The sequence below is a fragment of the Nomascus leucogenys genome, chromosome 12 (assembly GCF_006542625.1).
Source record: "Nomascus leucogenys isolate Asia chromosome 12, Asia_NLE_v1, whole genome shotgun sequence".
NCBI lineage: Eukaryota > Metazoa > Chordata > Mammalia > Primates > Hylobatidae > Nomascus > Nomascus leucogenys.
In genome coordinates this window covers 59,894,777-60,038,955 of record NC_044392.1, presented here as the reverse complement: position 1 = coordinate 60,038,955, position 144,179 = coordinate 59,894,777, and the positions used below count along the sequence as shown (strand labels likewise).

At 40.0% G+C, this 144,179-nt stretch overlaps 1 protein-coding gene across 4 annotated transcripts; it reads left to right on the top strand.

Moving 5' to 3' along the window:
* Positions 1–40,785: 40,785 nt before the first annotated feature.
* On the top strand, positions 40,786–131,882 carry SLC22A15 (solute carrier family 22 member 15). 4 transcript variants are annotated; one of them, XM_003268033.3, is made up of 12 exons: positions 40,786–40,996; positions 56,295–56,507; positions 87,554–87,686; positions 88,659–88,823; positions 95,122–95,251; positions 99,619–99,834; positions 103,475–103,615; positions 105,586–105,671; positions 124,611–124,731; positions 126,268–126,340; positions 128,352–128,540; positions 128,851–131,882. In XM_003268033.3, the coding sequence occupies exons 1-12, from the start codon at positions 40,910–40,912 to the stop codon at positions 128,938–128,940; spliced, it is 1,644 nt and encodes a 547-aa protein (XP_003268081.1). In that variant the 5' UTR covers positions 40,786–40,909; the 3' UTR covers positions 128,941–131,882. The 4 variants fall into 4 exon arrangements, 2 of the variants coding, with proteins under 2 accessions (XP_003268081.1, XP_030680637.1); XR_004032685.1 differs by having other exon boundaries at positions 40,880–40,996; positions 126,268–126,344; XM_030824777.1 differs by lacking the exon at positions 56,295–56,507 and having other exon boundaries at positions 40,798–40,996; positions 128,851–131,237.
* Positions 131,883–144,179: the final 12,297 nt, after the last annotated feature.

Here is a 144,179-nt window from a genome sequence, read left to right as displayed (position 1 = left end):
AAACTTGATTCATGCTTGGGAAGTGCTTACTTAGTAAATACTAATGTTCCTTCTCTTATAATTTTTATATACAAAATAACAGATGAAACCTCCAGATGTTTTTAAAGATTCTGACTCTCTCTTAGTGTTTAGTTGGCATGTAAACAAAATCTTTAAACAAAAACTTCCAGTCACACTAATATACAAACATGGAAATAGATTCAGAGATGCAAAATACATCCTATTCTTCATCACCTTTTAACAAAGACTATGATCATGTTTTAAGAATAAGTGCCTGATCCTAACCTGGGGCAAAGTATTTTACTGCCTCAATTTCTTCATTAAGGGCCTTAGTGTCCTCATTTATAAAGTGAAGGAGTTGGATTTACATAATTTCTAAGACTTCTTCCTTCCTTGCTTCAAAACTGTGTGTTCTTTAAACCACTAAGCAATTACCTCCCAATGCTGGCCTATACATATGCAGTCAAAGTTTATCACCGGTTTCTAGGCTTCGCTAGTGGTCTGAAATTGTGTCAAAAGAGTTGACCCTGTGTCTTTATGTACTTGTTAGTTCTCAAATAAGCTAGGATAACCACTCCCTCTCATAAAGCATATTTTCGCTCTTTTATCGATAATAATATATTTTCCTGACCAAATGAATATGGATCTAATACTCCTAAACACAATTCCTCTCCCCCTTTAACACTTAAGCAAGCACTGTCATCATTATCATTGATAACCTTTATTACACAATTACTATCTATTGAGCCCTTATATTTTCTTATTTGCATGATTTATTGCCAATTTAATTTCCACAACAACTGATACACTTTTTTGATATGATGAGACTAAAGATGAAAGAAGTTAAGCAAGTTATCGAAGGTCACAGAATTACCAAGTGGCAGAGTTAGATCTTGACTAGGTTTATTTGAACTGAAAGTTTCTTAACAAGTACATTAGATGACTTCTTAATAATAATAATAAGTAGTAGTAGTATTGAAAATAGGATTATCTTAGTTAACCTTTATTGAGTGCTTTTTATATGCCAAGTACTCTGCTGTCTTATTCATATCTGAATTCTAAAAATTTACAGCTTAAACCCTATTATAACCCTCATTTTATAAATGAAAAAAATTGAAGCTTGTTAATTTTAAGTGTCTTCTTTTTTTTTTTTTTCTTTTTTTTGAGGCAGGTCTCACCCTGTTATCCAGGCTGGAGTGCAGTGGCATGGTCCTGGCTCACTTCAATCTCTGCCCTCTGCCTCCCAGGCTCAAGCATCCTCCCACTTCGGCCTCCCAGCTAGCTGGGACTACAGGCGTGCACCATCATGTCTGGCTAATTTTTGTATATTTTTTGGTATAAGCAAGGTTTCACCATGTTGCCCAGGCTGGTCTCAAACTAACAGGCTCAAGCCATACACCCGCCTCAGTCTCCCAAAGTGCTGGGATTACAGGCATGAGCCACTGAGCCTAGCTTAAGTGTGTCTTGACCAAAGTTATTCAGCTCCACTAGTGGAGCTGGACTCTGAACCTCAGCAGCATGAAATCAGAGTGTTTTCACCTGCCATGCCTTATTGCCTCCTGTCTCCTGATAGTGATGATACTGAAGGAAAAACCTTGACTCTGCTTTAATTTATGGACAAAGTAATTTGTTTGCATATTTAAAAGTATAAGTAACAAAGTACTTATGGCATTCCCCCACAACTGATTCTGCCCATGAGTGTGCCACCACACCACTCCTGAGAACCACTCACACAGAGACTAACGAGTACAAATAGAGGGAAAGAATGTGTAGGTAAGAAAAGCTATGGTATGAAGCTGGTTGTGGTGGCTCACGCCTGTAATCCCAGCACTTTGGGAGGCTGAGATGGGCAGATCACTTGAGGCCAGGAGTTCGAGACCAGCCCAGCCAACATGGTGAAACCCCTTCTCTACTAAAAATAAAACCAGGCGTGGTGGCATGCACCTACAGACCCAGCTATTCTGAAGGTTGAGGTATGAGAATCACTTGAGACCAGGAGGTGGAGGTTGTAGTGAGCCAAGATTGTGCCACTGCACTCCAGCCTGGGCGACAGAGTGAAACTCTGTCTCAAAAAGAAAAAGAAAAAAAGAAAAGCTTTGGTACGGACACACACTACCCTTTTTCTCATTTTGTGCATGTGTGTGTGTGTGTGTGTGTGTGTGTGAAGACCATAACAACCTTTTTAATTAATTTGTTTATTTTAAAGCTACTTCTGAATATCATACAACCTTTATTATTTTCCTGCCAAAGCCACAGAATTTCTGATCCTATTTCTATTAGGGTGGCAGTGATTATGGGAAACCACTTTATATTTCCCTTTTAAACATAACTTTCGATGTTATATAGACATTAGTTTATAATTTATGGATTTTTTTTGGAAAAAAAGTATAGCCCTTTTAAAATCTGAATCAATCTTATAAGTGAGCTAGATGCCTATTAGATTTAATAAGAAAAAAATTATAAATCTAAGCAATTAATTATTAAGCACCTAACAGCCAAATACAGCACCTGTGGGCAGAGAGGCCTTCTCCTTTGAGGAGGTGAAAACTAATTGCAAAAGCAGAGATGCTGAGAAGTCACACTGGGAGGCATGGAGTGCCCATAGCAGTTGTCATTTTCCATTTGCTGAACCACATTAAAAGGAAAGGTAGAGATCTAAGGAAAAAGTATTTAAAACACCATGGGAAATTTATTTAATAACTAAGCATGAAAAAAAGATGGGTTGGCTGGGCGCGGTGGCTCACGCACTTTGGGAGACCGACCGGGCGGATCACGAGGTCAGGAGATCGAGACCACGGTGAAACCCCGTCTCTACTAAAAATACAAAAAAATTAGCCCGGCGTGGTGGCGGGCGCCTGTAGTCCCAGCTACTCGGAGAGGCTGAGGAAGGAGAATGGCGTGAACCCGGGAGGCGGAGCTTGCAGTGAGCCGAGATTGTGCCACTGCACTCCAGCCTGGGCGACAGAGCGAGACTCCGTCTCAAAAAAAAGAAAAAGAAAAAAAGATAGGTAATAATGAAAGCCAGTAAGAAAAGTGGTAAGGGGATGTTTAATCTGGGTTTCAGGAACTCTGTGAGCCTTGAGGCTTTTAATCTCTGAAAGGTCACAGGTGTAGCACACAGTAGATGCTCAATCATCATTAAAATAACCAGCTAATGGATGAATGGATGGATGGCTTTTTCCCCTAAGTTTGAGAATAGAGGAAGTTTGATATTTGTAAGTATTATTGAAGATAGTACCTGTTATAGACTAAATGTTTATGTTACCCCAAAACTCAGATGTTGAATCCCTAGCCCTCAGTGTGATGGTCTTTGAAGATAGGGCCTGTGGAAGGTATTTAGGATTAGATGAGGTTATGAGGGTGAGGCCCTGCTCCGATGGAAGTAGGTCCATTATTAGAAGAGACACAAGAGTGTTTGTTCTGTCTCTTACTCTACACATACAAACTGAGGAAGAGCCATGTGAGGACACAGCAAGTCAGATGGAAGGCCCACCCCAGGAACTGAATGGGCCAGCACCTTGATCTTGTATTTCCCAGTCTCCAGAACTGTTAGAAATTAATTTCTCATCCTGGCCAACATGGCGAAACCCCATCTCCACTAAAAGTGCAAAAATTAGCCCAGCATGGTGGTGGGCGCCTGTAATTCCAGCTACTCAGGAGGCTGATGCAGGATAATTGCTTGAACCCGGGAGGTGGAGGTTGCAGTGAGCTGAGATTGCACCACTGCACTCCAGCCTGGGCAACAAGAATAAGGCTCCATCTCAAAAGAAAAAAATTAATTTCTGCTGTTTAAACCACTCAGTCTGTGGTATTTTGTTATGGCAGCCCACACAGGCTGAGATCACACCTATACCTAAGTCCTCATATATCTTTAAAGCTTGTGCTACTTGGGTACACATATAGAATAGTACATAGATTATACATTGTAAATATATGTACATACAAATATTAGTCATTTTAATTTCTAAAAATAAGTTACTTCTGAATGCAAAATAACTTCCCAATTGAATGAAAATTGTACTATTTCCTATGACTCAGAGGACTACATCCAAGAAGAAGTTGGTATTCAAATCATGGGGCCATACCTAGGGCCCCTCAGTTAATGTGGTGCTACAATATCCAACCTGTAAGCAGCACATCAAGGGAGGAATTCAGGTCTCTTGAGTATAGGCGAGGCACAAACCCATACTTCATAGTTAACTTTCATTTGTCTCTCCCTTTATTTCTCCCTTGGGACACATAATGATAGAAAACTAATCAGAGGCTAGGGGCCATGACCTGGGGTGTGCTAGATGCAATATGGGGGAGACGTTAGGGCTTTCAGTGGAGATTCAAAGCCCTCAGGGACTGTTTCTGGGGACAGGACCTTGCTGGCAACTTCAGAGCTGGATATCTCTCTCATAGTAAATACAAATCAACCCTAAGCATTGGATAGACAGAGTGCTAATTAAGTCCCTAGTTATGAGAGCTCTTGCTTTATGTGTGGGAGCAGTTCTTTCCTTGGGTTTACATAGTCAAGAGCTGATAGCTTTTTAAAAATTTGTCATAAAGGTGAGTATCTCCCTGAGAGCATGGTATGATAAGAGTACCAAAATTCTGGAGACAAGGGTTAGAGCTCATCTCCATTTCTTATTAACTATGATCTTTAGAGTGTTGTTATAGTTTACTGAGACTTTTTGCTTCCTGCAAAATGGGGCTAATAATGGGGCTAATAATTTCTGCCCTACCTGCCTCAGAAGGTTAATCTCAGAAATAAGTGAGGAACATTTGGGCATGAGAAAACCTTTCAGGAATATAATTATAATTTTTTACACCAGCAGTTGGCAAACTCTGGCCCACAGGTCAAATCTATCTCACTGAATGTTTTTGTATGGTCCACAAGCTAAGAATAGTTTTTACATTTTTAAATGGTTGAGAAGAAGGATATATTATGATGTGAAAATTATATAAAATTCAAATTTCAGTGTCCAAATGAATGAGTATAAATGTTCACTTGTTTACATATTATCTATAGCTTATCTTATATCTTAACACTACCATGTTAAAGTTGAGTATGGCCCATAAAATATTTTCAGTCTGGCCCTTTACAGAAAATATTTGTCAACCCCTGCTCTACACAAGTGTGTAAGTCAAGGTTTTCCAGAGAAATAGAACCAGCAGGAGATATACGTTAGGCTATTCTTGCATTGCTATAAAAAATACCTGAGGCTGGGTAATTTATAAAGAAAAGAGGTTTAATTGGGTCACGGTTCTGCAGGCTTTACAGGAAGCATGGTGCTGATGTCTGCTCAGCTTCTTGTGAAGCCTCAGGGAGCTTTCAATCATGGAAGAAGGCGAAGGGGGAACAGGCACACCACATGGCAAAGGCAGGAGCAAGTGAGAGGGTGGGAGGAGGTGCCACACACTTTTAAATGACCAGGTCTTGTGAGAACTCACTATCTCGAAGGCAGCACCAAACCACGAGGGATACACCCTGATGACCCAAACACCTCCCACCAGGCCCCATCTCCAGCACTGGGGAATCACAGTTCAACATGAGATTTGAGTGGGGACAAATGCCCAAATTATATCAAGCTAAATCTCTATATATCCTAGTATAGGATATATATATGTATTATATATATATATTATATAATATACACACACGCAGACACACACAGATACACACACACACACTAGGAGAGACAGAGATTATGGGAACTGGTTCATGCTATTATGGAGGCCAAGAAGTCCCATGATCTGCCATTTATAAGCTGGTAGTATAATTTAGTCCAGGGCTGAAGGCCCAAGAACCAAGGGCGCAGATGTCCAAGGGCAGAAGATAGATGTACCAGTTCAGAAAGAGAGAGAATCAATCCTTCCTCCACCTTTTTGTGCTATTTGGGCCCTCAGTGAATTGGGTGATGCCTACTCATATTGGTGAGGACAGATCTCCTTTACTCAGTCATCTGAGTAAATGTTTCTCTCTCCCAAGGCTTGTTCAATAGGCTCATGAATAACCATCACGGGCACCAGTGATAGAGCAAGTATATTCATAGGCTTACCATCATGGACTTTGCTTCTGCCCTTGGGAAAGAGGTGCTATTGTCACTGGCTATCGCCACTTCTGAGCGACCAACTTGTTCTCATTGTTAACTAATCCTGGGGTTTGAATATGCAACCATATTCCTTAGGCACCCAGCTAGTCCTCAGTAACACTGGACTCCTACTGCAAGTGGGAAGGCAGCAGCCCATCCTCTCTGGAACAAATCTATGCCCTGGGCTCAGAGTTGCTGTCCCTGCCCACCACGTTCATGGTTCTGCCCTCATGATCTGTAGACGGAATGGATGCCAAGGACACCAACAGGCGTCCCACCAGCCTGGTTCTGACCAAAGAACTGACTGCTCTCTGAAAGAAGTAAGGCAATAAATGGAATTTACAGGACTTGTTCCTCCTCACTTGAAGCCACTGGCCTTACAGAACAGTAATGACAACTCACATTTACATGCTAGGCACTCCTCTAAGAACCTCCCATATGACAACTTATTTAACCCTTAAAACAGCCTTTTGAGATAATTACCATAATTATATTAATTTCTAAGAAGAGGACACTAAAGCAAGTATGGTTAATAGACTGACTCTTGTCACTCAGTAAGTGGGGTCTGAGACTCGAACCCAGACAGTCCAGCTCCAGAGCTTGTGCTTGTAATTGCTGCTACTCATAACCGCTACTACCCATAACCACACTGCCTACAGCAGAGGAATGGAACTGCCCTTCAAAGGCCCCATGATGGTGTCTTATTAGAAAGAAAGGCAGGTGAGGTTACAGTGTGGTTCTAGGGGGTGAAGTTTATTTTTTGAACAAGTGGTCAATCTCTGGTGCCATTTCTGCCACAGCAAGAATATACTCATATGTGAATCAAGAGGGTGGAAGCTGGAGTTATGCCCACTTCCATGTGGGAAATTTTGCTTATGTTCTCCATAACCCAGGGCTCCACTGATATAGAGGATTTAGAATCAAAGGAGGAATCATCAAGGGGAATAAAGTAATGGCTCCACTGAATTAGCAGCTGAATTATTGGCCCATTTTAGGCTTCTCATGACAGTGGTGAAAAGGGGGAGCTCTGGAATAGATCAGGCTGCTTGAGCTCAACTATTTCAAGGGAATATATCAGTTAGGTTGCAACCGGCTTTGAGTAACAATGACAGCAATACATTTAATAATGACCCAATCATACCAACCTAAATCATAGAGGTCTGGAGGAAGGCAGTCCACAGGTGGATTCAGTGGCTCAAAGCTATCATCCAGGCCGGGTGCGGTGGCTCACGCCTGTAGTCCCAGTACTTTGGGAGACCGAGGCAGGTGGATCACAAGGTCAGGAGTTCAAGACCAGCCTGGCCAATATGGTGAAACCCCATCTCTACTAAAGAATACAAAAATTAGCCAGGCGTGGTGGCGTGCACCTGTAGTCCTAGCTACTCAGGAGGCTGAGGCAGGAGAATTGCTTGAACCCGGGAGGTGGAGGTTGTGGTGAGCTGAGATCACGCTACTGCACTCCAGCCTCGGTGACAGAGAGAGACTCCATCTCAAAAAAAAAAAAAAAAAAAAAATCATCCAAGAACCAGGTTCTTCCCAGCACCCTCCTCCCATGGCTGCTTTGTGATGCCTCCCCTAACAGTGCCAAGATGGCTGCCACAGAACCTGAAATGAGTGAGTGTGTGAGTGAAGCAAAGGACTAGGGACAGTGGGGAATCTATTTCTGTGACTGGCTCCTGCAGTTTCCAGGCCAACAGTTCCCTGTGGCAGCATCAACCATCCAGTGCTGGTGGTGGTGCCACCAGGATATCCACGACTCAGCTGTGCAGGAGTCTTCTCACCAGGTAGTCCCACTGGTGTGATTTTGGTTGTGGCTCTCACTTCCTTGCCTCCATTTGTTCCTAGTCATTTTCTGACCCTGGTTCTCTAAGCCCTCCCAGTGAGTCAGTGAGCTACCTGATATCTCTTTGGTTCTCTTTTCCCTGCTTATATCAGCAAGAATCAATTTCTGATGTTGTAGCTAAGAAATCTGATTGATAACATGGCTGTTTAATTGATGTGTTGAAAGTGAGGTTTTCTTTCTTTTTCATGTTTTAAAATTAAAAAAAAATATTTATTCATGTATTTTGTTTAATAGATGGGGGTCTTGCTATGTTGGCCAGGTTGGTCTTGAACTCCTGGCCTCAAGTGATCCTCCCACTTTGGCCTCCCAAAGTGCTGGGATTACAGGCATGAACCACCTTACTCTGCCTCTTTTTGGTGTTTTCAGTGGGTTTCAAATATTGCCAGAGGGCAAATACACCTTTACTAGAATGTAGGCTTTACCAAGTCTCTAGTTTAACAGCTTCCTGTCGGTGAAATTCAGGCCACACAAGTCCTGAAAAATATCCTGGGAAAGAGGCATAGCTGCTCACAAATACCATTTATTGAGGACTTACTATGAGCCAGGTACTACAAAAAGTAATTTAATATGGATTTAATTCTCATTGTGTTATCTACGTTTTACACATAAGGAAGCTGGTATGTAGATCAGTCATACAGGGTACAATAGCAAATGACCCTGTGCTACCCGACTGCAAAGGCCTGGGATCTTTCCAGTGTACTAGATCATTATTTTCATTTACTTACGTTGTCAGAAATTAAAGCAATAGATTGTGCCCTTCCAAAGTCTCCATAATACTGCTCAGCCAACTGAAGTTGAAGTTGATATCAAAGGCATCTATTTTGGAATCTATCCGCAGGATTTTGTCTATCCAAAGGACCATAAAGACATTGATCACTTTTTAATGTACAGTAAGGTCAGTGGCACAAATCCTGAGGTTACCTTTAAAGTGTGGCTCGGCGTTACCTAAGCTGGACCTGCCTTGTACTGGACTTGTTTATCATGCTGGATCACCCATATACTCCTCTAAGAGAAACTTCACACCTGCATCCAGTCCCTTTAGCTGAAGCAGGCATGTTTTATACTAATTTCCATAATTAATGAGCAAGGAACTACTTGCCTCAAGGTCATCAATTTATAGACTGGCCTGTGGCTTATGCAGCCTGTCTTAGAAAGATGGGTCATTCAGATAGGTCTTATCTAAGTTAGGAATTGGGAAACTGAGAAAGAGAGGGTGTTAGCAGTAGAGGTGAAGGTAAAAGGATGTTTTGATGTAAAATTGATTCAAAAGTCACATGAAAGCTAATGTTAGGAGGAGGTAAAGTTTATGCACTCTGAAACAGAAGATGAGGAAGCCATTTGGTGGAGAGAAGAGGGTGCAAAATATGGGCAGAGATAAATAGTGATATTTTGAGAGAGGAAGGAAAAACAGGAAGGGGAGGGAGAGAAGGGCCTGGGGCTTCCTGGATTTTCTGAATTTTCCAGGAAACTTTTGTGGATCCCTGTTCCTTAAACTCACTATACTTTTTGAAACTTTCTTTCTCATCAACCTTTAAAAAGGAAACTTGTGAACTAATTTGTCTTTCATCTTTTTAGTTTTCCCCCATTCTTCCTCCTGTGGCCTAACTAATCCAATAGCTGGAACCAAGAGAAAAGTGAAATAGAAAGCAAGCCTGGATAATCCACAAACATAAAAATCAGACACTGAAGGGTAGAACTTGATATTTTGTGCTAAACCCTAGGCTTTTATAACCCCTCTGCTCCCCTCTGTGGATAAAGGCAGAATTGAGAGGATTTTTCATTCTATAAAATCCAAAAGCAGAAGCAGAATGAAATTCTTTTCTATGACTTTTTTTTCATGACTATGAAATGAAAACATCAGTGTACTTCCTTATAAAAAATGTGTTTTTTTTTTCCTGATTCAACAGCCTCCCCCACTTAAGTCTAAGGTGTTCTAAACACATACCTGGATCTTACCTCCAAAATGCCAGGCAGATGGTTTGAGTGGGAAAAGCCAGAGGGGGCAGTCGTTTTTGCTGTAGGTTAGCTAAAAGACTAACACCCCTCGTCCACATGAATCTACTTCACACCAAAACAAAGAAAGGGAGGGCCTCTCTCCCTTTGTGACCCAATGATAATAATCCCCTATAGCAGCTGAAGAGTTGATGGAGGCTCTGAGAATAGTTTCATCTCAGGCTGTTTGGCTTTCAAAGCTCCTTCCACCAACCTGCAGAGAAGGGTCTCCTGGGCTCCTCTGTTTTTATCTCCTCCTATTTGCTATTGTTTTCCCTTGCTCAGCATTGCACAGAATATAGGTTAGTAATGAAGAAACTGTGGTGCAAAGCTTAAGCCTCTGGACTCTAGAGACAAACCTCTAGTGTTCAAACCTTGCCTGTGCCACTTACAAATAGATTGATCTCTCTAAGCTTCAGTTTCCTCATCTGTAAAAACGCAGATGATATTATTACTTTCTACCTGCAGGACTAAGTGAGGTACTATTTGTAGGGGTCCAGGATAATGTCTAGTACATAGTGCACCATAATAAGTGCTTGCTAAATCAACAAACTTGCTCCAAGGAAAGGAGACTCCTCCACAAAAGAAAGACAGGCTGGTGGAAATAGAGCTTTCTTTGAAAAGAAATGCATTGTGCTTCTTGCTATAGTGATTTGTTTTCTTTGCAGGAAATTTCCATTTCATAATTAATCTCTACTACGCCACTGAATATTCTAAAGTAAGAGGGTATTTCAAATAATAGGTAATGTGCTTTCGGAAAAAAGAAAAATTAAAAACAGAAATGTACTGTTTAAATATAGTTTAATTTACTGGCAATTTTGGGCACAGAAATCAGCAAAAATAAAAAAGAATGAAAGAGTTCAAGGTAGTTGTGCCAAAAGACCTGGGCTGAATTCCAGCTCTGCAGCCTTTTAACTATTTTACTTCTGGCAAGCCCCTTACCCCGCCCTCACCAGCTTCAGTATCTGCAAAATGGGGACACTTGTACCTGTCTCCCAAGGAGGTCCTGAGGATGAAGTAAGATAATGTGGCACAGTTAGAGGCTACAGGCTATGCACTTAATGACTCAACAAGTGTTACAATTTACATTTGAAAACAGTTTTCACCAAGCTCATACACAGGGTCCTTCAGAGTTTGGCTGAGGACCCAACAACCTCTTTAGGCACACTTCTTCTACCAAGCTGGGTCATCTGGTTTCCCACAACTGGCTGAGATGATGGGCAGTTCAAGAACACTGCAAGGAAAAACATACTGACTAGCAAGTGATAAACGGGACAGGACTAAAAGAGATAATAATTATGTAAAGAAAGAAAAGGCAGAACATTTTGTAAAAATAAGACAAAACAGGCTGGGCGCAGTGGCTCATGCCTGTAATCCCAGCACTTTGGGAGGCTGAGGCAGGCGGATCACCTGAGGTCAGTAGTTCGAGACCAGCCCCAACATGGAGAAACCCCGTCTCTACTAAAAATACAAAATTAGCCAGGCGTGGTGGTGCAAGCCTGTAATCCCAGCTACTCGGGAGGCTGATGCAGGAGAATTGCTTGAACCTGGGAGGTGGAGGTTGCGGTGAGCCGAGATCGTGCCATTGCACTCCAGCCTGGGCAACAAGAGCGAAACTCCATCTCGAAAAAAAAAAAAAAAAAAATCCAAAGTTTAATAGTTTGGAGTCTTTTAGTGTAGGCCATGCTCTCCTCTGAAGGACTACTACATCACAGCCCAGTGCAATGACTGGCATTCATGTGATCCCAAGCCTGTTGGGCACCAAGAGATCATTCAGACTCAAGTCTGAAAGATCCTGGGAGGGTGGAATGTGCTTGCACGCCAGGAGAAAGGGACTTGGAAGAGGAAAGCACCAGATTACCTCAGGTTATTTGGAAATGAACTTCAGGAAGACTAGGAGAGAAAGAGAGGCTGCTTGAGGTCCCAGCTTCTTACAAGATCTTCAGAGATTTGAAGGGCCTGGAAGGATAACCTTGTACTGACTATACAGAGGAAGAAACATTTGGAACCTAGTTGAGGTGTGCTTCTAGCTACTGGAGGACAAATTGAAAGTGTTTCTCTTTGAAGAGGAAAAGAAGGTAAGTAATAGAAAGGGCTAGGTAGAAACATTTTTATTAATAATGTTTAGATTTTATTTGTTGAACAGATGTACTGTGGTGCACTGAAGGTACTAAACTCAGCTCAACTCCTGAACAGATCAGACCACCTTCTTACAGGTACATGCAGTACAGAAGGTAGGCAGCCATTCAGCATGGGGGATTCAGAGCTTGCCTGTGGAAGCCAGGTGCCTGAGTTCAAACTCAACTCTGACTCTTACTGTTTGCATGACCCCCAGCTTAATCTAACTTAATCTCTTCTGTCTAAAAGAAACACCTTATAGCATTGTTGTGGGCATAATTGTGTTAATACAAGTGAGGCACTTAGAAGACTGCCTGGCACACTGTAATATTTCCACCAATGTTAGCGATTGTCAAATACGTTCCTCACATCTGTTTTATCTTCTTGTGCTTCTAGTTACAGACGATTGGGTTGCCTCACATCCACTCACTACAAACAATGCTGTGATGAATATTTTCATGCATTCGTTTAATATGCATTTTATACAGACTGGGCACAGTTGCTCACACCTGTAATCCCAGCACTTTGGGAGGCTAAGGAGGGTGGATTACTTGAGGTCAGGAGTTTCAGACCAGCCTGGCCAACATGGTGAAACCCTGCCTGTACTAAAAAGACAAAAATTAGCTGGGTATGGTGGTGGGTGCCTATAATCCCAGCTACTTGGGAGGCTGAGGCAGAAGACTTGCTTGAACCTGGGAGGCAGAGGTTGCAGTGAGCTGAGATGGCGCCATTGCACTCTAGCCTGAGCAACAGAGTGAGACTCTGTCTCAAAAAAAAAAAAGCATTTTATTCAGTGCTTAATATTTGCTGGGCAATGTTTCTTCCAGTCCTGTGCAAGAGTTTACCCAAGGCTTATGCCCAGGAATGGGTTACTTACTCACCATAGGCTGGCTATCTGCTCACAAATTTACACGTGTGCTAGCAGCTCGTTTCCCCAAATGTTTAACAATAGTCAGTGTTATCAGACTTAAAATTTTTGCCAATCTAGGCTGGGCATGGTAGCTCATGCCTATAATCCTAGCACTTTGGAAGGCTGAGGAAGACTTGATTTCAGGAGTTTGAGACCAGCCGCACCAATATGGAGAAACACCATCTCTACTAAAAATACAAAAATTAGCTGGGTGTGGTGGTGTACGAGGCTGAGGCATAAGAATCTCTTGAGCCCGGGAGGCGGAGATTGCAGGGAGCCAAGATTGCACCACCGTACTCCAGCCTGGGTGACAGAGCAAGACTCTGTCTCAAAAAAAAAAAAAAAAAAAATTGTGAATCTGATTCACGAAAAGTGGTATCTTAATTCTCAAGTCTGTTGAAAGATTGAGCATGTCTTCATATCATTAGTTATTCCAATATCCTTATCTAAGAATTGCCAATATGTCTATTTTATTGCCTATATGTTATTTTTCTATGGAATTTCCTGACTTCTTGTTGTTGATTTAAAGTTGTTTTGTATATACCTTAGATATGTAGCACTTGCTAGTGTTAGATATTGGGATATTGGGAGTATCTTCTCCCAATTTACCACCTTTTTATTTTATTTTAATTAATTTATTTATTTTCTGTTTGTGACTTCGGAGATGCCACAAGAGCCTTTTTGTTTTGTTTTGTTTTGTTTTTTGGTAGAGATAGAGTCTTGCCATATTGCCCAGGCTCATCTCAAACTCCTGGCCTCAAGCAATTCTCCCACCTTGGCCTCCCAAAGCACTGGGTACAGGCATGAGCCACCATGTCCAGCCCACTTTATCACTTTTTATTACCAATGTTTAGATTTTCTTTATTGAACAGAAATCCTGTGCTGCACTGAAGGTACCAAACTCAGCTAAACACCTGACCAGATTGACTTAACTCTCCTTATTGATAAAAAGAAGCATACCTATTTTTGGACATATATGTTATTTATCTCAATCTCCACTGCTCTTCTACATACAACATCTAGCATTCTTTCAAAAATCATAAGACAGAAAAATCAAGGGGAAGACATAAAACAATCAAAGATCTGATTCAGATATGACTCAGCTGTTTAAACTATCAGGCAGGAACTTTAAATAACTATGAGTAGCATGCTAAAAGATCTGCTTGGAAGGAGAGCAAGAGGCATTGAGGGATTTCAGCAGAGAGATGGAAACCATAATTAAGAGTCAAAAATTGGCCAGACACAGTGGCTCACACCTGTAATCCCAGCACTATGGGAGGCTGAGGTGGGTGGATCACCTGATGTCAGGAGTTCGAGACCAGCCTGGCCAACATGGTGAAACCCTGTCTTTACTAAAAATACAAAAAATTAGCCGGGTGTAGCGGCACACGCCTGTAATCCCAGCTACTCAGGAGGCTGAGGCAGGAGAGTCGCTTGAACCTGGGAGGCAGAGGTTGTAGTGAGCTGAGATTGCGTTGTTGCACTCCAGCCTGGGCAACAAGAATGAGGCTCCATCTCAAAAAAAAAAAAAAAAAAAAAAAGTTACACACTCTATTTTCATTCTTCTGGTTATTTTCCTAAATCCTTAAGACCTTTGCTTATGTTTGTTTTTTTCTGTCTTGATTTTTGTTGTGGTTGTCTGTTTGGTTTGATAGTTTGGGCAATTCATCACTCTCTTTCCCTTTTTGGCATCTCTGGGGTTGAGATTGAGGGGAAGAAATAAAGTTTACCACCTCATCAGATACAGGAAAACTTGCCTCCCATGTCTCACCTGTAATCTTCGGGTAAGGAATGCTTTGAAGAAAACAGTCTTCAGTGAAAACCTCAGGAAATTACCACAAGGCTTAATTAAATGGAGAATCTACATGGTTTTAGGAAAAGGATTATTTGGGTTTTTGTTCAAGTAGAATACTTCATTCTCTGTTAGTGCTACAAAGTGAAATATTGCCTAAATTTATAATATCAGGCAGCAGATTAGGAAAAAAAAAACAAGAAAAGTTTATCTTCTAATGATTGTTATTTGTCCTACAATTAGACATATTTTTTCTTAGTAGTATCAAAGTCATATATTATTTATTATGTCAACAGCCACGTATCCTAAAATATCCAGGTTCAGATCAGACATTTTTGTATTTACTGAGCTTTGGTTTCACTGCAATTTTTATACAACACATATATCCCTTTGCTCATTCACTCATGGTTTTGATATCCTAGATTAGTTATCTTTCTATTCTAGCTGTAAGATAGGAATTACTTAAAGAAGAGTTGCAAAAAGTAGCTGGGAACAGTGGCTCATACCTGTAATCCCAGCACTTTGGGAGGCTGAGGCAGGAGGATCGCTTAAGCCAGGAGTTGGAAGCCAGTCTGGGCAACATAGGGATACCTCGTCTCTATAAAAAATTTAAAAATTAGCTGGGGATGGTGGCAAGTGCCGGTAGTTCCAGCATCTAGGGAGGATGAGGCAGGAGGATTGCTTGAGCCCAGGAGTCGAGGCTGCAATGAGCCACGATGGAGCCACTGCACTGTATTCTGGGTGACAGAATGAGACTCTGTCTCAAAAAAAAAAAAAGTGGCAAAAAGGAAACTGAGGATTTTGCACATTAGCCCATGGGTTTTTTTAAGGACTTTGACAAATATTTGAGACCTGAAAAAAAAAGTCTCTAAAACAACAAAAGAAAATTATGTATTTGATATGCTGTGGGGTAGGGTAGTGGGGCTCCAAAGAAAATGTGCTTAGAACCTATGCAAGTCTCCTGGGGAAATGATCTCCTGTCTACTTTGTTCTTAATCTACAACTTGAGCTAATCGGGAGTATTGGCTGATACAGCACAATGGAGAATGGCAGAGAATTAGAATGCTTAATGCTGAAAGCTACAGTGGAGACCATCTATCCACGTTTTCAAACTGCCTCAGATGCAAAAGGAAGACAGAGGCAGTAGATCGCTGGTCCAACCCCTATAACTTCCTGTCATTACTGGTATCAGAGCCGCTCTACTTGGATCTATTCGAAGTATTGGGATTCTCTGTAGTTTTGTTTGAAAAATGAGTTCACAGCTTAATGTTAGAAAACCACTGATCTATTCTAACTTCATCATTTTAGTAAAGAGTGCTCTGAGGTTCAAATAATTTAAATAAATAAATTACCCAAGGTCTCCCAACTAGCTAGTAAAGCCAGATTTCCAGAACCCCATTCCAGTTCAAGACTATTTCTTCATGCAGAGACTGAGCTGTCCCGATCTCATGTTGACAGGTGTTGTTCCTATCTTGGGAGGCATTTGGGTTTTGCTAGAGCAGTTGAAGTATAGTTTCATCACCTGTTCCCATGTGCTGTTTTTCGGGCCAAGGCCACATTCTGGAACTTGGAGGATATCTTTTTGAAGGGCTCAGAGGGCATCTGTGAAGCTAACTAGGGGAATAAAAATCATTTTATCTCATTTTTAGTACATGGATTACCCTCCAACTTCCACCCCTTAACAGAAAGGGGTGTTCTCTTCTCTTAAGGGGTGAAACTTTCTGTTTCAACTTCCTGTTTCCCAATGAGGAAAATAAAAACAGCTAAAGAGAAACCTAATAAGGAAAAAATACAACAAAACCAGAAAGTATATAAAGGAGTAAAAGAGTTTATTTATGATGGCAGAAGAATAACTAATGACCAAATATAGTTTTATTAATCAACCATAAAGGCTATAACTGTACTGTCTGATATGGTAGCCACTATCCACTTGGGGCTATTGCACACATGAAAGATGGTTGGTCCAAATTGAGATGTCATAGAAGTACAAAATACACACCAGAATTATGACTTAATATGAAAAAAATAAAATAATATAAATTCTCTCAATAATTATTCTTTTTTGTTTGTTTTTTGAGACGGAGTCTTGCTCTTGTTGCCCAGGCTTGAGTGCAATGACACCATCTCGGCACTCTGCAACCTCCGCCTCCTGGGTTCAAGCGATTCTCCTGCCTCAGCCTCCTGAGTAGCTGGGATTACAGGCACCTGCCACCACGCCTGGCTAATTTTTTGTATTTTTAGTAGAGATGGGGTTTCACCATGTTGGCCAGGCTGGTCTCGAACTTCCGACCTCAGGTGATCCACCCACCTCAGCCTCTCAAAGTGCTAGCATTATAGGCGTGAGCCACTGCGCCAAGCCTCAAAAGTTATTCATTTTATTGATTCATGTTGAAATGACAGTATTTTGAACATATTGAATTAAATAAGCCACATTACTAAAATTAATTTCACTTGCTTTTTTGCTTTTACGCTTTTACTAGAAAAATTTCAATTACATGCTTAAATATAATGTTCACGTTATATTTTTATTGGACAGCACTGGTCTGAGAGTAACTAATACATGTCCATAACAACTGAGCTGAGAAGGCCGGGGCTCATTACAGAAATAGTTTCCTACCTGCATGGCCACAGGCTAAGGTCTTCTTCAAAGAGCAGCTCCAGACTCTGCACTGAGGCTTTCAATGAAGGCCACTTATGTACCTTCAAGGAGTGGTCATTACAGTTCTTTCCTTAAGTATAACTTGACTTTTACCTGGGGTTATGAACTTTGGCTGGTTTTCAGGGTTATTAAATAACAGCTTAATGAGCAAACACCATTCAAATTGATTTTCAAGGTCCAGTTCTGTGGAGTGGACGCAGAAAAACACAACAGTCCCTGCAGTGAATTTCTACTGCCTCCAGATAAATAGGACTAGATCTGTTAAGATCCCAAACAAATTAAAGGGTGTTGCTCAGAACTTTGCCAAATAGAAATCTCTGCAAGTTTTATTTTCTGACATCTCTAAAACAGATCTTTAATCAGGTAAAGACTTATTTACGTTTAGTTTCACTGGAGGCCCCTTTCGAAAGAGATGCTGATACGGTTTGTTCTGTGTCCCCACTCAAATCTCATGTTGAACTGTGATCTCTACATGTTGAAGGTGGGGCCTAGTGGGAGGTGACTGGATCATGGGGGTGGTTTTTAACAGTTCAGTACCATCTCCCTAGTGCTGTCTCACAATAGAATTCTCATGAGATCTGGCGGCATTTAAAAGTGTGTGGCCCCTCCCCATTTGCTCTTTCTGTCTCTCCTGCTCCACTGTGGGAAAATGTACCTCATTCCCCTCTGCCTTCCACCACAATTGTTCATTTCCTGAGGCCTCCTAGTTCTATTTCCTGTTAAGCCTGCAGAACTGTGAGTCAATTAAACCTGTTTTCTTTATAAATTACCCAGGCTCAGGTAGTTCTTTACAGGTGCCTGAGAGGAAACAAAGTTGAAGTTGTTTTGTTGGCTTACAGTATACTTTCTCTCCCTTCTAAAAACCAAGTTTTGGGTCTAGGAGAAATATGAGGCATTAAACCTAGAGTTGAAGTTTGATTAGCATGGAAAATTGCTAGAGCTCTGAAGGAAAAAAAAACAAAGAAGTTGTTAGAATTCTAAAAAACAAACAAACAAACAAAGCACATGTTGGTTTGAGGAGGCAGTGAGATAGAAATTCGCATTTGAAATAGACCTGCAGTAGGCTCAGTAATGGGCCTCGAAGCTATACAAATCCTAATCTCTGGAACATATGAGTACACAGCCACAAAAGGGGCCTTGCAGATGTGTTAAATTAAGGATACTGATAGCAGGAGATGAGCATGGCTTATCCAGGTGGGCCCTAAATGTAATTGTGTAATCAAAAGGAAGCAGAAAGAGATTTGACCACACAAGTGGAGAAGGCACACACAGAGAAGGTAATGGGACCGCAGAAGCAGCGAGTGGAGTAAAGTAACATAAGCCAAGAAATGCTGGTAGCCCCAGAAGCTGGAAGAGGCAGGGAAGAATTCTCCCCTGGAGCTTCCAGGAGGAACCAGCCCTACAGACCCCTTGATTTTTGCCCTGTAAGACTAATTTCGAACTTCTGACTTCTAGAACTGTAAGAAGAGTAAACTTCTGTTGTTTTTAGCCACAACATTTGTGGTGACTTGTTACATATAGCAGCAATAGGAAATGAATACAGGAGCCCAATGACTTACTTAGCAAAATTAATCTACAGGCTGAATATTTTTTTCCTTCACATTAATTCGTATAGGCTCAAAGCATAGAAGAAAGAAATCTCTAAGACAAAGTTCTTGGGAGAACACATCAGAGTAAATGTTCGAATCTGCATCTGCTCCCTTACTTTTCCTTATCTTTTATCCCATTCTCTAAACTTCTCATTCCTTTCTTTCCTCTTTCCTTCCCTTTCCCAACACCCTCCACCTTCAGCTAAGTAACCTTTCAGATGCAACTTTAGATTTACTTTTATGACTGGCTTGCTAAACCTCCATAATGTCAACAAAAACATTCCAGTTTCCCTTTAAGATATGTATGGTGTAACAGGCAATAAATTTATCAGTTCTGCTTTACTGTAAATATTCATTCATTCAATAAATAGTATTTACCAGCTATGTCCTAGGCCCTGTGCTAGATTCTGGGCAAACAACAGTGAACAAAGTAGATGTTGTCCCTGCCTTTACAAATAAATGCATGAACTTACCAACTGTGGTTAAATGCTCTGACAGGCATAAAGAGAGTGCAACAACAGAGAACAACAGAGCTGGCCTCTCTTGGGCGGTGGCATTTGTGTTGTAAAGGTGCTCACCTTGTAAAGAGCAAGATGGGGGTGGAGAGAGCATTCCACACGGAGGGACCGGTAGGGAGGAGGGACCGGTAGGGAAAGAAGTTACCAGTCAAGGAACTGAAACAAATCCCACCTGGGCAGAGCACAGGAGAGGGGAGGAGCAGTGGGACAAGATGAAGTGAGAGAGGCAGGTGGGGGACAGATGACATAGGGATTTAAGGTACATCTCCGTTCCCTTCTCTCCTAGTGAACAGACTGAAATGTCAGGAACTAGGAAGCTTCTAGCAAGAAATATGCTAATAATTGAATCTTTGCCAGTAGAGATGCACTCCTTAAAGTTTGCAAAGTTTATCTGGATATCCTCTACGCTCTAAGAAGTACTTTAAACCACTATCATTTAACACTTTGGTGAGAATTAGTTTTCTGGACTCCTTTCATTCATTCAACATCTACTGCATGCCCAATTTGTGCCAGACAACCCTGTTTGGGGTGCTGTATGTGTTCTGGGTGTTGAGGATTGGCACGCCCCATCTCTCCTCTCATGGAGCCCAGGTGTGGTAAAGCGCTATGAGGTAAAATGACAGGGAAGCAATGAGAGTGTTTCACAGGTTCTGGCCTGACCTGAGCAAAGGAAGAGAAGGCTTCAAGCCAGAAGTAGCACTTAAGCAGGGAAGCGAATGATGCCAGGTTGATTAACAGGTTGGTGTGGGTATAGAGGGAGAGGGAAGCGGGGTATTCTGGGAAGAAAGGGTCCTATAGGTTCAGCATACCAGAGAAGCTTCAAGAAGTCCAGTGTACTACCCCTGGCGTGGGGAAAGTGAAGGAGAGAATGGAGGAAAGGGAATCAGAGAGGTAACTGCAGTTGAGTGCAGGATTTTGGAGGTGCTGGTAAATGCATTTGGACTCTAGGAACAGAGAAAGTGTTAACAGGTTATAAGCGGAGGAGTGATAGCATCAAGTTCACATTAAAAAAAGAAAAAATCATAGGCCAGGCACGGTGGCTCATGCCTGTAATCCCAGCACTTTGGGAGGCCGAGATGGGCGGATCATGAGGTCAGGAGATCGAGACCATCCTGGCTAACACGGTGAAACTCCGTCTCTAATAAAAATACAAAAAATTAGCCAGGCGTGGTGGCATGTGCCTGTAGTCCTAGCTACTTGGGAGGCTGAAACAGAAGAATTGCTTGAACCCCGGAGGTGGAGGTTGCAGTGAGCCAAGACCATGCCACTGCACTCCAGACAGGGCGACAGAGTGAGTCTCCATCTCAAAAAATAATAATAATAATAATAATAATCATTGCATGTTGGTGTGGAGAAGGGGACTGGAGGTAAAGAAGTGAACTCGAGAGAACATTCAGGAGATGATTACTGGCATCTGGGCAGGATATGATGGTGGCTTAGAAGAGAATGATGGCAGTGGAGATTCCTAATTGCAGAACCTACTTGATCCTTGCATCTATGCTTATTCACAATTCAGGTTAAATATAAAGTCTTTATTAATGGTATTTGGTATTGTTCATATATTCGATATGATTTTTATTCCTTTTCAAGAAGCAGTATTTTATTTTTTATATAAGTGAAGCTAATTTCAACTTCAAGCCCCCATTCTTCTGGAAGCCGAACATTTGATTTTAGTCAATTTGAGGTCTCTCCATTCCTTCCTCAGTCTTACAGCTTAATTTGAAGAGGGAGGTCTGTTTGGTTCTTGTACAAAGTGGGTGTGGGTGGATACTCTGGTCTCCCTGCTCATGCACCTACTCTGGAATCCACTGACACACCCTTGGTCCCATGGAGCCTATGGCTTACCCAGACTTCTGTTGTACCCTTTTTGTCCCATCTTGATACTTTCTCAGGCCCACTGATCCCTACACCATGTCTAAACTATTCTCTAAATGCTTAGAAAATGTCCTACTTCTTCTAAAACAATCTGGCTGCGGATAACATCTGAGGCTGTCTCAGCCCTGCTACATCAACATGACAAGTATACCTCTTCTTCTCTAGAACCCGGCTGGTGTGCAGGACCAATAGTTTCTTACTGGGTCTCGGGAACAGATTCAAGAGATATTTAGAAGGAAAAATGATTATCTTTGATGATTTATATATATCAGAGATGAAGTTTCAGGAATGAGTCCCCCCCGCCCCACCTTTTTTTCGTATGGGGAACAGGATGATGCCTTTAATAAGACAGGAACATTGGAAGAGGAGCAGATGTAGTGCATGGGCTGGAATCATGAGGTCACTTTTGAACACAGTATACGTGAGATATCCCAAAAGAGAGACCGAGGAAGTAGTTGGGATTGAGGGCAGGGATCTGAATCTTAGATGAGAGGTCTGGGGTTGAGAATACACAGGGTTTTTTTTGTTTTGTTTTGTTTTGTTTTTCAGTGTAAAATAGGGGGTAATGGAAGCCATGGGACAGACATCGTGGGATCCCCTGGAGAAAGAGAATATAGAACAAAATGAGAAAAGGGATTGAGGAAATAGCTCTGAGTAATGTTGAAGGATTGGCTAGGAGATGGAAAACCTGCAAAATAATCATAGAGGTAAGAGGAAAACAAGGAGAATGTCATGAAACAAAAGCTACAGAAGCGAGTGCTTCCAGAGCATAGGAGTGGTTAACAATGTTAAATGCCACCGCCAAGAGGTCAAGTAAGATGAAAACTGAAAAGTACCCTTTGGATTTAGAAGTTATTGGTTATCTCAGAAAAAGCAGTTCCAAGGTATGAAAGAGGCAAAAGCCAAGTTGAAGAGTCTACTTTGAGCATGTGGAACACTAACAGAAACTTCAGAAATCATGCCTTTCTAGGAGAAGTAAACTGGCCCTGTAGTAAAGGTTACTCTAAATTCACTCCAACAAAGCTCAAGAACAAGCTTCAAAAGACTCAAGCTAATGCACAAGTAAATTAGCTGCCTGCTAGAACAAAGTCTACCACCCCTTAAGAAAACAAATTCCAATGCTCAATAAAAAATTTTCAGTATCCTATAAGAAACTTATAGTATCCAATAAGAAATTACTATATAGGAGAAGAAGTAGGAAATTGAGAACTATAACCAGGAGAAAAATTAGTAAATAGAAACAAATCCAGAAATGAAGAGATGATAGAACAGCAGATTAGGGGACAAGGACTTAAAGTTAGTTATTGTAAATGTGTTCATGTATTTAAAGGAAAATGAATATAATGAGCATTGGAAGATATTAAGAAAATACTACAAGCAATCATATCAAAGTTCTTTTTTCATAAGACTCCCCCCAAACCAATGTGATAACCAGCCCCATAGCTTCTTATCTGTAAAGTATTTTGTTTCGTGTAACTTTGTACTTTTGGTTCTCTGTATGCAAGTATTTTAAAATTTTCTTGGGGAACATATCATATATATTCCTAAAGAAAGAATATATATTCTCTTGAAAGGTGCCAGAGAAGTAGGGAGGTGGGTATGATTGTGATAGAACTCTACATACCCCTCTGCCCTAAACAGCCATTGTTTGTAGGAAGTTTGAGACTTCCTGGTCTCCCACAGAGCAGCTGGCTAGGGCTCAAGGGACACACCTTGGTGTTTCAGGTCCATCTGTCTGATTGGCCCATCTGACCCTGAGGTGTAATAATCCTGAGTCTCACTGAAGCAGGTTCTCGTAACTCTTTTTTTCCTCTTTTAAACCTTTCCTTGGGAGCTTTAAGGGCATCTTTTAAGGTACCCTTAAAATTAAAGGAGAAATATTAATGAAAAGGAAAACATTAAAGTTCAAGAACTCATATGAAATATTTGTGAAAATCTTTATCACAGATAAGTTGGGCTTAAGTCAAATCAAACAATTTAAGATTAAAGGAGAACGGCTGAGTCTTCTCTCCTTGCTGTGTATCCCCATCAAGGAGGTATAAGTTTTACCTAAAGATATTCATCCCATTAACATTGATCTCAAAGATGAATTTGCAAATTTGAAATCTCTCATATTATCAGCTTTTCTAAATATGTTCATATGGTAGAGAACTCATGAGGCTCACATTACTTTAGTCCATGGATCACTTTGTAAACACTACTAAGCTTAAACTTTAAAATTATAAATTATTGGACACATTTTTACTTAGAATCATTAACTGGAAATTCATTTATTTCTGCCCTGTTCCACACCAGTAAGGGAATTAGAGATCATGTTTTTAGCTACTCCCTGGATGAGGAAAATAGAAACGTGTGTCTCAGTTGAGTGCACCAAGCTGTCATGCTCATATTGGTGCCAGCTGGTCACCTGTTGGCAGCGCCAGTAGAGAGCCATGGGACTAAATTCATCCTGCCTTCTACATCCAACATCAATAGACCATCTCTGTCAGAATGTCTATTCCCCATACAAACCACTTCATTAAATAGAAAACCTGTTTAAGTGATGTCTAGTTATCAGCTTGCATTTTAATATCTAACAAATTAAAAACTACGTTAACTTTGAGGCAATATTTTTCCATTCTATGTTATTTAAGAGAAACCCATCTTCTTGCAACAGAGCACAATTTTGTCTCACAAACACACAGCTAAAAAGGGCAGTGACAAAAATAAGAATACAACAATGAAACAACTCACTTCAAATATCTTTTTAGTTATTACTTCTATTAGTGCATTTTATGCCATAGATATTTTGTTCCTAAAATCTCATCTTCTCTATTTTTCCTTCACCTACCTTAGTTCTTCATTTTATCCTCAGTGGGCATGTCTCCACCATGAAAGATGAAGAAATAGAAAACTGGTCACCAGGACACTGTAAAAAGCAAATGACACATCATTAGGAACACAATCATTTAACAGATCAGGCTGAGAATATATCATTAACAACCCAGACAGAAGATCATCATCTTCCATCATCATTTGAAATTAAAAAGCACCTCCAGAGGAATTGTTTACTGCTTTGCCTGCAAAAAGTGCTAAAAACAGTAAACCAAAGAGACAAAACAGCCTTCGGTGGATTGTTAGAGCACTTAAGGAGGTGTAAATTGTAATTAGCCATATGCTAGACTTTCACAGCCCAATAAGAAATATGCCTGATGGTACAGCATCTCCCTGGCCCAGTTTTTTCAGGTCAAAAGCAGAATGGCTGTTGAGTAAGGAATAAGCCACAAAGGAGAGCTACAAAACTATTGCACTCTGGCTTCCAACACAACAGGTCAGAACTCTTTCAGCACATGTTTGTGATGGCAGTCATGTTGCTGAGTTACTCTGGATACCCAACCAGAGTTTCTGCGTTGGAACATGGGAGGGAAGGCCCTGTTCAGCTCAAGTGGCAACCATAAAATCATTGTGGGTCAGAGGACACATTAACTCTGTTCACAAAGGAATCAGAGTGCAAATGTGTTACAAAGATAATGTTGTTCTATACTAATATTGACAAAGTGGTTCAGAGCTGGGGACCTATATATCTGAGAGTGGTCTCAGGTACTGGCAGAACAAAACAAACTTTTGAGAACTTGGTTTCATGTACCTCTCTGTTGACTGTTTGACCTCCTCTGGAGGTGCTTTTTAATTTCAATGATGATGGAAGATGATGATCTTCTGTCTGGGTTGTTAATGATATATTCTCAGCCTGATCTGTTAAATGATTGTGTTCCTAATGATGTGTCATTTGCTCTTTACAGTGTCCTGGTGACCAGTTTTCTATTTCTTCATCTTTCATGGTGGAGACATGCCCACTGAGGATAAAATGAAGAACTAAGGTAGGTGAAGGAAAAATAGAGAAGATGAGATTTTAGCATATTTTTTAACTTCCCATAGCCTTAATTTATCATTTTTATCATATAGGGGTTGGACTTGGTGATTTTTTAAAAAGCGGCATTCAAAGTATGTTTGTGTATGAGTGCACATTTTCCTGTACCCTCATATTTCTGAGAAATCCTATAACTTTCATTAGCTTTGCAAAAGGTTCAGGGACTAAAAAAAGGTGAAGGAACAATCTTGGCTCTGGCAGATTAACTGTAGGAGTAGAAAAGGAAACAGAATATTCAAAGTCTTGTGCGGGAACAAATAACTTTCAGGATTTGATTTGCTCTGTTTGACTGAGAATAAGATGCTTCTTATGCAAAAGAAGACTGATAAAGGATGAGTTTATATTGTTTAAAATGCAATATGATCTTTTGGCTCAAACAGCTGTATGCCAGTAATTAGGGATTAATTTGGTTTTGAAAATCATGCAAATTCTCTTTGTGAGTTTGTGCATTAATGTAACTTTCTATCAAGTGATTTTCACTAGAGGGACATAAGATTTGGCTACATTCTTAAAGCAAATAAACACAGAGCCATGAGAATGAAGAAGATTTAATGGATGTCATCCTCCTTTATAATCTATTTGGTTTACATTGCTGTGGGGTTTTTTTTTGTTTATTATTTTATTATTTTTGAGATAGAGTCTTGCTTTGTGGCTCAGGCTGGAGTGCAGTGGTGTGGTCAGGGCTCACTGCAATGTTGACCTCCCTGGCTCAAGAGATCCTCCCACCTCAGCCTCCCAAGTAGCTGGGATTACAGGTGCATGCCACTGTGCCCGGCTGATTTTTAAAAATATTTTGTACAGATGAGGTCTCATTATGTTGCCCAGGCTAGTCCTGAATGCCTGGACTCAAATAATCCTTCCACCTTGGCCTCCCAAAGTGTTGAGATTACAGGCGTGAGTCATAAGGCCTGGACATCACATTGCTTATGTTTTTATTTCATGATCAGATAATAGAGCAAGCGTGCAATTTCCACAATCTACAACTTCGTTCTCTTTCTCCTTGCCATCACCCCACCCATCCCATCTGGAACTGCTGCCAAGAAGGAAAAGCCTTCACTGGAATGCAAGCTCCACAAGCTAGAATTTTTGTCTGGTTTAAACACTGTATTATCTCTAGAACAGTGCTCAGTACAAAGCAGGTCCTCAGCAACCATGTGTTGAGTGCATTCTAATACTGATGATTTTCAGAATGGTTTAGGATTTGTAACCTCTCCTTTCTGAGCCTGAGTAGATTAAGTGTATCAAACTTGATTCTCTGTAATCTACTTTGGTTTCCTATTTTCTAAAAGCAATGGAGAGGGAGAGAGATCATTATGGCAGACCAGACGAGAGGCAGAACTAGATGATTCAGATGGACAGAGCAGTGTCCGGAGGCTTGCATTGTGAATTTTAGCTCCAGATCGACTGCAAAAACAAGTCCAGCAATCCCGAGAGGACCTACAGACCCTCTGAAGGAAGCTGACTGCTCCTGCAGGACCCAGGAGACACCCCAAATACTCAGCCACAGCAAGACCCCCTCAAGGAGAGTCTGAACTCAGACAGGCCTAGCCCTGACCCCACCTGATGGTCCTCCCCTACCCACCCTGGTAGCTGAAGACAAAGGGCATATAATCTTGGGAGTTCTAGGGCACCACCCACCATCGTTTCCTCTCCGTACTACCATAGCTGATGCTCTCTGGAAAGCACCATCTCCTGGCAGGAGGCCAACCAGCACAAAAATAGAGCATTAAACCAGCAAGGCTAAGAACCTTCACGGAGTCCATTGCACCCCCCTGCCACCTCCACTGGAACAGGCGCTGGTATCCACGGCTGAGAGACGCAGAGACAGTTTACATCACAGGACTCTGTGCAGACAACCTGCAGTACCAGCCCGGAGCCAGGTAGACTCGCTGAGTGGCTAGACCCAGAAGAGAGATAACTATCACTGCAGTTTGGCTCACAGGAAGCTACATCCATAGGAAAAAGGGGAGAGTACTACATCAAGGAAACACATTGTGGGACAGAAGAATCTGAACAACAGCCTTCAGCCCTAGACCTTCCCTCTGACAGAGCCTACCCAAATGAGAAGGAACTAGAAAACCAACTCTGGTTACGAGGTTCTTTAACAGCCCCCAAAAATCACACTAGTTCACCAGCAATGAATCCAAACCAAGAAGAAATCCTTGATTTACCTGAAAAAGAATTCAGGAGGTTTAGTTATTAAGCTAATTAGGGAGGCACTAGGGAAAGACAAAGCCCAATGCAAGGAAATCCAAAAAATGATACAAGAAGTGAAGGGAAAAATATTCAAGGAAATAAATAGCTTAAAGAAAAAACAATAAAAAATTCAGGAAACACTGCAGACACTTATAGAAATGCAAAATGCTCTGGAAAGTCTCAGCAATAGAATTGAACAAGTAGAAGAAGGAAATTCAGAGCTCAAAGACAACGTCTTTGAATTAACCCAATCCAACAAAGACAAAAAAGAATAAGAAAATATGAACAAAGCCTCTAAGAAGTCTGGGATTATGTTAAATAACCAAACCTAAGAATAATTGGTGTTCCTGAGGAAGAAGAGGATTCTAGAAGCTTGGAAAACATTTTGGGGGAATAATCAAGGAAAACTTCCCCCACCTTGCTAGAGACCTAGACATCCAAATACAAGAAGCACAAAGAACGCCTGGGAAATTCGTCACAAACAGCTCATTGCCTAGGCACATTGTCATCAGGTTATCTAAAGTTAAGACAAAGAAAAGAATCTTAAGAGCGGTGAAAGAGAAGCACCAGGTAACTTATAAAGAAATATCTATCAGATTAACAGCAGATTTCTCAGCAGAAACCCTATAAGCTAGAAGGGACTGGGGCCCTATCTTCAACCTCCTCAAACAAAACAATTATCAGCCAAGAATTTTGTATCCAGCGAAACCAAGCATCATATATGAAGGACAGATACAGTCTTTTTCAGACAAACAATTGGTGAGAGATGTCGATACTACCAAGCCACCACTACAAGAACTGCTAAAAGAAGCTCTAAATCTTGAAACAAATCCGGAAAACACATCAAAACAGAAACTCTTTAAAGCATAAATCACCCAGGACCTATAAAACAAAAAAACAAGTTAAAAGGCAAAAACATAAAACAAAAAATCCAAGGTATGCAGGCAAAAAATAGCACAGTGAATGCAATAGTACCTCACATCTCAATACTAACATTGAGTGTAAATGGCCTAAATGCTCCACATAAAAGATACAGAATCTCAGAATGGATAAGAACTCACCAGCCAACTTCCTGCTGCCTTCAGGAGACTAACCTAACACATAAGGACTCATATTAACTTAAAGTAAAGAGCAGGGGGAAAGGCATTTCATGCAAATAGACACCAAATGTGAGCAGGGTAGCTATTCTTATATCTGACAAAACAAACTTTAAAGCAACAGCAGTTAAAAGAGACAAAGAGGGACATTATATAACAGTAAAAGGCCTTGTGCAAGAGGAAAATATCACAATCCTAAACATACATGTGCCTAACACTGGAGCTCTCATATTTATAAAACAATTAGTAATAGACCTAAGAAATGAGATAGACAGCAACACAATAGTAGTCGGGGACTTCAGTACTCCGCTGACAGCATTTGACAGGTCATCAGGAAAGACAGTCAACAAAGAAACAATGGATTTAAACGATACCTTGGAACAAATGGACTTAATAGATATATACAGAACATTTCATCCAACAACCACAGAATACACATTCTATTCAATAGCTCATGGAACTTTCCCCAAGATAGACCATATGATAGGCCATAAGAGTCTCGATATATTTAAGAAAATTGAAATTATATCAAACACTCTCTCAGACCACAGTGGAATAAAACTGGAAATCAACTCCAAAAGGAACCTTCAAAACCATACAAATACATGGAAATTAAATAACCTGCTTCTGAATGAGCATTGGGTCAAAAACAAAATCAAGATGGAAATTAAAAAATTATTCAAACTGAATGACACTAATGACACAACCTATCAAAACCTCTGGGATACAGCAAAGGTGGTGCTAAGAGGAACAATCGTAACACCAAATGCCTATATCAAAAAGACTGAAAGAGCACTAACTGACATTCTAAGGTCACACCTCAAAGAACTAAAGAAACAAGAACAAACCAAACCCAAACCCAGCAGAAGAAAACAAAAATAATCAAGATCAGAGCAGAACTAAATGAAACTGAAACACACAAAAAAATACAAAAGGTAAATGAAACAAAAAGCTGGTTCTTTGAAAAGATAAATAAAATTGATAGACCATTAGCAAGGTTAACCAAGAAAAGAAGAAAGAAAATCCAAATAACCTCATTAAGAAATGATACAGGAGATATTATAACTGACACCACTGAAATACAAAAGATCATTCAAGGCTACTATGAACACCTTTACATATATAAACTAAAAAACCTAGAAGAGATGGATAAATTCCTGGAAAAATAAAACCCTCCTAGCTTAAATCAGGAAAAATTAGATACTCTGAAAAGACTAATAACAAGCAGTGAGATTGATATGGTAATTAAAAAATTACTGTTAGTGACCACCCTGACCAACATGGTGAAACCCCATCTCTACTAAAAATACAAATTTAGCTGGGTGTGGTGGTGCGTGCCTGTAATCCCAGCTACTTGGGAGGCTGAGGCAGGAGAATCGCTTGAACCCAGGAGATGGAGGTTGCAGTGAGCCGAGTTCGCACCATTGCACTCCAGCCTGGGCAACAAGAGCGAAACTCTGTCTCAAAAAAAAAAAAAAGTTACCAACAAAAAGTGCCTGAGACCAGATGGATTCACAGCAGAATTCTACCAGACATTCAAGGAAGAATCGGTACCAATCCTTTTGACACTATTCCACAAGATAGAGAAAGAAGGAACCCTCCCTAATTCATTCTGTGAAGCTAGCATTACCCTAATACCAAAACCAGAAAGGACAAAACCAAAAAAGAAAACTACAGACCAATATCCTTGATGAACATAGATGCTAAAATCCTTAATAAAATACTAGCTAACCAAATCCAACAACATATCAAAAAGATAATCCACCACGATCGAGTGGGTTTCATACTAGGGATGCAGCGATGGTTTAATATGCAAGTCAGTAAATGTGGTACACCACATAAACAGAATTAAAAACAAAAATCACACTATCATCTCAATAGATGCAGAAAAAGCATTTGACAAAATCCAGCATCACTTTATGATTAAAACTCTCGGCAAAACTGTCATATGAGGTACATACCTCAATGTAATAAAAGCCATCTGCGACAAGCCCACAGCCAACATAATACCAAGTGGGGAAAAGTTGAAAGCATTTTCTCTGAGAACTGGAACAAGGTAACAATGCCCACTCTCACCACTCCTCTACAACATAATACTGGAAGTCCTAGCCAGAGCAGTCAGACAAGAGAAAGAAATAAGGGGCATCCAAATCAGTAAAAGGAAGTCAGACTGTCACTGTTTGCTGACCATATGATCATTTACCTTGAAAACCCTAAAGATTCCTCCAGAAAGCTCCTAGAACTAATAAAATAACTCAGCAACGTTTCTGGATACAAGATTAATGTACACAAATCAGTAGCTCTTCTATACAACAGCGACCAAGCAGAGAATCAAATCAAGAACTCAGCCCCTTTTTCAAAGGCTGCCAAAAAAATAAAATATTTAGGAATATACCTAGCCAAGGAGTCAAAAGCCTCTACAAGGAAAACTACAAAACACTGCTGAAAGAGATCATAGACAATACAAACAAATGAAAACACATCCCATGCTCATGGATAGGTAGAATCAATATTGTGAAAATGACCACACTGCCAAAAGCAATCTACAAATTCCATGCAATCCCCATCAAAATACCAACATCATTCTTCACAAAATTAGAAAAAACAATTCTAAAATTCATATGGAACCAAAAAAAAACCCACATATCCAAAGCAAGTCTAAGCAAAAAGAACAAATCTGGAGGCATCACACCACCTGATTACAAACTATACTGCAGGGCCATAGTCAACAAGCCAGCATGGTAGTGGTATAAAAATAGGTACATAGACCAATGGAGCAGAATAGAGAACCCAGAAATAAACCCAAATACTTACAGCAAACTGATCTTCAAGAAAGCAAAAACCCTGTCTCTACTAAAAATACAAAAAAATTAGCTGGGCATCGTGGTGGGCACCTGTAGTCCCAGCTACTGGGGAGGCTGAGGCAGGAGAATGGCGTGAACCTGGGAGGCGGAGCTTGCAGTGAGTGGAGATTGCGCCACTGCACTCCAGCCTGGGCAACAGAGCAACAGAGCAGCAGAGCAAGACTCCGTCTCAAAAAAACAAACAAACAAACAAACAAAATGCTCAATATCACTAATGATCAGGGAAATGCAAATCAAAACCGCAATGTGATACCACCTTACTCCTGCAAGAATGGCCATAATAAAAAAATTAAAAAACAGTAGATGTTGGCGTGGGTGCAGTGATCAGGGAACACTTCTACACTGCTAGTGGGGATGTAAACTAGTACATCCCCACCTACATATGGAAAACAGTGTGGAGATTCCTTAAAGAACTAAAAGTAGAACTACCATTTGATCCAGCAATCCCACTACTGGGTATCTACCCAGTGGAAAAGGAGTCATTATACAAAAAAGATACTTGCACACGCAGGTTTATAGCAGCACAATTCACAACTGCAAAATCGTGGAACCAATGCAAATGCCCATCAATCAATGAGTGAATAAAGAAATTGTGGTGTACATATTTGATGTAATACTAGTCAGCCATAAAAAGAAATGAATTAATGGCATTTGCAGTGACCTGGATGAGATTGGAGACTATTATTCTAAGTGAAGCAACTCAGGAATGCAAAACCAAACATCATATGTTCTCACTGATATGTGGGAGCTAAGCTATGAGGATGCAAAGGCATAAGAATGATACAATGGACTTTGGGGACTTGGGGTGAAAGAGTGGGAGGGGGTCGAGGGATAGAAGACTACAAATGAGGTGCAGTGTATACTGCCTGGGTGATGGGTGCACCAAAATCTCACAGATCACCGCTGAAGAACTTACTCATGTAACCAAATATCACCTGTACCCCAATACCTTATGGAAAAATAAAAAACAGAAATAAAAATAAATAAAAATGGAAAAAAAAGCAATGCAAATTGCTGGTTTTAATTTAGAAAGCCCAGTTGGCTTTGAGATTCTTGATATATGTCATTGTCATCTTTGTGCAATACTCAACCAATAGAAGTGGTTCTAGAAGTTCCAATAAGCATCTATATTTTAATCCTGGGAACCTGTGAGGCATTTGTGCCTGCATAGGCCAAGTTTTTCATCCAGTCTACTGAATCACTCTATTTATTGACTCCATGAATATAGCAAATTCATCATGTCACTCAGTATTCCCTAGTTATATAACTCTCCCATGTAAGAAATAGCATCAGCAACAGCAACAAAAACAGTAACAACGCTGACATTTTCATTAAATATGGGCACTCAGGAATGAATCTGTTGAATTAAATGAATGCACTATTATCTAAGCTTAGTGCCTCTTGGACAACATGTAAAATTGGACTCTTAGCAAGCAATACACTCTACTATCTAAATTCAAATATAATTGATGGTTAATTTTCCTCATATTTCATATCTCTCTACCTTAACTTCCTGAATTTTATACCTATTTATACTCTTTTGTTTTATTGCTAAGGTTTGAGACATGGAAATGGCCAATTTCTCCATATTAAATATAGATCTTTTTAAGTATGTTTTTCACCCACTTAACAATCTTTTTGAATGACCGTTGTCGGTTTGTTAGAACAGATGACGTCCACCTCACTGCTAACTCCATTTTCTTTTTATTTCTCTTCCCTTTGTCTTTTGTTCCTTCTTCCCAGGCATCTACCCGCAAAATCTCCTGACTCCTTTGTTATTTGCTTCTTCCCATCATATTTGCTATGTTTATATCAACTTAATGTTGACAGAGGTATATGTACTTTAGCTATCTTTATTAAGGTATGGTGCTGTGACATTCTAACTATAAAGTGTTATCTCGGCATGAATGAAGGCTTATGAAGAGGGAGAAATGTTCTTCAGATTTTTCTTTAAAAGACAGTGCATTTAGGCTGGGATAGAACACTGATTTCCAAGGATTTCTAACAATATGTGACATCCAGAAAGTCTATTATCTTACACACCAAATTTCAGTAGCCATCTGGGACACCAAATTACCAATGAAACAAAAGACGACACAGTAGTAAGGTGCACAGGTTCTGTAATTAAAAAAAAAGAACATGATCGTGATTGATTATATTTGCTCCCAAGATTTATGTAACTGACCAAATAAATTTTTTTTCTCTCATGGATCAAACAGTATCTTTGATAGACGCTGTATTGAAAACATTATTTTAATTTTTTATTATTAAAAGAAAAAACCCAGATGTTAATTATTCTTCAGTGATAAAAAAGATACAGATAATATAAAGTTATGGAAGAAAAAGATTTAAAAAGAAAAATGAGAAAAAATGGTTAGCTGGAGAAAATATGCTCTCAAAAATGGAACTCTTTGCTAAGAGCCACAGATGCAATACCTTGAACCTCAGGAGAGCTTTAATTAGTCCAGCTCTTCCTCGAGCGCATGCTCAGAAGCTTTGGTGCTGACTGTAAATTAGGGCAAGGAAATCCAGCAGGGGCCTGGGTGGGTTAAGGGGGAAGGGCAGAATCTTAAAGGGGCAATGACCATTTAAAGGAGCAATGCCTGTCAGCCCCACCGTTCTTCTTGTAGGCTCCTCAACCTGCCACCACAAACCTAATCCAACTTCTGTGTTCCCTGTCTCAGTTAATAGCACCTCCACTCCCCAAGTCTGGCTACAATGACTAAACATGGGAGTTGTTCATGATTTCTCCCTTTTTTGCACCTGCAAAATGTCAATTTTGCTGATTTTTATCTTAAATTTGACTTCATTTTTCCATTCCTGTTATCATTGTTCTGTTTTAAGCCCTCATTGAGTCCTGTTTGGCCCATTACAATAACGTCTTAACTGGTGTTATATGCATTTTCCGCTGCTGCCAAATCATCTTTTAAAACTCACATCACTCCGACTTAAGAAGCTTCAGTGGTTCCCATCACCTGCAGGAAAAAGTTCCAGCCCCTTCCTGGTCTCTGTCAATTCATCAGACGTCATTTCAGATTGCACTTTCTGTTCTCAGAATCATCAATTACTTCTGGCATATAGATCCCAATGCAAGGTAAATAAACACTGAATATGTAGAAGAGTTTTTGACCCACTTAAAAACATATTTTTAGGGAGTAAGATGAACTAATCCAATATCTAATTAACACTTAATTTGTTAATTGTATGTCATATAAAATATTAATTTATATTTTTTTCACTCAAACACATCATGATGTCAAAGAAAAATCCTCGAAAAGTTAAAAACATGACTCTCTTACCAATATAGAATGAATCTATGTCAAAGCTTTTATTCCATTCAATAATTGATGAGGGAACCAGCAGGATGATAAACTGGTTCTAAGAGCATTTGAAGAAATTATTATTTACACACAAAAAAGAATGCTAGAATAGGATTGCTAGATTAGACACAAAACCCATTAATGTCCTACAGGGTAATGAAATCATAGATTATCCTTCTTACTGAACATAATCACTTACATCTCTACACCACATACTAAAAAAATCTGTAAGTTGACAACTCACTGCACAGTGCCTGAGCTCTTATTAATATAGTAAATAGTAAAGTCAAATGCAGGAACATTCTCCTACAGAATTAAATAATCCTGGGGGCAGACCTGTTAAACAATGCTCCATTACTGCATTACAAAACACACCCACGGCTGGGCACAGTGGCTCACGCCTGTAATCCCAGCACTTTGGGAGGCTGAGGCAGGCGCATCACCTGAGGTCAGGAGTTCCAGAGCAGCCTGGTCAACAGGAGCTCAAGAGCAACATGGTCTCTACTAAAAATAAAAAATTAGCCAAGCATGGTGGCATGTGCCTGTAATCCCAGCTACTTGGGAGGTTGAGGAATGAGAATCGCTTGAACCTGGGAGGCGGAGGTTGCAGCGAGCCAAGATGGCACCACTGCACTCTAGCCTGGGTGACCGAGACTCCATCTCAAGAAAACAAACAAACAAACAAAAAACCACACCCACCTCTTCTTGCTATCTTATTATTTCCAAGTTTAGGATAATTTTGCTTAACAATGAAAGTAAAACTTCACATGAATCTTCTACATCAGTGTTTTTGGCATCATGATCGTCAACTAACAAAGTTTTCCAGAACACAACATTTTTAGGTCCTTCTAAGTTTTCTCAGATACAGTACCCTTGGAATCTTGTGTACGTTTTTACCCAGTTTGATAAGGAGAGAGATATATTATATAATTATAAACACTGTAGAAAACTGCATAATTCTATGAATGTTAAAAATGTCGGAAGAGCTATGAAAATAATAATAATCTGTAGCTCTTCAGAAGAGCAAAAGAGAGAGAGGCAGTATAAAATAGCTTTAACAATCTAACAGATGGCCAGAAAGGAAAAAGAAGATGATAAACAGAAAACAAAATAAGTTGGTAGAAATAATTTCTGATATACTGCTCCCAATAAATATAAATGGATTTAACTCATCTATTACAAGGCAGAGATGGCCGGGCACGGTGGCTCACGCCTCTAATCCCAGCACTTTGGGAGGCCAAGGCAGGTGGATCATGAGGTCAGGAGATTGAGACCATCCTGGCCAACACGGTGAAACCCTGTCTCTACTAAAAATACAAAAATTAGCTGAGCCTGGTGGCATATGCTAGTAATTCCAGCTACTCAGGAGGCTGAGGCAGGAGAATCACTTGAACCAGGGAGTCGGAGGTTGCAGTAAGCCGAGATCGTGCTGCTGCACTCCAGCCTGGTGACAGAGTGAGACTCTGTCTCAAAAAATAAATAAATAAATAAATAAAAAATAAATAAATAAATAAATAAAATGAATAAAAGACAGACACTATCAACCTGGATGGAAAAAAGAAGTCCTCCTTTCATAAACATGCTGCTATGGTCTGAATGTTAGTGTCTGTCTTAGTCTGTCTGTGCTACTCTGACCGAATATCACTGACTTGGTCATTTATAAAGAAAATAAATTTGTTTATTACAGTTCTAGAGGCTGGGAAGCCTAAGATTAAGGTGCTAGCAGGTTTGTTGTCTGGTGAGGGCTGCACTGTCCAAAGAGGAGGAACATTATATCCTCACTTGGCAGAAGGTGGAAGGGCAAACGGGACAAATTCCCTTGTCATGCCATTTTGTAAGGGCACCTAATCCCATTTATGAGGGCAGAGCCCTCATGAGTAATTTACTTCCCAAAGGCCACACTTCCCAATACTGTTGCATTAGAAATGTCTGAATTCTGGAGGGAAACATATTCAAACCATAGCATTCTGCCCCTGCCCCCTCACCCAAATTCATGTCCTTCTCACACAAAAATACATTTATTTCACGTCAATAGCCCCTAAAATCTTAGCTCATTCCAGCATCAACTTTATAAAGTCTAAAGTCCAGAGATATGGGAACCAATGCATGGTTCATCCTGAGGCAAATTCCTCCCCAGCTGTAAACTTGTGAAATCAAACAAGTTATGTGCTTTCAAAACACAATAGTGTACAGGCATAGGATAGACACTCCTATTCCAAAAGGGAGAAATAGGAAAGAAGAAAGGGGTAACAGGTCCTAAGTAAGTCTAAAACCCAACAGGGCAACCCTGCCTGGTTGCTTTGCTAGTAGCAGTACCCACTTCACTTCTCACTGGCTAGGGTCACTACACACCTCCCAATACTCTTGCATTGAGAACATCTGAATTTTGGAGGGGAAACATTCAAATGACAGCAGTGTCTCCCTAAATTAGTGTTGGAACCTAATACCAAATGTGATAGTATTAAGAAGTAGGGCCCTTGAGAAGTGATTAAATCATGAGGGCTCCACCCTCATGAATGGGATTAATGCTTCCATAAAAGACTCCGGAGAGCTCTCTTGTCCTCCTACTGCAAGGATGCGACAAGAAGGTGACATCTTTGAAGCAGAGAGCAGTCCTTCTTCAGACACCAAATCTACCGGTGCCTTGATTTTAGACGGGCCCGCCTCCAGAACTGTGAGCAATAAATTTCTGTTGTTTATGAATTACCCAATCTAAGGTATTTTGTTATAGGAGCCAAAATAGACTAAGATATATGCCTTAAGCAGAAAGAAACTTAAAGGATGAACATAAAAAGACGATATAAGAATAAAAAGATTACAAGGAAAATACAAACAACAGAAAAGGTGATGCAACAATATTGATATGAGACAAAATAAAAAAAACCAAAAGCACTAAAAAGAGCTATTTCATCACAATAAAAAAGATTCAGTTAGTACCTTTATGAGCACACAGAGATAAAAAGAGAACTTGATGAACTCAAAAACGATATTAATTTTGGAAAATTTTGATATATTTATTAAAAACTGGTACATTCAGCACAGAAAAATTAAGTAATAATATAGACTACTTGAATAAAATTAGATCAACAAGTTTGATTAATAGTTAGAGAATCTTGCACACAACAAGTGGAGAATATATGTTATTTTCAATATACGTGGAACATTAAAAAAAAAAAAAAAGGCTAGAGGCTGGGCATGGTGACTTACAGCTATAATCCCAGCACTCTGAGAGGCTGAGGCGGGTGGATCACTTGAGGTCAGGAGTTTGAGATCAACTTGGGCAACATGGCAAAACCCCATTTCTACAAAAAATAAAAATTAGCCATGGTGGTGTGTGCCTATAGTTCTACCTATCTGGGAGGCTGAGGTGGAAGGATCACCTGAGCTGGGGAGGTTAAGGCTGCAGTGAGATGTGATCAAGCCACTGCACTCCAGCCTGGGTGACAGAGAAAGACACTGTCAAAAAAAAAAAAAAAAGAAAGAAAAAATCACATATTAGGTCACAAAAAATTAAAACAATTTCCAACGTTTAATATAATCTCTGTCTACAAAGCATATAAATTATAAACAACACTAAAAAGATGGTAAAAAAAATAGCAACCTTTAATTGGAAACAAAAAATGCACTAAAAATAGCTCATTGGTTAAAGAAGAAATTACGACATTAAATATTTAAAAGCAAAGACAACAAAAGTACCACATGACAAAACTTGTCGGATGGAGCAAAGTCCTATAGAAAGGTAAGTACAACCTTAAATATAATTATTTTATTTATTTATTTATTTATTTATTTATTTATTTTTGAGATGGAGTCTTGCTCTGTTGCCCAGGCTGGAGTGTAATGGCGCAATCTCAGCTCACTGCAACCTTTGCCTCCCAATTTCAAGTGATTCTCCTGCCTCAGCCTCCTGAGTAGCTGGGACTATAGGCCTGTGCCACCATGTCCAGCTAATTTTTTTATTTTTAGTAGAGACAGAGTTTCACCACGTTTGCCAGGCTGGACTTGAACTCCTAACCTCAGGTGATCCACCTGTTTTGGCCTCCCAAAGTGCTGGGATTACAGGTGTGAGCCACTGAGCCCAGCCACATATAATTATTCTTCAAAAAGAAATATTAGAAGCAAAGAAGCTAAACTTTCAAGTCATGTGGCTAGTAAAAGAATTACAGAGTAACAAAAGAAAAAAAAAAAAAGGAAATAATTCATATAATCCATGAAATAAAAAAGAAAAAAATTTACAAAACTAATTATTTAAAAAATAATAAAGTAGACAAACCTCTGGCAAGACTGATAAGATTGGAACAATAAAGATGAACACTATTCAGAACGAAAAATGGGACATAAACACAGACCCTTATCTTTAAAAACCCCAGCAGAACAATGTGAACAAGTTTTTTCCAAAAACAATTTCTAAACTAGATAAAATAGAAACATTTCTTAAAAAAAAAGTGGTTCAAGAAGAAATGCAAAGACATACAAATATATCTAGTTATATACATCTATCTATCTTTACCCATATCTATAAATCTATAATAAAGAGGCTCCTCCTGCAAAACAAGCTAAGTCTAGATGGTTGCAGGAGAGTTTTACCAAACACTCACACTCATGTTATGAAAGCACTATAAAATCTTACTGCCAAATCTAGACATGAGCATCAGGAAGAAAATTATAGGCCTAGTTCGCTAGTCACAGATGTAAAGTCCCTAGACAAAACACTAGCAAATTAAATTTGGCAATAAATAGCAAGATCATGAACAAGTATTAATAGGATTTATTCCAGTAAAGTTCAATATCAAAAAAACGGTTACCATAATGTACCCAATTATCAGATTCAAGAAGAAAAACAATAGGATCATGTCAATAAATGCAAAAGGCACTTGTTAAACTTCAGCATTTATTAACAATGAGGATTCGTAGGAAACAGCCAAAGAAAGAAACTTTTTAAACTATTAATAGTACTTATACAGAAAACGTTTCCTTAATGAGAGAGAAAAAAATCTTAGAGTTTATAGAGTTTACAGTTTCCAACCTACTGATAAATTCAATTACAGTGAGCATTCATTTAATTGCTAAAAAAAGAAAGCAGCTGACCAGTAAAGCCTAGCTACCAATATGCTGCAACAGACATCACAATTAACGGAAAATTTTGGAAGCATAAGAAGGATGCTGGCCGGTCAAGGACACTAGCTGGTCGCCATTTCTATTCAATGTTAAACTAGGAGTCATGGTCTAGACAATGGAATACTATGCAGCTGTTAAAAAAGACAACACATAATAAACAAAGAAGAAAATGAGGTTAGGAGGTGGAGGCATGAGGGGACTAACGCAGGTGTCCAGCGTCCCTTGGCCCTGCCATGCTTTTTTTTTTTTTTTTTTTAATTTCCACCTGACAAACTGCCGTTTATCCTTTAAATGCTTTGGCAGCCATCACCTCCTGCCCCACAGATTAATCCTTCGTCTTTTGCACTTCCTTTGTACCTCGTGCATACTTCTATAAGCAAATGTATCCGACGGTTTTACAAGAATTTGCTTGCCCCAGTGTACTTCACCCATGGCTAGCACAGAGTAGGACTGGAAAGAAATGCTGCACAGACAGCACTTTCCTCTGAAGGCTCTAGGGCTCCCCAAGTCCCCGCATTAAACTGGTTTGGGCAAAACGACAGGCATTGCTGAGAGCCGCCAGGCCGCCCGCCAGCTGCGGGGTCCCCTGTAGGCAGAGCCCTGGGTCACACGCGGACGCGGTCCCGATGTTTCTTCTCAGGCCCTCAGCCCTGCCCACTTCCTCTTTCCTCACTTTAAGGCGCAGATAGCGGTCCCTCTCGAAACAAAACATCACCAAAACACCATTTTTTTTTTTTAAACAGGAAGTCCAGAGGCCCGGGTCCAGGGCATCCAGCCCCGGATCTCGAACGCCCTCCTCGCCCCTCGCCCCGCGTAGTCCGGCTCCGCTCCCCGCTCCCCGCCCCGCGTCCACCTCTCGAGCCTGACAGCCCCGCCGCCCGCGCAGGCGCCCCGCCCCGGCCCCGCCGCCCGCGCTTCCATCCCCGCCCCGGCGAGTCCAAGCCGGTGCCGGGCGCCCAGGGATTGCCGCGCTGGGCGGGAGGGCCGCGCCTGAGCGGGCGGCGGGGTGGCGGGGTTCGTGCGCGCGGCCCGCCATGGAGGTGGAGGAGGCGTTCCAGGCGGTGGGGGAGATGGGCATCTACCAGATGTACTTGTGCTTCCTGCTGGCCGTGCTGCTGCAGGTAAGTCCCCGCGGCCCCGCAGCCGCACTTCCCTGTTCAGGGCCGCCCGGCCCAGGGCTAGGCGTCCGCTCCCAGACCGCCGGGGCCGAGGCCGAGGCTCTGCAAACACCGAGGTGTGGCGAGCATCGGGGTGGGGTAGGGGCGAGTCGCCGCGCGGTGGCCTGGGCCCGGCCGGCAGCGTCAAGGTCGCCGGCCGGCCTCAGAGCCTCTTAGGTTCTGCCGGGCCCTCCACCCCGCCACCTTGAGTGGTGGAAGGAGCGTGTTGTGGGGTAGGTTCCTCAGCCGCCATGCTGGTTAAGGAGGGATGCAAAATTGTGTTACCTGCCCTACGCTGTTGCCTGTAACACGCTACAAATATGAAGAGAATTGTTACCCTACCTGTGGCACTGTCACCTTGGAATCTAGGACACAGTCTTGATAATCTGCAGACAAAAGGTTGTGTCTAGGATCGCCTCTCTATGCGCCGGGTATCCTCTGCCCCTTTTCCTGGGCTTGAGGGGGCTTACTCTTCTAGGGGCTTTGAAAGCATAGGATTTATTTCCCTCTGGTCGAAGTTCTGCTGGCTCATTCGGCCCTGCGCCAGCCTTGGGCTGAGACTCCCGTAAGCCGAATAGTGCCATCTACCATGTGTGGTTATCAAATAGAATCACTTCTTCATTATAAAGAATTCTCAGAACCTACTTGTACACCCCAGCCTCAAAATATCGATTCCATATGCGGAAGGTCGCTACCGATTAACTGCGCCAGGCAAGGATTAGTCCTTCACCAACTTAAATGGCTCATTTGACATTAGTCCCTTCTCTCAGTATGCCAGAGGCATTTCATTCACAAATCCTTTCTTAGTATTTGCTGTGAACCAGCCATTTTACTCTTTCCTTTAGTCAACACGTTTAATACGGGCTAGGATGTGCTGAACATAGGGATGCCATGGTGGACAAATCATTCACTGCCCTCAGGAGCTTGCATTCCAGTGGCTGCGGGTGGGCAGGCAGACAGTTAAGTAATTTAGTTAGCATGTGATGATAGTTATTCTGCAGGAAGTACAGAGTGGTCATGGATATAGCCACCAGTCCACAAGTTGCTTAAAGCTTGCATAAGGCAGTGGCTCAACAGGAAGATGGGGGAAGGTAGGGGTTGACTTATTGATTAAAATGTTTGGAAGTTCAGTTGATTTCATCATCAGCCAGAAACGGTTCAAATGATGGAGTCAGTTCTTTCTCTAGCCGAACAGTTCTCAGCTCACGAATATGTGGTATTCTGAAGTTCTTTTAAGCTCGTTGTTTTCGCTTTAAACAAGCTTTCCCCAGGGAGAAAAAACATTCAAGCTAAATGATAAGAGTATTTAATACAGAGAAAGAAGAATTGCAACCATGATGCCTGATCTTTATTTATAACAGTTTCTTTGAGAAAAACCTTTTTCTGTTCCAGCCATGAATTCCAGGAACATACTTCCTTTCTTGAACAATCCCAGCTCCCCATCTCTCTATCCCTATGCTTCACTTCCTGTTATCATTTTCTTATTTGCCTAGCCAAGTATCCACTAACTTGGAGTAAGTTTGTCTTCAGTGGAGTGAGGTTCTAAAAAGGCCAGTGTTCTGGGTTTAGGACCTGTTAAATTTCTCTAACTTACTTTTATTTATGGTTGACCCAGTTAGTTAGAGTTTGCTATCAAAAAGTTCCAAGCCCATGCCTATGACCATTCACTAAACCTTGGCTGATTTATGGTCAGTATTTGTGGTACAAGGACCAGGTCTTAGAGTGTTGGGGCTGAGTGACTGATTGTTTATCTTGTAGATGTGGGTGGGGAGATGCCCTGTAGCTGTGCCTATACCAGTGGAGGAGATGCCAGCCTAGGCAAAAGTGAATCCTTCACGTGCTACGTGTTTTTAAGGACTCCGTTACCCCATTGAGATACATGATCCAGGTGGTTGTAGAGCCACCCAGAGCTATCCTGGGTATGAGAGTGGATATCCCCAAAGACCTCTCTACCAAGTCTGTTGTTGGAGATGTTTTGGGTTAGGGCAGCTGGTCTGTGGAGTGGGAGTACTGTGGAGTCCCATTGCTCAGTTGTATCACAGGTGATTTCATCATTCTTGGGGGTGAGGTTTTGCTTTCCCCAGCAGAGTAAGAAGCCCTTTTTACACAGTTGCCTTAAATGAAAGGGGGTTTGTCTGCTTTTAAAATCAAAGGAGTTTTCGTACCATTGCCCAAGGAAGGGGCAGACCAACAACACAGCCACAAGGCTAGAGAGAGGGAGCCTCTGCTTCAGTGGGAGCCTTCTCCCCATCTGCGATTTGATAATGATTAACCCCAGCTGAGAGGCAGAAACCAGAAGGACAGAGGTGGAAACTTTACAGGCCTTTTAACATTTTCCTTCTTCTGTGACTATTATTATTATTTTTAAAAATGATTTTCCCTTTACTCCAAACACATCCATGTTCAAACTAAGAGGACAAAACCACATAGCAAAGCCAATTCTAAAGGGTTTTTGGTTAACTGTTTTCTTGAATTATTGGTACCATCATGTAGATCATCAAAAGTTACCTCACTATCCAGTTTCCTTTGGCTAGGAGACTTGGCCTCATACTCCTTGCCAACACAATTTTTGGAATCTCAATAGCATTCAACTTTGAGATAACTAAAGAACAGGTGCAGATTTTGCAGATTTTTCCTCAGCATAAGATGCAAATGCCCTGAAAATGGTGATATGTGGTATTAATGTACATAAACAAAAGGTGAAGGGATAAAGATTGCCTATGTAAAAATGGTTGACTTATGAATAAGCAATAAGCTTTACAGTTAGAAACATTCTTACTATCAAAATGTACTTGCTCTCCCTAGGATCAGAGCTATCTGTGATATTTAAATAGGAATAATTCTATTTAGCTTATTACTGTTTCTCTTCCGATGGTGATTCCGAGTTGCTGCCATCATCACTATTTTGTGTTTGTGTATGTGTTTGCTTGTTGTCTAGGCTCTCTGGAGGAGGAGGGTTGGAATACAATTCGTTGTTTCTTGATTTCTTTAGACATGAAATGAAAATGGACGTTACTTCTTTGTTCTAAGCCAGAGGCTCCTGCTTTGTCATTTTCCTCAAAATCATGAATCATACATTATATTATAATTTGCACAGAATTTAAAACCCCCATTTACTATCAGGAACATGTAATCTATAACAAGCATTCACCAGCAAAATTGTGATGCTGTGCTATGAATCTCATCTTAGATTCTGGTGTTCAGGAATGCATTATTTTTATATAAACTCTTAATAACCTTATTTTTTAGATCCTTGAATGACCGGTGCATTAATATTATCCATGCAATAAATAGCTTTTCTCGGCATTTTAGAAAGTGGAATGATTGCAGAAGAGGAAACTGTAATAGTCAACACACGAAAAGATGTTTTAACTTCAGTGGTCATCTGGGACAGGCATATTAAAATGGCTATGAAATACCATTTCACACTTGCTATATTAGCAAACATTAAACAATCTAACAGTACAAGTGTGATGAAATGAGAAATAGAAACTATACCCCATTTAGAGAACAATTTGGCACCATCTAGTAGAATTAAAACCTAGCATTGAACTCCTAGGTACACATCCTACATTGTCCCTTGAGCATGTGCATAGGGAGATATGTGTGAGATGTTTACTGCAACACTGTCTATTATAACAAAAGTTAGAACCACCTGACTTTCAAAACAGGACTGGATAAGATGTGGTATAAATTTAATAGAATACAACATCTGAAATAAATGAACTAGATCTATATACGACTATATGGAGGAATTTCTAAAACAATGTTAAGTGAAAAAAAAGCAGAACAGTGTGTACTATGTGACACATATTCTTAATACAAATTTTAAAAACACATAAACCAATACTATATTTGTTTCATAAATATATATAAACAGTATAGAAATATAAGAACATGGAGTAGAAAGATCCACACCCAATTCATGAGATTGGTTGCCTCTTGGGAAGGAAGGGAAGGGGTGGGCTTAGGAGAGGGTACAAAGGAGATTGCATCCATTATCATTTGTTAATTGTGATAGTAGTTTCATGAATCTTATTTTTTGCTTTTCCATATTAAATATTTTTAAGTGAAAAGATGGTAAAGGGAAGAAGATATGCGTATCTAGGAGAGAATACTATAGTTTGCTGTATGAGAATAATGGTTCATTCTTTTTTATAAATCAATATTCCTTTAATCACTTATGGCTGTGAATTGTGGTCCTTTAAACACAGGAGGGTAGGGTAGAGTGAGTTTTATTCAGCCTGTTTTGTTAAACTTCATGTAGAATGCTATCACAGCTTACCTCCCCTATCTGCTTATACGTGGCACCATGTCCCTCCACAGGAAATTCTTAGGTTTGATGAGATATGGCTGAGATCATAGCTGGTTCTTCTAACCTCCCTGGCATAAGCAAGTGATGAAGTTCACACCATAAGCATTAGTGAAGCCCTTGTTCAATTATAAAAGACCAGCTGTCATCCCCAGGATGTTCTCACCATCACCGAGGCTTCAGCCATGATGAGAACCTATGGTCTTACTAAGACCCTCTCATGACTCCAAAACGTGGCCATTTACCAGGACTCTCTGCCAGTTTGAGCAAGTTTTATGCAGCTCCTACTGTCAAATTTTATTTCTATTAGCCCTCACACAGGGGCCTGGAGGTTGGGTCTCCTGAGGGTTTATGGTGATCTGGGAACTTTTGCCTTTCACCAGTTTAGGTGGGTGGGGCAAAGAGACAAACACAGTGGTTTGGTCAAAGAAACCAAAACCACACTGGCCCCTACACCCTCAGGAAAACTGTTGTTGTCCATAGACAGACACTGCCCCCTAGTGTAAAGCAGATAAAGTTGCTGATCTGTTAGATTTTCCTCCAGGGAGGTGGTAGAGATACAGGAGGCCTCCAGAAGGGTTAAGGAGCTCCTTTAAGCCTGGATGTCTCAAGAATTAGGACATTCCATGGGAAGCAACTAGCCTGATGCCTCTGCAGCACCCAAACCCCCAGCCAAATGCCTTCCGAGGCCATCCATGGCTGTTTGACTTGTGCCTTGACAGTGAAGGTATTATCTTCCAAGATAGCACAAAAAAAGTCTTAAAGTCACGAAGACAGGCAATGTGAATTGGCAGAAAGAACACCAGGCTTGAATGCTGTGCTACTCTGCTGCAAGATGGCATTATTAGGCAATTGTTATTAGGCAAATGACCCGTCAGTCTCTACTGTGCGCTTGGAAATGGCTGGATCACGAAAGTTTAATTTGTTTTGCAAGTTTAGGATTTCTCGGAGTTTCCCAATGCCCAGCAATTAATTGGCCTTGGGGCAGTGTTGACCCTAGGTTTCAGAATACCAGCTTGGTTCATCACCACAATTGGAGGTTGCCTTAGAAGAAAAAGACTCTCAAATCCAAAGATGCACACAGCTCGGGACTCTCCTCCCTGACTTCTTTGACCAAACACTCATACAAACTGATACCTGCCTTCATGGGACATCATATAGTACTCAACAAATGGCATATGATGATTGTAGAAAAAAGAGAAAATATAGAAATTAATACAAATCACTAGTGATTCTACCACCCTAAAGTAAAGCATGCTCATATTTTGGTGTATAGCCTTCCAGACTCTTTATTATATAAATATTGTATATCCATCTTTTTTGCAGAAATGTGCATCATAACTGCATTTTGTCTCTCAGCGATGTTGTGAATGCCTTGCTATGCACGTAAAGGAACAACTACATATTTTTTAGTGGCTGTAGCATGCTCTTTCAATATATGGCTATACTATAATTTGCTATTCAGTTCTCTTGTGTTGCATATGTTATGCTTCCTCTTTTTCAAGTTCACAAACCCACACAGCCCATGGTATTGGTTCTTTCTTCTGTTCTGACCTTTACTCCTTGCCAGTTGATTGTTTATCACTCTTCTCAAGCCCAGACTTCTCCTGATTCCATTCGTATGGTTCTACCTAGATGCTTTTTGTCCCAACTTCATGCATAAAATAGAGGTTACTTGGTGTAAATTTTCTAAACATCATTTCCTTTTACTTCAAAAGTTTTTTTCATCCTCACCTATCTTAAATACCTTCTCTGTTAGGGAACATGTCCAAGAGGAAGACATGTTTCTGCCCTCTTTCTAGGGATATCTTTTCACTTCTGTTTTTGATTCTATGTAATCCATCAGTTATTTCTAATCCTATCTCTTTCTGCATTCTCTGCAGAATAGCCTGCATGGTAGATATATGGAAATTGTATTAAATAGCATTAACTCTTAATAAAGTGATAGAGTTATGCCCTTCTGGAACCTTCTTTAGTCGTGTTTATCTAAAGGGAAAGTCTCATTTGGTGTTAGCACTTCTAAAAACATTTCCAAATATTTCTGTTTTAACAAAGGGAATGAGCTAGAATGAAAGAATTAGAGGAGCTTCAGTAGAAAACGTTTTCTAGTTGGAACTTAATATTATTCTGTTTTATTGTATTTATTCATTTTCTTTTAAAACTTCTTTTAAAATTATGAGACATTTCTGATGGAAAAATACAGAGAGTGATATCACAAACACACGTGTACTTACTTCCAGATTTAATAAATGCAGATAGTTTGCCTTATTTGTTTAATGTTGTGTCAGTCATAGTTCTACTGGAGAAGCAAGACCCCTAGGATGGAGATGTGTGCATGTGTGTGTGTGTGTGCGTGCGCGCACATGTGTGTATGTGTGTTTATATAAGATTATATATATATAATCGATGCATCATTCATTATGGAGATTTGACTGTATACTGTTGCGGGAGCTGGTTCAGCAGGCCCTGTAAGGCTGTTGTCTTTGTGTGTGATGTTGGAACTTGAAGTCTGCAGGACAGGCAGTCGAGAAGGGAAGATATGATCTGGAGCCCATCAGAAGTGACTGGAATCTGTGTCATTCTCCCTGCCTCCAACCTTGATGAAGTGGCTGCCTTTCATCATAGAATTAAACATGTACCTGGGCAAGGAGTCAGAGCAGCTGAAGGAGGATCCATGGGAAGGTGGAGCGGTTGCAGCCTCGTGACTGTGCCACGCCAACGAGGTGGACCAGCACATAAGTGGTAAGCTATGTGAGGCACTAAGGCACCTGCCCCAACCTGGGCATAAAATGCAAAAACAGCTGCTCTTTCACTTTCACCCCTCTCCCAAATCTAGCCTGAAAATATCTCCTGTGGCGCACCTTAAATAAAAACATACCAGCTAACACTTGGCATTCTAACATTGTGCATATTTTTGTAGTTCCACCTGCCAAGTGATGTCTGTATTGATATAAAATTCTATTTTATGTTAATTTACTAAAATTAAAACATTTGAATTGATTTTAAAGAAGACTATTGAGTAAATACTAGCAGACAGAAAATGGGCATGTGAAAACTGGCAAGGGGTACTCAGATGACTGAAGTTAGGGAAAAGCTGAGCTAGCCATATAATTCTTCCCAGTTATGTAAAGATAATATTCTTTACTTTCCTGACTCTGATTGGGCTATTGCTTTTACCAAATAATTTCTTTTCCTGAGTTTTGTTTTCATTAACTCCTTAGCAGCCTTTACTACCTGCTCAAATATCACATTAACAACCTTTTCCTGATTCACCTAGCTGGAGTTCACATCTCTATTCTTTGTGCTTTCATGAACTTCATTCCCAGTATGGCTAATATAGCATTCATCACAATCCACCTTGTATTTATAGCTTTGGATATACAGTCATGCCCCACATAATGATGTCGCAATAATCACATATGCAACACTGGGCCCATAAGATCATAATGGAGCTGAAAAATTCCTATTGCCTAGTATTTCCTATGCTATATTTTTAATTGTTATTTTAGAGTGTACTCCTTCTACTTACAAAAAAAAGTTGACTGTAAACCAGCCTCAGGCAGATTCTTTGGGAGACAGTCCAGAAGAAGGCATGGTGTGATAGGAGATGAGGGTTCCATGTCTTCAGGATGTTGTTTTCCTGAAGACCTTCCATTGGGACAAGATGTGGAGGCAGAGACAGTGGTATTGATCCTGACTCTGTGTAGGTCTAGGCTAATGTATGTGTGTCTTAGGTTTTAACAAATAAGTTCAAAAAATTTTAAAAAATAGAAAAAAGCTTATAGAATAAGGATATAAAGAAAGAAAATATTTTTGTACAGCCATATAATGTGTTTGTGTTTTTAGCTGTGTTACTACAAAAGAGTCAAAAAGTTAAAACATTTTAAGTTTAAAATGTAGAAAAGCTACAGTAAGTTTAATTATTATTGAAGAAATAATTTAAAAAATAAGTTTAGCCTAACTGCACATTGTTTATAAAGTCTACTGTAGTGTCCTAGGCCTTCACATCCATTTACTCCTCATTCACTGACTCACGCAGGGCAACTTCCGGTCCCGCAGGCTCCATTCATGGTAAGTGTCCTCTACAGGTGTACCATTTAAAAAATCTTTTATTGTATATTTTCTATGTTAGGTATGTTTAGAAATACAGATATTCACCATTGTGTTGTAGTTGCCAACAATATTCAGTATAGTAACATGCCTTACAGATTTGTAGCCTAGGAGGAATAGGCTATGTCATATAGCCTAGGTGTGTGGGAGGTTATAGATCTAGGTTTGTGTAGGTGCACTCTGACATTTGCAAAATGATGGACTCGCCTAATGACACATTTCTCAGAACGTATCCCAGTTGTTGAGTGATGTATGACATACGATTGTTTGTTGTCCTCATTTGAATGTATGTGCCTTGAAGGAAAGGACTACTTTTTATCCATTTTATCATCTGAGGTGCATAATATAGTGTGTTGCAAAGTTTTGGTGCTTGTTACAATTTTGTTTTTTTAAAAATTAAACCATTGAAGAAGAAGGGATGGTCAGCAGGTGGTGTTACCATTTTACTTGAAAAAGAAAGAGAAGGCCGGGCACGGTGGCTCACGCCTGTAATCCCAGCACTTTGGCAGGCCGAGGCAGGTGGATCACAAGGTCAGGAGTTCAAGTCCAGCCTGGCCAAGATGGTGAAACCCTGTCTCTACTAAAAATACAAAAATTAGCTGGGTGTGGTGGCGGGTACCTGTAATCCTAGGTACTCAGGAGACTGAGGCAGAGAATTGCTTGAACCTGGGAGGCAGAGGTTACAGTGAGCCGAGATCACGCCACTGTTCTCCAGCCTGGGTGACAGAGCGAGACTCCATCTCAAAAAAAAAAAAAAGAAAAAAAAAGAGAAACAGGTGTGATTAAAAACTTTGTCCAGAATTTTTTTAAAATTTGTTTTTAAATCAAGGTGGAGTGTCACTATGTTGCCCAGGCTGGTCTTGAACTCCTGGACTCAAGTGATCCTCCTGCCTTGGCTCCCTAAAATGCTGGGATTATAGGCATGAGCCACCACACCTGGCCTAGTCTTAATTAGTGATTGGAACAAAAATTAGGTAACAGAGTTACTAGTTTTTTTTCTCATCTTTTTTTTGGTTATACCATTATGCAAGGAGTTAGTTAAAAAATGTATTTGATAGACTATATATATTTGATATAAATATGAGATAGACTTTTATGTATATAGCAGTGTGTTGGGTTCTATAGAGGGAAATAGCATCATAAATTAGGGTTTCTTTCCTTCGGGAGGTGACAAATCATTGAAAATTAGAGTTGAACTATTATCTACACATTATATAATGATACAAAGCAATATTTCCCCAGTAAATAATACAGCCAACTAATGCTTTGGAAATTAAGAGAGGAGACGGTGTGGTTTAGAGTGATTTGTTGAAGCCATCAGAGAGATATCTGAGCTTGAGCTGAACTTTGAAGCTTGGATTTAGGGAGAAATGGGAAGGTCATTTCAGGTAGAGAAACATAAAATTGGAATAAGTGTGGAAGAGGGAATAACTTATGCCCTTGCTACACAGAGTATGGTTGTTGGTTGTTGCAGCTTGTTGGAAATGCAGACCCTTACCCCCACCCCAGACTTAGGGAGTCACATTAAATTTGGGAAACACTAATATATACTATTTGTACAGTGCTGTGCAATTCACTGTTGACTATGGAGGAATCCCACTTGACACTGAAGATAGGTTAATATGATATTAATGACTTGGATAAAGATGTACCATTAGTGTCTGGTCTTAACTGGAAGAAAACGAAACTTAGAGAGGTTTGGATTTGCTCAAGGTTTAATTAGAGCTGAGGTTCAGACTCAGATAATAGATTCCACTGCTTTCACACCACACAATGAATAAGTCATGTTAGGGGAATTGAATAGGCTGGTAGAGGAAGCTTGAATGCAGATTAGTTAGCACCTGGACCATGTGGTAGAGGATCTGGGATGCTAGAAAACTTATCATTTATCCATTAATACGTTTTGACTGGAAGAGTTTCATGAGGAGTTTCAGGGAGATTGATCTGGTGTCATAATGTAGATAGATTTTTTTTTTTTTCTTTTTTGAGACGGAGTCTCGCTCTGTCGCCCAGGCTGGAGTGCAGTGGCGCAATCTCGGCTCACTGCAAGCTCTGCCTCCCGGGTTCATGCCATTCTTCTTCCTCAGCCTCCCCAGCAGCTGGGACTACAGGCGCCTGCCACCACGCCCGGCTAATTTTTGTATTTTTGTTAGAGACGGGGTTTCTCTGTGTTAGCCAGGATGGTCTTGATCTCCTGACCTTGTGATCCGCCTGCCTCGGCCTCCCAAAGTGCTGGGATTACCGGCGTGAGCCACCACACCCAGCCAATGTAGATAGATTAAAATGAGGAAGAAACAGTATTTAGAGGCACCAGTTACTCCAGGTATGTTAGTGTGTCTCATATTTTACACACAAAAAATAGCTAGTATTAGTAAGTCAACCAGCAAATATTTATTGAATATCCACTTTGTGCTGGACACTGGGCATATAATCCTGTCTTCATAATTACGGTCTTGCTTATGTAATGCTTTTGATTGAGTCAATTAGGTAACTGAGTACTAAATGCATAAAAAAACTAAAGGTAATGGCAACAATAAAATAATCTTTGATTTCCCCCCTCCCTTTATTTTCTCCAAAAAAAGCTGTGGCCCCAAAGTTAAGTGGTTCTCATTCTCATCCTGGTTTTGCAATTAGTGTTTTATATAACATTGAACAATTTACTTAATCGTTCTGTATCTCATTTTTCCTACTTAAAAAATAAACATCATACTGAACCATGACTTCACAGCACAAGGTATTGTGATGAGATAATTTATAGGAGACTTTTTTGGTTTCCTGAGAAGTATTATAAGAGCTCTTAATGGTGTTAATATAAAATTACTTTAAAAACCTTCACTTCTTGAAACTTTAAAAATTTCAATGCCCTAGTGCATTTTAGTCATTTTTCTAATTATAATTATATTGAAAGGGGGAAAAAATCCAGCCATCTGTGGCACTTGTTCTCCTTCCCTAGAGGTAGAGCTAGAGAAGATAATGATTTATTTGAGATGTTGTTATTCCCACTCTGGTAGACAATGGATAGTGGTTGCTCTTTGTGGCTTTAAGGCCCATCTGCTGATGGGTGCAATTTTATTAGGCAGAAATATCTGGGTGAATGTGTGCATGGTAGTTGTAGATAATAGTGGAGAGAAGAATGAGAGAATATTTTTGTTTTTTTGGGGGAAAGGAATACGATGTGAGCTGTGTGAATTTGTCACTGCCAAAGATAGCAAACCAAAGAGAACCATCCCCATATTCTATGTGTAGGTGATTCCTCCCCATGGCTAGTTAATGCTAAGCCATCTTTGACTTTCTATGACCATATGACCCTTGTGTAAGTGACTGTGGAATAGAGGACCTATTTGTTTTTTTTTTTGGGGGGGGCTCTCTCTGTCACCTAGGCTGGAGTGCAGTGCTGCAATCTCAGCTCGTTGCAACCTCTGCCTCCCGGGTTCAAGCAGTTCTTCTGCCTCAGCCTCCCAAGTAGCTGGGACTACAGGCATGTGCCACCATGCCCAGCTAATTTTTTTTTTTTGTATTTTTAGTAGAAACAGGGTTTCACCATGTTGGTCAGGCTGGTCTCGAACTCCTGACCTCAAATGATCCACCCACCTTGGCCTCCCAAAGTCCTGGGATTACAGGTGTGAGCCACTGCACCGGGCCGAGGACCTAGTATTAATCTGAATGCAGTGTTTAAGCATTGCCTCTCTGACCTAATTTCTCACAGTACCTCTTGCATAGCATTTATGAAACAGTATCATTACTGCCTGCCTCTTCTGTCTCCCTTATGGTTAGCAAAAGTAAGCATGACTATGGGTATTGGAGGAGACAGAAAGGCTAACACTGTTTTATTGAGGCTGGCATTGCATAGAAGAATTGCAAGTTTCTGACTCTTCTGGTGGCATAAAGCTGTAGACCTGTGTGTTCTGTGAGGGCCTTGGATGTGTGTGTGTGTGTGTGTGTGTGTGTGTGTGTGTGCATGCGCAGGAGGTGGGTGAGGAAGACATTGTGAAGAGTGGGAGGAGAACAGAGAAGATGAGAAAAGTGGAAAGTGCTTTTTCTGCCTGCAGGTTGCTAGAAAGAAAACTGGTTAATACTGATTAATACAGATAATACTGATTAGGTAGATTTCACTATTCCCTACATTATGAATAAGGGTATATGGCAACATCACTTTGTTTTTGAGTTGTTTTCTCCAAACTGGCTTTATTGAGAATGGTATCCTTCATAATGGACCATGCCTCAGATTAGAGGACCCTTTGGAGCATTTCTTCTTTATCTGTAAGTTTGCTTATCCTAGAACAATCCAGATAAAAATATGATATGTTGGCCAGGCACGGTGGCTCATGCCTGTAATCCCAGCATTTTGGGAGGCCGAGGCAGGTGGATCACTGGAGATCAGGAGTTCAAGACCAGCCTGGCCAACATGGTGAAACCTCGTCTCTACTAAAAATACAAAAATTAGCTGGACGTGTTGGCAGGCACCTGTGATCCCAGCTACTCGGGAGGCTGAGGCATGAGAATTGCTTGAATCTGGGAGGCAGAGGTTGCAGTGAGCCAAGATCGCACCATTGCACTCCAGCCTGGGTGACAAGAGTGAAACTCAGTCTCAAAAAAAAAAAAAAAAGATAAGTTAACATATATTCAAAAGAAACTTTGAATCGTGCCTGGCACATAGCATTATAAAGCCGTGTGCTATTATTGGTATTCCATCCTGGTCATTTATTCGTTCACATGTTGAGTGTGTAGGCCCTGGGTTATTTGCTTTGGAAGCTCAAAGGTGAATCAGACATGGATCCTGCCTTTAAGGAGAGTATATTTCAATAGAACAAAATAAGATAAGCAAATACATAAATATAATACAGTGAAGGAAATGGTTCATGCTCTCAAAAGTCTAGAGGGAGCTTTAGGAGTGAGCAGCGAGAAACACGAGAGGACTTCTGGAGGGGTTGGAGACACAAGCAAGACAGTAAGGAAGGCTTCATGGAGGAGGTAATACCTGTGTTGCATCTTGGAGGATGGGGAAAGCTCAAACATTTGCAGCAGGAGAAAGTGCCTTCCAGGCGAAGCGAATGGTATGAACAAAGGTAGGAAAGGGTACATTTAGAAAACATGACTAGTTTGCTTTGCCTAATTGAAGGCTGTGCATTCACTAGAATGTGTGTTTCGAGTCGTCTCCTCCCAAGTTCCCTTGCCCCATGTTTTTCATTGCTTTATACCCATCAATTAAATTTCAGCAGAGTATAATAATCAGGGGCAGTTACTAAATGGGTGTAAGTGGCTTTGTAATTATAGCTGCTGCTAAATGTGTAATCTATCTGTTCTTATAGTTAGTAAGGTTTTTATTTTTATAAGCTGATTACCTCCTATTCAAAAACTTCTGTAACAGTATGCAAATAGGAGCCTATTTTTGCAAAAAAAGTATAAGTCTAGGAACTTACTTTCCCTTGTAGTGTATAATAAATCACTCAGCATCCTGACCCATGGCAGCTTTGTACCTCTCCAGAGAGGCCCACCGTCGATGGACTCAAAGTAGATTGAGAATGCCTTAGATCCTCTCTCAGCCTTACCCAGAATGGAAATATCACATCTGTTTTTTTGTTTTTTGTTTTTTGATACGGAGTCTTGCTCTGTCACCCAGGCTGGAGTGCAGTGGTGTGATCTCAGCTCACTGCAACTTCCACCTGCTGGGTTCAAGCGATTCTCCTTTCTGAGCCTCCTGAGTAGCTGGAATTACAGGTGCCCACCACCACACCCAGAAAATTTATGTATTTTTGGCAGAGATGGGGTTTCACCATGTTGGCCAGGCTGGTCTCAAACTCCTGACCTCAAGTGATCCACCTGCCTCGGCCTCCCAAAGTGCCGGGACTGCAGGAGTGATGATTAAAGGTATTTTAAGACATCAAGTTCTAAGTTAATAGGGATGGTTTATTTAGATTGTCTTACTCTGGAGCAGACTAATTATGTGTTTTCTTAATAAGTGTTAAACTTGAAATAATCGTCCAACAATGAGAGTTAATACTAAAAATCCATAGCACAAAAAGATTGCAATAGGGCTTGACTTATAAACCCAATTTCAAGTAGCTGTAAAGCCCAGAACAATCAGTGACAAATGGCATATATGTTTAATAAATATTTCTTGAATGAATGTGTGAAGTATATTTCTTGAATGAATGCGTGAAATATATTTTCTTTGCAGGGGGACAACTATGGTTAGATCAAACCAAGACTAAGTACCACTCAATGCTACAAAATGAATATCTATAGCTGCGACTTTAAATTTCTTAAAATCTTATTATGAGCGGTATATCATATTTTAAAATAGTGCCTACTCTAGTACATATTATGCCTACCTGCTTTAGTAAAACAATATAATATATGTTGTTTTCTGAGACACTTATACTACAGAAAGTCTCTTGTTTAGATCCTGAATCCAAGGCCAAGATACTCCTAGCCCCCTAGCGAATGCTCATCTGACCTGAAGATACAGTGTTGAAGAGATAATAGCTGGAATGTTACTCTTTTAAATCAGAGCAAATAATGTTTTTCCTGCCTTTCTGCTTTTGAACCATATAAGCATATAAGCAGTGTCTTTAGCATCAGAAATATCTCAAAGAAAGAAAACCCTCTGTAAAACTATAAAGTGTTTTACAAGTGGGATTGCCAATGATTCTGTTCGTGGTAGATCACAAAGGTTCTTTTTCATGTTTTTCTCCTTTGTTTCTGATGTGTCTTATATCTGTAGCTCATAAAAATACAAAAGCAAGACACTGATCTTACAAGGTTTGCAAGCCTGCTAAGTGTCTTCAACATTGATGGCAAATGTCTGCAGTGTTTGGTTCTGTGTGTTTGCTCTTTCAGCTCTACGTGGCCACGGAGGCCATCCTCATTGCCCTGGTTGGGGCCACGCCATCCTACCACTGGGACCTGGCAGAGCTCCTGCCAAATCAGAGCCACGGTAACCAGTCAGCTGGTGAAGACCAGGCCTTTGGGGACTGGCTCCTGACAGCCAACGGCAGTGAGATCCATAAGCACGTGCATTTCAGCAGCAGCTTCACCTCCATCGCCTCGGAGGTAACACAGGCGGTTCCAATCACTAAATAAATGTCTCTCTTTGTCCAGATGGAGCTACTCTTTTTGTCTTGCTGATTTAAATATCAGCCACATTTTCAAGTAACTTTCTAGTAAATTTAAAAGTTAAAGGTTTTGGCGGGGCGCCGTGGCTCACGCTTGTAATCCCAGCACTTTGGGAGGCCGAGGCGGGCGGATCACGAGGTCAGCAGATCGAGACCACGGTGAAACCCCGTCTCTACTAAAAATACAAAAAAATTAGCCGGGCGTGGTGGCGGGCGCCTGTAGTCCCAGCTACTCGGAGAGGCTGAGGCAGGAGAATGGCGTGAACCCGGGAGGCGGAGCTAGCAGTGAGTTGAGATTGCGCCACTGCACTCCAGCCTGGGTGACGGAGGGAGACTCCGTCTCAAAAAAAAAAAAGAAAAAAAAAGTTAAAGGTTTTAGTGGATCAAAGGAGAACATTCTATGAGAACACATTCCTTTTCCTCTTACTACACATGGGAGAAGCTTGAATCTTTCCAAACCAGTTAGATGAAAAGATACAAACTCCAAAAAAACAGTATGTTGATTATGATGTCCTTTTAAAAAGTAAATTAAAACTTTAATCTCTCTTTATTAAATATGCAAAAATTAACACAGAGAAATGTAACGATTCATATATAACACCCATAGTTCTTTTTTTTTTTTTTTCTTGAGACGGAGTCTTGCTTTGTTGCCCAAGCCTGGAATGCAGTGGCGCAATCTCGGCCCACTGCAACCTCTGCCTCCCAGGTTCAAGCAATTTTCCTGCCTCAGCCTCCCGAGTAGCTGAGATTACAGGCACCCACCACCATGCCTGGCTAATTTTTTTTTTTTTTTTTGAGACAGAGTCTCGCTGTGTCACCCAGGCTGGAGTGCAGTGGCGCGATCTCGGCTCACTGCAAGCTCCACCTCCCGGGTTCACGCCATTCTCCTGCCTCAGCCTCTCCGAGTAGCTGGGACTACAGGTGCCCGCCACCACGCCCGGCTAATTTTTTTTTTTTTTTGTATTTTTAGTAGAGATGGGGTTTCACCATGGTCTCGATCTCCTGACCTCATGATCCTCCCGCCTTGGCCTCCCAAAGTGCTGGGATTACAAGTGTGAGCCACCGCGCCCAGCCCAGCCTGGCTAATTTTTTTTTTTTTTTTGTAGTTTTAGTAGAGACAGGATTTCACCGTATTGATCAGGCTGCTCTTGAACTTCTGACTCAGGTGATCCACCCACCTCGGCCTCCCAAAGTGCTGAGATTACAGGCATGAGCCACTGCACCTGGCCCATAGTTCATTTTTAAGTCCAGTCCTGTGTGTAGACAATACGGGGCACCTTGACTGTACAATGTAAAACACAGACAATAACACCTAGTATGGTCAGGAAGCCTTACTTTCAAGGGGACTTTGCTGGCCAGAGAGAAGTTTCTGGTCCTTCTGAGCCAGCCAGAGGTAAAGAATCTGAGGGTAGATGGTCTGGTGAAGAGAAACCCTAGATGGGGGCAGATCTCATGGTCAGCTGGAAGGCACTGGTGTTGGTTGTTAAAATGTAGAAGTACTCTCCTTTTCTTTGCCTGCTCCTCTTAAGCTATCCATGTGTCTGTTGACACCCTGGCCCCATCCTCGGACCCTATGATCCCGTTAATGGGGTAAATGACTGGTACAACAGGGGGCCTCTGGGACCCTTGCCAGCTCTCATTTCTGGTTGCTCTGCTAGTTAGCTCTCCCAAAATTCCTTGACCACTCCTTCCTGGAAGCCACTCTTCTGTGTGTGTGAGTGTGTGAGAGTATATGTGTGTGTGTGTGTGTTTGTGTGTGTGTGTGTGTGTGTGTGTCTGTATGTCCGCACCATGGCCTAGCCAGCCTTACCTGTTGTTGACTATTTTGATAATTCTGCTTTGGATGAGGCATACTAAAAAAGGGGGAGACATGCCAAGGATGATGTTTTCTTGGTCTTTTCTTAGGAGTCCCCCATGGAGTGCCCCACTTCTAAAAGTTACTAGACTAATTTTTGAGTGACCACCAAAGCAGCATTTCTGACTGCAATTCCTGATGTTACTCTTCACTTAGAAACCTCCAGTGATTCTCCCACAGCACACAGAACACAGTAGAGACCCTATGAGTTACATTCAGGACCTCTCACACTTCGTAGTTTGGTCCAAGTGTACTTTTCCAGCCCCACTCTGCACTTTCCCCCACTGTCACCCCTATAGAAATATTTACTATTTCCCACACGTGACTCAAGCTGTCAGCATAACCTATTACTATCAGGAAAGCCCTCACCGCTTGCCCTGGCTTCCACCTGGTGAAATCCCTACCTACCCTCTAAGGCTCACTTTCAGTGTCACCTTCCCTGTGAGTCTTCCCAGCCAACTCCCCAGGAGTAAATACGCTTTTGTTTCTGTTCCAGTACTAATTTATTTGCACTTATGTTACAGACTGTTGTTTGTGGTTCATCTCTAAAAGTTCTTTGAGGTCAGAAACCATGTTTTGGTCATCTTTGTATTTCCATGGCCTATAGCAACCACCAGCACCACCACCACCACCACCACCACCACCACTACCACCATTGCCACCACTCCTAACCTATTAAAATAACAAACAGCTTTGTTTAATGATTATGATATGCCAGAGATTGTGATATATGTAAAATTTAATTATCAAAGTAATTCTATGAGGTAGGAATCATTTCCCCCATTTTACAGATTTAAAAAATGGAGACCCATTGAGGTCAGTGTTAGCTAATAATGGCAGAGCTGAGATTTGAAGCTAAATTTGTCTTAACTCAGAAGCCTGTGCTCTTAATTATTGTGCTTTTTAGGAATATATCCAATCCAAATTGGCATATACATCTCTTAGGTTCTTTTTGGTGAGTAATTATAGCCAAATAATTTTTAAAACCTTTTTTATTTGGAAATAATTTCAAATGAAAGAAATTGTGATATTAGTACAAAGAATCCCCTTATCTGTTTTAGTTTCATCTGTTGTTACTAGTTTACCTCATTAGCATTATTATTGTTTCTCTGTTTTTTCCTAAGCCATTTGAAAGTTGCATATGTTAGTGTTCTTTTATGCCCAGATACTTCAGCATGTATTTCCTAAAAATAAGGATGTTCTCTTCATAACCACACCACAGTTATCAATGTCAAGAAATTCAACATTGATACTATAGTTTTATTTAAACTATACCTAGTTGTATGCCATCCATACCTAATTTTGTCACTTAACCCAATAACATCCTTGATAGCATTGTATTTTCCTCTCATGTATTGAATCCAATTTAGGATCACACGTGACATTTAGTTGTCATAGTTCTTTAGTATCGTTTGACCTTCAGCTTTTTTTTTTTCTTTTATAACTTTGATATTTTTAAAGCATCTGTACCTCTTCTCTTTTTCAAAATAAGAATGTTCTTCGTTTTGGATCTGTCTGATGATTCCTCATTCGGGTTGGTTTTGCATCCCAAGTCAGAATAGTACATAAATAATGTATCCCTCTCAGGGTATCACATCAAAAGACACACTATATCCATCTGCCCTTAGTGGTGACTTTAATTTTGATTAGCCATTCCAGGTATTGTCTGATATTCTCCCCTGTCCCTGTCAGTTACTATCTTTTTTTCATTTCAAGGGATAGAGAACTATGGGGAATCACTTTCAGGTTATATAAATTTGCTGTTTCTTATCACTGCAACCTTTGCCTCCTATGTTCAAGCAATTGTTCTGCCTCACACTCCCAAGTAGCTGGGATTACAGGCACCTGCAACCATGTCCCACTAATTTTTGTATTTTAATAGGGACAGGGTTTCACCATGTTGGCCAGGCTGGTCTTGAACTCCTGACCTCAGGTGATCTCCCCTCCTTAGCCTCCCAAAGTGCTGGGATTATAGGTGTGAGCTACTGTGCCCAGCCCAAAATGGTTATTTCTGAACTCCAGCACTTCCATCGCATTTACTAGCTTGCATACTTTCTACTGTAAGCAAGAGCCCTTTCTTCTCCCTTGTCTGTCTGTCTGTCTCTGTCTGCTTGTTTGCCTATATATTTATCAACCACATGTATATAATCTTGGATTCCTATTCTTTTCAGTGATTTGTAATTTATTACAGCTCTGAATTATTTTGGAACTCAAATTTTTCCTAATTTACCAGTGGGAACCTCTTCAAGCTGCCTCTTGTGTCCTTTTATTTTTAATTAAAATTTTTATTTTGAAATAATTGTGGATTTACATTCAGTTGCAAGAAATAATACAGAGAAATTTTGTGTACTCTTTACCTAGTTTTCTCCAATGGGGAAAACCATAGCATGATATCATAACTGAGATATTGACACTGACACTGCTAAGACACAAATCATTTCCATCACCACAAGGATCCTTCATGTTGGCCTTTTAGAGCCACCCCCACTTTCCTCCCATCCCTTACCTTTTTCTTAATCGCTAGTAACCACTAATCTGCCCTCTTATACTATGAGTTTTTCATTTTAAGGATGTTGTAAAAATGGAATCATATTGTAGAAGCCTTTTGAGATTGGCTTTTTTTATTCAGCATAATTATCTGCAGATTCATCTAGGCTTAGTTTTATTACTAATTAGTTATATAATTACTTATTAGTTATATAAGCAGATTTGGAATGGGATAGATTGCTGCTTTATTCTTTTTCAAAAGTATTTTAGCTATTTCAGTTCCTTTGCCTTTCCATATAAATTTTAGAATAATTTTGTATGTATCTACCAAAGAATGTTTATGAGATTTTGATAGAAGTTGTGTTAAACCTGCGTATCAATTTGGGGAGAATCAACGTCTTTACTATGCTGAGCCTTCCGACACATCAACACTATGTGTTATTTTGAGTGTCTTTGATTTCTTTCATCAGCGTTTCATATCTTTAGTATGCAAACCTGAACATGTTTTTAGGTTCATTAGGTTTTAGATTAATTCATTAGATTCACATCTAAATATTTCTTTTTCTTTTTTTTTGAGGGATTGTAAATGGTACTGTATTTTAAATTTCTGTTTCTACGTGTTTATTGCTAGTATAGATAAATATTATACAATTCATTTTTATATGTTAATCTTTTATCCTTTGATCTTAATCTTATATTATTTCTTTTGGGAAATTTTAAAATTATGAATTTAATTTCTTTAATAGTTATAGGGTGATTCAAATGATATATTTTGTATTGTATGAGTTGTGTAGCTTGTGCTTTTCAAGGAGTTAGTCCATTTCATCTAAGTTGTCGCTTATTAATTCTAGGTGCTTTTTGAAGATTCTTTAGGATTTTCTTGACAGTCATATAAAAAGTAAGGACGGTTTTTTTTTTTTCCATTTCCAATCTGTATGCCTTTTGTTTTACCTTATTGCTCTGGCTAGAAGGTCTAGCACTGTGTTGAATAAAATGGTAAGAGTGGATATCCTTGCCTTGATTCTGATCTTAGAAGGGATACACTCAGTCTTTCACCATTAAGTGCAGTTTTAGCTATAGGTTTTTATAGATACTCTTTATCAAATCGAGGAAGCCTCCCATAATTCCAACATTTTTTATGCCAATACCATGCTGCTTTGGTTACTATAGCTCTGTAACATAATTTGAAGTCAAATAATGTGATTGCCCCAGTTTTGTTGCTGTTGTTGTTGTTGCTCAGGATGGCTTTGGCTATTCTGGGTCTTTGGTGGTTCCACATAAATTTTAGAATGATTTTTTTCTGTTTCTGTGAAGGTGTCATCAGTATTTTGATAGAGATAGCATTGAATCTGTATATTGCTTTGGGTAGTATGGACATTTTAACAATATTGATTCTTCCAAGCCATTAACATGAAATATCTTGCCATTTTTTGTGTGTCCTTTTCAATTTCTTGCATCAATATTTTATAGTTTTCACTGTAGAGATCTTTCACTTCTTTGGCGAGGTTTATTTTTTAGTATTTTATTTTATTTGTAGCTTTTGTAAATGGGATTACTTTCTTGATTTCTCTTTCAGATTGTTCACTGTTAGCATATAGAAATGCCCCTGATTTTATATGTTCATTTTGTATCCTGCAAGTTTACTGAATTTGTTTCTATTCTAATAATTTTTTGGTGGAGTCTTTAGTTTTTTTTCAGATCATATCATCTGCAAACAAGAGTAATTTGACTTATTCCTTTCCAATTTGGATGCCCTTTATTTCTTTCTCTTGTTTGATTGCTGTAGCTAGGACTAACAGTACTAAGTTGAATAATGGGGTGAAAATAGACATCCTTGTCTTGTTCTAGATCTTAGAAGAAAGACTTTGTTTTTCTCTCTCCAGTATGATACTAGCTGTGAGTCTGTCATATATGGCTTTTATTATGTTGAGGCATGTTCCTTCTATACCCAGTTTTTTGCAGATTTTTATGAAGGATGTTGAATTTTATCAAATGCTTTTTCAGCACCAATTGAAATGATTGTATGGTTTTTGTTCTTCATTCTGTTGATATGATGTATCACATCAATTTGCATATGTTGAACCATCCTTGCATTCCTGGATGAATCCTACTTGGTCATGATGGATGACCTTTTAATGTATTGTTGAATTTGGTTTGCTAGTATTTTGTTGAGAATTTTTGCATCAATATTCATCAGATATATTGGCCTCTAGGTTTTCTTTTTTTGATGTGTCTTTGTCTGGTTTTGGTATCAGGGTAATACTAGCCTCGAAGGATCATTTTGGAAGTAGAATCAGCTCTCTTCCTCTATTTTTTGGAGTACTTTGAGTAGGATTGGTATTAGTTCTTCTTTAAATGTTTGGTAGAATTCAGCAGTAAAGTCAATGGGTCTCTGGCATTTCTTTTCTGGGAGACTTTTTATTATGTCTTTGATCTTGTTACTTGTTATTGATCTATTTAGGCTTTGGAGTTCTTCATAGCTCAATCTTGGAAAGTTGTATGTGTCTAGGAATTTATCCATTTCTTCTAGGTTTTCCAACTTATTGGCATATAGTTGCTCATAGTAGCCTGTAATGATCCTTTGAATTTCTGTTGTGTCAGTTGTAATGTCCCCTTTTTCATCTCTGATTTTATTTATTTGGGTCTTCTCTCTTTTTTTCTTAGTTTAGCTAAAGGTTTATTGGTTTTGTCTTTTCAAAAAAACAACTTTTCATTTTGTTGATCTTGTGTACTTTTTTAAAATTTCAATTTCATTTATTTCTTCTGATCTTTATTATTTCTTCTACTAATTTTGGGTTTGGTTTTCTCTTGCTTTCTAATTCTTTAATCTGCATCATTAGGTTATTTATTTGAGGTTTTTCTACTGTTTTGATGTAGATGCTTATTGCAATAAACTTTCCTCTTATTACTGTTGTATTCCATGGGTTTTGGTATATTATATTTCCATTTTCATTTGTTTCAAGGAATTTTTAAATTTTCTTCTTAATTTCTTCTTTGACCCACTGGTCATTCAGAAGCATATTGTTTCATTTCCTTGTGTTTGTATCATTTTCAAAATTCCACTAGTTATTGATTTCTAGTTTTGTTCCATTGTGATTGGAGAAGATATTTGAAATGATTTTAATATTTTTGAAATTTTTAAGACTTGTTTTGTGGCTAACATGTGGTCTGTCTTTCAGCATGATCCATTTGCTAAGGAGAAGAATGGAAGAATGTGTATTCTGCAGCTATTGGATGAAATGTTTTGTAAATGTTTGATCTATAATGCAGGTCCATTTGGTCTATAGTGCAGATTAAGTCTAATGTTTGTTGATTTTTCTCCCTGGATGACCTGTCCAGTGCTGAAAGTGATGTGCTGAAGTCTGCAGCAACTATTGTATTGGGGTTTATCTCTCTTTTTAGCCCTATTAATATTTACTTCATATATTTGGGTGCTCCAGTGTTGGATGCATATATATTTTTGTTCTTTTTTTTTTTTTTTCTGGAGACAGAGTCTTGCTCTATCACCCAGGCTAGAGTACAGTGGCATGATCTCAGTGCAACCTCCACCTCCTGGGTTCAATTCATTCTCATGCCTCAGCCTCCTGAGTAGCTGGGACTAAAGGTGTGTGCTACCATGCCCAGCTAATTTTCTGTATTTTAGTAGTGTTGGTGTTTCATGGGGTTGCCCAGACTGGTCTTGAACTCTTGAGCTCAGGCAATCTGCCTGCCTCCACCCCAAAAAGTGCTAGGATTACAGGCATGTACCATCACATCTGGCCTATATTCTTAATTCTTACATCCACTTGCTGAATTGACCCCTTTATTATTATATAATTATCTTCTTTGTTTCTTTTTAAAATTTTTGTCTTGAAATCTATTTTGTCTGATATACATATAGCTACTCCTGCCCTTTTTTGGTTTCCGTTGGCATGGAATATCTTTTTCCATCCCTTTATTTTCAGTCTATGTGTATCTTTATAGGTGAGGTGTGTTTCTTATAGGCAACAGATCATTGGGTCTTGGTTTTTTTTATCCATTCAGCCATTCTGTATCTTTTGATTGGAGTTTAGTCCATTTACATTAAATGTTATTGTTGATAATTAAGGACTTACTACTGCCCTTTTGTTGTTTGTTTTCTGGTTGTTTTGTGGTTTTCTCTTCCTTCCTTTTTTCTTTTTTGTGAAAGCGATTTTCTCTGGTGGTATATTTTAATTTCTTGCTGAAATTTTTTGTGTATCTGTTGTAGGTTTTTTTATTTTATGTTACCATGAAGCTTACAAATGACATCTTATAACCCATTATTCTAAACTGATGACAACTTAACTCTGCAAAAACAAGCAAACAAAGAGAAAAGTCTACACTTTAGCTTCATCCCCTTGCTTTTTAACTTTTTGTTGTTTCTATTTATAACTTCTTATACTGTCTTTCTTACAAAGTTGTTGTAGTTATTATTTTTGATTGGTTCATCTCTTAGTCTTCCTACTCAAGATATGCATAGTTTATAAACCACAGTTACAATGTTATAATATTCTGTATTTTTCTGTGTACTTAACTATTACCAGTGAGTTTTGTATCTTCATGTAATTTCTTTTTTTTTTTTTTTTTTTTTTTTGAGATGGAGTCTCACTCTGTCACCCAGGCTGGAGTGCAGTGGCTCGATCTCAGCTCACTGCAAGCTCTGCCTCCCAGGTTCACATGATTCTCCTGCCTCAGGCTCCCAAGTAGCTGGGACTACAGGTGCCCACCAACCACGCCCTGCTAATTTTTTGTATTTTTTTAGTAGAGACGGGGTTTCACCGTGTTAGCCAGGATGGTCTCGATCTCTTGATCTTGTGATCTGCCTGCCTCGGCCTCCCAAAGTGCTGGGATTACAGGCATGAGCCACCACACCTGGCCAACCTTCATGTAATTTCTTATTGCTCATTAATGTACTTTTTTTTCAGATTGAAGAACTCCCTTTAGCATTTCTTGTAGGACAGGTCTGGTGTTGACAAAATCCCTCAGCTTTTGTCTGGGAATGTCTTTATTTCTCTTTTATGTTTCAAGGATACTTTTACTGGATATACTAGTCTAGGATAAAAGTCTTTTTCCTTCAGTAGTTTAACTATATAATATCTTTCTCTCCTGGTCTGTTAGGTTTCCACTGAGAAATGTGCTGCCAGACATATTGGAGCTCCTTTATATGTAATTTTTTTTCTTTTCTCTTACTGCTTTTAGAATCATTTCTTTATCCTTGACCTTTGAGAGTTTGACTATTAAATGTCTTGAAGTAGTCTTATTTGAGTTAAATTTGCCTGGTGTTCTATAACCTTCTTGTACTTGACTATTGATATCTTTCTTTCTAGGTTTGGAAAGTTCCGTTTTTATCTCTTTGAATAAACTTTCTGTCCCGATGTCTTTCTCTTCTTCCTCTTTAAGGGAAATAATTCTGTATTTGCTCTTTTGAAGCTGTTTTCTAGATCCTGTAGGCATGCTTTATTATTTTTTATTCTTTTTTCTTTTGATTCCTCTGACTGTGTATTTTCAATAGCCTGTCTTTAAGTGCTCATTAATTCTTTCTTCTGCTTGATCAGTTCTGCTCTTGAGAGATTCTGGTGTGTTCTTCATTTTGTCAGTCAAATTTTTCAGCTCCAGAATTTCTGCTTGATTCCTTTTATTTCAATCCCTTTGTTAAATTTATCTGATAGGATTCTGAATTCCTTCTCTGAGTTATCTTGGATTTCACTGAGCTTTCTCAAAACAGCTATTTTGAATTCTCTCTGAAAGTTCACATATCTCTGTCACTCCAGAATTGGTCACTGGTGCCTTATTTAGTTTGTTTGATGAGGTCATGTCTTCTTGAATGGTCTTGATGCCTGTGGATGTTCATCAATGCCTGAACATTGAAGAGTTAGGTACTTATTCTAATCTTTGCAGTCTGGGCTTGTTTGTACTTGTCTTTCTTGAGAAGGCTTTCAAAATATTCAAAAGTAATTGAGTGTTGTGATCTAAGTTTTTGGTCGCTGCAGCCATAAGTGCATTAGATAGCACCTCAAGCCTAGTAGTACTGTGACTTTTACAAACTCGTAGAGATACGATGGTGGTCTTGGTTAAGATCTGGGAGAATTTCTTGGATTACCAGGCAGAGCCTCTTGTTCTCTTCCCTTACTGTTTTCCAAACAAACAGCATCTCTCTCCATGCTGAGCTCCCTGGAGTTAGGAGAAGGATGACATAAGCACTCTTTTGGCCACTACCACTGGGACTGTATTGGGTCACACATGAAGTCAGCATAGTACTAGGTCCTGCCCAAGGCCTGTGACAACTATTTCCTGGCTATTGCTGATGTTTATTCAAGGCCCAAAGGCTCTTTAGTCAGTGGATGATTACTCCTACTAGGACTTGATCTTTTCCCTTAAGAGCAGCAGGTTCCCTTCTGGACCAGGGTGGGTCTGGAAATGCCACCCAGGCAGTAGGGCCTGAGATCAGGGGCTTTAAAAATCTGCTTCGTGCTTTATTTTACTGGGGCTGAGCTGGTACCCAAATTGCAAGACAAAGTCCCCTTTACTTTTCCCTCTCTTTTCCTCAAGCAGAAGGAGCCTTTGCCCATGGCCAACACTGCCCCAGGCCTGTGGCAACTATTGCCTGGCTACCACTGATGTTTATTCAAGGCCCAGGAGCTCTTTACTTAGCAAGTGGTGAGTTGACAGGCATGGGTCTTTTCTTTCAGGGGAGTGGGTTCCCTTCTGTCCCAGGATGGGTTTAGAAATTCCATGTAGGAGCCAAGGCCTGTAATCAGGGACTTGGTTCTTTATTTTACTGTGGCTGAGCTGGTACCCAAGTTATAAAGTCCTTTTTACTCTTCCCTCTCCTTTCTTCTAGCGAAGGAGTCTCTCCCCATGGCAACCACAGCTGGGAATGTGCTGGATCATACCTGAAGCCAACATAAAACTGGGTCTTGTCCAAGGCTCATGGTGACTGCTGCCTGGCTACCACTGATATTTATTCTGTTCAAGGTCTAAGGGCTGTTTAATCAGCAGGTGGTAAATTCTGCCAGGATTGAGTCCTTCCTTTCAGGGCAGCAGGTTCCCTTCTGGCCCAGGGTTGGTCTAGAAATGTCATCCAGGAGTTTTGGCCTGGAATGGGCGCATCAGGACTCTGCTTGGTGCTTTATTTTACTGTGGCTGAGCTGGTATGCAAATTGCAAGACAAAGCCCTCTTTACTCACTCTTCCCTCTCTGCCTGGAGCTGTGAGCTGTGCTGCTTGGGATTGCAGAAGGGGCAGTACAAGCACTCCCTTGGCTACATAAGCTGGTTTCTCACTGGATCATGTGCATCCCAAGTCCACTGACTCTGAGCCCAGCCCAGCACCAGGACTTGCCCAGGAATTGCAGTCTAGGCCACAAGGACTAGTTTATTGAAGACCCCAGAGCTCTTTAGCTTGCGGTGGTGGGGCTAGCCAGAACTCAGGTTCTGACCACTGGGGTGGGCAATTCTTCTGTGGCTAGGGCTCATCTAAATGCTCCTTCTGTGGGCACCAGCTGAATTCTGCCCTGTGTTGCTTTGTGGTTTGAAGGGACTCACTGAGTTCCAGTGCAAAGTTCCATTATCACTGTGCTCTCTGCTTCCCAAGCACACAGATTCTCTCTTCCTGTGCCATGTGGTATTTCTGTGGGTTGGGGGAAGGAAAGACAAGACTGTCTTTCCTACCCTGTTAGGTGCCTCTTTCCTTGATGTGATGTTAAAACTAGGTACTGTGATCAGTCCTGATTTGTGATTCTTAAGAAGGTCCTTTTGAAACTCACCCAATTGTCCCAAAGAGCTGATGTTTATGGTTTCTTTTGAATAAACATAGAAATTGACCCTTCTATTCTTAAAACTAGAGAAAGTTATATTTGTCTTATTGGAGTTCCTTCCTCAGGAAACTGACCTTAGGCCTCCCAGATATTATCAAGGAACTGAAACTCAGCAGATCACCACATCCAGACAGTGAAAGGCCAGACCCCTCATTTATCATGACTGCTTCCTTACCTCTCCTTAGTTCCTGTTTTCCTGCATGTAGCTATATTACTTCCTTGTTATATAAGTCCCCAGTTTTAGTTGGTCGGGGAGACAGATTTGAGACTGATCTCCCATCTCTTTGGCTGCAGCACCCAATAAAGTCTTCTTCCCTGGCAATGCCTGTTGTCTCAGTGATTGGCTTTCTGTGTGGCAAGCAGCAGGACCTAGAGCAAGCCCCTGGTGTTTTGGTAATACTTTCTTTGGTGGATAATTGTTCAGTTTAGTGTTCCTGTGGGGAGGTTGATTGCTGGAGTGTTCTAGTCGGCCATCTTGCTCTTTCTCCTCCCCATTCCAATATTTTTGAGAATTTTTATTGTGAATGTATATTGAATTTTGTCAAATACTTTTTCTACATCAATTGCAATGACTGTGTAATTTTTCTTCTTTATCTTGTAATATGATGGATTACAGAGATTGTTTTTCAAATATTGAACCAGCCTTGCATCTTTGGGTAGTACATGCTTCTTTTTGTATGTTACTGATTTCTATTCGCTAACATTTTGATAAGGATTGTTGCTTCTATATTTGTGAGGAGTATTGCTCTGTAGTTTTCTTTTTTGATACTATCTTTGGTTTTGGTATCAGAGTAATACTAGCTTTATAAAATGAATTGGAAAGTGTTCCCTTCTTTTATATTTTATGGAAGAGATTGTTTAGAGTTGGTATTAATTCCTTAAGCCTTTGGTAGAATTCTCCAGTGAAATTATCTGGACCTGTAGATTTCCTGGGGAGTTTTAAAATTATGAATTCAATTTTCTTAATAGTTATGGGGCTGTTTTGTCAAATGATCTATTCTGTATTGGGGGAGTTGTGGTAGTTGGTACTTTTCCAGGAATTGTTCCATTTTATCTAAGTTGTCAAATCTATGTGCGTAGAATTGTTCATAGTATTACCTTATCATTGTTTTGATATTTTCAGGGTCTGAAATGATATCCCTTCTTTTTTTACCTGGTATTGGACATTTGTGTCTTTTTTTCTTATTTAATTACTTCTCAGTCATTATAGAGATTTGTCAATATTATTGATCTTTTTAAAGAACGAGCATTTTGTTTGATTGATTTTTCTCTATCATTTTTCTGTTTTGAATTTTATTGGTTTCTGTTCTTATCTTTAGTGGAAGGAATAAGGAAAAGCATGCCTACTTAGTCTTCTTGGAAGTGGGATCCCTCTTGTGTCCTTTTGACATGCCTATCATTTCTGATATGCCTATCAGAAATTTTTGGCATAACAAGATATTCCAAGTTCATCTTGTACCTCCCACCCCTGAAACATGAAATTAATCATTTCTCCAAAAAGCCCTGGTTTTACTTAAGGATCTCCATAGGATTTTGAAATGGGTGAGAACTATAGGTCTGCTCCCCAATAAATCTATTACTACATTATAATGAAAGCAAATCCCAGACCAAATTCTGCCACATATACAATATATACATTTATTAACTAAATTCTTGTAATCAAAGTAGCACATAAAAAACTGTCTTGCAGGCTTGAGAAGTCCTAGCTCATTAGTCTCCTAGATGTTTTGAACACTGCTTCCATGATAGGTCACTATAGGTAAACTCCAATTTTCCATAGACAGGGTACTGATACCACCACTCCTACTCCCAACCTCCACTCTTCAGCCAGCATCAGGGAGAAAGAAGCTTCTAGAGTTCATGTTGGCTCAGGACCAAGGAGGAGTTTTAGCTGAGAGCATAACCCTGTAGGTAGAGTACCTACACATTGGATTATCTCACAAATTCCTGCAAGGGTGGGGAGTACCCCTAATATATGGACACAATCCATGTATCTTGAATGCCTTTGATTTCACAGTGTTAGCCCACTTTTGGTATTCATTATTACTAGTCAATAGGCCGCTATTTTAATCAAGAATAAGCAAAGCACCCATTTTTGACAACCCCTTATATTAGCTCCTGCTGGAGAATGAGCTCTCTGAAGAGAAGGACAGCTGACCACTACTGGACAATGCAATCTTGATTAGAATGTTTGTGGTACCAGGGTGACAGCTTGACCTAAGCAACATTTATGCAGAATGTCCCACTGTATGTATCCTAATCTATAATTAGGAGCCCTTTTAGATATTTCCAGAGGGATACCATTATTAACAAGTGTTCACTGAGCAACTATTACCTGCCTTATATTAGAGAAGGCTTGCTATAAGGAGAGAGAGCTCTTAGATCTTGCACTCCAGGACAACAGGGATGAGGCACCCTGGTCCCCACTGTATCTCCTGTGCTAACTTCTAGGATCTCACAATAAACAGTGCCCAACTGAAGGTGGGGGACAGAAGGAAGGGTGAATTAGTCAAAGGGAACCCAGGGAACTACTACTCTCAAGATAAAGAGTGTTAGAAACAGGAGAAATTGAATGAAACGGCTTCCTTGGCAAGTGCTGAAGATCTTTAAAGCAACTCTGAGAGGAAAAGAATTAAGGGCTGAGACAGCCTTCACCTTGCCACCTGTGATAGTAGCTACATCTTTTTCTTCCTGTTACCTGTATCTTAGCCCACTGGGGTGCATCTGTGAATCGCTGTCTCCCTTGCCATCTGTCTTTGTCAATCTGTATCTCTGTGTCCCCTCCCTCCCTCCTTTCCTTCTCTTCTCCCCACCTTCTGTCCTTATTGCTCTTTCTTGTCTCTGTCATTTTGTCTGTATGTCTGTTTCTGCCTGTTCCCATGTCTCTTCATCTCAGTCTGTCTGTATTTACCTCTCTGTTTCTGTTTCTCTTTCTCTTTCTGTATCCATTGCATTCACTCTCTGTCTTGCGTTTCCCTCTGTCTGTCTTTATCATTTCTGCCTCTGTGTGCCTTTGTGTTTCTGTTTCTGTTTCTCACCCTTGCTTCCTCACCCTGTCTCCCTCCCTCTTCCTGTGTTATTCATCTGTCCTCTTTCTCATTCCCATCATGTGTAGCCAATGAGATGCATAGACTTGGATGTATATGCTATTATCCACCTTGATTATAGTTATTCATAATTATACGTTTCTAAATACTTGGTACTTTCTTCCCATGATATAGAGGCACACATTATATTCCTCATCCCACCAGGGTGTCAAACAGTTATCCACCCTCAGAGGTTTATTTCAAGGTACAAATTACCTGTGCAAATAGTGACCCTCAGTCTCCAGCAGGTGCTCCAAGATGTATCCAGAACAACATGGGGAGCAGGGCATGGGCTGTCCCTGCTGCACAGTTAGATGAGATCCCCATACTGCTGCCCCGTGGCACCTCCGCCCTCCCTCAGGGCTCCTTGGGAACTCTGGGGTCATGATTTGGGATCAATTATCTTTTAAGCATTCCAGATGCTGAACTGGCTGCTTCAGCCTGAGTGGGTTCATGATGCTTTGCAAGGGTGGCCGTGGCCTGCCTACTTTTTGATGGAGGAGTACAGGTGGCATCACTGACCCACACAACAGGACAGAACTCCACAACCTCCATGGGATCCTCAGCTGTGACAAGATCATTCCATACTTTGCACTGAGTTTGTGGGTGAGAAGATAAGTTTATACAAGGTCTGGTAGGTATAGGAGAGAGGGAAGAGGCAGCTAACCACTTTTTAAAAATGCACTCTGGGATGGGAGTCTCTCTGCCAGAGGCCTTCCATAGATGCTGTGTATTTAGTCCTACCAACAACCCCACTCTATTAGTGAAATAACAGATGAAGAGAATTTAAAGAATTTTCCCTAAATCATACACCTATTAAGCTGCTAGTCTGGGATTCGATGAGCTCATATTCTTTCCACTTCACCAGTGATTTTCAAGCTTTTTTAAAAAACAAAAAAGAATAGAAGCCTTTAGTTTTAAATAGTATTTTAGTTGGCATTTCAGTATTTAGAAGAGCTAGATACTTTGCTGTTGTCATTGCAGAAGAGTAGGGTCCAGGGCCTCAGCACCTCTGCTACCGCCAGCCATTTGTGGCAGCCCCAGAAACATGTCCATGAGAACAGGGTGAAGATCGACTCTGCCTGGGCCCCATGGCTCACTGGCAGTGAAAGGACAGGAAGAGCCAATGGGAGTATCCCTTGGCGGATTTGAGAACAGTTAGCACAGTGACCGTGGGGAGATAGTGTATGGGGCATGAAATATCAACCTAAAGGAAGAAACTGAGGCACAAAATATAATTTTAAAGAGATTCTTTGAGCCAGGGTGAGGACAGCTGCCCAGGAAACACTTCCCGGTTACTGTAGGAAGCGCTCTTTTCAATCTTTGTGGCAAGTAATCTTTTAAAGGCAAAAAGAGGAACAAGGAGTAAGTGGATACAAAATTGTTTGTTAGGAGTTTTCATTAGTTTACATAAATAACATTGATCAGCGATTGGCTGTATATTGTTGAACTGTAGAGTAGGGGTTATGGTGTCCAGTGTGCAGCATTGTTAGGTTAATGTATAGCTACCAGTGGCATCAATCTAGAGTCCACATAGCAAGCAGCGTCAAGAGATGATACTTAGCTCAAGGGGAGATGGGGACATGACTGCTGCTTCATTCCAGTGCCTCTCTGGGCCCAATAATTTAGGGAGAGCTCACATTCCTCACATAAAAAGTTTCATTTCTTCCCCAACACATTAGGCTGAAAGCTAAATAAGATGCTCGCAGTCACCTGCTCGAGAGTGCTTTGGACAGAGTGAATTCTAGGGGAGAAGGGAAAGCAATAATACTAGTCTGCTAATTAAAAAGGGAAGAAGACATGGGCTCACAGTAGCCGGGTGACCTCCTCAGTGCCCCACTGTTAGTAAACAAGCCTGGCCACTGTGGCATGGGCCAGCAGAAGGAAGGAGGCCAGGCAGGCAGCCCATCTGTGAGTGGTGTCAGCGTCTGCCTTCTACAAGGTGATGTGACCTGGGGCATGTGTGTCAGACTCATGAGGAGCCTGGCCAGTGTTCCACCCCCACAAAACTCACTCAAGTATGGTGGAAGTAGTAATGATTACATTAAGCTTTATTGCTGGTCAAGCTAAAATAAATGTACATGTTTCCTAATAGAACAAAAAATAACAAAGGAGAATTAAATAGAATGAACAATAGTTAAGTCTCATGCTCTCAGCAGTTCACTGTATTCTCAGAGCCCTACAATCACCTGCCCCAGTGACAACATTCACCATGTCTCTCCTCTCTGAATAGATTCAGGGAGACCTAACAAAGGCCTCCTCTGTTTCACATGTTTAACACAGAATCTCTTGTTTTTCCTGAAGTCCTTTATATTGAGGTACCAATGAAGTGTCTGTGCTGTGTGCCCCCGTCCCACCATTCAGAGTGTGAATCATATGTTAGTTCATGCACTGTACTTCTGCTTTGTGCTTTAGAGCCCTGTCTGGGTGCTGTTCCGAGTGCTGGTATGGTATAGGTAGCTTGAAAGTTTCATGCTGCTGCTAACAAAATGATAAGAATCAATGGAGAGACAGCAGCAGAAGGGAGAATAATGTGAATGGTGATCAAGGGGCAGCCAAGGCCAGCAGCAACAGGCAGCATGTTGGCATCAGTCACTCTTTAGCCGGTGTCCTTGAGGAGCTACTAGTCTCTGCACTGTGTTGAGTTCATCCTTATTATGGTGAAGTGCAGTGCCAAACTAAACCCTCCACTTAATTTCTTAGCATTAAGTCAATTTCAGTGACCTCACTAGACTCTCACTTGCTCCTGCAAATCTCTAAAGGAGTATTGAAACTGGTACCTAAACATGTCACTAAGTTGGTGAATATCCTTAATATATAATCTGTGGTATATAGGTAATGTTTGGTTCATATTGAAATAATCTTGTTTGAAATCAAAGTTAAAAAACAAATATGAAGTCTTGTTGACCTGTCACATAAAATTTTGGAAGGTAAATATTAAGAGAGATTCTACGAAACTCTATAGTTTAAAGATACTGTGTTAAAAACACACATTTTTAATGTCTACCCTGCACCTTATTACACTTGGGTCAGGCTTTGCAGAAGTTTCTTTAGAAGGGTTTTTGGGAAGGGCAAATAAAAGGTTAGGTAGATGTGATTAACTTGGTATTTAATGCAAAACTCTAATCTAGGAGTCTTGACTATTCTAAAATGAGCTAATAGCTATTGGAGCAAATTTATGTAGCAAATTGCTATCTGCCGTATTCAGATTATTCCCTGAGCTCTGACTCATTCAGAAAGCACCAAATATCATGGAGACACACAATTATCATGCTTAATTAATGTTTGCAACCAAAAAGTATAAGGTTGGAATTCTTAATATCACTGTGGATATTGAAGAGCTGAAATTGACTGACTATTATCTTGAGATTAATATATTTTCCCCAAGCCATACCCTGGGGTCAAAAGACAGAGTATTAAAACTATTTGAAAAATTCACTGCAATTAATTGCTTTAGGGGCTAATTTTTTTTAATGTCTTGCTTCCTTACGCCTGTACTACTGATTGTTATAGCCTGCACACTTCACCCATTAAGTGGTAATTCAGAGTGACAACTACATTGAAACGAAGCAAGTTAGTTAATCACCATGAAACTGTTCCTGAAATACCCTGTCCAAGTACTCCCTAGTCACAGGAGGCCTCTGATTACCTGATTTTCTCCTGAAGTTAGATTTTCATGTACAAAGTTGTAATTATTTTTATTTTAAATACAGGCCAGGGGAGGGCTGAAGTTTGGTTGGAATTGTTATCAGAGCCATTCAGAATTTTTCACAGGAGACCGTAGCGGCTCTCTGATTGTGTAGAGCCCTTATGGATGTGCTACAGGGATCCTAGGAAGCTGCTGTTGGCTTCATCCCTGCAGCCTTGAAATACTGACAAGCTGGGAGTCTGGGTAGGGCCGTGGCAGTTATAATATGACTTGGTTTTCATCAAAGCATGACCTCCAGCAACAAGAGGCTCGATCAATAGGCACGGGCCCAGTCTTGTTTGCCCATTTTGGTTGACCTGCTTGGGCAACCAGGGTGACCTGCGCTTTGTCTTCCTTTTCTTTATGATTAGGTGGGCTATGCCCTGAACAGTCATGTGGTATGTCCTCCTTTCAGAGAAGGCTGTGTTGGGACTAGTGAACTATGTGGGTCCCTGAACAAGTCTGCCTTTTAGAAGGGATACAGCAGCCAGCTGAGGGGCTAGGTACTACTGTCTAAACTGCCACAGCCCCTGCCTGGCTTGCAGGTTCCTTGATATGCTGTGAATAATCCATGGCACATTTCTTATCCCTGCATGATTGTATATCCTTCTCTCAGTGGGGATATTTGTGGACCAAGTAAAGTGCTTTCGGGGACTAAAGATAAAACCAAGTATTCTAGCTGTCAGATTGGCTATAGGAAGAAGGAAACCCCCTTAAATTCTAAATCTGTCTACACTCCTTTTCAAGAGAATGGCATTCGGTGGCTCCAAGGAAATGGTGACCAATTAGGTAGTTCCCTGTATGCCTGTAAATCCACAACCTAATGCTTGAAGTCATGACCCAGAGATATTGTGTGTGAAGATGCCTATAAGACGACGGCACTTGCTCTTCTTACATAAATAATTCAGCAAATAATTAATTAGTGCTGACAGACACTGTAAGGTTAGCATGGGGGATACAAATATGCCCTTAAGAAGGTCACAGCATCATAGGGGAGAGACAAATGGACACACTTCACCATGCATCACTGTAAAGCAAAAATAGGGTGATGTGGCAGAAAGGAGAGAGTGGTAAGCTCCTCTGGGGTAAGTCAGACGAGACTTAAGGTGTGTCATGGAGAATGAATAGTTCACAGGGGAGGAGGTGGGGTTGCAAGTGGGGAGTGGGGAGAGGAGGGCACAGTGTGTACTGAGAGTGGTCTTTTTTGGTGGATGTCATGCTTCATGGCAAAAGTGGAATGAAAAATCTGTTTGCTTTTCTTTGAGTAACCGTACCCTTACCTAGACTTCTGCAGGACAGTGGTCCTACATTATTCATCTGTGGGTGATGCAGAGTCAGTCACCTGCCCTGAGCCAAAACAGGGAGGGCAAGAAAGGGCAAAGCCCACTTGTGGAAGGGAAATGACTCACTGCTTGTAAAAGCTTCGTGTAAATGATTTTTTTTCTTTACCATTCACTTCTCCCTTCATTAGAGTGGTTTGTGGTTATAGCATGTTTTTCAACTATTATTCCATGAAATGTCACTATAAATTAGAAGAAGAAATAAAAAACCTACAATGGGTTGTTTAGGTCACAGGAAAAAATGGAAGCAGACAAATTTATCACATTTGCAGAGCCAAGGAGAAGTTGCTCAGAGTAGAGGCTGGATATGTGTCTCAGTTCTCAGAGTCAGTATGACAGGTCCTTCTTGCTCTTTGGTCTTCCTAATATTCATGATCAACTTAAGAAACATCTCCTAGTTCATGGATTAGCCTGGGCAACAAAACAAGACCCTGTCTCTTAAAAAGAAAAAAGAGAAACATCTGATCTTTGTGCTCTAATACAGTAGGGAAGGATAATAATAACAGCACAGGGCTATTCGGTGGAGGAAAGAAAAGAAAGAAACCTGGAGATGGCTTGTTTGTGTCACATGGGTACACCAGGATGTCAGATAGACAGTAAGTGTAAATGATACAATTCAATTGAAAAATGGAAATTTATTAGGTATTTGTATTTAAAACACACACTGTGGAGTAAGATACACCCTGAAACAAAAGATCAGCCAAATGTGAAAATAACCACTTTGGAAGTTGATTTTAAAACACATTATAGGTGGTCCTCAACTTAGGATGGCTCGACTTATGATTTGTTGACTTTATGATGGTGCAAAAGTGAAAAGTATTCAGTGGAAACTCTACTTCCAATTTTGAATTTTGATCATTTCCTGGGCTAGTAGTAAGTGTGGAAGGATCCTCTTTCATGATGCTGGGCAGCTCCCCATCAGCAGCAGCTCCCAGTCAGCCATGTGACCCTGAGGGCAAACAAGTGATATTATTCTCTACAGTGCTCTCCTGTATTCAGTAAATTACATGAGGTAGTCAGCACTTTATTATAAAGTCAGCTTTGTGTTAGATGACTTGGTCCAACTGTAGGATAATGTGTTTGGAGCACATTTAATGTAGGCTATGAGGTATGATGTTCGGTAGGTTAGGTGCATTAAATGCATTTTCAACTTAACGTATTTTCAGCTTACCATGGGTTAGGGGGCAGCCCAGTCGTAAGTCGAGCGGCATCTATATTCTCTTCTCCTTCATCCCCAGCCTTCTCTCTGTTGTTCCCCAAGCACACAAGCCATAACCCTCACTTCATGCTTGACATGCAACCTTCCTTTTCTTCCTTCTCCCTCCTTTCTAGTGACATCTGATTCTGTTACCCTAAGTCAAAAGGACCCCTTATTTCTAGTATTCCTTCTAGTACTCAGTTGACTTTTTCCATAGCTTCCTGAATGGAACACATGCTGAGGGTGAAAAAATAGAAAGTCTTTAGCTAATATATTGTAATTTACATACCAAAGGCTGGCTGTTTGGGATGAGGGGAGAGTATTACGTGAAAGTTGGTTGGTTATCATCTGGTTATAAGGTATGGCAGCCTTCCTCTTTGACATATCTTTGATATACATTGTTTCATTACTCAGATGTTAATTTTGTTTTGGGGATTACATAAGCATGTGGTCCATTTTAAAGCAATATTTTGTTTTTTCAGATTATATTTGTATTTCAGGAAAATGATTTAATTGATTTGTGACATGTCCATAAAGCTTAAGGTTTTATGATTTTAAGAGAGGTGCTAAAGATACATTTGGGGCCGGGCGCGGTGGCTCACGCTTGTAATCCCAGCACTTTGGGAGGCCGAGGCGGGCGGATCACGAGGTCAGGAGATTGAGACCACGGCAAAACCCCATCTCGGGGTTTTGTATTTTTGTATTTTTTGTAAAAATACAAAAAATTAGCCGGGCGTGGTGGCGGGCGCCTGTAGTCCCAGCTACTCGGAGAAGCTGAGGCAGGAGAATGGCGTGAACCCAGGAGGCGGAGCTTGCAGTGAGCTGAGATAGCGCCACTGCACTCCAGCCTGGGCGACAGAGTGAGACTCCGTCTCAAAAAAAAAAAAAAAAAAAAAAAAGATACATTTGGTTGCTTCCTTTAAAATTTATCTTCAAGTTTCCTAATCCATCCTAGTGGCTTCAAATAATACCTGTTCATGGATGACTCACCCCAGATCTCACCTCTGAACTCCAGGCATCTGTATCTAGCATGAATCCTTTCTTTTCTGGAAGTCCCCATTTCTGGCCTGCATGGTTGTAATGGTCTTTGACGGATCTTCCCACTCCCATGCTTGCTACCTCCATTCTGTTCTCTGTATTGCAGCTAAAGCAACTTTTGTTGATGTATGCCAGTACTTTATCCCTTATCAGGACATGCCATTTATTCTCAGCATCTAAGCAGTAAGAATATAAATATCAAAAAAAGAAACCTCCAAATGTTTCATTAGTACCCAGCCAAGAGTGTCTCTGTCTCAACCCCCTTCACTTCTGTTTACCTAGCTTTTTTCCTCTTTAGGAACTGGAAGGCACTGCATAGCCCTGGCTCTGTGCTCACGCTTGTATTTGCCATATTTATGTTCCTTTCATTTTTTATGTTAGAGGCACCTGCTATTGGTTCTGCCCCCAGTTGTGCCTGATTTTCTCTCAGGTCCACTTTCTTTAGATCAGTGAATGATTATACGAGTGCTTTTAGTGCTATGCCCCTCAAATCCTTTTTGAAAATAGAGTATATTGAATGTTCAACTCAATTTAGTGTATAAGAACAAAAATACAGATGCTGGTTATAAAACAGAAATAGATGTAAGTCAGCCTGAGAGACTGAAAATATTTTGTCTTTATAGTCTTCCTTTTCTGTTAATATATGGGAAAAGAAAAGTAGATTTCCTGCTTTTTCAGTTTGCAAATGATTTTTCAATTTGAAGTACCTTAACATAAAAAGAACATTCATTCTGTGGCTTTAGAATTTGGCCTATTATTAACAAAAAATAACAGGAAATTCATCACCTTAATAATCTCTACTCAACAGGGTTTGAATGACTTATAAATTAGTGATTTTTAAAATCTAAAGACTCATAAAAAACACATTTCTTGAGAGCCACACTTATCATATTTAGGTTTATTATAGTTTAACTTAAAATGGCCTGGTAATATCCTGGTTTGGGTTTTACCCTAGTACTAAGTATTGACCAAAGGGGGTAGAAAATGAGCTAGCAATTGAGTCTAGTCTGGTGAGTGAGATCCTTCCAAAACTTTAAGTATAGATTACGCCAATACATTTTCTCAAATACTATAGGGATCAATATCCTAGTGTATCTTGTCTGGGCTTTGACAAAATAAAACTCCTTAGATCACATAGTAGGTATGTGATACGTATATCAACGATACTTGAAAAGTTTTTAAAATTGGGCAAAACAAAACATTTAAACCAAGATCTCACATGTTGGGAGATGAAGGATGTGGAGGGCTGGTTGTCAACCCATTGTTCTGAATCTGTGAGTTGGCATCCCTGTGTCAACCATCCCCAGTTCACTAGGATCTGTCAGGGAGATCTGGGTTCCAGCTTCACATTCTCTAATTTGCTTTTGAAAAATCTGTCTTTCCATTTTTCTGTCAGTTCCTGTATGTATTCCAAGAGTAACAGAGAGATACATGGCCCAACTAGCATTGACATGAAGAAAAATTACTAGCAGTTACTTTGACACTTGGAAATGGCAACCTGAGAATCATAATTTGGAATTTGCTGCTCAAACATCCCTTGGGCTACTTCTTCCTAAAATTATCACAAAAGTTGACAGCTATCCACTTAAAAGGATAGTGTCGTAGCCTTTTCCATGGATTTGAGAAGTTCAGCAAATGAGGCAACAGAATAGTTGATTATGGAGTTTTCAAATTAGCCATTTTTTAGTGATTAAACACAAAACAGATCAGTTTTGTGTTTAATCAATAAAACAGGCCAAGATCAGTATCTTGGCCATGTAAACAGACTAGCAAAACTTGAGGTGCAGGTTAATGAAGACTGAAGTTGCAGGCCAGATTTTAAAAGCATGAAAAGACCAAAACAAACACTAAGAACATAAATTAAAAAAAAAGCAAGTGTTTGAATTTCAAGGTATTAAGAACAAGTACAATTAAGCTGTGTATATTGGCCATTGTAAAAGAAGGGATCTCCCTGTGACAGATACAGTCCTGTCTTTTCTAGGACAACCTGATATCTCATATTGATTTGTTTTTAGATCTGGTAAAATGTTACAGTAAGCATTCCTCATGAGTCGAAAATTCTACTACAGAACTATCCATGTTACAAAATAGATTAATTTTTTACAAAACAAAATTTTTTCTTCAAATGCTACAGCTCTTTCAATCTCTTTTATATGAAACTTTCTCTTTCTTTTTCTTTCTTTTCTTTCTCTCTCTCCTTTCTCTCTTTTCTTCTCTCTTTGCTTCTCTCCTTTTCTTCTCTCCTCTTCTATCCCTCTCTTCTCTCCCTTCCCCTCCTTTCCCCTCCCCTCCTCTCTTCTCTCCTCTCTTTTGACAGGGTCTCACTCTGTTGTCCAGGCTGGAGTGCAATGGCACTCTGTAGCCCCAATCTCCCAGGCTCACTGTAATGGCTCACTGTAGCCCCAACCTCCCAGGCTCAATCAGTTCTCCCACCTCAGCCTCCAGAGTAGCTGGGACTACAGGTGTGTACCACCACACCCAGCTAATTTTTGTGTGTTTTGTATAGACATGGTTTCACCATGTTGCCCAGGCTGCTCTTGAACTCCTGGGCTCAAGCAATCCACCGGCCTCAGCTTCCCAAAGTGCTGGGATACAGGCGTAGCCACTGCACCCAGCCTGTATCTGTAGTTTCATAAACCTTCATAACCTCTCCCATGAGCTTGACTCCCAGCCAAATGCCTGCTTGACATCTCTACTTAGATGTTTTATACGCATGCTCTGTCTGAGCTTCTTCACACAGAACTCTTGAATTCCCACCATGTACCTAACACCCCTTGCAGCCTTCTCTGTCTCGATAAATGTCACAACCACCCAGAGAGTGGCTAAAATGAACAATTTAGTTGACTCTTCCATTCCTTTCTACTCCTACTACATCTCCATCACAACATCTGACAGTCCTGCCTTCAAAATACATCCCAAGTCCATTCAGTTCTCTCCATCACCACAGTTTCCACCTTTATCCAAGCCGTCATTATCTCCTAAACGATTACTGTAACTCCCCTGCTTCCACTCTTTCCTATCATATTGCATTCTCATAAACTGGCCACAGTGGTCTTTAGAAACATAAACCCAGTAATTCAATATTCGTTCTTTGCACTAGAATAAAATCTCTCAGCTCCTTACTGTGGCCTAACCCTGCATGATCTGATGCCCACCTGCTTTGCTGGCCTAATTTCATACCACCTTCACTAGAGATACACTGGTGTGTTTTCACCTGGGGCCGTTGCAATTATTTCCCCTGAAGAGTTTTTTTGTGGTTGGTTACTTGTCATCATCCAAGTCACAAATGTCACCTCCCCCCAGAATCCTCCCCTGAACCACCTATTTAAAGTGGCTCCCTCCAGTCCCAGCTACTTGGGAGGCTGAGGCAAGAAGATTGCTTGAGGCTGGGGGGTCAAGGCTGCAATGAGCTGTGATGGCACCACAGCACTCCAGCCTGAGCAACAGAGTGACACCTTGCCAAAAAAAAAAAAAAAAAAGAAAAGAAAAAAAAGAAAGAAATAGTAAATCCAAGAAGGGCTAGGAAAACCAGCTAATTTACCTTGTTAAGAATTGCATGTGAAGAATGGAATTCAGAAGTAAAGCATACATTAGTGAGGGGACATTATTCTCATCTGTTTTTCCCAATTCCTGAGTCTTTTTGGTGGGTGGTTTTGCATAGAGATGTCCAGAAGCTGTCTTGTCAAGACCTTTATCAATCCAGTCTTACAAGACTAGGAGGGAAGGAGAGAAGTTAGATGTACTTTGAGCCATGATGACTGGTTGTGGAAGCATCAGAAGGGAGTGATCTGAAAGGTGGAGAGAGCAACTGGGGATTCTTTATTGCAAGTTCTTGAGGAGGAGGAGCCCTTCACACACCTGTCATCACTGACTCTAGCGAAGGGGACCGGGAAGAGGAAGGATAAGTGGTCTCTTGGTTCTCTGAGGTTATTCTGTGACATGGGTTCACTTTTATTCTTATAACCAAATATCATCTTTAACACATCACTAGACAAGACTTGAGATAGTGGTGTTTTAAGCAGAGAATGGTTGCTTTCTCTTTGAGTTCCTAAGTTTCCGTAAAGTAGAAGATACTAAAGGAGTTTCTTTTGTCATAAATATACGTGATATAAAATTTACCATTTTATTCACATTTAAGTGTGTAGTTTCAGATGCATTACATACATTCAAATTGTTGTGTAACCATTGCCACTATTCATCTCCAGGACGTTTTCAACATTCCAAACTGAAACTCTGTTCCATTATGCAATAATTCCCTGTTCCCCCCTCCTTCTGGCCCCTGGTAACCACCATTCTATTTTCTGCCTCTATGAAGTTGACTATTCCAGGTACCTCATGTAAATAGAATCATGCTATATTTGTGTTTCTGTGTCTGGCTTATTTCATACAGTATAATGTCTTCAGAGTTTAGGTTGTAGCATGAATCAGAATTTTTTTCCTTTTTATTTTATTTTATTTTATTTTTTATTTTTGAGACGGAGTCTCACTCTGTCGCCCAGGCTGGAGTGCAGTGGCACGATCTCAGCTCATTGCAAGCTCCGCCTCCTGGGTTCATGCCATTCTCCTGCCTCAGCCTCCCGAGTAACTGGGACTACAGGCGTCCGCCACCATGCCCAGCTAATTTTTTGTATTTTTTAGTAGAGACGGAGTTTCACTGTGTTAGCCAGGATGGTCTCGATCTCCTAACCTTGTGATCCGCCCACCTTGGCCTCTTCCTTTTTATTTTTATTTTATTTTATTTTATTTTTTTGAGACAGAGTCTCGCTGTCGCCCAGGCTGGAGTGCAGTGGCGCGATCTTGGCTCACTGCAGGCTCCGCCCTGCGGGGTTCACGCCATTCTCCTGCCTCAGTCTCCTGAGTAGCTGGGACTAGAGGCGCCTGCCATCTCGCCCAGCTAATTTTTTGTATTTTTAGTAGAGACAGGGTTTCACCGTGGTCTCGATCTCCTGACCTCGTGATCCGCCTGCCTTGGCCTCCCAAAGTGCTGGGATTACAGGCATGAGCCACCGCACCCGGCCTCCTTTTTATTTTTTTAATTTTATTGACATAATTATATTTATGGACTACATGATGATGTTTTAATACATACAATGTATAGTGATCAAATCAGGGTAATTCGCATTTCTATCATCTCAAATATTTATCATTTGTATTGGGAACATTTGATATCCTCCTTCTAGCTATTTGAAGCTATATATTATTGTTAGCTATAGTCATCCTACAATGATATGGATACTAGAACTTATTTCTCCTATCTAGCTATAATTTTGTGTCTTTTAACAAATCTCTGCCTATTCTTTCATTCCTTCTTAAAGCTGAGTAATATTCCACTGTATGTGTATACCACATTTTGTTTATTCATTCATCCATCGATAGACACAGGTTGTTTCCACCTTTAGCTATTGCAAATACAGCTGCTATGAACATGGGTGTACAAATATTTCTTCATGTCCCTGCTTTTAGTTCTTTTGGGTATATGCCTGGAAATGGAATCGCCAGATCATTCTGTGTTTAATCTTTTTGAGGAAAATACTCAAGGGATTTTAAACCCACAAGCCTGTTAGACAAAAAGTTCATGTATTTATTGCTTCATATATGTCATATAGTGTATTAGGCATCAGAGAATGGAAATAAATGGGACAAGGCTCCTCTCAAGAAACACAGAGCCTTAGGATGTGGGACATAGTCAATAGATGCATAAGTAATTAGCTATTATACACTGTGTTCAATTCTGTAATAAGATATGTATAGAGTACTATGGGAGTGCATCATAATAATAGTGATTTTTTTTTTTAATTTTTTTTTTGCACACAAAAACAATAAACATTTTCTAAAAATACATACAAACAAAAAGATGCGTATCAAACATATTAGGAAGGTTACACATGGGAAGTCGGGGAATAGAAATGGGGGGTGGGAGTTAAAATAAGGTAGAGAGGGACTTTATGTGGATCAGTGATAATAACTCAATCCTCTATTTGACAAGAGGGAGAAGGAAGAGGAAGAAAAAGAAAGTGGGATAAAGGATCAGAAAGGGAGGAAAATAGAAAAAATTAGAGTATGACTCCAGGGTAGACCTGTTTTGTTGTCACTGAGTTGGTTGGTTGGTTTGTCTGTTGTATTTTTCATGTTTCGCCAAGTTGGCCAGACTGGTCTCGAACTCCTAGCCCGAAGTGATCAACCCGCCTCGCCCCCCAGAGTGCCGGGACCACAGGCGTGAGCCACCACGTCCAGCCCCCACATTGCTTCTGGCCTCCATTGTAGACCTCCCAGACGGAGCGGCCGGGCAGAGGTGCTCCTCACTTCTTCCCAGACACGGGGCGGCCGGGCAGAGGCGCTCCTCACTTCCCAGACGGGGCGGCCAGGCAGAGGCGCTCCTCACTTCTTCCCGGTCGGGGCGGCCGGGCAGAGGCGCTCCTCACTTCTTCCCAGACGGGGCGGCCGGGCAGAGGCGCTCCTCACTTCTTCCCGGCCGGGGCGGCCGGGCAGAGGCGCTCCTCACTTCTTCCCGGACGGGGCGGCCGGGCAAAGGCGCTCCTCACTTCTTCCCGGATGGGGCGGCCGGGCAGAGGCGCTCCTCACTTCTTCCCGAACGGGGTGGCCGGGCAGAGGCGCTCCTCACCTCCCAGACGATAGGTGGCCGGGCAGAGGCACTCCTCACTTCACAGATGAGGTGGCCGGGCAGAGGCGCACCTCACTTCCCAGATGGTGGGTGGCCGGGCAGAGGCGCTCCTCACTTCCCTGACGGGGCGGCCGGGCAGAGGCGCTCCTCACTTCCCAGACGGTGGGTGGCCGGGCAGAGGCGCTCCTCACTTCCCAGACGGTGGGTGGCCGGGCAGAGGCACTCCTCACTTCCCAGACGGGGTGGCCGGGCAGAGGCGCTCCTCACTTCCCAGACGGTGGGTGGCCGGGCAGAGGCGCTCCTCACTTCCCAGACGGTGGGTGGCCGGGCAGAGGCGCTCCTCACTTCCCAGACGGGGTGGCCGGGCAGAGGCGCTCCTCACTTCCCAGACGGTGGGTGGCCGGGCAGAGGCGCTCCTCACTTCCCAGACGGTGGGTGGCCGGGCAGAGGCGCTCCTCACTTCCCAGACGGTGGGTGGCCGGGCAGAGGCGCTCCTCACTTCCCAGACGGGGCGGCCGGGCAGAGGCGCTCCTCACTTCTTCCCGGATGGGGCGGCCGGACAGAGGCGCTCCTCACTTCTTCCCGGACGGGGCGGCCAGGCAGAGGCGCTCCTCACTTCCCAGACGGGGCGGCCGGGCAGAGGCGCTCCTCACTTCTTCCCGGACGGGGCGGCCGGGCAGAGGCGCTCCTCACTTCTTCCTGGACGGGGCGGCCGGGCAGAGGCGCTCCTCACTTCTTCCCGGACGGGGCGGCCGGGTAGAGGCGTTCCTCACTTCTTCCCGGACGGGGCGGCCGGACAGAGGCGCTCCTCACTTCCCAGACGGGGCGGCCGGGCAGAGGCGCTCCTCACTTCTTCCCGGACGGGGCGGCCGGGCAGAGGCGCTCCTCACTTCCCAGACGGGGCGGCCGGGCAGAGGCGCTCCTCACTTCTTCCTGGACGGGGCGGCCGGGCAGAGGCGCTCCTCACTTCTTCCCGGACGGGGCGGCCGGGCAGAGGCGCTCCTCACCTCCCAGACGATAGGTGGCCGGGCAGAGGCGCTCCTCATTTCACAGATGAGGTGGCCGGGCAGAGGCGTTCCTCACTTCCCAGACGGGGTGGCCGGGCAGAGGCGCTCCTCACTTCCCAGACGGTGGGTGGCCGGGCAGAGGCGCTCCTCACTTCCCAGACGGTGGGTGGCCGGGCAGAGGCGCTCCTCACTTCCCAGACGGGGCGGCCGGGCAGAGGCGCTCCTCACTTCTTCCCAGACGGGGCGGCCGGGCAGAGGCGCTCCTCACTTCTTCCCGGATGGGGCGGCCGGGCAGAGACGCTCCTCACTTCTTCCCAGACGGGGCGGCCGGGCAGAGGCGCTCCTCACTTCTTCCCGGACGGGGCGGCCGGGCAGAGGCGCTCCCCACGTCCCAGACGGGGCGGTGGCCGGGCAGGGGCTCGGGAGGCTGAGGCGGGCAGAGCACTCGGCCTCAGGAGCTGGCGAGCAGCGTGGCCAACATGGCGACCGCGCGCCTGCAGCCAAAGGAGAAAAAGCAGGCAGCGGTGGCGTGCGGCGGCAGTCCCAGGCAGTGCGCGGTGCGGGCAGCAGCGAGCTGAGTAGATTGCAGCCTGGGCCACAGAGGGAGAGGGAAGGAAGGGAGGGAGGGAGGGAGGGAGGGAGGAAGGAAGGAAGGGAGGGAAGGGTGATTTCTAGTGTTTCTGAAGATAAAATCTGATTGGATGTTGTCTGAGATAGACAAATTCTACTGAATTCTGGTTAATAGTGGATCATGCAGTATAGAAGTTCTGGTGTACAAGTTTTTGTTGTACATTTGGTTTTTTAATAGCTAACTGAATCCTACATGTCTCTCTTTTATCTTCCTCTAGTGGTTTTTAATTGCCAACAGATCCTACAAAGTCAGTGCAGCAAGCTCTTTTTTCTTCAGTGGTGTATTCGTTGGAGTTATCTCTTTTGGTCAGCTTTCAGATCGCTTCGGAAGGAAAAAAGTCTATCTCACAGGTAATCTATTAGAGTATTCATAAACTGGATGAGAGGGCTTATTTCTCTAAGATTCTTAGGAAAATAATAAGGGGGCTATTTCGTTAAGGTTCTCCGGGAATTGGCATATGGACACAGAACTGATCTTTATTACCCTGGCAAGAGGCCAAACTGCAGCTCGAGTGCTTCTGGCCAGGCACTTTTAAGTTACTAGCCCACCTAGTTAAAGTCAGATATTTGTGTTGTAAACCTTTCATAGGTTTATTTTAGTTTATGCCATGTTGCTAAGGAGAGAAGTAAAAGACTGTGACAGTGTACTAGGCCCATTTCCTTATATCTCTCTGTGTTGATTCATTTCAAATGAGCTCTACAGGACTTAGCATAGTGCCCTTGACAAGCTGAGTATGAGCAAGGATTTTTCATTTTTCAGCATTATTGTGAATAATTGAAAACTGTCTGTGATTGGCAGAAATCATGTAATAAAGTAAACCTTATGGTTTTTTTAAAAAAATAGTTTCCAAGAGAAGCTGTTAAAAAAATAAATAAATAAAACACAGCTGGCTGGGCGCGGTGGCTCACGCCTGTAATCCCAGCACTTTGGGAGGCCGAGGCGGGTGGATTACGAGGTCAGGAGACTGAGACCATCCTGGCTAACACGGTGAAACCCCGTCTCTACTAAAAAATATAAAAAAAATTTAACCAGGCATGGTGGTGGGCGCCTGTAGTCCCAGCTACCCGGGAGGCTGAGGCAGGAGATTGGTGTGAACCCCGGAGGCGGAGCTTGCAGTGAGCCGAGATTGTGCCACTGCACTCCAGCCTGGGCGACAGAGCGAGACTCCGTCTCAAAAAAAAAAAAAAAAAAAAAAAAAAAAAAAACAGCTCAGAAAATTTAAGTTTACAAACGTTTATTTTATAAGCTAATGAATATAATTTATTACTTTCATCAAATGCTATTTTGCCTCTGGATTATTGAATATTGTTCTCTCTTTCTAGGTTTTGCTCTTGACATCTTATTTGCAATTGCAAATGGATTTTCCCCCTCATATGAGTTCTTTGCAATAACTCGCTTCCTGGTGGGCATGATGAATGGAGGGATGTCGCTGGTGGCCTTTGTCTTGCTTAATGAGTGTGTGGGCACCGCCTACTGGGCACTTGCAGGTACTACTTAAATCATGCAGCTCTGGTCTGGGTGAGCAGCTCCAGAAAATCTTATAGGGACCCAGTTTAATCCTAGAGTCTGGAAATGCATTTGGACTTGAAGTACTTTATCCAACTATTAGATTTGTTTTTCTGATTTTGTTCTGTATGATCCTGAACAAGTCATTTTATTAATATTCCTCTGTAGACAGTCTTCCTGGGGGCCTGCCTCACATGTGAGCTTGCCATCCGCCTCATGGACTGCCTAGAGATTACTGTGGAAAGTATTGATTTCCTCAGAAGGACACTAGCAAATTTTTACAACTTAAACTGAAAAATAGCGCAGACATAGGAAATACTAGAAACTCCTTTCTTATAGCCTTTTTATTCTAGTTTATTACATTTTTGTTCTACAGCCCTTTTTTGTTTTTACTGCTCTCAAGTCAACATAGTACTATTGTAGCAGTTCTTTATTGATATTTAATTTCCAAAATTGAGACTGTATTCTGAATTATTTTTGACTATCTCATTATTTTCTCAAGAACTACATAGATAGTAAAATAAATGATTTTAAAAAGTTATTTAACTTCAAATATTGTCATAAGAGAAGTAACTGTGTCTAAGACTTTATAGACTTAGGTTTGCAATGATAACTTTTTGTTTCTTTTACTTTCATTCACTTGACAATGATTGAATGTTTCCCATGGATGTTCTTATATGGATGTGGGAAACAGGTTAACCATGTGACTGATGGAAATGTGTCTTTGGGAGGATCTATATGAGAAGGCCATTTCTTAGAACCTGATACACAGTGCCAGCCATCTCTTATGTACCAGCTACCATGCTAGGCATTTGACATCCATCTGTAATATTCCCGGAGCTTACAAGTTAAGGATTCCTACCTTCGTTTTATGGATGATGAAATTGAGCCTTTGAGAGGTGAGGTGACATGCCTGTTTTCAGCAGCTGATAACTGACAGGGCCAGAACTGCAACCTGGGTCTTGATGACACCCAGGTCATCCTTCCACTGTTCCCCAAAGACTCTCCTCTTGGAACTTCAGCATGTCACCTCATGTGAGTGCTGGCCTGGTCAACCTGTTATTTCTAACTGGTGTTGTTTTTGAAGTTGTATGGGCTATTGTATCGAGCTGGAAGACACAAGGCTAAATAAAGTAGACTTGTGGTCTGTTTGCATCTCCACTAAACAGCTGTCGAGTGGAAGGATCCATAGGGTTGGACCAGTTAGAACTAGGCTGGAGAGGAAGAGACACCAGCTCCATCCTCTCCAGACAGGCTTCCTGCTGGTCTCACACAGTGTTGCCTTAGGATTCATCTTGTCTTTAGCAACTTCTAAAGCCTTTTTGGAACTGGTCCTAAGCTGGGATGAGTGAAAAAGCTTCCTCTGAGTCTTCAATTTGCATTGAGACTTTAGGGTCGTTTTTCTGAATAGTATGGCCAATTTCCGGGGACTTTCTAAGAAGCTGGTAATGATGGTGATCATGCCTGCTCCCTGTATCCAGGGAAGAGATAAAGGCACTCTCTCCTTTGATTTCAGTTTTCCTGAGGTCCAAAATTGTGCTCATGTAGAGCACCATGAATACATATTTTTCTTGTACTTCTTAACATTTCTCCATTAAAGTATTTATATTTGATTTTAGTTGTTGCATGAAGATGCTCTTTTATAAAAGACATATACCACTCCCACCCTGCCAGATTATCTAAGTATTTTTCCTGTCATGTTGCATGTGTTAGGGAAAAGGACCAACCCTGGTCTCTTGCTCTCTTGCTAGTTGCCTAAAGCCATTGAAAAGAGTCCCCTTGGAGTGTTTTGACCTCTCATTCTTATCCTTGATGCTGGGTTAAGATGAGACTATCAAAATTTCTGTAGCAAAGTGAAAAGGGAGAGAGGAAGAAAAACTGTAACAGTGAAACCATATGGTTGCCAAATTCAATGTGAAATTCAGAGCAAGTGTGAGAGTTCCCTGAAGACCAGTACACAGCCCTGCACCCAGGACAAAGTAAGGCTCTGATAGCACCTGGAACTTTTTTTGAGTAGCTTCCTTCCCTCTCTCATGAACCGAGGTCTTCCCCAGGGTTTTGTCCTTGGTCTTTCTTTTCAAGTTGGTTTCTTTCCAGAATGATTTTATCTATACCTGTGGCTTCAAATATGCTTATGAATTGCAAGAAGTCAGAGAAAACCCTAAATGTTCAGCAATAGGGGATTTGCTGGAAATAGCCTGATTATTTGGCAATGAAAATTAATTTGAAAAATTATGCTTATTACAAAATAATATTTGCAATATGTAAAAAACAATATGTAAATATATACCAAAAAGCACAAGTACAAACTGCAAGCATCCATTTTTGACCAGTTTGCAGTGTAGTACTTAACAAAAAGGATTTCCGGCTAATTGACTGAAAATTATTAAGAAGTGAAAACCAAAAAATACTGAAGCTGTGAAAAATTCCATATTAATATATTTATTATTTGTTTTCTTATATTAATGTCTTCATATAACAATTCATGTTCATTGTAGAAAATAATTAAGAAATATATGCACACGTCATCAAACTAAAGAATACATGTAGTCCTATTCCCCTAGAGACGACCATGGTTAACATATTGCTATGTATGCTTGCAGAGCTTTTCCTTTGCATGTCTGTTCCACAGCATTCATTTGTTAAATGGATTCTGCCATGTACCAGACACTGCTTTTTTTAGATAAAAAGGTGGAACAGACAGGGATGACTTGGGGGAGGTTCTTGCTCTCATGGAACTTATGCTTCACTTAGGAAAGGTGGAACAAATTGATAATTTCTGAAAATTAGAAGTACAATGAAGAAAATGAAGCAGGGTAATGGGCTAGATAGTAATTGCGGGGAGTAACTATATTAAATAGGATAGTTAGAGAAAACCTCGACGTGGGTGTTTGATCTAAGACATGAATGATTAGGAAGACCTAGGCCTGTGAAATTCTGGGAGAAGAATATTCTAGCTAGATGGAATGGCAAAGACCCAGGCCTTGAAGCAGGAAGGAACTTCTTTGAAAAGTTTTGAAAACGTTCTCATGACTACAGGATAGAGAGTTAAGGAAAGAGTGAAGGAACTGGGAGGGACCAGATGATACAGGGCCTGTGATGGGCCAAATGAGGAATTTGTTTTTTTACTTGAAGTACAGTGGGAAGCCAGTGGGGCATATTAAATACAGGAGTGATAGGGTCTCATATACAGAAAGATTACTCTGGTAGGTACAGAAATTGAGGGATCATTTAGTAGGCTGCTATAGTTGGTGACATGAAACCAGTGGTGGGTTAGACAAGATGGAAGCAGTGGAGAAGAAAGAGGATGTATCTGAGCTGGATTTTGGTGGGAAAGTGATTTGCTAAAGGACCAGCAGAGATGGGGAGAGCAAAATAACTCAAGGAGACTTCATGGTCTGTATTTGAAAACTAGATGGATTACTGGTACCATTTACAAAAATGAAGTCATAACTATGTACTCTTTTCTAACCTGCTGAAATTTAGCTTTTACTAGTGCAAACTGAGCAGGAATAGCAAAGTTGAAATTAATTAAAAATAAGCAGAGAATAAATTTTAAAATAGGCATAGTACTTAAAGGCATATACATGGTTATAAAGCCACCTATGATACTCCAGAAAGGATGACTTGAAATGTTTATTTTTTATTAATTTTTAAACCAAATAACATAGAGCCTTATTATATTCATCTCTATGCCTTCTCCCTGTTGTCATTTACAGGCATATATGTGCAGCTTCTTGCTGGACATTAGATATGAATATTTATTGACTCCTTAAATAAAAATTATTGCTTTCTTTCCACCTAAAAGCTACATTATTTTCTGGGACCTCTGCCTATGTTGTCACAGTATTTACGGTTACCAAACTAGATAACTCTGAATCATTTCTTCTTGTCCATCACGTCCAGTTGATACCAGATCTTACTGATTGTGACAGAGACTCAACTCTAATGAGTTCATATATAAGGGGAAATCATTTGGTTAGGATAACTAGACCATGAAGAGCCAGGCGTTGAAGATGCCCAGAACCAGAAGTCAGATGCTTCTCATTTCAGCTCCCCATCCTCTCTGAGAAGCTTCGTCTGTGTAGTCACAGACAAGGCCCAGCAGCTCCAAGTCTAGTATTTAAAATCTTGGGTAAGGCCTCTGATCGGCTCAGCTGATTGGAGTCACCCTGCAGTTAGAGGAACTATACTTGGCAGGCCCCATTTGAACCACAGAGATGAAGTCAGGGAAGTTAGTCCTCCAACAGCGGGCGGGGCATTCTTGGAATTAGGAAGGAGAACCAGGCAGCAAATATTCTGTGATAGATTCAACAGGAGGCTTTCAGATGGCTTTTTTTTTTTTTTTTTGAGGTTAATAAATAGAAGGGCTAAATCCAGATTACATTAGGACAATATCCATCATTTGTATAACATGCATTATTTCATCTGAAACTAATAAAAACTACCCTTTGAGGTAGGCACTATTATTTCTGTTTCACCAATAAGAAAACTGAGGCTCAGGAACATTTAGTGATTTGCCCAAGGTCAGAGTAGTATGTAGCAGAACTAGGATCTGAACTTGGTCCCTCTGAAACCATCACATCCTCTGGGCTTTCTTGTTTTTGCTTACATTGTTGTCAAGGGATACTGAGTGCTCAGGACCATTCTGAGCAATGGCAGACAAGAAGTCTTATTCTTGGAAGCCAGGTGCTTTTTGATCTACAGCAGTGAACCTGTAGTAGCTATTGACTGTCTTAAATTTCCAGGAAACTCGCACTGTCCTCATCCCACTACTCATTGGACCACATATTCTGAACATGCTGTCACATAAGCTTCCCTTTCTAGCTCTCCCTTTCCTAACTAGGTCAAACAGTATACAAGCCATTACTTATTTGTTATAAAGTAATAAGCTATGGATAGGAATCAAAGGAAACACATGTATTACAAGATTATTATTTTTTGTAACAAGATCAACAAAGTTTTGTCACTGCAGAATGCCCACAGAAATTGGCTTTCCATAGAGGGGAGATAGAAGAGAGGAATGGTACAGAACCTGGGCACAAGTCCTGGCCCTGCTACTTACAGCTCTGTGTCCTTAGGCAGCTTCATTTAACCACTCTGAGCTATTTTCCACTTTAGTTTATGGTTGATAATGGTACTTACTTCATAGGACAATGTATGTGAAACCATTATGCTTAATAAATAATAGCTCTTACTACCACTAATAGCAATAGTGGCAGTTATAGAAAGTGGGTCAGAGGTATAGAATTTGCAAGAATATTGGGCAAGCCTGTGGATTTAATACCCATCTCAATATTTATTTCAAAAAGCATAAGCTTCTTTACAATTCCATGGTGGTTATTTTTCCATCATTGTGCTGACAAAAATCTACGCTTAAGGGAGCTTATTTTCTACTTGGGAAAGACAGGAAACAAATAAATACAAAATGTCATGTATCCTATAGTAATACATTTAGAGAAGGCAGTAGGGAGAATTGGGAGAGTGAGTTGTGATTTAAGAAACTTTGGCCGGGCAAGGTGGCTGATGCCTGTAATCCCAGCACTTTGGGAGGCTGAGGCGGGTGGATCACAAGGTCAGGAGTTAAAGGCTAGCCTGGCCAAGATGGTGAAACCCCGTCTCTAATAAAAATACACACACACACACAAAATTAGCCTGGCATGGTGGCGGTCGCCTGTAATCCCAGCTACTTGAGAGGCTGAGGCAGAGAATCGCTTGAACCCAGGAGCCCGGGAGGTGGAGGTTGCAGTGAGCCGAGATCTTGCCACTGCACTCCAGCCTGGGCGACAGAGCGAGATTCTGTCTCAAGAAAAAAAAAAAAAAAAAGAGGGAAGGAAGGAAAGAAAAGAAAGAAACTTCAAGGACAGCCTGTGTGGTAAAGATTAAGTTTCTGGTATTGCAATAACCTCATGACCTAAAAGCTATATTACCCATATGGCAAAAATATTTCCAAGCCTCAGCCAGAGGTTCAGGCAAATGTCAGTACAACAGGCAATGCAGAAAGCATTTAAACAAATTCTTAAAATTTTTATGTCCCCATATAGTTTGTATTTTTCGTCTATCTTCCCTTTATTTCCACAAATTTTCTGGCCTCTATGATACTTTCATTCTCTGATGTTCAACTTAGTGTAGATTTTTTTTCTTTTCTGGTATGCCTCTTATACTTGCCAGCATAGGGCTGACATCTCACCAGGAAGAAATTTGCTCTGTAACTTGGGGTTGGAAATGGTGCTGCAGATGGTGCTTTCTCCAGTGACAGTTCTCTTTTCCCTGAATTAGGATCGATCGGCGGCCTCTTCTTTGCAGTTGGCATTGCCCAATATGCCCTGTTAGGATACTTCATCCGCTCCTGGAGGACACTAGCCATTCTGGTTAACCTGCAGGGAACAGTGGTCTTTCTCTTATCTTTGTAAGTAGTTTTTCCTCTTAGAGTTTTAATTTAAAAAGCCAAAGCAATGTCTTAAGAGGATGTGGGTCAATGAGCAGCATTATTCCCTTTCAGGAGCTTGCCTGCACTGACTTTGGTGAAGAACTAAATTCTGCAAGTGCTCCAATTCTTGGCAGCTCCTGGGAAGAGAGATGCTTAATTAATTCAGAATGCAGGTATCCCTTGTTTAAAGTAACCTCTCAATACACTGCATTGTAACCTTCACATTCTTGGCATAGGCAACCAATTGCTTTTTTAACCTAATACCTCAACCTTAAAGGTCTTCAGGCTGGATCACATTATGTGCTAGGTGTGTGACTGAGGTAGATTTTGTAGAGCAGTGTATTCATATTGGATATGTAGTGACAACTGTTCATCCTACAGATTAGTGTCATTTCAGGGCCTCTAAACGTTGACTGTGGAAGAGTCTTAGATATAGGAGAAATCCTTAGAGTGCAGGGCCTCATAGCAGTGGCTGGATGATTCCCTAGTCAGGGAAGGACTCTATAAATGACTGCCCAAGGTATCATACCATGGCCCTCTAAGACACCCAGATGTTACAAGGCAAGCCACCAACTTAGTAAGCCCATTTCCCCAGAAGTTTTTTTTTTTTTTTTTTTTTTTTTTTTTTTTGAGACGGAGTTTCGCCCTTGTTGCCCAGGCTGGAGTGCAATGGTGTGATCTCGGCTCACCGCAACCTCTGCCTCTCGGGTTCAAGCAATTCTGCCTCAGCCTCCCAAATAGCTGGGATTACAGGCATGTGCCACCACACCCGGCTGATTTTGTATCTTTAGTAGAGACGGGGTTTCTCCATGTTGGTCAGGCTGGTCTCGAACTTCTGACCTCAGGTGATCCGCCTGCCTCAGCCTCCCAAAGTGCTGGGATTACAGGCGTGAGCCACCGCACCTGGCAGAAGTTTTTATGTGGTATATGAAAGGCTTTTATTCCCTGAGATATCAGATCTCTGATGGTAATCATCAAAATCTTTGACATAAAATTTTCAGCCAGTATTTCCTGCCTTCATCTATGCCATAAAGTGAAGGAGACCTGTAGTAGTGTTTTAATTCTGACAGCTCTTTAATTTATTTACTCTTTATAAGGGGTCTAAATTGAGATTTGGTGGGGACTAAACTGAAATTTTTCATACATTTTTTAAAGCAAGAGAATGTTAAGTGCAAAAATGAATAGAGTAGAAGTAGCCTACATTTTAAAACTAAAATTTATTAAATGTATTTTTAGTTATATGAAGTTGAGTGAGATAATTTTATTAGAAGAGGAAACTAATATGATTTTATTAACTTGTATATTGCCAATTTTTGAAAGTAATAAATGGGTGCCTACTATAGTACTTAGAATTAATAAACATTTATGTAAATATTGATGAATAAATACATTTTCTTTTAAAATGTTTAGTAAATCTCCTACTTCTCCATCTTATCTGGCTCTCATCTCCCCTTTAATAGTAGCACCACTTCACTGGATGATCTGAGGTGTTCTGCTTTTTTTTTTTTTTTTTTTTGAATATATAGTCAGAATTAGTTACTGTTTAGTGCTAGGTGGAGACATCTCCTCACTGGGAAGTGAGTTCAGGTCGTGAAAAATAGAAAGCAGGGAGAAAAGAACTTATGAGATTTAAATATTTACTTATTCCACTAAGCCTAGAATGTAAGGCTTCCCACAGTCAGCCTCCAATTTATCTTTCCTAATTTATTCCCATCCCATGTTCAGGCACACTGCACTACTTGTTCCTTAGGCTTTTCTGCTCCATGCTGCTACTCAGTGCTGTGTCTACATTTTCAACAATCTTCTGCCCAGATCTTCTTATTTAATAAGTATGCCACTGTCCTGATTTGCTCAAATACCGTCCACCCCATCTTTTCCTGATCATAGCCTCAGCTACAAGTCATTCCCTTTCTTTTTTGAATTCCACGGCATTCACCCATACCCTTTGAGTGGTCCTTGTGTTTCTGCCTCATAATGGAGCCACGTTCTCTGTTTCTAAACTGAGAGCTCTCCGACAGTATCAGGCTCTTTGCTCCATGATAACATTTTCCCTAGTACCAAAGCCAGGGGTTTCCACACAGTAGATCCTTGGACATTGCACAAATGTTGGCACAAAAACATTTGGAATCACCTTCAGAATTTTTAATCAGCAACATAAGAAGCCACATTATATACCTTATTTGTTTACCAGAAACATTTTTACCTAGCTTAAAAATTCCTTATTTTCACAATACTTCAGTTTCAGTAGATGTACTTTTTTTCTGAAAACCAGGGTCCCCTTAATTTACAAAGATTTGCCACCTTTAATGATATTCATGGAGCGTTTTTGAGTGGGGCAACATTGTTAAATTAGCATTTTAGCTTTCAAAGGAGCCCACGGCACAGATGACCCTGCTGCTATATAGAGGACGGCATGTTCAAAGGCCTGCTGTTTCTTTTAAAAACGTGTCTTATTGTTTTGTATGTATAATCTGCATGTGTTGGAACTCTGTTTCCAAATCTGTCCACTGGCAACTAGGTGACCCTCTTTAGAAGCAAGCTTATTGGCCTCTCAAAATGCAGAGAAATATAAGACCCTAAGTTTTCATGATCAAGATAAACCCTTTGCCAGGTAGAAATAGTTTTATTAACTCAGAGCCAAATTTCTAAAGCCTTCGTGTCTCTCAAATACCAGCTTTAAAATGATTTATAAAGTTTTAGAAGTAATTTTTATTGCTTATAAACAATTTTGAAAACACAGAGAGGCTAAGGGTAGGAGAAAATGACATATAACCCAAAGATAATGACTGAATATTTTGGCGTATTTTCCGTTGTTTCTTTTTTATTCCTCCCAGTCCTCCCCAAAATAATTAATTTTTATTATCATATATTTTCTCTCAGTATTTATCACAGTAGTCCTCTTTCATTTAGACATAATCAAGTGGTTTTACATAATAGCTCCTATATGCCCCTATGGATAGAGCCAATAAATCCCACTCATAACCTGCAGACCTAACTTCAACAGAACAATGTTTTACTTGATTATTTATTTGTTTGTCAGTAATAATAATCAAATGGCAATGAAGAAGTAAATGGAAGGATTTTTCAGGATGTTATAGATGGTCTTTGTTCCTGCTTTTGCTGACAATCAAATATCGTGCATGAATATTCCTTTCCCCAGTAGCAAAGCTCCTGGGAAAACTCCTGCCTTTGGTTTCCAGCATCTTTCCTTTCAGCACCATTACATTGCTCTGTACAAAATTGAAATGCTAAATAAATGGTTGTTGACAGACTGGCTGTCCATTAAGTTTCCAAATCCTGTAGTGTTTGTTGCTAATTCACTATCCTTATTAGAAGGTACAGTGAATTCTATAAAGCACCGTAAATAGCCAGTTTTATTCATCTAAGTTTCATTTTAGGCAGATAATGTCAAATTAGATTTAAAAAAAAAAACAAAAAACCTTGATTTGTGTCTTGTAAATAAGGCCTCCATATTCCTGCCTTGGTTTTGTCTTTGGAAAGCCCTCTGAAAGTGTAGGCAAAATGGGGAAGAGGCAAAAAGATACATAATATTTAAGTTTTGAAACTCTTTGAATATATCAATGGCAGTATAATTGTCCAACGCTTTGTAGTTACATTAGAAAATAACTGTTGTTTTGTAACTAGAAGTTGGTCAGGAAATAACTTCTATTCTTTAAAGTCTTGGGGGATCAGGAAATATCCTCAGGACATATTAAAGCCAGTGTGTCAGGTGATTTGAGTATTTTGAAGGAGTAAACACTCAAAAGTAGTTTTGGTAAACTTGGTTTCAACTTTATGTGTAGTCTTAAAATAATCTCTACCTCCTACATGTCACTGTGTTAAAAATATTTCAGTTTAAATTTTTTTTCCTGATGAGATAATAAAGATTTCTATCTTCTTTGTGAGGCTTTTTTAGAACTTAAGAAAACCCATTGTCTCTACAGTATTTTCAGACAACACTTGGCTAGGATTTAGAGCCATATCTTTGACCCATGCTTTATGAAGAATTTTCATTATTCAGTCCTATAGACTGAATAATATGTTAATATTTAACATATTAAAATTCACATATTAAAATTTATTTAAAAATAAATGCATACTGTTTGCTTTTTAAACTGCAATTGTAAAAGCATGTTCTTGGTTTTCAGTGATAAAGTAGACTACCATTTAATGTTAGCATGCTGTTGAAAGTAGCCCTTTCATATGTTATTGGGAGAGTCAAACTTTAAGTCTAACACAGAATCCCATTTGTGGTGCAGGAATCTACGTACTGACTAGGTGATTTGTCTCCTTCCTGTGCACGTGTACCTATATGAATATACAGCCTTTAATGACATCTCTTTCAGATTCATTCCTGAATCACCTCGTTGGTTATACTCCCAGGGTCGACTGAGTGAGGCTGAAGAGGCGCTGTATCTCATTGCCAAGAGGAACCGCAAACTCAAGTGCACATTCTCACTAACACACCCAGCCAACAGGAGCTGCAGGGAGACTGGAAGTTTCCTGGACCTGTTTCGTTACCGGGTCCTCTTAGGACACACTTTGATCCTGATGTTCATCTGGTAATTATACTAAGGCGTGTTCTGTTGCTCTTTAACTACGGTTGCTCGAGGTTCTCTTGATATCCTGCTCCTTCTTCAGGGTACAGGGAATTTTACCTCTTTTGTTAGCTTGAGGTTGTTTTCTCAACAGCAAGGCTCTTGATCCTTAGCGCCTGGTTTTCTGCTTGCACAGCCCTGTCTTTCTCAAGCAGCAGATGATAGTGCCTAATGGGCAGGTCCGCTGAGCTTGAGTAAGTAGACATCAGAAGCACATCTTTGCTTTTGAGGTATTTATCTTAAATATTTAAGCCTTCCTGCCCCTTCCCCTGCAAAAAAGGAAAGAAAGCAAATAAGCATGGTAGAAATGGAAGAGTTTTTAAGTAGGACTTTAAAAATACTTACCTTTGGCACTGGCATCAAGCAGTTTGCTAGCACATTCTGATTGTGGTGCTCCATGCTGCATTTTCTGTGGCACTCCCACTCACTAACTCACTGAGATGGGCTAAATATGATCCCTTGTACAGATGGGACCCCAGGAGTTTGAAGTGATGAACCCTAAGCCACATATGTAAATCAGTGATTGAACTGATGAGCACTTTCTGAACCTGATTTTTCTGGTTGTTTAGCTTATTCCCACCTGCCTTTCAAAATGCTGTCAGCGTGAGTGTAAGTTGCATTCAGCAGTTCAAGATGGTTTCATTTAAAGAATGAAGTTGTAGAAAGAGGAGAAATGGATGGGTGCATACAATTTGTGGATTGCACATGTGTTTTGATATTGTACATACTGCTAATGTGCCATAAGTGTTATCTGGGCAAAATCATACCTACTAGCCTAAAAGACAGTTGTGCTGTGGCTTATATGTATTTGCCATGAAGCCTGCTTGGAACCCTACATTTCATGCAGGGATAAAGGAAAGTGATTTTATATGAAAGTGATCTTATGTATAAAGCTACAAAGAATAGTAGCTTTAGAATAAGAAGCTGCAAAGATGTTTTTCTATATCATATTCTCTTTTTCTACCCAAGCAGTGGCTGCCACCTGTATGGTTGGGGGCCATGTTAACCAACTGCTGCTTTCCCCCACAGAACCATCACAGCACTAGGAATAGCACATATGCATAATAAATGTTGAGGCTTGGAGGCATGGAGATTAAGAAAACCGTTGAAAGCCAAACCTGACAACACAACATAGGAGCTGCTAATTTGAGGTTCTACCCATTCAAAAGCAAATACTTACAAAGTACGGTCAGGTACTTAGGGCTCCATAAAACTTTACATTTGCGTATCACATAGACAGTCAGTCAACCTCTGCCCTGGAGGAACCACCTACTTGTTGCAGATTATTCACTATTTTTATTTTTTTCCCCATGTATATTAACTTCTGGGTTCTGGCCTTCAATGGATAAACAAACAAACGAACCCTAGACTTAGAGCCAGGGAGACTGTCCCTGTTCATTTTATTTCTTACACAGCCAAATAAACGTCTTCCCTGAGGCTGAGAATGTTAAAACATGTGATAATAGAGACAGTCACTCCACATATTGCCGTTCTTTTTGAAGATGCTATAAAATTCTAAAATCTTCTCTGTGGATCTGTCATTCAAGAAAGCCTTAACTGGGGATTCAAATTATACCTCTGTGTTAAACATTTGTTTCTTTGGTTATTTTCCACAATAGTGCCTTTTTAAATCATTCTTTGATGCTCTAAATATACTGTTAAATATTACGCAAGCATTTTAAATTTTGTTTGGGGGACATAAAGAGGATTGAAATGATTTTAATAGCTGTAATTATGGATCCCAGTGACCAACTCTGTGATGAAGGCAACTTGCAGAGCAGAGGCCCAGCCCTGGGGACAATGGGCCTTCCATGCTTCATGCTCTCCCGGTTCTCTCTCACCACCAGCTGGGAACTAAATTCCACTATTGTCCTGAACTGGCTTGTCTATTCTTGCCCTGACTTGATACTGTCACAGCTTGATTTAAATAGGGGTATCTGTGTGTGTGTGTGTGTGTGTGTGTGTGTGTGTGTGTGTGTGTGTGGCTGGAATTTCTATTGTAAATGCAGAACAGACACAGAAAACCAACTGGGAAACAGCATTATATAAGAGGAAAGTCTCTTCTGCAGGTGTAAAGGATTTTAAAAACATTTTAGAAAACTGCATGGATTTAAATTTATTTTGCCTTCTGCTTTCATGCAAGATACCTGGGAGACAGTGAGAACAGACAATGCAGTGTCACCTTGCATCCTTACATGTGATGTCCTGGCTACAATCCTGCCCGTTGTCCTTGGTGTATGAATAACACTTCATTTCAGTAAGAAGTCATGCATAATACTTCTGGCTCATTTGCTAGGGAGGGACAAACTTCTGCTTCTGGCTTATTTACTAGGGAGGGCTGGTCTACTAACCACTCCAGCTTGAGGGTCCCTCCTCTTTACATCTCTCTCTCTCCTTACATTACCACAGCCTGGGGTACTTGGCCCACTTCTGAGATTAAGCAGAGATGGAAATAAAACTTTCCCTTTCCTGATTGATCTCATTATAGCCACAGCTCATTAGACACTCTCTAAGGAAAACTAAAGGGAAGCAAATAAGAACATCCCCTTAATAAACACTGATCAAACTGCATTGCAAAAGCATAAAACCTGATGAACTTAACAAAGCTTCGGTGTTTTACTGCTTGTATAGAAATTTGTGGTTTACCAAACATATTCATATTTTTGTAAAGCCCAGTTTCAGGGTTTTATTTTTGTTCATTCTATTCTATTTTGTTTGGTTTATTTTAATAATGCAGTTTCCTAGTCATAGAAGTTCCTACTACCACCATTACTGTGTTTGAGGAAGCCCTGATTTAGATCTTTAGGTTGGCACTTGGCTCCCTCAGCTCTTTAGTTCCTGGATTGTAGGAGAGAAGCTTGGTGCCTAGCACAATGCCTGCCACCAAGAGGAGCTCCCTGTTTGTTTCGGGAATGGTGTACATAAACTAATGGCTTTTTAAGTGACCCTTCCTCGGTTGTTCCTCCTAGAAGATCCTGCCTTTGCTGTGACCTTTACTTTTTCTTTCCTGTTCTGGGAGTCTGTAGCATGTGCACCTGCTGAATGCAGGGTGGGATTAAAACCTGCAATGGGAAGTGTCTGGATCATTGGGGATTGGAGTGCCAGTCATTTCGGGCCTGCAGGTGCCCCACTGAAGATCCAGTCACTTCTCCGCTCATGTTCTTAAGGCCATCTTCTATTGGCTTTCTCCATGGGAGTTCTTTTCTAGAATCATTTCAATAATATTACAACTGTCTATAACAAGTGTTCCATAAATTGTTGCCTTGAATAACGAATAGGGTCATTGTGTTCTATTAACTGCAGAAATGCTTGCTGAAAGCACATGCAATGTCTTTCCTCTTTAAGGGGCTGGCCATCCATTTGATTTATATAACATATAGACATAGCTCAAATTATTTCCAAGCCCCCATAATTTTTTTGTTTTTTCCTAGTGTTGAAATTTAGATTAAAATAGAAAAATTGGTAGGAGAGACAAGCTTATTGCTTGCAGCAGATCAAGCAATTATATTGAACCAATATTTGAATCTTCTCTGGCAAATTCTTATGTACTTTTCTATTGTCCTTCTTGCCTTTTACCTCCTGGTCCTTTGACTCCTAATTGCAGGTTTGTGTGCAGCTTGGTGTATTATGGCCTAACTCTGAGTGCGGGTGATCTGGGTGGAAGTATTTATGCCAACCTGGCCCTGTCTGGCCTCATAGAGATTCCATCTTACCCTCTCTGTATCTACTTGATTAACCAAAAATGGTGAGTAAGTGTGGATGAATATGAAGTGCACCATAGAGAATGCACACACACACATATGCCCTCTGATACACATGCATATCTATATGGTGTTGTCTTTGTATGCAGTATCAGCTGATTGCTCTGTGGTGATTAGAGTTTCTTTCCATCTAAAAACAGAATTCATTTCTTAGTGCAGGATTTCTTGAGTTTCCTGTTTACGAGTTTTTATATAGGTTTCAATTCAATATTGAATATCGAAATCTAAGATGGTATTGAATATTACCATCAGAGGGTTTGTGAGTAGTCTGTATGTAATTTGTTAGTCACCAGAGATGAGATTCTTAGTTCTGTGTAGATGAAACTCTATAAACCCAATTAACAATAAATATTTAGAAGTTCTTACAAGAAGACAAATAATTGAAGGAACTAGAAAGACTTTTCTTATCTTCTGTGGCCCATCTTACTTTGTTGAGGAGGCAGAAGATAAAACCTGCTTTTGCTACTCATTGTCAGTGGGCAGTTTTGAGATAGATTCTAAACGTTATTTTATAGAGCACCCTTTCCTCAATTTTTGAGATTGCTTCTGTTACTTAGTGCCTGACCAGGCCACCTAAAAATCCCATTCTGTATGAGCTGGGAATCAGTTGGATTATGCCATTTCTTTTTCTCCAGAAATCATCATTCCAGCCAAACTCAGAATTCCTTTGGCATTGTGCTTAATGCCCTTGTCATGAGGTTTTAGTCTAGAGTGTTTTCAAGGGCAGGTTTGGATTCTGTTAAATTGAAGGCTTGTCTCCCAGGGAGTGTTCCCAGTTGCTTTGCTGATCCCTGTGGTAGAGGCTACAGCTTACTCTCATCATGATCCAAGAGCTGGATCAGGTATTATATTCAGAAATCTTTCCCAACACCCCCAGTTGTGCCAGATGCCTCTCCTCTGTGCTGCTCTAGCACCCTGTGTATACCTCTGGGGCCACTTAAAAGTGTTATAAGGAAGCCGTCCATGGGGGTATCTTATGTGTCTTTGTATCCCTGGTGCTTGCCTAGCGTGGTGTGTGTTACTTTAAAGGCCTTCCATATTGACTGTTAAATTAAGCAAAATGACCTGGAAAAGAAGACTCAAGACCTTCTTAGCACTACCCAGAGTTAGGATTGAAATCTGAAGCAGAGGGAAGGAATGCTACCTTTGTGACCAGGCAGACCTGAATTCAGATCTAGTCTTTGCCATGTGTTTGTTATATGACTTTGACAAGTTTCTTCACTAAGCCTCCCTTCATACTTATCCTCAAACCAGGGATTGTAAAATTCACTGGCAAAATTATCAAAATTATTGAGGTTCCTAGTAAAGGTACCTAGCATGTTGTAAGCCTCTAGAAAAGGGAGACTTATTCATGTTAATATCTTTCTTCCAAGTCTAGGGCTTTTTTTTGAAAATCGCTTCTCTCAACAAAGTATGAAATAACATTTCACTTATTTCTAACCCACTAACAAATTTTTTTCTGTGTGTATTTTTAAGAGAGAGAGACTTAAAAAAAAAAGCCAAAACTTTAAACTGCATAAAACCAGAAAAGGTAACCAGAAAATAAAGGGAGCTGTCAGAATATTCTCCTTGTTTCAGTTTCATTGTCTAAAAGATGGAGAATATAATAGTACATGCCTACAGGACTTTTATTAGGATTAAATAAGATAATAGATGGTAAACATTTAAAACAGTGTCTGAAACTTAGGACTTATGGAAATAGATAGAATGATACTATGCCCTTTTCTCACACAAATCACTTAATCCTGCCATCCGACAACTTTCCCTTTGTTTTATAGTGGTTATTTATTTTGAGTCCTAGTCAGTTTCCTATCAGTCACATTTGCCACTTATGCCTTAAGAGGAGATGAACATATATAATGAAACTGAAGATTTTTAGATAAGAAGGTTGGGAACAAACAGATGAATTTATAAGTTTCTTAAGAGAACTGTGTAATTTCTTTCTATTGTTTAGGTTTGGTCGGAAGCGAACATTATCAGCATTTCTGTGCCTAGGAGGACTGGCTTGTCTTATTGTAATGTTTCTTCCAGAAAAGAAAGGTATGCCTTTCAAATTTCTACAAGGGTTTTGAACAGTACTTTTATTACAATGAATCATAATATAGTGGAGAGATGACCATATGGCATGCTTCATTTCTGTGATTGCATATTGTTTAGCAATTGTGTGGGATATAATGGGCCAGATTCTTTCCTTTGCTTCAGCTATTCTCTGGGTGAATAATGTGCGTAGAGGTGCACTATTAATTCTTTCAGGCTATTAAGCTACCATCTGGGGTGACTGAGATGTAGTATTGTGATGTTAGAGTTGTTTATTTGATGATGAGGAGGACAGATTAGTTCTTCACAGAAAGAAACTTCATCCAAGGTTGCAAATTGCACTCATCATTACAGCCAACCACAAGATTGCAGAGCAGAGCCACTGGTTCTCAAAGGTGGTGAGAGTCTCCACCATGACTCTCAAGGAACTCCAACAACAAGAACAATGGGGATGGTATTCACTGTTGGTGACAATGGATAGTCTCTTAGTCTTATATAAATGTGAAAACACCTAGTTAGGAAACTGATATTTTTATATATGTGTAGCTTTGCTATGCAAACACAGCTTCAAGAAGGATCTCTTTAGCATTCTATTATAACCTGATTGCTGCCCCTGTGTAGACATTCTGTAGCTCTTGCTGGTTTTCAGTCTTTTTTTCCACTAGCACACCTGAGGTATGCCAGTGATTGCCTTGGGAACTGTGTTTTTGGCCGTGATTTTCTAGAAGGAGGAGTGAGTCACAACAACACTCTGATGCTGGAGCATGTGATATAACAAGAGCCCTGTCTTAGGGGCTTTTGGATTTTGATAGGGTTCCGTTATGGAGCTTGCACTCCAGGTGGCAATCATTATGAGACGATTTGACGTAAAGTTTTGTAACTACTGGAAATGCATGAAGAATTCATTTTTTTGTCAGAGTATACCAGGTATTAAATATTCTTTTCTTAAATTGCTTCTTGTGGTTCATTTCTGCGTGTCTCATTAAAGACCCCAAGGCTGTGTGTTCTGCCTGTTTTGTAACCCTGCAGTATATCTACTCTGCGGTTGATTGCCACCTGAGGTTCTATACCTTGAGCCTTGAGTGTAATTTGCTCACTACTTAGAGTTTACCCAATACTTAGAAGAGCTTTAAAGTGATTTTCATAGAATCATGGGAACTAGAGAACTGAGTAAATTTGTCCATTTTTTATTCTCTAAGCAAATGGGTGCCCCTGCTGATGCTAAATAGAGGAGGAACTCCCCAGCTATTGCCCTGCCATAGACTTGTAGAACTAGGTGCTCAGTTTTGTTTGTCTTCTGGTAAGACAGTGATGGACTTCAAATTGTTGTAGTTTTATATTCAGCAGATTTTGTTTTGCATAGGCACCTTGAGAATTCAATTTTGTTTTTTTTTAACCTGCAATAGTCCAGCTTTCTGTTTATTGCCTCATAGAGAAAAACTTGTCACTAGTCCTATAAACACAACTGTAACCTATATCACACCTTCATAAGCCAGGCCAATTAATGTCTTTCCTCCCCTCCTACTTATTTGCACACTCCAGGTAACCTATCCCCTAGGACTCTACATGTGGCCCTTTCTTGAAATGATCTCTTCTTATAAATAACAAGACAAAAATCCATGGTGAAGGCAGATGTATGATCTCCCCTCCAGACCAGCAAGGACCACTCTATTTAATTACATTCTGTTTTAAGAGAGCAGCTTGGACCCTTTGTTGATTGTGCCCCTTGGTGGACACTGAATAAGAAACAGCATAGCAGAGTATCTTTGGCACTCCACGAATGTGCCTCAGGAGTATGTTACCTCTGTTAGAAAACGTGGATGTATTGTCTATTTTTTAACGATTTCTTAGCTGGGCATGGTGGCTCATGCCTGTAATCCCAGCACTTTGGAGGCTGAGGCAAGCAGATCACCTAAGGTCAGGAGTTCGAGACCAGCCTGGCCAACATGGTGAAACCCCATCTCTACTAAAAATACAAAAATTAGTCAGGCCTGGTGGCGGGTGCCTGTAATCCTAGCTACTAGGGAGGCTGAGACAGGAGAATCACTTGAACCCAGGAGGTGGAGGTTGCAGTGAGCCTAGATGGTGCCATTGCATTCCAGCCTGGGTGACAAGAGCAAAATTCTGTCTCAATTAAAAAAAAAAGTTTCCAGGGAAATTATTTCTATTTTTAATATTTCTACTATTTAATTTTAATAAATAATTTCTATAATTAATAACCATTACTATTAAAATTATCCTCTTCCACTACCATTGAGCCCATTGTCTTTAATTTAATTCATCACTAGAGAGAGAATATATGGTCACCTTTTTTGTATAATCCTTTCTATGCTTGCAAAGTCTTCCAGCTATGCCTGAATTTTCTCTTCTTTCAGATAAATAGTAATTGTTCTATAAACTTTCTTTAAACCTTTTGTATTTACTCTTTAAAATATTTTGTTGACTTTTTTAATCTCAAGTTTTTCAAAGGTTTAGGCTACATTTATAAAAGTTCTAATAAGTACATATAAAGAAAATGACCTAGCAGTTTGAAAAATTCTGTAGCATCTTGTGTTAGTTTGGAGATTACTCATTTTCTGTTTGCATTTTGTGTTCCTTTGCCCTCACTTTTCCTTACCAAACATGCCTTCAGTCTTGCCTTTCTGCCAATTCAGGCAACCCTCTACCCACCATTATTTTTTAGCACCTGTATTTGATTGTGGTTCTCTGTGTCAGAAGCATTTGTGGAGACTGTGACAATGTATCTCTAGAAGAGATAGCCAGTAAGCCAGAAAATACATCGTTTGGCATTCCTGAGCCTTTGGTTTATAATTATTAGACAGAAGTGTCCTGCCCAGTATATATTTGCATGCTGGTTGGCGTTGAAGTAAATGTTCTCCTCTGGAAGTAATATTAGCAGGTGGCCACTAATGTTTTTCCCAGATTAGTAATCAGACATTTTACCTGAACTCTGTGCTTGCGTGGAGGATTCTAATTAACCTTAGAACACTTGCTACCATTTATTAAGTGTTAATCAAGTGCTGGATTCTCTTTATATACAGAAGGTATTATATATTATCCCCATTTTATAAGGAAACAAAAGCTCAGATTGGTCAAGCAACACGTCCAAGGTTGCATAGCAAGTAAGTAGCACATCCGGGATTCAGATTCTTTCCAACTCTAAAGTCAGTCCTCTTTTGGGAATGCTGTTTTCTCAAACTCTTAGAGAGGTTTTTTTGTATGGTTGGTTTTGAGACAGGGTCTCACTCTGTTTCCCAGGCTGGACTGCAATGGTGTGGTCATAGCTCACTGCAGCCTTGACCTCTTGGGCTCAAGCAGTCTTATCACCTCAGTCTCCTGAGTAGCTGGGACTACAGGCATGTGCCAGCCATGCCAGGCTAATTTTTAAATTAAAAAAAATTATTTTTGTAGGCTGGTCTGGAACTCCTGGTCTCAAGTGATTCTCCTGCCTTGGCCTCTCAAAGTGCTGGGATATAGGCATGACCATCGTGCCTGGCCAGATAAGAGTTTTAGAACCAAAGTATTCATTGTAAATAATGAAGCTGAAGTCAGAGGATTAATGCTGCCTGATTAAAGCCAGTTCTTAACTCTTTAGTGTGCAGGCCTGATGAGAACTGGCCAGTGTTGAAGAACCTGGGTCGTCAGAGTGGCATTGGGCTCTCATTGATGAGGATTATGGCAGTTGTGGTCCTGCCAGAGAATCTGAACAGTAGGAGATCATGGCATGATAAACACGGTTCTTAGTGAAGGAGTGTCCTTAGACTCAGCCCTAGTGGAACCTTCATATCTCATTTCTTTTCCTAACGTTGGTCTGCACATTTATTTAATTTCTCTAGTGTCTATGATACAAAAGATACTATTCGTAAACAAAATCTAGTTCCTGGTCTCAAAGAGTTTACAATCTAATGAGAGTAATTAGGGATTCAAAAATAATAATAAAAGACAGTACTATATGAGAATTGACAACAAAATGCTATGGGAACTTTAAGCTCAGGCCATGATAGTGATGAAGAACAGCTGACTTGCTTTAAACAACAATAGAACCAGACTATATATATATATATATATATGAAATATTAATTTTCAGACATTGGACAACAGACTGCATAGGACAGGCAATGATCCCTGAGAGGAGAAAATAAACAAAGTAGGCTCTGAAAATGCCCTAGCACATGGTTGCCAAACCACAGTGCAGGGAAGGGAAGCCCAACAAATCATAGCATTCTTACTAAATTGATAAAACAGAAATTGAAGCTTGGGGAAGCCAAGATGTCTGGAATTTGTTGAGCAAAATACTGGAGGGTACTAAGATACACAGAGGGAGAACTCCAGAGGTCTGCAGAAGAAACCTCCTAGTCTTTGATTTGAGCATGCATTTGAAGAAACTACTGAGGCCAGTGGGAGACCACCAGAAAGTGGCAGGCAGAACAATCCTTGGATTGTTGAACCCATGAATGGTTTGGGTTCTCTTCAGCCAGTTGCAGAGCATTGGATAGAGACATCCTAGGTCAAAGTCATTTTAGGAAAACACTGGTTTTTTTTTGTTTGTTCGTTTTGCCATAAAAGTGCTTAAAAACAAAACTCAGAAAGATCAGCTGATTCCAAGTAACTTAACTGCATCACAGAACAAAGGCCAACAAGATTTAAAGGAACAATAAAGTCCAGCACCCCAAAAAATAACATTAACAACAACAAAAAAAAAACATTGAGTGTGTAGCCTCCACTCAAAACCACCAGGCACACAAGTAAGCAGGAAAATACCTCCCACAAGTAGAAGAAAAATCAATAGAAACAAAACCAAAAATGCACAGATGATAGAATTAAGAGACAAGAATATTAAAACAGCTATTATAAATGTACTCCATGTACTTAAGAATACAAGCAGAATACAAGCAGAGAGGCCAAAGGAAAGAAAAAGACACTTTCATCTAGAGATGAAACATATAAGATATGAAAAAAATACAGTAGATGAGACTAGCAACAGGTTAAACACTAAACAGAAGAAAAGATCAGTTAAAGACATAAAAAAATTATACAACATGAAACAAAAAAAAATTGAATAAAAAACTAACAAAACATCAGTGAGTTGTGGGACAATATTAAGTGACCTACATAGTGTAATATTAGTCTTAGAAGGAGGGGATAAAGAAAAAGTATTTGCAGAAATGCTCAGATGCTTTGCAAAGTTGATAAAAACTATAAACATATAATAAGAAAGTGGTCAGTTCATCAAGAGGATAGAGCAGTCCTAACTGTGTATGTGTATACTTGTAATAAATTTATGTTACACAAAGCAAAAACATGTAGAATTGAAAGGCAAAATAGACAAATCCAAGAAACACAAATACTTCAGTATCACTTTCTCAATGACTGATAAAAAGGTAAACAGAAAATATAGACTTGAACAACCAATAGGACCTGATTTATAGGTCGCTCTACCCTAAACCAATAGAATATGTATTCCATTTGAAGTGCACACAGAACATTTGCCAAGAGAGTCCATATTCTAGGCCATAAAATGAGTTTCAATAAGTTTAGAAGAATTGAAAATTTACAAAAACAAGTTAGTTGATCAGAGTAGAATTAAACTAAAAATCACCAACAGAAAGATATCTGGAAGATCCTCAAATATGTGGATATGGAACAACATCCTTCTAAAAACATGTGGATTGAAGAAAAAAATCACAAGGAAAACTGGAAAATATTTTCAATCGAACAGTAAAATATACTGTTATCGGCCCGGTACAGTGGCTCATGCCTGTAATCCCAGCACTTTGGGAGGCCAAGGTGGGCAGATCACTTGAGGTCAGGAGTTCAAGATCAGCCTGGCCAACATGGTGAAACCCTGTCTCTAATAAAAGTACAAAAATATTAGCCAGTCATGGTGGTGCGCACCTGTAATCCCAGCTATTCGGGAGGCTGAGGCAGGAGAATCCCTTGAATCCGGGAGGTAGAGGTTGCAGTGAGCCGAGATTGCACCACTGCACTCTAGCCTAGCTGACAGAGTGAGACTGTGTCTGAAAAAAATATAAAGTATACTGTATCATAGTTTATGGGAGGCAAATGAAGTAATGCTTAGAGGGAAATTTATATAATTCTTTTAAGTATCAGAAAAAAAGTTTTCAAATTAATGATGTAAGCTTCCAACTTAAGAAAGTAGATAACAAATTTTTAAAAAGAAGAGCTAATTAAGCACAATACAAGCACAGGAAGAAAATAATAAATATAAAAGCAAAAAAATCAATGGCATGAAAACGAAAACAATGGAGAAAAATCCTTAAGACCAATTCAATTATTAAACCTCTAACCAAGATAATAAAGAGAAAAGAAAGAAGACACACATTACCAATATGTGGAATGAAAGAGGGGACATCACTATAGAACCTATAGGCATTAATAAGGGAATATTATGAACATTTTTATGTCAATAAATTCAACTTAGGTAAAATGGGCAAATTTCTTGAAAGATTATAAACTACCAAAGCTTACTTAAAAACATATAGATAACCTGAATAGCACCATATCTACTAAAAAAAAAAAATTGAATTTGTAGTTAAAAACATTCCCACAAAGAGAATTATAGGCCCAGCTGGCTTTACTGATAAATTCTATGAAATGCAAAAGAAATAAATAGCATCAATTGTACACACTGTTCCAGAAAATAAAGAGGAGAGAATAACTCTCCCAACTTAGCCTCTAAGGGCCAGCAATTACTTTGGTACCTAAACCAAACAAAATAAAGGCATTATAAGAAGAGAAAACTACAGATCAATCTCTCTCATTAATATAGATGTAAAAATCTTAAACAAAATATTAGCAAATTGAGTCCAGCACTGCATAAAAAAGGCAATACATAATGACTAAGCAAGTTTTATCCCACAAGTGCAAGGTTGGTTTAACATTTAAAAGCCAATTAGTGGCCAGGCGCTTTGGCTTATGCCTGTAATCCTAGCACTTTGGGAGGCTGAGGCAGGCAGATCACGAGGTCAGGAATTTTCTTAACTTGATAAAGAGTGTTAAGGGAAAACCTACAGTAAACACCACATTTACTGGTGAAAGACTGAATACTTATATTCTAAGGTCGGGAAAAAGGCCAGGATGTCCATTCTTACCACTTCTATGGAACATTGTACAAAAAGTACTAGTGAATATAATAAAGCAATAAAAAGAAATTATAGGGATTTAAATTGGAACAGAAGTAAAACTGTCTTTATTCACCAGACTACATCATGATAACCTTCATAGAAAGTCCTAAGGAATATACAAAAAAGAAATCTGTAAGAATTAATAGATGAGCTTAGCAGAGTCATGTGATAAACAATTTTCTTTCTACATATTAGCAACAAACAGTTAAAACTGAAATAAACCAATGCCATTTATAATAAAAAATATGAAAAATTTAGGGATACATTTTATGAAATATGTATATGACTACAAAAAACTTTAAAATGCTGATGAGAAAAATTAAAGAAGGTGAACTAAATGAATTGGTAATAGTAATAATAATAAATAAATAGATTACCATGCTTATGGACCAGAAGATATTAAGATATCAGTGCTCCCCAAACTGATTTATCTTCATTCAGTGTGATATCAGTAAAATTTCCAGCAGTCTTCTTTTGGTGATAGAAATTGATAAGTTAATACTAAAACTTTTTTTTTTTTTGAGACAGAGTCTTGCTCTATCATGCCCAGGCTGGAGTGCAGTGGCACGATCTTGGCTCACTGCAACCTCTGCCTCCAGGGTTCAAGGGATTCTCCTGCCTCAGCCTCCCAAGTAGCTGGGATTACAAGCACCCACCATCACGTCCAGCTAATTTTTTGTATTTTTTTAGTAGAGACAGGGTTTCACCATGTTGGTCAGGCTGGGCTCGAACTCCTGATCTCAGGTGATCCGCCCGCCTCAGCCTCCCAAAGTGCTGGGATTACAGGTGTGAGCCACCACGCCTGGCCAATACTAAAATTTTTATGGAAATTCAAAGGATCTGGACTATCCAAAATAATTCTATCAAGGAAAAACAAAGTTGAAGAACTTAACCTACCTGATTTTAAGACTTACAATAGGCTGGGCATGGTGGCTCATGCATGTAATCCCAGCACTTTGGGAGGCTGAGGTGGGTGGGTCTCCTGAGGTCAGGAGTTTGAGACCAGCTTGGCCAACATGGTGAAACCCCGTCTCTACTAAAAATACAAAAATTAGCTGGGCGTGGTGGCGCACCTCTGTAATCCCAGCTATTCTGGAGGCTGAGGCAGGAGAATTGCTTGAACCCGGGAGGTGGAGGTTGCAGTCAGCGGACATCATGCCACTACACTCCAGCCTGGGCTACAGAGTGAGACTCCATCTCAAAAAAAAAAAAAAAAAAAAAAAAAAAAAGACTTATAATGAAGTTACATTAATCAAGACAGTACAATATTGGCATAGGAATGTCTCTGTAGATAATGGAACAGAATTGAGTATGAAATAGAACCACATATATGGTCAACTGATTTTTTTTTTGACAGAGCTGAGGTTTCATTCACCTTTTAAAAATATTTTACTCAGTCATAATATACATACAGAAAAGTGCTCATGGTCAGTTAATTTTTGATGAAAATGACATGTTAATTCAATGAGGAAAACATAGCTTTTTTAAAAAACGGTGCTGAAATAATAGGATCTCCATATACAAAAAATATAACTTCAACCTGTAAACCACATTATATGCAGTAATAAACTTGAAATGGTTTTTTAACCAAAATATAAATGCTAAAACTGTATTGTACAACTACTAGAAGAGAACATAGGAGAAAATCTTAGTGACTTTGAGTTAGGCAAATATTTCTTAACTAGGACACCAAAAGCACAAAAAGAAAAAAAATTCATGACCTAGACTTCATAAAATTAAAAACTTTTGCTTTTTAAACCACACTATTACAGAAATGAAAAGTAAGACACAAACTGGGAGAAAATATCTGTAAAACATATATCTGATAAAAGACTTGTATCCAGAATATAGAAAGGACTCTAATAATAAGGAAAAAATAGGCAAAAGATTTGAATGGATGCTTCTCTAAAAAGATATAAAAATGGCAAATAAATATGGGGAAAGTTGTTCAACATCATCAGACATTAGGGAAATGGAAATTGAAACCACAGTATCAGGGTTATCATGGCGGACAGAAAGCAGGACTAGATTGCAGCTCTGACTCAGATGGACAGAGCACTGTGTGGAGGCTCGCATCATGAACTTGATGATGCGATTGACAGCAAGAACAAACCAGCAATCCGGAGAGGACCCACAGTCCCTCTGAAGGAAGCTGACTGCTCCTGCAGGACCCAGAGACATTCCAAATACTGAGTGCCCCAATTGTGGAAGTGGGAAAGGGAGATCCTCCTCTCCTGAACACACACCCTCACTGGAGAAACTGCAGGAGAAGTTTCCCACCTTATTTGGAGCTGAGTCAGTTAAGACAGCCAGCAAAATACAGGGGTGGAGGAAGCAGCAGGAAAGGCCCCAGGAGCTCGCTGGTTCCCTAAGGAGGCCATTCCTGCCTGGCACCACAGGGATCCCTTGGGAGGGTGGCCTAGCCCTGCCCCAACCTGACAGCCTTCCCTCCCCACCCTGGTGGCTGAAGGCAAAAGGCATAAAATCTTGGGGGTTCTAGGGCCCCACCCACTGCTGGTTCCTCTCCATACTACCATAGCTGATGCTCTCTGGATAAGTGCCACCTCCCAGCAGGAAGCCAACTAGCACAAAAATAGAGCATTAAATCACAAAAACTGCCCGGGCACGGTGGTTTACACCTGTAATTCCAGCAATATGGGAGGCCGAGGCGGGCAGATCACAAGGTCAGGAGTTCGAGACCAGCCTGGCCAAGATGGTGAAACACTGCGTCTACTAAAAATATAAAAATTAGCCAGGCATGGTGGCACGCAGCTGTAGTCCCAGCTACTCGGGAGGCTGAGGCAGAAGAATTGCTTGAACCCGGGAGGCGGAGATTGCCATGAGCCAAGATCGTGCCACTGCACTCCAGCCTGGGCGACAGAGTGAGACTCCATCTCAAAAAACAAACAAACAAACAAAAATCTCCACAAAAGCTAAGAACCCTCATGGAGTCCATTGCACCCTCCTGGCACCTCCACCAGAACAGGCACTGTTATCCACGACTGAGAGACCCATAGACAGTTCACATCACAGGACTCTATACCGATAACCCCCCATACCAGCCCGGAGCCAGGTAGACTCGCTGGGTGGCTAGACCCAGAAGAGAGACAACAATCACTGTAGTTTGGTTCACAGGAAGCCACATCCATAGGAAAAGGGGGAGAGTACTACATCAAGGGAATACCCCGTGAGACAAAATCTGAACAGCAGCCTTCAGCCTAGACCTTCCCTCTGACAGATAAAAGGTTAGTTATTAAATTGAGGCACCAGAAAAAGGCAAAGCCCAATGCAAGGAACTCCAAAAAATGATACAAGAAGTGAAAGGAGAAATATTCAAGGAAATAGATAGCTTAAATAAAAAACAATGAAAACTTCAGGAAACATTGGACACACTTATAGAAATGCAAAATGCTCGGGAAAGTCTCAGCTATAGAATTGAACAAGCAGAAGAAAGAAATTCAAAGCTCTAAGACAAGGTTTTTGAATTAACCCAATCCAACAAAGACAAAGAAAAAAGAATAAGAAAATATGAACAAAGCCTCCAAGAAGTCTGGGGTTATGTTAAATGACCAAACCAAAGAATAATTGGTGTTCCTGAGGAAGAAGAGAAATCTGAAAGTTTGGAAAACATATTTGGGGGATTAACAAGGAAAACTTCCCTGGCCTTGCTAGAGACCTAGACATCCAAATACAAGAAGCACAAAGAACACCTGGGAAGTTCGTCACAAAAAGATCATCACCTAGGCCCATTGTCATCAGGTTATCTAAAGTTAAGACAAAGGAAACAATCTTAAGAAACTGTGAGACAGAAGCAGCAGGTAACCCATAAAGGAAAACTTCTCAAATTAATGTCAGATTTCTCAGCAGAAACCCTGCAAGCTAGAAGGGATTGGGGCCCTGTCTTCAGCCTCCTCAAACAGAACAATTATCAGCCAAGAATTTTGCATCCAGTGAAATTAAGCATCATATATGAAGGAAAGATAGTTTTTTTCAGACAAACAAATGCTGAGAGAATTCACCACTACCAAACCACCACTACAAGAACTGCTAAAAGGAGCTCTAAATCTTGAAACAAATCTTGGAAACACATCAAAACAGAAACTCTTTAAAGCATAAATCACACAGGACCTATAAAACAAAATACAAGTTAAAAAGCAAAAACAACAAAAAACCCAAGGTAGACAGGCCAAAAATTGCACAATGAATGCAAGGGTACCTCATCTCTCAATACTAACATTGAATGTAAATGGCCTAACTGCTCCACTTAAAAGATACAGAACTGCAAAGTGGGTAAGAACTCACCAAGCAACTATCTGCTGCCTTAGGATACTCACTTAACACATTAAGGACTCACATAAACTTAAGGTAAAGGGGTGGAAAAAGGCATTTCATGCAAATGGACACAAAAAGTGAGCAGGGTAGCTATTCTTATATCAGACAAAACAAACTAAAGCAACAGCGGTTAAAAGAGACAAAGAGGGACATTATATAATGGCGAAAGGCCTTGTCCAACAGGAAAATATCACAGTCCTAAACATATATGCACCTAACACTAGAGCTCTCAAATTTATAAAACAATTACTAATAGATCTAGGAAATGAGATAGACAGCAACATAATAATAATGGGAGACTTTCAGTACTCCACTGACAGCACTAGACAGGTCATCAAGACAAAATCAACAAAGAAATAATGGATTTAAACTATACCTTGGAACAAATGGACTTAACAGATATATACAGAACATTTCATGCAACAACCGTAGAATACACATTCTATTCAAGAGCACATGGAACTGTCTCCAAGATAGACCATATGATAAGCCCTAAAACGAGCCTCAATAAATGTAAGAAATTTGAAATTATATCAAGCACTCTCTCAGACCACAGTGGAATAAAACTGGAAATCAACTCCAAAAGGAACCTTCAAAACCACGCAAATACATGGAAATTAAATAACCTGCTCCTGAATGAGCATCGGGTCAAAAACAAAATCAAGATGGAAATTAAAAAATTCTTTGAACTGAACAACAGTAATGACACAACCTATCAAAACCTCTGTGATACAGCAAAGACAGTGCTAAGAGGAAAGTTCATACCCCTAAACACCTACATCAAAAAGATTGAAAGAGTACAAAGTGACATTCTAAGGTCACACCTCAAGGAACTAGAGAAACAAGAACAAACCAAACCCAAACCCAGCAGAAGAAAGGAAATAACCAAGATCAGAGCAGAGCTAAATGAAATGAAACAAACAAACAAACAAATACAAAAGATAAATGAAACAAAAAGCCAGTTCTTTGAAAAGATAAATATAATTGATAGATCATAAGCAAGATTAACCAAGAAAAGAGAGAAAATCCAAATAATCTCATTAAGAAATGATACAGGAGACATTACAACTAATACCACTGAAATACAAAAGATCATTCAAGGCTACTATGAACACCTTCACACACATAAACTAGAAAACCTAGGAAGAGATGGATAAGTTCGTGGAAAAATACAACCCTCCTAGCTTAAATCAGGAATAATTAGATACCCCGAACAGACCAATAACAAACAGCAAGATTGAAATGGTAATTTAAAAATTACCAACAAAAAAAAGGCCAGGACCAGACAGATTTACAGCAGAATTCTACCAGACATTTAACAAACTGGTACCAATCCTTTTGACACTATTCCATGAGACAGAGAAAGAAAGAACCTTCCCTAACTCATTCTATGAAGCCAGCATCACCCTAATACCAAAATCAGGAAAGGACATAACCAAAAAAAACTATAGACTGATATCTTTGATGAACATAGTGGCTAAAATCCTTAACAAAATACTAGCTAACCAAATCCAACAACATATCAAAAAGATAATCCACCATGATCAAGTGGGTTTCATACCAGGGAAGCAGGGATGGTTTAACATACGCAAGTCAATGTGATACACCATATAAACAGAATTAAAAACAAAAATCACATGATCATCTCAATAGATGCAGAAAAAGCATTAGACAAAACCCAGCATCCTTTATGATTATAACTTGGCATACGAGGGACATTCCTCAATGTAACAAAAGCCATCTATGACAAACCCACAGCCAACATAATACTGAAAAGTTGAAAGCATTCCCTCTGAGAACTGGAACAAGACAAGAATGCCCACTCTCACCACTCCTCTTCAACATAGTACTGGAAGTCCTAACCAGAGCAATCAGACAAGAGGAAGAAAGAAAGGGCATCCAAATCAGTAAAGAGGAAGTCAAACTGTCACTGTTTGCTGATGATATGATTGTTTACCTCAGAAATCCTAAAGACTCCTCCAGAAAGCTCCTAGAACTGATAAAAGAATTCAGCAAAGTTTTTGGATACAAGATTAATGTATAGAAATCAGTAGCTCTTCTATACACCAATGGCAGCCAAGCAGAGAATCAAATCAAGAACTCAACCCCTTTATGGTAGCTGCCAAAAAATAAAATACTTAGAAATATACCTAACCAAGGAGTTGAAAAACCTCTACAAGGAAAACTACAAAACACTGCTGAAAGAAATCATAGATTACACAAATAAATAAAAAAACATTCCATGATCATGGATGGGTAGAATCAATATTGTGAAAATTGCCAAAAGCAATCTACAAATTCAATGCAATCCTCATTAAAATACCACCATCATTCCTCACAGAATTAGAAAAAACAATTCTAAAATTCATATGGAACCAAAAAAGAGCCCGCATAGCTAAAGCAAGACTAAGCAGAAAGAACAAATCTGGAAGCATCACACTACCTGATTTCAAACTATACTATAGGGCCATAGTCACCAAAACAGCATGGTAGTGGTATAAAAATAGGCACATAGACCAATGGAACAGAATAGAGAACTCAGAAATAAATCCAAATACTTACAGCCAACTGATCTTCAAGAAAGCAAACAAAAACATAAAGTGGGGAAAGGACACCCTTTTCAACAAATGGTGCTGGGATAATTGGCTAGCCACATGTAGGAGAATGAAATTGGAAACTCATTTCTCACCTTATACACAAATCAACTCAAGATGGATTAAGGACTTAGTCTAAGACCTGAAACTATAAAAACGCTAGAAGATAACCTTGGAAAAACCCTTCTAGATATTGGCTTAGGCAAGGATTTCATGACCAAGGACTCAAAAACAAATGCAATAAAAACAAAGATAAATAGTTGGGACTTAATTAAACTAAAGAGCTTCTACATAGCAAAAGGACAGTCAGCAGAGTAAACAGACAACCCACAGAGTGGGAGAAAATCTTCACAATCTGTACATCTGACAAAGGACTAATATTCGGAATCTACAACAAACTCAAATCAGTAAGGAAAAACAAACAATCCCATCAAAAAGTGGGCAAAGAGCATGAATAGACAATTCTCAAAAGAAGATATACAGATGTCCAAAAAACATGAAAAAAATGCTCAACATCACTAATGATCAGGGAAATGCAAATCAAAGCCACAATGCGATACCATCTTACTCCTGCAAGACTGGCCATAATCAAAAAATCAAAAAAGAGTAGATGTTGGCATGGATGCGGGTGATCAGGGAACACTTCCACACTGCTGGTGGGAATGTAAACTAGTACGGCCACTATGGAAAACCATGTGAAGATTCCTTAAAGAATTAAAAGTAAAACTACCATTTGATCCAGCAGTCCCACTACTGGGTATCTGCCCAGAGGAAAAGAAGTCATTATTCAAAAAAGGTACTTGCACGTGCATGTTTAAAGCAGTACAAATCCCAATTGCAAAATCGTGGAACCAACCCAAATGCTTATCAGTCAACGAGTGGATAAAGACACCGTGGTATAGATACGATGGAATACTACTCAGCCATAAAAAGGAATGAATTAATGGCATTTGCAGCGACCTGGATGAGATTGGAGACTATTATTCTAAGTGAAGTAACTCGGAACAGAAAACCAAACATCATATGTTCTCACTGATATGTGGGAGCTAAGCTATGAAGACGCAAAGCCATAAGAATGATACAGTGGACTTTGGGGACTTGGAGGGAAGCGGGGCAAGGGATAAAAGACTACAAATAGGGTGCACTATGTACTGCTTGGGTGATGGGTGCAACAAAATCTCATAAATCACCACTAAAGAACTTACTCATGTAACCAAATACCACCTGTACCTCAATAACTTATGGAAACTAAAATAAAAATAAAAATGAAACCACAATGGGATGCCACAGCACACTGATTAAAATGACAAAAATTACAGAGACCACAAGTGTTGGTGATAAAGAGGAACTGTAACTCATATACACTGCTAGTAAAAATACAAAATGGTATAGACACTCTGGAAAATGTTTAGCAGGTTATTTTAAAGTGAAACATACACTTACTATATGACCCAGCTTTACTCATGAGAAGTGGAAACCTAGATCCTTACAAAGACTTCAGTGCAAATGTTCATAGTGGATTTATTAATAATAGCCCCAAACCAGATGGAACTCAAATGCCCTTCAGCTGATGAGTGGATAAACAAATTGTGGTATATCAATATGATGGAATATTAGTCAACAACAAAAAAGGAATGAACTACGTCCTAACGTGCTAAGTGAAAGAAACCACACACAAAAGTCTACAAACAGTATTATATTATTGTGAAATCCTAGAAAAGGTGAAACTATCATGACAGAAGTTTGTGTGTATATGCTTTTTATAAAAAGCCAGAGGGAAGCAAAATGCATTGCGATTCTTACCCCATTTATGTATCATAGTAGAGGACCTGTACCTGTCTTGAAGATTTTGAACATGTGAACAATCAAAATGAACAATTTTCTTGTAATCACACAGTGAATGAAGTGGATGAGAAAGTTGAATTTTTTGCCATTTTGGGTCAGTGAAATGTGACTATATCATACTAAGACATTTTTTGCTGGTGATCCCAAATGGTCTCTGGAAAACCTTCCAGAAAAATAGTTCTGAAAATGATGTCCTTAGTAGTTGCATCATTGGAATAAATTTATAGCCTCCTTGAGTTAGTATTTGAAGTATACAAGTGTTTTGAGATTTCCTTTTTTTAAAAGTTTAGTTTTGCTTATGTCTTTTAAATCGCTCTTTTTTCTAGACCATCACTTTGGACATTCATTGGCAACAGCCAATAATATCTGATTTTCAGATAAAGAATCCAGGGAACCAGTCTAATGGCTGCAAAGCCTTCCTGAGTATTTGCCAGGACCAACAGCCCAGCAGCCCCACAGGCAGGAGTCCCAAAAAGAAAAAGAAATAATTTTCTCATAATCAAAACTGTCTGAAATGGACATGGGCTATCTTGAGGAAAAAGTGAATTATCCTGGTTTAAGTGGCAACTGCAGACCCCATTGGCAGGCACATACGAGAGAAGTTTTAAGCATCAGATGGGGCATTGGACTAATGCATGCATTCTGTGGACATGTAGCTGGAGCCAGGCTTCCCAAATGGGCTACAGCTGGAGCTATCCTGACCCTATCATGGAAAACTTCATCTAGCTTTGGATCTTGTGGGTATTAAGAAGATATACTTTCTGTGACAACAGGCTAAAGCCTGTTGTTAAAGATGTATAGTGCCTCCATACAGTTCTGAAAGATACCATTCTGTATGGGTTGAAAACAGTCCCAGAGATCATTTGCAATCAAGCAAATGTGCATATTTCTGTTTGGTTCAATGCCTCCCAATACCTTTTCCCAACTCATTCTGTTTTCTGGAAAATAATTGATGAATTTAATTTGCCCTCATTATTGGTTTAAGTGAAAATGTTGTTAGATCTTAAAAGTCGAGAAACATATCTCGGGGTAAATGCTGAAAGGCATGATTCTTTATCAGAAGCACCTTGTGGCTTAAAAATATATATCCAGAACTTAGAAGAGCTAACATCGTCTTCCAAATAGCCTGGCAGAAGAGTTTGAGAAAGCAGCCCCAGAAGGTGGATTCTGGCAGAGTCTGGACTACTCTGTTCAAGATACACTCTTTAAAGAAGATGGTTTATTTTACAGTTAAGCAGGGAAGGTGAAACTTATTTTTTGGACTGTGGTATGTCTATGCCTCCCTCCTTTCAAGTTGAGAGAGCATGAACATAGGTTCTATTCACTAAATTAATCCCTCTTGTAGTCCTTCCACTTATTAGTTCAGCAGATATTTAGTGAGCACCAGTGTACATAGTGCTATGGGAGGTGCAGTGAGGAACACGAATACAAGGAACATACCAACCTGGGTCTGAAAGAACTCGAAATCCCAATTTGGACAGGCAAGATGGAAAAGTAAGCAGCCACAAGGCAGTGTCTGAAGCATGCCAGTTGAATGGATTGGAAACTAGGGGCAGTGGAGGTTGAAGGAAAGAGAGCATATTTCATTTGAGCTGTTTAGGGGAAGAGTGGTTTCTGTGAGCCATACATTCCAAAGGAAGGAACGAGAGTATTCTCTTTGGCAGAAATGTCAAGGAGAATGAGAGGCAATTACATTTGGTGATGAGGACATTGCTGCTGACCTTCAAGAGTAGGAATTTCAGGAGAGGATGGTACTAGAAGCCAGATTGTAGTAAGTTGCCAGGACAGGTGCATTGGAGGAAATGGAGTGGTGGTCATTCACTGGGACGTTTGATAGGGAATGGTAGGAAGTACAACAGAATCAATGAGAACTTTTTTGCCTCATAAGAAGTAAATTGTTATTTTGAAGGTAGAGGCAAATGATTATTGAAGGGGAGAGGTTAAACTTTTCTAAAAAAAATCATTAAATTGTAGAATCCCAGAAAGTATAATGTTAATAAAGGAAAAAAACATAAGATAATTGTTAGCATTTTTGGTAAAGAAATGAACTGACATAAAATATATTTTTTGCATTTTAGATAAAAGCATTACATTAAGAAACTAAAATATTACTATTGATTAGTAATTCAAGTGAGAAGTTGAGGAGTAAAAGTAATTTCATATTTAGATTCTTGTTATTTAAAGAACATCGGCTGGGCGTGGTGGCTCACACCTGTAATCTCAGCACTTTGGAAGGCTGAGGCAGGTGGATCACCTGAGGTCAGGAGGTCAAGACCAGCCTGGCCAACGTGGGGAAACACTGTCTCTACTAAAAATACAAAAATTAGCTGGGCGTAATGGTGGGTGCCTGTAATTCCAGATATTCAGGAGACTGAGGCAGGAGAATCGCTTGAGCCCAGGAGGCGGAGGTTGCAGTGAGCCGAGATCACGCCACGGCACTCCAGCCTGGGAGACAAGAGCAAGACTCTGTCTCAAAAAAAAGAAAGAAAGAACATTAATGTCTTTGATCTTCTGATAGTAATTGAATGGCATTTTTCCTTACCTTCTCAATGAAACACCAAAGAATGCAAACTGCATATAAGAGCTTTTCTGGAGCTTACCTCTGTCTCATGTATTTATCAGGGCTTGTTGTGCCAGACCACTGTTTTATGTCATTGATTATGTGAGTAAGAGGGAAGAAAGGAGAGTCAAGTTACACCCTTGGAAGATGAAACTTATAATTTCCATGAAGCTTACTTTATGACAGTACAGAAGTTTTCAGGGTACTCTGTCATTCAGGAGTGAGTGAAAGTTTATCACACTTAATGACACTACTACGTAAGTTTTCAAGGGTAGAGCCGAAACACTGAGAAAATAGTTGCATGTGTTGTGTGATTACTAAACCTTCTGAATGTGTATTTGGTTATACTACCTCTTTGCTCTTTGAGATCAACATGAATGCCGCCTGCTCCATCAAAATGAAATGTGCCATTTAGAGGAATTGTTTCAACTGTGGGTCTCACAGGCATTGCCCTTGTCCTCCTCAGACACAGGTGTGTTTGCAGTGGTGAACAGCCATTCCTTGTCCTTGCTGGGGAAGCTGACCATCAGTGCTGCCTTTAACATTGTTTATATCTACACCTCTGAGCTTTATCCTACAGTCATCAGGTATGTGTCTCACACAGCCTCATTCTTCACACATTCTACACTTGGTCATCCATTCTTGCACCAACAGAGGTGTGGTACTCATTTCATCTACTTCTGGAGTTAGTGTGGGGCAGCAGTAATTCAGCAAGCAGTTTAGACCGAGAGCTTGCCTTTGCAGACTGCTCTCTGCCTGCTCTGCTAGGAAAATGTCACTTTATGGTGGACTGAATTCCTTAGTGTAAGTTGTAAGAGAAGTACTCTATGCTAGGCATATTCTGTCACCCAAACAGTGCACAGATGCTATTATTATTTTGGTGAATTTTATTTATTCAGTCACCCATCCTGTATCACACATCACAGACAAGGGGACAAGCTCCCTCTTCTCACAGAGCCTGCATTTTAACACAAAATACACAGTAATTTCATATAGTAATAAGTGAATATCAGAGTTAAACAGCAATTGTTAAAGCTGGGTTCTTAATGAATAGGATGTGTTTATACTGAAAGAATAAATATCCAGCCTAAATTTCCATTCATAAAATAAGTCTGAAAGCAAGAAATACACCCAAATTTGAAGGATGGGGGTGCAGCTGAGGCTTTGCAGAACTGCTTCTGTGGCCTGGGCAGGTATTCCCTCAGCCAGCTTTTTCTCAGTCTTTTAGAGGATCATTCCAAGCAATCCTTTTCCTTCCCTTATCCATGCAAGAAGCCTCATGGTTCTTTCTGCCTGTTAATTTAAAATTATTTTTCCTAGTAAGAGAGCAGAGTGTCTGCAATTGGCTAGTAATTTCCTAGTTGGTCCTATAACCTACTTTACCTGGCTACTGGCTATAAAACTAGGATGATGATTTTGTCCACTCTGGGACAATTTTGAGAGCAAATGTGGGTGTGAACTTTTCAACTGGGGTTACAGAGTGCTGTATCCCTCTACCCAAAACCATTAATTATCATTCTCTCTCCCTCCCTGCCTCTCTCCTTCCTACCTTTTTTATGCCTGCACTCCCCATAAAGGTGTTCTTGGTTTCCTGACAGTACACGCTTAGTCAATTTCTATTTATATGCTTGACCCATTAATTGTTAATTAGTTGAGTTTAAATAAATGAGTAGCCTTTTCAGATCATAAAACCCTGGCTCTCTGTAGGAGATCTAAGGCATAAAAATCCATGAGAACTTTTAACTTAAAAATATTCACATGCTCATTTCTGTATCATCCTTTGTGAATCCACTGTCCAACATGGTAGTTAGTAGCTTCATGTAGCTATTTAAGTGTAAATTAATTAAAATTAAATAAATGAAACATTCAGTTCTTCATCCTTCCTGGCCGCATTTCAAGTACTCAGTAGTGCGTGTGTCTAGTGGCTTTCACGTTGGACTGGGTAATTACAGAACATTCCTAGCATCTCAAGAACGTCTAGTAGGCAGCTCTAGAACCCACTGTTCTCTAGGATCCTGTGCTTCCACTTCAGGACATGTTATTCAAGGCCCACTGCTGCCCCCCAAGGGTCTCTTAATTCCTCTGCTAGAACTTACTGATGCATTTTTACTTATGCTTTTCAGGAATGTTGGGCTTGGAACTTGTTCCATGTTCTCCCGAGTTGGTGGGATTATTGCTCCCTTCATCCCCTCACTGGTTGGTTTGTACCTTCTAGTTTTGTTTTTCTTGATTCTCTGCTTTGGAAATGCTTATGCTTTTGAGTAGAAAGAGGTGATGAACAGATGTCATTTAAGATCAGCTGACACAAATGTGAACCTTGTCCCTTTTAGATAGTACTCCATCAGGGCAGATGGACTCTTATCGAGGATTCATTTGCCTCCAATGGGTCTGATTTTTTGTTCATCTGGATTTGTTGGAGGGTCTGCTAATGCCAGTGTGCTCCATTCCTGTCCCCATGAAAAAGTTAGTCAACTAATAAGTATGTATGACACTTCTGCTGTGTGCTGGGCTCTATGCCAAGCACTTTCTACATATCATCACATGCAGTCCTCATAGTAACCATAAAAGGAAGGCACTGTTGTTACCCCTGTATTAAATATGAGACATGCTACAGAAAGAGGTTAAATACCTTCCCCCAAGAACACACCTCTTGGAAAATAACATTAGAGGAGAAATACATCTCTCACTGTGTCTGTTAATACTTTTTTTGAAACTTTCCAACTTTTATAGTCAAAGAAAGGGAACCAGATTAAATGACAGCCCTAAAATCCTTCATCTTAAAATGCTCAGATTCTGTGAAAGAACCCAGGGGGCCCCTATGCAAGTCTCTCCTTGGTTTGATTTGTGACTTTCCCCAGCCAAGACTTTTTGAAAGCAACTAGATTTGATGTGGGACTTGTGGACCTGTTCTGTAGACAACTGTTCATTACTTAGGCAGGTCTCTGAAATGCCATTGTAACCTTTTCATTTTCTGAGGTGCAGTACATTTCCCTTCTCAGAGTATCTCTCTGCATGTCTCATGATTAATTTTAGGTCACAAGACCCTTCTCATGAAGGAGTCATGTAGGTCTGTGTTTTATTCTGCAAAATATAGGTAATGTTAAAGATATCTGACTTTGGATAGCTCTCCTAGAACATTATAATACCCAGCACTGTGTCTCTGTTGCTTCCTACAAGGGTAGAAGAAGGGAAAGTGTGTGTTCCCCTTGTTTCAACAACAGGCCCACAGTGCTGGACATATGTTTGCATGTAGATGGCTAGAGATGAGAGATTCTCCTCCTCCCTCTTCCTCCTCATCCCTGTCTTCTGCTCAGTTCTCTCCATCTCTCCCTTCTCCTCCCCCTTCTCCCTTTTCCACCTCCTTCTCCATCATCTCTTCACTTTGAAAAATTAGGAAAAAATTGCCTGAGGGGAAATCCTAAGTAGTAGTGGACCTACCCCCGAAATTTGTTAGCCTAAACCAGAAGATCATAAAGCTTAGCAGGAATTCTAGAAAGTTGATCAGCTCAGAAAAGCCCCAGAGAAGCACCCTGGAAGCAACCATTTTTCATGTTTTCTTTGAACCTCTTTGTGATGAAATGTTTCCGTTTTCCTGAGAATATGTTTTGGATCTCTGAAACAATTGCTTGTATCACCAGCCCTTAACCATGTTCAATTTAGAAGTTTATAAGCCATATGTATGTCGTAGGGTTGGTTTTTTAAAAGAGTTTTTCCACCTTTAATCCCTGGAACTCTCAGTTACGGTGTTAAGGTATATAGGATGGTTTGGTCAATTCCAGGATTAAGAACTTTAAAGTTCATCATCAGCAAGTATTTTGGGATGCCTCTGTGCAAAGTGTGCTCACCTGGAATGGAAGCTGAACTACGAGATGTCCCGTCAACTCTGGCCGTATAGGCCTGCCTGCTCAGAGGCAACCTGGCCTCTTCTCCTACAGTACCCACCCTAGACATGAAATTGCTGCTTCTGATCTACAGACTAGTGCTGTCCTTTTATTTACTCACTCCCATCTCTACATGCCTGAGGAGTCATTCTCTGATTTCCCAGGATAATTCTTTATATGGAAAGAGGTGGCTTATAGTGTAGTCTAGTGCGAGGTCATGAACTGGGTGGTAAACATGACAGTTTTGCAGTCATGAGACTGCTTGTGTTACATGCTAAGGAAACTAATCCTCTGGTTTATTTTCATTCCACTCCCCACCTCTGCAGAAATACGTGCAATGGTCTTTACCATTCATTGTCTTCGGAGCCACCGGCCTGACCTCCGGCCTCCTGAGTTTGTTATTGCCAGAGACCCTTAACAGTCCGCTGCTAGAAACATTCTCTGACCTTCAGGTGTATTCGTATCGCAGGCTGGGAGAAGAAGCATTATCTTTACAGGCCTTGGACCCTCCACAGGTGTGATATTTTTCTTAATTATTTTACCACTTGGATAGTGGCAGTTATTGAAAAAAAGAAGGTTTGCGTTAAATTAAATAGAACTGAGTAAAACTGCTGGAAAACAAAAGTGGGATCTAACAGCAGCTGATTTTCAGAGAAATAAGGATGATTGATGATTCATTAGCTTTCCTAGAATATTTTAGGGGCTATTTCTTGGGGGAATGGATGTTATATAAATACATTTGTCAGTTGAATAGCTAGATGGTAGTTTCCATTTCAGAAATGTCATGACATCATTTCACTGCCCTTTTCTTCTTTCCTGTTTCAGTGTGTGGACAAGGAGAGCTCTTTAGGGAGCGAGAGTGAGGAAGAGGAAGAATTTTACGATGCAGATGAAGAGACTCAGATGATCAAGTGAAGAGCCCCAGATTCCCCCTAAGAAGCAAAGGATCGTCTTTTATGCCTCTGGCTAAGGCAGGTTCTTCCATGAATCTTAAGAGAGTTGTAAAAATAGAGGCTTGGCTTGAACGTACATAGATGGTACCTGGCATGGACTGATGTTTTTAGGCACAAAAGTTGGAGAAGAGATTTCATGAGAGACATCATCACTGCATTGAGAGAATAGTTGTTAATCTGTTTAGAATTTAAGTTCTGCTCAGAATCATAACATCTGGCAGAACAGCCCAAACTCACATTCCAAAGTGGTAAGCTCATTTGTTTCTAGAGATTTCATCATGTCACTTTTCCTTCATCATGATCTAAATAAAGGCAGATATGTAAAATTTCTCACTATTTTGGTGGGGTAAGATAAGCCATTATTAAGATTTAATCTTTATACCATGTTGGACATTTGCCCCTATCAGTTGCTCCTCAGGAATCTTCTGGTACAGGTTAACATCAGCATTTTAATTTTGTGTCCAGGGAAAAGCACCCAGAGGTCATCTGTGTGTCCCGAGACCCTCCAGCTTTTCCTCAGCTGATGAAATATGAGTCCTCAGCTTCGTTCCCAGCCTGCAGGTTGACTTGGGCTTCTGGTGCCTTGAGTCCCACAGATGATTCATTAGGAAAAGCCAGATGTACCAAAGCAGTTTATTCAGAGTCAAGGGTGTAGCTCTGGCTGCCTGTCAGCTCCCTTGGATACTATATTGTGTGATTTCTTCCTTTCCCACTAATATGCACGTCCAGAAAAATTTCCATCTGAGATTCTAGTACTTCAAAATCATGCATAGTAAATGAGAAAGCTTTAAGTAGAGGGCAGTTAAACAGTGACATGTTGAGCACCTGGAGGAAAAAAAAGGTGCAGTTTTTAATAAGAGAGAAAATGAAATTATCTTTGATAAATTTTTATTTGTTTTGCTTTCAGCATTGTGCCATGAGGGATTTGGACAATATTTAAGAACTTCTTGTCCTAGATCAGCCCCAACCTGTTTAATCAGAATGGAAGGTTCAGTAATTTCATGGGAAACGTTGGTTTTTCATTAAGTGCTACCAACTTTCAAGTGAATCTTATATTTGATTTCCTAAAATCGTGTCTTGAAAACATGTTTTCTCATGAAACTTGAATACTATCTCAAATAGGAATATAAACCTGGAGTCAACAAGCTTAGGCAGCATTAATTTAGGTCACTTTCCCAGTGAGGAAAATTTCTGTATTTTCAGAATTTCCATTTCTACTAATCTCTTGGAGAAAAAGAAATTGAATTAGAGGTAAACAGAAGACGTCACTGGGGCTGCTTCTGGAAGTGCTGGAAGCATCACCCCAGTTGGCTCCAAATACTGTCATGTTTTCTTGCACACTGACTTCTGGTTTCCACTGTATCAGTATGTACCTTTGTAATTGTTATTTTTATGTCTTTTATGCCCTTGATTATTAATTGGGCTCTTCATAAACAGAGGCCATCTCTACTACTATTTATTTTTCCCTGCTGTGCCCAGAACATTGGCCTAGACACAGTAAGGACCTAGTAAATATTACTGTTTCTAGCCATCAGGGAGATTGTGGAACTCCTCCCAGTATAATTTTTACAAACTCCAAGCAAATCTGACCCAAACTCCCAAATTGTCAAATCCTGCTTAACTTTCTCTGGAAAATGGACCCCTTCTCAACATCAGAATAGGAAGAGAGGAAGAACTTACAAAGACACTTAAAAGTTATTCTTAAGTGGTGGTTGGGCATTTAAAACAATGAACTAATATATATATAATTTTTGATTAGTTGGAGCTTTCTTTGTATTATAAGAGTAATATATCTCATTACAGAAAATTTGGAAACTATAAATTTAGAAATGTATCACCCATATGTCCAACATCGAGAGAAAACCAGTGTTACGACTTTGTTCCATTTGAAGACCAATTGGGAGTCCATCTCTCTATTGGCACTGGATTCAATTGCCTCTGGCTAATAGAGTTCAATTAGTTCTATCCCTGGGTTTCCTTTCTTAGCTGTGGGGTGGAAGATAGGAGGGAGAGATCTACAATTCGAATACATGTTACTTAATAAGGCTAGGCTGTCCATCAGTTGCTTATTTCAGATGTGTCACTAAATTTTCTTTCTAGATGGTCCTTGAGCAAAACTTAATAATTACTGTTTTTTATTTCCACTGCCTTTATAAAATCAAAATTTCCTACTTTTGATAAAAACTGTTGAATACTATTGATGTAGAGAATGTGTATTTGTGTATATTTGCATTGATTAAATTATTGGAAAACTTTTCATTGACAGGTAACGTATTTTGGTTGTGCAGATGGTTTGTAAAAAGTATCCTTTTTTTTAATTCTATTCAAAATTAAAAATTTTTTCTCCTAAAATAAAGCAAGAAAAATAAATGTAAGATATATAAGAAACCCCAGAGTTTCCAGGGTGAAAGTTCTCATTAGCAACTTGTCCAAAATATTTACACCACACAAATATTTTGAAAGAAACCATGTTGAAATTTTCTGATTTTGTGAGTTACAACCATATCCCAGTAAAACCAATACTTGTTATTTGGCTACTTTCAAGCAATGCAGATATTCTTTAGTATTTAAAAATGAGCAAATAAACAAAATGAGGCAAATAAATGAAGAAAATGAGTTTCTGAGACACTGCTTAGGTGACCATAAATCAGACAGATATTTTTATGGTGGGCAAATTGATGAAGATACTTTTAGTAGGTGATTTATATTCATAACAAATACATATTGAAATAATTGTCACTAGTGTATCAGAATTAAAAACCAGCCTCACACTAGGACTTCTCCATACAAATTCTTTATCACTGGTTCTTAAATTGGAAAAATATCTATAAATGATTACATTTTTAAACTAAATAAAATGCAGATATTTTGGCTTCTTGTGAATTTAATAAAGAATCATAAAACATAGGCCTTTTTTTTGTTCTCCAAGAATGTCTCAAAATCTACAGTAGTAGCTTTGACAAGTTGGGCAAATGCAGAACCTGCTAGTAAAGTTAAGTAATATGTGGGACAGGAGTTGTAGCAAAGTTGTAGACTGATGGACACAAAAGTTAACTATCAAAATACTTTTAGAATGAGGAATATGCAAAGACAATGCATTGTGGAAAATCCGTCAATGTAGTACATCAAAGGAGAAAGAGCTTATGATTACCTCAATAGAAAAATAAACATTATTTGACAAAATTAAACATCCATTCAAAATAAAAGCTATTAGCAGAGTAGGAATAAAAGGATGCTTCCTTAATAAAATAAGAGATACTATAGTAGATATGGTAAATTGGCACACAGCATCTCTTCACCTTCCTGGTACCTTGGCCTTCAGCCTTTTTTTTTTTTTTATCATAACCCACAGTAAGAAATACATTTTACATATTCATCGTGTCATACTTCCCCACTTACAAATATATATGTACATATAAAATATCTATGAATCATTAAAAATGTATATATTTTATGCAATAATACTTAATCTTGCTAGGCATACTGATAACTTATGTTCTATTTCACTTTTTAAAATGCCATTTATGACTCAATAAATGGATATCATGACCCACTAATAGGTTGCAACCCATAGTTTGAAATCCACTGCTCTACTCTGTCTTCTTATACTACAGAAGCTTTAAAGCTAAAATGTACATTTTCTGAATTTCTTGCAGATAAGTTTACCCCTTGCAGCCAGGTGCAGTTTGGTTTCCTTCAATCAGATACAAATGGAGCTTGGAAGGTAGAAGCAAGGTGGAGGCCATACTTTTGATGAGTCTGCGTTTTTCTGCTCAGATTCACAGTGGTGGAGCCATTTGGTTTCTCTGAGGCAGTATCAGCCAGAGATATTGTCAGTTGGGCAATATTGATTAAAATCTTAACAAGATTTTTTAATAAACCTGCGATAATACTTCTGGTATTCAAATGGAAAAGCAAAGATCCAAAAATATTCAAGACAATTATGATAAAGAAGAACAAACAGAAGGGACTTGACTTTCTAGATATAAAAACTTATGAAGCTGTATTATTGGTCAGCAGTAGACAAGTAGGTCAATAGGACATAACAGATTTGTTAAAGATAGCATGACACATTAGAGGAAAAAGTGAACAATTGAATTATTGATACTAAATCTTCTCCCCATAATAAAAGTAAATTCCAAATAGATTGAAGGCCTCAATGAAAAACAACAAAACTTTAAAACTATTTGAAAGTTATAGAATATTCTTATGACCTTGGAGGATGGATAGATTTATCAGACAAGAACTGAAAATCATAAATTATTTTTTAATCGATATATTAGACTTGATCTAAATTCAAAACTTGTTTCTGTATGACTGAACATGCTACAAAGTTAAAAGGAAAGCAGCCTGGGCGCAGTGGCTCATGCCTGTAATCCCAGCACTCTGGGAGACCAAGGTGGGCAAATCACCTGAGGTCAGGAGTTTGAGACCAGCCTGGCCAACATGGTGAAACCCCATCTCTACTAAAAATACAAAAAAAAGTTAGCCAGGTGTGGTGACACGTACCTGTAATCCCAGCTACTCAAGAGGCTGTGGCCAGAGAATTGCTTCAACCGGGGAGGCGGAGGTTGCAGTGAGCCAAGATCACACTGCTGCACTATAGCCTGGGCAACAGAGCAAGACTCCATCTTAAAAAAAAAAAGAAAGAAAGCAATAGATTAGGGCAACATTTATAAGCAATAAGGATTAATATCCAGACTATATAAAGAGTTACTGCAAATCAGTGATGAAAGTAATAAACTTTACAAAAACTATGATTAGGCAATTCACAATTCACAGATGAAAAGATGCTCAACCTTACTACAGGATCAGGGAAATGCAAACTGAAACCACATGAAGATATCTTTAAAAATCCATTAGATTGGGAAAATAAAAGAATATCAAATGTTAAAGCTATGAAGAAAAAGGAATTTAGTGACATCCTGATGGAAGCATAAATTTATTCATCAACTAGGTTGTCATTAGCGAGTGAGGCTGAAAATGTACATAGTCTAGGATTCAGAAATTCTGCTTCTATGTATATATCATGGAGGAGTGTTTTCAGAAAATTTTACTATAACCCACTGTAAAGAAAATGTTTTATACTGTGACACACAGTACACAGACCTACATACATACCCATATATGTGTGTGTGTGTATATATATATATACACACACATATATATAATTGAAATGGTGTTATAAAACAATACCTTCCCTTAATATCTGCACTGCATTATTTTTCTGTTTTATTTCCTTTCATAAAGAATACTAGTGAAGACACACAAAAATGATTTCACAGTTTTGAATGGATCAAAACATGCAGTTGGAAAAAGTGAAACATACTACCCTTAATATTTGCCTTGGTACTTGCCTGATATACATGTGTTCAAGAGATTTTTACAGAATGTTCATTGTAGCATTATTAGTTGTAATAAAACAATGGAGGTAAATACCTTCAGTAGGGAAATGTATGTATATAATTTCATATGCATAGGATGAAGTAAAAACATAGTTCTATGATTTAGGTGGTTGGATCTCAATAATGTTGAACAAAATGTTGGCAAATTTTTATTGGATCAAAGTCCTTTCATGTTTAAATTTTCCAGTGAATGATTGGAGTACTTGCTAATTAAAAGGATTTAAATGCTTTTCATGTCATACTTTAAAGTCAAGACTATTGATATTCTGTTACAAAAATATAGAAATCTCACTCTTACTCCTCCCAGATGAAGAATTATCCCTCTTCCCCATGGAGAAAGTCTATAAACTTGCCCACCTGCAAGTCTCAATTTCTCTTGAAAAAGAGCTTTGCATTTGTGGAAACATTTAGACAACTTTTCAGCCAAGACTCTAGAGCTGTCTTATAAAGCTTAGATAACATATTTATTGAAAAATGTGAAGGGCAGATGTAGCTAAATTAGTATTAAAAGAACTTCAGTCTAGACCCTGCAGAACAATTGATTTTGAACAGAATTGATTGATAGAGTTGCTTTGCTTCAAAATATAACTTTAAGAAATAGAATAAAATGATTGTGCATGAATGTAAAAGCACACAGTCAACTTGGAGGACTTTAATTAATGAGTGATTTACCAGTATGTGTGCAGAGCTTCTAGAAACCATGGAAGATAAAGCATTATGCAAAAGGAAGCCATTAATAGAGTCTGTAAAGGTCAGCCTTGTGGAGCACAGCACCACAGGAGGAGTGGATCCAGAGAGGCAGAGGCAAACAGAAGATATTCACTCACCACTGGGAAACCCTTAAAGATTGGTGAATATCTGTCACATCAGATGATTACAGCTTTAGAAGCATTCAAGCTAAGCAGTTCTTGGTGATGATAATACAACAGATTAATTTGCTTCCTGGAGTCACTTTTATAGATGCATGTCACCATATCAATGTAAAAGAAGAAGGACTACAACATGCCTTACACTGTCTACAACTAGGGTGTGTTTGCCAAACAACTCCCTTTGCCCTCTAATGCTTTCAGTGGGTACTGAATGACCTGAGGACTACATCAAATACTACATCTCACCACACTGGTGATTCTTTTTGAGGAAAACAAAGATCAACTATGATCAGCAAATGCCTTAAGGCCTCACACTTACACACACACACACACACCCATTTCCTTGATAATATAAAATAGCAAAACAGTGACCTGAAATAATTGTAATAGCTATAATATGCCTGTCTCTGATGCAACATAGTTAGACTGGAAAACTTAATTCCGAAGTTGACAAGGAAGAAAATTGGCAAAGAGCAGCAACTTACTTTCAAATAATATTCTTTCCAAATTATTTGTTGTAATTAATTTTTCCATGATAGTTTCCTCTGAGTGGGTACTGTAACAAAGGAAGACCAAGAAGATGAAGAGTATTTTGCTTTTAGAGGAAGAATGGCAGCCAAAAAGACCAGTGGTTAGGAAATGCCAATCAAACCAACTTTTCTTTAAATAATACTCCCAAAGGCCTTCTTAGTTTTCGTAAGTAATGGGGTCTTGCATTGGTTTTCTATTGATGCTATAAAAAGTTACCACAGGCTGGGCGCAGTGGCTCACGCTTGTAATCCCAGCACTTTGGGAGGCCGAGGCGGGCGGATCACGAGGTCAGGAGATCGAGACCATGGTGAAACCCCGTCTCTACTAAAAACACAAAAAATTAGCTGGGCGTGGTGGCGGTCGCCTGTAGTCCCAGCTACTCGGAGAGGCTGAGGCAGGAGAATGGCGTGAACCTGGGAGGTGGAGCTTGCAGTGAGCCGAGATTGCGCCACTGCACTCCAGCCTGGGTGACAGAGCGAGACTCTGTCTCAAAAAAAAAAAAAAAAATTACCACAAACTTAGTGGCTTTGAACAAGATGAATTTATTTTATGACAGCTCTGAAAGTCAGACTACGAAATGAGTCCTAAGAGGCTTGAATGAAGATGTCAGCAGGGCTGGTTTCTGGATTCTTTTTTTGCAATAAAAGGTAACAGGTTCTGGGGATTTAAATATGGGTAGCTTTGGGGGGGAACATTATTCAGCCTGTCACAGGTGTCTTAAAGTGTGTGTCAAAAGATCCTAAGTAGACAAGACCTGGTGGAGTCATCAGTGTATATTACTAATTTAATGAATAATTCAGTCATCACGTGGAGAAGCTAGACAGAAATCATGGGTAACAACCCCAAATCTGCATTTATTGTTGATCTTTTCTAACTATTTAACTAAGCCTGAGGTCTCCCACTGAGACATTTTGTCATTTGTTGTTTGAAAGAATACACTGCTTACAAAATAATTTAAAACTCATAAGTGTTTTTGAGTTTCATTTGTTGCTGTATCTTAACAGCTTTTTAGCAATTGTCAAAATCAGTTAATCAGTTCTGTTATTACTTATACTTTTGTTATGTTCTCTGTAATCAACCTATACTTTTCCATTAAACTCTTTGTTTTGTTTGTTTTGAGACAGGGTCTTGCTCTGTTGCCCAGGCTGGAGTACAGTGGCACGATCCTGGCTCACTGCAACCTCCGCCTCCCAGGCTCAAGTGATCCTCCTGCCTCAACCTCCCAAGCAGCTGGGACTAAAGGCATGCGCCACCATGCAGGGCTAATTTTTTTTGTAGAGATGAGGTTTTGCCATGTTGCCCAGGCTGGTCTTGAACTCCTGAGCTCAAGTGATCTGCCAGCCTCAGCCTCCCAAAGCACTGAGATTGCAGGTATGAGCCATTGCCCTCAGCCTTCCATTAAAGTCTTATTGTGTCATTTAATAAATGATGATGTCTTCCCTACTAGGCCATAAGCTCTACAAAAACAGGGTACATGTCTTTCTTTTTTCCAACCCATAGCACTGGGTCCAGTGTGTCATGGTCATTCAGATATTCACGACTCTTTCATATGAGCTCTATTGTTACATTGAACTCAAAGGCAAGCAAGGATCTTATCTTATTCATCTCAGTAACCCTAAAAATTAGCATGGTATCTGGGACACAGTAGTCACTTACTACCTTTCTGAATGAATGGATGCCCAGACACAAGGCAATCACGATTAGTTTAACTAGTCTATTCAGTAATGTACTCAAAAGGGATACTCTTCCCCAAAATCAATTTGAGAAAAGGACTTTTGATTATTTATGTCTGAGAAAGTTGCTTATAGATACTAGAAAAACCTTCATTTCACCTTAACCTTCTCATTATCTAATCTCACCATTTTGTTTAAAGTTGTAGTTAGGATGAGAATACATTCAAGAGAGCACTGATCCCTTTTTTATAGGGTTAATGATGTCTACCTTGAGAAAGGAGGTAGGCAAAGGAAGATTAATTATTAAATAATGATCTTGTCCATGTACCTATAGACTTATTACCATAGTATCATTCAGCCTACTGATTTGTAGAATGAATGAATTTGGTGATTTTTAAAAATTGAGATATCTCCCTGTCTCAATAGAGAGGCAGTCTATCCTATGATGGTATTCTTTGGATGAGTTTTTGATGTAGTCATCAATATTGTAACAGGTCTTTTAAAATAATTCATCTAAAGGAAACACCATATCAAAGGTTGAGAAATGATATCTATTTGGTTCTGGGCATTTGAGGATCATCAAACACATTAAGAAAAAAATCATTAGGTGTTTGATCAATGTTTAGGTTTTTCTGTTTGCTAGATAACTCAGAAGGTGGCTCTCATATGTTGACTAAATATAGGTCACCTTTGTCAGAGGAATGCTTTGCTAGAGGAATGAATAAATAGCTGAAAACAACAGAGAGTAAAGCCTAAGGGGAAAGTTTGACAGGCTGGTTGTATTTATGTATTCATCCTGCCACATCCTCGAAAAAGGTATTTATTGTTAACTAGGTTCAAAAACATCTTCAAGACCAGAAAATGCCTTCGGATGCCACTGGGCTGTTGAATTCCTTAGTTATTGATTCACTAATGTCATCATGAAAGAATTTATGATCTTCCCAATCCAGTCCACCAGGAGAGGGAAGGCCTTGATAAGAATTTCGATGATAAGGAGAAGAATTACAAGATTGAAGACCCAGAGCAGCAGCAAAGAATTTTGGAAAAGAAATTTCACCAAAGAGTAAAGTTAGTGTTATTTTGGTTATGTGGAATATTAGAGTGAATTAAGTAGAGGAATAAAATCACTAAAAAAATTGGTTAGCAAAGGCGTCATAAAATCACACCATTGAGAAACAGAGTGCTAACCTAGACTTTGTACATCTTCAGTTTCCTTTCAAGCATTTCAAACCTCCCCAAATAGCTTCAAGTTTATCCTTAGGTAGATGTGTACAAAAGATTTCTTCAACTACTCTCTAGTATTCAAGATATGATTTCAGGGAAAAATCACATTTATTCATTAGATATTTTGGTAAGTATTCTAGGTGCTAGATTAAAAGAGATAAATGGCTCACGCCTGTAATCCTAGCACTTTGGGAGGCCGAGATGGGCAGATCACTTGAGATCAGAAGTTTGAGACCAGCTTGGCCAATGTGGTGAAACCCTGTCTCTACTAAAAATGCAAAAATTAGCCGGAAATCACCTGAACCCGGGAGATGGAGGTTGCAGTGAGCCGAGATTGTGTCACTGCACTCCAGCCTGGGCGACAGAGTGAGACTCTTTCTTTAAAAAAAGTTAAAAATAAAAAAATAGATAACATGTCTTATTTTTCCTCAGGCTCTGTTTAATGGTGGTGATGATGACATGATGGTCATCACTACCATTGGGTACATGCACCAAGTCACCACGTTAAATGCATCCCATGGTTATTATGTCATTTAATTCTCACAACTCTATTAGGTGGTTTTATAATCCCTACTTTATTGATGAGAACAATGAAGCTAAGAGACATTACATAACTTTCTCCAGGTCACAGTAAGTGGCAGTGCTGGGTCTAGACCCTATCTTTCATGTGTCAAAGCCTAGCACTTAACTGCCCCTTCTGCCCTGCTTCCTGTGAAAGAGTTAATTCAAGAGAAAAAGTGTCATTTATTTTTCAAAGATAATTAGAAATTGTTCCAACCCCTCCCTGGTTTTCAGGACAAGAATGCAAGTTGAGAACAGACACTGGTGGAATCCTTATGAAGCCAAGGCTTAGACATTTTGATTAGGCTCCTTCTGGACGAAGGCCTTTTAAAGAAGGATTCTAATTAGTTAAGGATTCTCCCTGCGTTTTATAAACATTTGAGATTTTTTTCTCCAGAATTAGTGGAGGAATATATTTGCCAGTCAATAATATGAATTGAGAAGATTTTCAAGATTCATTAATGGGCTGAATCCAGTTAAGATCTCATAGAGAAGATGGCAAAATTCTTCTCCACATCTCTAGGGTGCTATTTGAGATCACTTTATTTGCTTTGTGGAAAGTATTACCCTGACATTCTGCCAAGTACATTCAAGAAATATTCACTGAGGGCCTCCTGTGTCTCAGGCACTGTAGTAGGCTTGGTGCTGTCGAAGATCAGTGAGCTGGGGTCCTCAAGCCTGAGCCTTTCCAGAGTCTGACCTGAATGGGATATAGGGAATAGGAAGTAGGAGGGATTGGGGGAGGGGTTTGAAGTATCTCAAAGGTAAAAGCCTTAGTGAAATTAAAGAGAACCTCAGATATCCAAGTTTGGGAAACTAGCTAGTAACAGAAAATGATTTCTTTTAAGGAAGAATTTCTTAAATGATATCTCAGGCTGGGATTTCTGCTAGAGTTTCATGGAAATCCAAGTCACAACTTCTAAATTATTCTTCACCCCATGCTTTAATTATGTCACTAGCTAAAACCTGTTATCTGAGAGTAGGCTTGCTGCTGTCAGGAAAGGGATGCATACACATATCCTCTTGCCTGGCACACAATAGGCCCATTATCAGATCAGCCACTTTTCAAAGCCCAGAGTAAACAAACAGGGCTTCCCAATCACCACCAATTTTTCTTTTGCATTTTCGTCATTAAATTTATTTGATGCTTAATAACTTTTAGCTTTGAAATAGTTCAAAATATTCCCCAAATATATTGTAAGTACTCTCTGAAGTTTTCATAGTCAATATCATGTAAATTGTGGTTTTAGAATCGGAAACATTCTCATTTTCCTCATATGTAACATGAAATGTTAATAATACCATCTTTATTATAACTGCTGTGATGATTACTAAGTGACGTGTATGTAAAATGCCCTATGTAATAGGGCTTCAATAAATTATACCACTTAGGAACTGTCAAAGATTTTAAAATAAGAATTTAATGCACATTTATGTATTTGGAAAAAGCATAACATTTATGTATTTGTAAATAGCAACATGAGAGGTCCCTTTTATTTTAAAAAAAACATTTTTTAAAGTATTTTTTAAGGGACATCTCATATTGCTATACTTTTTCCAAATGATGAAATCAAGGTGAAATGTTTCAAGAAAACATTTTCACTTGATCCACTTCATTTGCCAACTAATAATGTAACTGAAGAAATGTGACTTTTGTAAGATTATTTCCCTCCTTATTGTCCTTGAAGATCTTTCGATCTTTCTTTTTTTTTTTTTTTTTTTTTTATTATTATACTCTAGGTTTTAGGGTACATGTGCACAATGTGCAGGTTTGTTACATATGTATCCATGTGCCATGTTGATTTCCTGCACCCATTAACTCGTCATTTAGCATTAGGTATATCTCCTAATGCTATCCCTCCCCCCTCCCCCAACCCCACAACAGTCCCCAGAGTGTGATGTTCCCCTTCCTGTGTCCATGAGTTCTCATTGTTCAATTCCCACCTATGAGTGAGAACATGCGGTGTTTGGTTTTTTGTCCTTGCGATAGTTTACTGAGAATGATGTTTTCCAATTTCATCCATGTCCCTACAAAGGACATGAACTCATCACTTTTTATGGCTGCATAGTATTCCATGGTGTATATGTGCCACATTTTCTTAATCCAGTCTATCGTTGTTGGACATTTGGGTTGGTTCCAACTCTTTGCTATTGTGAATAGTGCCGCAATAAACATACGTGTGCATGTGTCTTTATAGCAGCATGATTTATAGTCCTTTGGGTATATACCCAGTAATGGGATGGCTGGGTCAAATGGTATTTGTAGTTCTAGATCCCTGAGGAATCGCCACACTGACTTCCAAAAGCAATGGCAACAAAAGCCAAAATTGACAAATGGGATCTAATTAAACTAAAGAGCTTCTGCACAACAAAAGAAACTACCATCAGAGTGAACAGGCAACCTACAGAATGGGAGAAAATTTTTGCAACCTACTCATCTGACAGAGGGCTAATATCCAGAATCTACAATGAACTCAAACAAATTTACAAGAAAAAAACAAACAACCCCATCAAAAAGTGGGCAAAGGACATGAACAGACACTTCTCAAAAGAAGACATTTATGCAGCCAAAAAACACATGAAGAAATGCTCATCATCACTGGCCATCAGAGAAATGCAAATCAAAACCACAGTGAGATACCATCTCACACCAGTTAGAATGGCCATCATTAAAAAATCAGGAAACAACAGGTGCTGGAGAGGATGTGGAGAAATAGGAACATTTTTACACTGTTGGTGGGACTGTAAACTTTCAATCTTTCATTTCCCATAGAGGAATGCCTGTAATCTGCCTTCTCCTCCCACTTTTCTGAAGAATACCTGGAGCAAAATTGGGAAGGAGGCCATAGCCTCCTTGTGGGAGGAACTGGAGGGACTACATGAAAAAACAACTTTCTGACCCTAGACAAAAGACCTTCTCTCTTCTGCTTTTGGAATCGTTTTGGAGGGGTGACTATGGGAGAAAGGTAACTGGGGACTCGTGTGTGTGTGTGTGTGTGTGTGTGTGTGTGTGTTTGTGTGTGTGTGTCTCTGTATTCCATCTAGAGCTCTACAAGGGAACCTAGGAGAGAAACTAGGAGCGCTGGCTGCACCATTCTCTAGGGAGAGAAGGATCCTGAGGATTCTGGCTAAGGGTGCCCTCAGGGAAAGAGTGTGATCTGTCCAGAGTGACATTTGTGTTTAAATTATGGAAACCTAAGGAAGCCTTAGGTGAATGAACAGAAAGCAAATTGAATTGTGCATTATATACACCACTCTTAAGGTGGATGGAAAGGTCTCATTGTTTTAAGGACAAATAAATATTACCAGACTCAGTTCTACCTAGTTGTTCACATAAAGATTCTATCCTTTGCCCTCTTTCCTTTCTACTTTATATATTCTCCCTGAGCAACTTTAATGCTGTCTGCTCTGAATATTGAGCTTTATTGTTTGTATATTATTATTTTTTATTATAAAAATAATACTGCATCAGTTGTAAAAAAAAAAAAAAAAGACAATACAAGAAAGACTAACATGGAAAAGAAAACTTAAATGCAATTCTGCCACCCCACGATAACAACACCTAACATTTTCACCATCTATGGGTAATGTTGTGACCTGCTTTTTTCCCATTTGTTGATATGTCACAAACATTTTCCTGATATTATTATTTTTCCTTATTATTTTAAAGGCTGCAAAGCCTTGTATTATATGGCTGTATTATAATGTATTTACCCAATGTTTACTTATTGGATATTTAATTTATGTCCAGTTATCCCTCTTGTAAATCAGGCATACAGGGAGTTAGCGTACTTCCCATGTTTCCTTCAGTTAAATTTTAAGATACAGATTCATGGGGTCAATGAGCATGATTTTGACGATTTTAATGAAAATCTTCTTACCAGTTTAGACTGTCATTGCTAATATATAGGACCAGATTCCCCACAGTGTCCTTTTCCTTATCTTTGCCAAATCATCAAAATATGGGGGGTGAGAGGGTTGAACGAAAGGGATATCTCATTATTAGGACTTCATTTGCATGTTTTTGGTAACTAGAGATAGTTACCAAATAGTTTTATGCTTGTTAGCCATTTGTATTTCTTTTGTGAATTGCCTTTTCAGATTCTCTGCCTCATCCTGTTATAAAATTATGTTTTCTAATCTTGAAGTTTAAAGTTTTTACTTAGCTAACGCTTTCAGTACCTTCAACATAAGTTCCTTATGTACACAAGTGGAGATAAAAGTTCACTTCCTTCTACTTCTGGTTTCTTTTATGATTTGTTTTTATATTTAACTTCTTAATTTACATGGAATTTATTTTGGTGTGCGGAATGACATAGGGGCCTGGCTTTGCTTTTTTCGTACCAGCAGAGCATTTTCCTTTCCACCATTTGCTTCATCATTTATCTTGTCTTCACCAATTAAAAATGCCATCTTTATCTCAGAAACTTAAGGATCCAGGGATGGCCATGATTGTTTAGGCAGGAGAAGGGGAGTGGTTGGAAGGAAATGAGGCAATAAGGAGACTTCAACTTTATGAGTAGCATTTTATATGTTTTACTTAAAAAAAAGATCAACAGCAAAAATGACAAAGGTTTTCACTGGGAAATCTGGCCATATGAGCCCAGGAGTATTTTCTTTTCCTTCCTTCCTTCCTTCCTTCCTTCCTTCCTTCCTTCCTTCCTTCCTTCCTTCCCTTTTACTTTTTCTTTTTTCTTTCCTTCCTTCCTTTCTTTCTCTTTCTCTCTTTCTCTCTCTCTCTCCTCTTTCTTTACTTCCTTCCTTCCTTCCTTCCTTCCTTCCTTCCTTCCTTTGCTCTCTCTTTCTCTCTTTCTTTCTCAGGGTTTCCCTCTAATAGCTTACTGCAACCTCGAACTCTCTGGGCTCAGGTGATCCTTCTACCTCAGCCTGCCAAGCAGCTAGGTACACAGGCACACACCACCACACCCAGCTAATTTT

Bases quoted from the DNA above. Each gene is read 5' to 3' on its own strand.
- SLC22A15 (XM_003268033.3), top strand. From the start codon at position 40,910: ATGGAGGTGGAGGAGGCGTTCCAGGCGGTGGGGGAGATGGGCATCTAC. The intron at 56,508-87,553 runs GTAACACAGGCG...ATCTTCCTCTAG, and splicing joins TCACCTCCATCGCCTCGGAG to TGGTTTTTAATTGCCAACAG. The intron at 103,616-105,585 runs GTGAGTAAGTGT...TCTATTGTTTAG, and splicing joins TACTTGATTAACCAAAAATG to GTTTGGTCGGAAGCGAACAT.